The sequence below is a fragment of the Hyperoodon ampullatus genome (assembly GCF_949752795.1).
Source record: "Hyperoodon ampullatus genome assembly, chromosome: 2".
Lineage (NCBI taxonomy): Eukaryota > Metazoa > Chordata > Mammalia > Artiodactyla > Ziphiidae > Hyperoodon > Hyperoodon ampullatus.
The window spans coordinates 127,628,454-127,772,632 of NC_136915.1; positions in this window are offsets into that span (position 1 = coordinate 127,628,454).

Genomic DNA, 144,179 nt, shown 5'->3' on the forward strand with positions numbered 1-144,179 from the left:
TCTGCTATTGATCCCTTCTAGAGAAGTTTTTATTTCATTTATTGTGTTTTTCATCACTGTTTGTTTGCTCTTTAGTTGTTCTAGGTCCTTGTTAAACGTTTCTTGTATTTTCTCCATTCTATTTCCAAGATTGTGGATCATCTTTACTATCATTACCCTGAATTCTTTTTCAGGTAGACTGCGTATGTCCTCTTCATTTGTTATGTCTGGTGGGTTTTTGCCTTGCTCCTTCATCTGCTGTGTGATTCTCTGTCTTCTCATTTTGCTTAACTTACTGTGTTTGGGGTCTCCTTTTCACAGGCTGTAGGTTCGTAGTTTCCATTGTTTTTGGTATGTGTCCCCAGTGGCTAAGGTTGGTTAAGTGGGTTGTGTAGGCTTGCTGGTGGAGGGGACTAGTGCCTGTGTTCTGGTGGATGAGGCTGGATCTTGTCTTTCTGGTGGGCAGGTCCATGACTGGTGGTGTGTTTTTGGGGGTATTTGGCCTTATGATTTTAGGCAGCCTCTCTGCTAATGGATGTAGTTGTGTGTCTTGCTAGTTGTTTGGCATAGGGTGTCCTGCACTGCTGCTTGCTGGTTGTTGAGTGGAGCTGGGTCTTGGCGTTGAGATGGAAGTCTCTGGGAGATTTTCGCCATTTGATATTACATGGAGGTGGGAGGCCTCTTGTAGAGCAGTGTCCGGAACTTGGCTCTCCCACCTCAGTGGCACAGCCCTGACACAGAAGCATACACATACACACTCACAAAAAGAGAAAAAGGGGAAAAAAAATATATATCTTTGCTCCCAAAATCCATCTCCTCAATTTGGGATGATTCTTTGTCTCTTCAGGTATTCCGCAGATGCAGGGTACATCGAGTTGACTTTGGAGATTTAATCCGCTGCTCCTGAGGCTGCTGCAAGAAATTTCCCTTTCTCTTCTTTGTTCACATAGCTCCCGGGGTTTAGCTTTGCATTTGGCCCCGCCTCTTTTTGTAGGTCACTTGAGGGCATCTGTTCTTTGCTCAGACAGGATGGAGTTAAAGGAGCACCTGCTTCTGGGGTTCTGGCTCACTCAGGGTGGTGTGAAGGAGGGGTATGGATGTGGGGTGAGCCTGTGGTGGTAGAGGCCGGTGTGACGTTGCAACAGCCTGAGGTGCGCAGTGTGTTCTCCGGGGGAAGTTTTCCCTGGATCCTGGGACCCTGGCAGTGGCGGGCTACACAGGATCCCAGGAGGGGAGGTGTGGAGAGTGACCTGTACTTCCACACAGGCTTCTTGTTGGCTGCAGCAGCAGCCTTAGCGTCTCATGCCCATCTCTGGGGTCCACACTAGTAGTGGCGTCTGGCACCTGTCTCTGGAGCTCCTTTAAGCGGAGCTCTTAATCCCCTCTCCTTGTGCACCAGGAAACAAAGAAGCAAGAAGTGGTCTCTTCTCTCTTCAGTATCTCCAGACTTTTTCCCGGACTCCCTCCCGGCTAGCCATGGCACACTAGCCCCTTCGGGCTGTGTTCACGCTGCCAACACCAGTCCTCTCCCTGGGATCTAAGCTCCGAAGTCCGAGATTCAGCTCCCAGCCCCCACCCACCCCGGCAGGTGAGCAGATAAGCCTCTTGGGCTGGTGGGTGCTGGTCGGCACCAATCCTCCATGCAGGAATCTCTCCGCTCTGCCCTCCACACCCCTGTGGCTGTGCTCTCCTCCTTGGCTCGGAATCTCCCCCACTCCGCCACCCACAGTCTCCACCCATGAAGGGGCTTCCTAGTGTGTGGACACCTTTTCTTCTTCACGGCTCCCTCCCACTGGTGCAGGTCCTGTCTCTATTCTTTTGTCTTTGTTTTTTCTTTTTTTCTTTTGCCCTACCCAGGTAAGTGAGGAGTTTCTTGCCTTTTGGGAGGTCTGAGGTCTTCTGCCAGCGTTCAGTAGGTGTTCTGTAGGAGTTGTTCCACATGTAGATGTACTTCTGATGTATTTGTTGGAAGGAAGGTGATCTCTGCATCTTACTCTTCTGCCATCTTGAAGCTCCTCCCCCAAGACTTCTTTTATAGCTTGGTATTCAGATACTGTTCCTAAAAGTTATATGTATGCTTGAAGACAATGTGTATTATTCACCTCTTTGAGGAAGGATTCTATATATGTTTATTAAACCAGTAATTGTGTTTTCATATATGTATTGATGTTTTTCTTTCCCTTATTGGTCAGAGTTGTGTTAAAATTACCCACTTTGATTGGTGAATTTTTCAGTTCCTCCTATTTTTGTCAATTTTTGTTTTAAAAGTTTTGAAACTATATTATTAATTGGATAAAGTTGTAGGATAGTTATAGTTTCCTGAGGAATTAATCCTTCTGTCACATGAACCTCTATCTATAATAAGATTTTTGCCTTAACATCTATCTTATTTGATACTAATATAGCTATGTTTATTCTCTTTTGCTTGGTGTATCTTTCTCTTTTTTACTTTTAAATATATATTACATTATATATATTTGAATATATATCTCATCCATCCATCAGCCAGACCCAACAACAGTTAAGTCATGTCAGTATTGTTTCATCTCTAACTCCATCTACATCTGTCATGCCTCCCTCCCCCTAGATTAGTTTGAAGTAAATCTCAGGTATATTATCATTTCATTTGTAAATATTCAATGTGTGTTCTTTAAAAATATGGACAAAGACAGTCTCTTCAGCAAGTGGTGCTGGGAAAGTTGGACAGCTGCATGTAAATCAATGAAGTTAGAATACACCCTCACACCATGCACAAAAATAAGCTCAAAGTGACTTAAATATAAGACATGACACCATAAAACTCCTAGAAAAGATCATAGGCAAAACACTCTCTGACATAAATCATAATAATGTTTTCTTAGGTCAGTTTCCCAAGGCAATAGAAATAAAAATAAAAATAAACAAATGGGACCTAATAAAACTTACAAGCTTTAGCACAGCAAAGAAAACCAAAACCAAAAGACAACCTATGGAGTGGGAGAAAATATTTGCAAATGATGCGACCAACAAGGCCTTAATTTCCAAAATATACAAACAGCACACACAACTCAACAACAAAAAAAACAAACAACCCAATCACAAAATGGGCAGAAGACCTAAGTAAACATTTATCTGAAGAAGACATATGGGTGGCCAGTAGACACATGAAAAGATGCTCAATGTCACTAATTATTAGAGAAATGCAAGTCAAAACTACAATGAGGTACCATCTCACACCAGTCAGAAAGGCCATTATTAACAAATGCTGGAGAGAGTGTGGAGAAAAGGGAACCGTTTTACACTGTTGGTGGGAATGTAAATTGGTGCAGCCAATATGGAAAACAGTATGGAGGTTCCTCAGAAAACTAAAAACAGAATTATCATATGATCCAGCAATCCCACCCCTGGGTATATACCCAGACAAAACTATAATTCAACAAGATACATGCACCTCTATGTTCATAGGAGCATTATTTACAACAGCCAAGACATGGCAACAACCTAAATGTCCATCAACAGTTGAATGGATAACGAAGATGTCATACATGTGTATATATATATACACATATATATATGTATACACACACACACACACACACACACACATAATGGAATATTACTCTGCTATCAAAAATAATGAAATAATGCCATTTGCAACAACATGGATGGACTTAGAGATTGTCATACTAAGTGAAGTGAGTCAGAAAGAGAAAGACAAATACCACATGATATCATTTACATGTGGAATCTAAAGTATGATACAAATCAAGTCTAGAAAACAAAAACAGACTCACAAATATAGAGAACAAACTTGTGGTTGCCAAAGGTGTTAGGGGAGGGAAGGATTGGGAGTTTTTGATTAGCAGAGTAAACTATTATATATAAGATGGATAGACAACAAGGTCCTACTGTATAGCACAGGGAACTATATTCAATATCCTGTGACAAACCATAATGGAAAAGAATATGATGAATAATATATATATATATATATATATATATATATATGTATAACTGAGTCACTTTGCTGTACAGAAGAAATTAACACAACATTGTAAATCAACTATACTTCAATAAAATTAAAAACAAAAAAAACAGAAAAATAACATGACACTTTAAAAGACATAACAATATCATTACTACACTTAAAAAATTAAAATTAATTTCTTAACATCATCAAATATCCATCATTATTCAAATATCCCTTGTTGTCTCATCTTTTTAAATGCTTAGTTTGAACTTAAATCCAAACAAGATCCTTTTATTGCAATAGCTTAATGTCTCTCATGTCTCTTTTAATCTAAGATGTCTGCTCCCAACTTCTCTCTTTCTTTCCATGGATTTTATTTATTGAAAACTGTCTTGTTTGTCCTATACACTTTCCCATATTCTGGATTTTGATTATTGCAACCTTGTGAAAGATTTTAGTTCATTCCTCTGTATGCTTTGTTCTGATATTTATTTTCCTATCATTTTATTTAGAACCTTTGTATATACAGTCTTATGTTCTAGGGTTGGCACTTTTAAACATGATATATCTGAGTTTTATAGCCCAGTCATGATTATTATTATTATATTTTTTAAGGGTGACTTGGAGCTCAACTTTCTTTTTTTTAAATTAATTTATTTATTTTTGGCTGTGTTGGGTCTTCATTTCTGTGTGAGAGCTTTCTCTAGTTGCGGCAAGCGGGGGCCACTCTTCATTGCGGCGCACGGGCCTCTCACTATTGTGGCCTCTCTTGCTGTGGAGCACAGGCTCCAGACACGCAGGCTCAGTAGTTGTGGCTCACGGGTTTCATTGCTCCGCGGCAAGTGGGATCTTCCCAGACCAGGTCTCGAACCCATGTCCCCCTGCATTGACAGGCAGATTCTCAACCACTGCTCCACCAAGGAAGTCTGACAATCATGGTTATATGCCCCAGAGCCACAACAGTACATACGACAAAATCCCTGACCTCAGACAAAACAGGGGAGATAGAGGATTACCAAATATACAAGTAAGCATATAATATATCAGGTGGTGATCAGTGCTATGAAAGAAAATGAGAAAATAAAGTCGTAGGGGGAGAAAGTGGGGTGCTATTTTAAAAAGAAAGATGAAGGAAGGTCTATCTTAGATGACCTTTAAGCAGAGATCTGGATGAGTAGGGAGTGAGCCGTGAGGACATGTGGAGATAAGCATTCCAGGGAGAAGAAACAGCAGGGGCAAACTCCATGAGTCAGGCTGCTCTTTCCTGTTTAATGCAAAGAAGAAAGACTATTATTGCTGGACTGTGGTGAACAGGGTAGTGGAAGATGAGGCCAGGGTTTCGGTTTTATTTCTAATTGTGTGGGAAGCCATTTGTATTTTATGCATGGGAGTGGCATGCCATTCTGGCTTCTATGTGAGGTGGGTAAGAGCAGGAGCAGGAATACATTAGGATGTTATTGCAGATGTCTGAGAGTGGAAATGATGGGGACTTGAATTTATAGTGATGGAGATGTGAGAAGTGGATAAATAAATTTTGGAATTGTTGTTGACAGCACTTGCTGATAGATTGCTGTGGGGTGTGAAGGAAAAGTGAAATCGAGGAGGATTCTGGTTTCAGTTTTTTGCCTGAGTGAATGGTGGTGTCGTTCTCTGAGACAGGAAAGACTAGAAGACTTGAAGTTGTATGTGTGCTTGTGTTGTGTTGGGGTGGGGTGGGGAAACAGTGATTGTGGTGGAGAATCAGCAGCTGTTTTTGACATGCTGATTGTGAAATGGCATTTAAATTTGAAAGTGAAGATGTCTAATGGACAGTTGGTGTTAGGGTCTGAATGTTTGGGCAGGCCATCACCAGAACCTGACCATTCTGGCACCCTGAGCTTGGACTTCCCAGCCTCCAGAACTGTGAGAAATAAATTTCTATTGTTTTTAAACTACCCTGTCTGTGGCAATTTGTTATAGCAGCCCTAACAGACTAAGAGAGTTGGAAGCACAATTCTGTAACTGAGATAGAAGTCAGACAGACTGCAGTGCAGAGCTGAGACACGTTGGGGCCTGAGGTTGAAGGAAAAATCAGGAATACGGATTGGTCTTTATTTAGCAATTGGTGTTGATATTTTATTCACAATGCACCTGGGGGGACATTCATTTTGTTTTTAATAAATATTGCATTAAAATATTATTTATCATTATTACTGAGTTTTTTTGATATCCTTTACAGTGCCTCCCTTGCCTCATCCTAGTCCTGTCTCTTCAGGATTCAATACCACTTTGAAGTATTAAAACTAAATGACAGAGGGAACATGAGTAGAGAAGTCAGGAAGAGAGTACTCAACAAAAGAGACAGTGGAGTCAGCAACCAGTGAGTTGGGAAGAAAACAGGGAGAGGAGGTCACGGGAGGTTCAATGTGCTTCATGTTCAACGAGGCGTGAGCCGTCAGCTGGGATGCTGAGGAGAGAGCCAGTGAGCTGACCACAGGGAACTGACTGACCAGGGGCTTTGTTTGTGTGGAGCTCTTGGGTGACATGCAAAGTTCAGCCAGAGAGTTGGGGTGGGCTGAGGAGATATTAGAAGATGAAGAATACAAGCATCATCAACAATTTCAAGGAGTTTCCTTCTCAAAGGGAGCAGAAAAGTAAGAGTGGTAGCTAGAGGGGGAAATAGGGTGCATAGAGGGCTTTTTCTTTAAAGATGGGTCATGTGAAGGTAAGAGTGATCTGGTTACAAGAAGACCCCTATGGGGCAGGAGTGAGAGGGGGAGGTTTGTCAGAGCAGCGTCCTGGGGCAGATGGAGGTATGTGTGCTGAGCACACATCGGGGAGTTGGCCTGGAAAGGAATAGGATGTTTGCTCCTCTGGGACACGAACAAAGAGAGAATATGAGGCTGCAGACAAGGTGGCTCGCCGGTTCGTTGAGAATATGAGGCTCTTGAGGTGTGATTGCCTCTGTGCTCTCGAACACCTCTGAGGCGAGTCATCAGCTGGGAAGTGAGGGGAAGGGCCTGGGAGATTTGAAGAGAAAAGAAAACATGTGAACTGCTCATCTTGGAGAGTGAGAAAGTGGGTTTCTATGGGCAGGGTAGCAGGCTTGTCTTTTATCCAGCCACTTTACAGATCACATCAAATTCGGTAATTTTTCTGCTCTACTTCTGGGTTTTCCAGATAAATAACATATCATCTGTGCAAATAATAAAAATTTACCATTTTCTCTTCTCTGTTTCATGCCTTGTGACCTTGGAGAGAACTTGTAGAGGAAGGTGATGGTGGACATCTTTGCTTTCCTTCTCATTTTAATAGGTTTACCTTAATCTTATATTGCTAATTATGATGTTATCTCTTATTTGGAAGTACATTTTCTTTATCAAGAGATACTAATATCATTCCAGGGACGATTTATTAAAAAGTTTCACTAGAAATAATTGTTGAATGTCCATTAATTTCTGATCATTACATAAAAGCTCTTTCTTTCCTTGTTTTAAAAATTTAATGTGTTTCAGACTCCAGTGTGTGACTTCTCTTTCTCTCTCATGTTTCCCAGCTTTAATTGTATCATAATTTAGACTTACTTAATATCTTTTTAGAGTCTTCTCTTAAATGTTCCCATAGCACCCCATTCCAGCCCCTATCATAGCATCTACCACATTGTCCTATTAATTTATCTATCTTTCTTTTTTTTTTTTTTTTTTTTTTTTGCATTACGTGGGCTTCTCACTGCTGTGGCCTCTCCCGTTGCGGAGCACAGGCTCTGGACGCGCAGGCCCAGCAGCCATGGCTCACGGGCCCAGCCGCTCCGCGGCACGTGGGATCTTCCCAGACCGGGGCACGAACCCGTGTCCCCTGCATCGGCAGGCGGACCCTCAACCACTGCGCCACCAGGGAAGCCCTATCTATCTTTCTTGATAGACTTAAAACTACCTCAAAGACTTGTTTTATTTACCATCATATCATCAACTCCTAGCGCAATAATGTTTGTTGAATGAATTAATGTTGTAGTCATCTGTGTGCTAGTTTTCTTTATCATCAATCCTCCAATTATACTTGCCCTAACTTGTAGGCAGGGAATGTGCTTTTATCATTATTAACAATAATAACCACCACTGTAACAAATGCATTTTATTTATCATCTCATTTAATCATTATAAAAATTATATAGAAATAAGTACTATTATTATCCCCATTTTTTAGAGAAAATGGAGACCTAAAAAGGCTAAGTTGTCCAATATCAATATGACCCAGAATCAACTATGTATGCTTTTGACTACTATATTCTTTTGCATTCTTTTATTTATACCCACATCTCCCTCTTTATTGTGTTCTCTGCAATTTTTGAGACTGTAACTTAGGCCAAGTGGGAAAATGCTTGCTGCATTGAATTAGATGGTAAGATGGGCACCTGTTTTGTGGGAACTCTAAGTCATTGAGATACAGTTAATGATATGGACATTTGCTGGATCAAAAAGTCTGCAGTACATTTTGTTCTCATTTCTTCTTAAACAAATCTTTCTCTTTCCTATATTGTGTGTTATTTACCTTCCATCTTGGTCTTGATGTTGTCCAGCTCAAACAAGCGTTTTCCTTAAAGAGTCTTAGATAAAGCATTTGCCTATACTTCTTTTCTCCTGTAAATGTACATGTTGATGTCACAATTTGCTGCAATGTGCTTGGTATTACTCTGTGGGATTGTTACTAAACTGGATAATAATTTTGTAATACTTAGCATTTATTGAACATTTACTCTGAGCCAGGAACTGGGCTAAGATCTGTCATGGATTGTCTCATTTCTTTTTAAAAACAATCCTATGAACTAAATACTACAACAGTCAACCTTCCTTAGATGAGTAACCTGAGACATGCAGTGAATAGATCATTTGTCCAATACTATAGAGCCAGTAAGTCACAGAGTCTGAATTAAACTCACAAAATCTGAGTTCTTCAGCACATTCTACTACCTCCCTTGTTATAACCAGTCCCTATTATCATTGGAAAAATTTGTGTTCTAGATGCAGTTATGGAAAATTTGGGATTCACACATTTTTATGTGTTTCTCATATTATTTAATCACTCTAAAATTTTGTACACCCATTCATAATAGCCTGAGGTGGCCAATATTGATAACACCAGGGTTCATGATTTCCGGCAGTGACAACACCTGTTTATTTCTTTCAAACTCTGCTGGCATGCAGCTTTCTTCTTTTAGATACTATTAAGTCAGCACTCTGTACCACACAATTTTCTTAAATTGACCTGGCCCTTCTGATAACCTGACAGTTTGTTTGATGTATATACTTGGAGTCAGAAAAAAATATTTCCCAAATTCATCTGGCAGAGAGTGAAAAGCTGCTTGTCTTCTGTCTTCTCAATGGCATTCACCATCAACAATAAGCCCAACAAGGCAGAAGAAACACAGGTCTGGTAAATGTTTCATGACATCTGAATACAGAGGGAGGAAATTACTTCATAGAGAGGAAAGCATCTGCCTTTAACTGTCAACAGAATCTCAGACTGGACAATATTTCAGTGCTCTCCTGAGATATTTTGGCTTCTGTTCAGTATCTTTTAAGTGGTTTTCCAGTGGTGATTGTCCTCTCCACCATAGATGAATGATTTAATATTTTCCCATCCATGAAAACTTGGTCAACTTTCTTAGCCTTTCCAGGTATTGTACTGAATTTTTTTCTCTCCAGCCCTGAAGAAATTTGTGTGCTCCAATAACCAAGGATCTTATTTCCAAAGACGTTGGCCAACTAGGGTTTGTCATGGAATAAGTGAGCCAGTCAGTAAGTGTGTCAATGCCCTCCTGTTCCCCTCTTCTTGGAATGCTTTCTTCACCACCTGAGCCCCAAGTGATCATATCCTTTTATGGGCACTCTCATATTTATTTCCTCTCAGTGGTTCCCATATGTCCTTTTTTGGACAGACTCTTTCAGAATCACCTTGGTCACTTATGAAAACTGTAGGTTGTCAGGTCAACATCCCAGATCTACAGAATCAGATTCTCTAAGTTTGGCCCAAGAATTTATATTTTTAATAGACTCTCCAGGTGAGTTATTTTGATATAAAGCATCCTGCTCTCTGACGGCTACCACTTAACCACTCTGCCCAGATGCTCTAGAATCCCGTCCCCAGACATCTCTCAAGCACGGGGACCTCCAGTCCACTGACACCACCACTTTCCCCCATATCTCCCTCCTCACGTCCTCACTTCATATCGTGCCCTGTAAGACAACACAGCTTGCAACATCAATTCCTGACACCTTTCATCTCTCCCATGTCTCTTTCTCCCTCCAAGTAGAAAATGGGAATTTTTTTCTTGGAAAAATTCCAGTTCTGATTTTGAATAAGTATCTTCCTACCCTGTATGTGCACCTGAGCAGCTAAATATTTCAGAAGAAAACCACAAAACCAGGCTGATTGGCCAAGCTTTAATTTATTATCATATGTTTCATAAATATATTCAATGCTGCCAGAAAATCCTAGCATCCCTTCCCCATCCAACTATTTCATACGTTTTTTTTCTCTCTCTCTAAGTCTCTAAGCCTCTCTCTCAATTCTCAAAATAGAAGCACTCAAATGAGAATTCTGCATCTTGCCACCAAATAGTCCAGCAACCCACCAGCATCTGTGCCCTCATGCTTTGCTTTCATACCCACTGCACTGGAAGATGCATCCTGCTTCTATCTAAAGCCGACTCCTCCATTTGTACTTTGGATCCCATTTACCCTTCCATTCTCAAGAATTTTATTCTACAATTTACCCCACAGTCCGTCTTCTGCATTATTATATCTTTCCTTTCTTCTTGATCATTTCTATCAGTAGATAAACATGTCTTCATATCTTCTATTTAAAAAAAAAAAGACTTCTTTGAATCCATGTGTTTCTCTACTTACTACCCATTTTTCTGCTCATTTTACAGTAAAAGCTTTTGTGAGATTTGACTGTCAGCTATCTTATCTTTTCATAGCCCTGTCTCATTTCATTCTAATAGAGCTGTTGATCCCAATGACCACTTCATTGAAATTTCATTTAATGAGGTATCTAATAAGTTCCACCTTAGCAGACTCCACTGTTAAATCTCTGTTCTTCCCTTTACTCTATATCTAATTTGACTTGGCTGATATAGTCGATTACAATCATCTTCTTTAAAATACCCTCTTCTTTAGGCTCCACAGTTTTCTGGTTTTCCTTCCGTCACAGTTGTTTCACAGGAGGTTCTCTTTCTCCCTATTAGTCTCCTTCAAAAATCTAGGAGTCATCTTTGATTCCATTATTTTCTTCATGCCCAATGTCTGACCTATCAGCTAGTCTGGTGAGCATTACTTCAACAAATAGCCTGAATCCAATAACTTCTCACCATTCATATTGCTACAATCCTAGGTCAAGTCACTATTCTCTCTCACCTGGCCTGCTGAAATAAACCTGTTTCCTGCACTTCCTTCTAGTCTTCACCCCTTCAAATCAATCTCCACAAAGCAACCATTGTGACCTTGTTAAAGCATAAATCTAATACTATCATTTCCTTATCTCATTAAAATCTTTCTTTGGCTTCCCATGTCACAATTAGTTAAGAATACAAACACCTCATTATGTTCTATAGGGCTCTATGTTTACTCATCATTCAACAAAATGCATCTATGAGCCAGATACTCTTTTAGGTATTGGAAGAACATTACTGAACAAAATTAAGATCCTTCCTTTATGAGGCTCACATTCTAATGGGGAAGGCAGGTGATAAAAAAAATTGATAAATAAACTATATGGGCTATCAGATGGTGATAAATGCTCTGCAAATAAATAAAGCAGGGAGGTGGGAAGAGACTTCAGGCAGATATTGGTGGCACAATTTTAAATATGGTAATAGACAAAGACCTCACTGAGAAGGTGGGATAATAACCTCTGCAGAATTTCCAGAAGAGGAGAGGGGAGAGCCATGGACTGTCTGAGAGGAAGAGAACCCCAGACAGAGGAATATTCAATGCAAGAATCCTGCTGTGGAAGTAAGCCTGTGGTGGGGTCAAGAAATGACCAGAAGGCCAGTGTCCTCTAGTAAGGAGAGTGAGCAAGGGGGCAGTTTTAAGACATAAGTCAGAGTTGTAACCCAGAAGTGAGAGATAGAAAATGTGGGGCATTGTCAGTCATGCTGAGAACACTGGCTTTTAACCTGAGTGAGATGGAAAGGTATTAGAAGATTCGGAGCAGAAATGACTAACATTTTAACAGGATCACTGTGGGGCCTCTATGTAAAGAACAGACTGAAGGATAGATTCTAGGAGATCAATTAGCAGATTGCTGCAATAATCCCCCTGAGAGATGCTGGTGGCTCAGATAAAGGTAGAAGCAGTGGAGCTGGGGAGAAGTGATCAGATGCTGGGTATATTTTGAAGGTGGAGTCATAGGGATTTGGTTACAGATTGAATGAGGGATATAAGAGAAAGCAAGGAGTCAAAGATAACTCCAACATTTGTGGTTTAATTGTAATCAACTGTAATGAGGAAGATGCAGAAAGAGCAGTTGATAAGGGAAGAGCAGCAGTTGAATTTCAGTTGTGTAATTTCAGGGATACATAAATGTCTAACTTTTTTTATTAAACCATAGTCCCAGTGACACCTTGGTTGCAGCCTTTGTGGGGCCCTGCAGCAGGAGACTCAACTAAGGTGTGCCTAGACTCATGACTCACAGGAATTGTGAAATTATAAATGGTGTTGTTTTAAGCCACCAAATTTTGGTAATATTGTTACACAGCAGTAGATAACTAATACGGTGAGAGTGTGCTGTGATTGGTTTGGATGCCAAAGTATTCCATTGTTTTAAAGGGTGATATTTCTAATACATTCAAAATATGATTTTATTTATCAAAATTAGATTTAAAATTTATTCAATAACATACATTATAAGGTGAGGTTACTTGTCTTAAGAGCTAAACCTTAGGATTTTAAGAGCTTTTAAAAATATTTTTCTCTGGAAATTTCTATTTTATCTGTATTTCCAAAGTGCTTTTTGTAAGTACTGGTTCTTTAATCTGGCATATCTCATACTGATTCAGTCGAGGGTAGCTAAAAACAGAAGGATGAAAGTGATATACAGTCCTGGAGAATTAATTTTATCTGACAATTTGGGGAAATGAAGATTTGAATTCTTATGACATTGAAATATTTTGTAAAATGAAGGTGCAGGTAAATTCAGCATACTGCAAATTATATATGTTGGACAATTCAAGGGGAGCAAGTGAGTGGAAAATTTGGTTGTTTTGAAATCTCAGGAAATCTAGTGCTCTTAACCCTCCTAGTAACAAAAGAGCTATGAGGACAAATGTAGCTTGGTTCATGCAGCATGCTGTGTATTGTCAGAGAGGAGGTGGTACAGTATCAGCATTCTCAGAGATACTGGGGGCTGGCACAGTAGGTTTGAATTTTGCTTATTTGTTTGTCTTAATGCACTTTTCACCATACCAACAAATGATTTTTAAGCGTACAATTAGACCAAAAAGCCATTAGCTACCATAAATCAGTATGTTTTGCTTTGATTTCAATTAACCATTTAGTTAACATTTCACTGATTTTGCAAATACCATAAGGTCTTCATCCTCCCAAATTTAACTTTTTTCACAAATTTGTGGCAATATTTATCTTCTAAAAGAGAAATAACTTTCAAAATTATATTTTTTAATGGGAACATTCAATTATGGCTAAAAGCAGGAAGTTAGAGGCGTTAGTTTGAATACAGAGGGAATGACCAAGATCATACTGGGTCAGGTATCATCAGAGGAGCTCCCCATTGTTCATCTGACAGTGCAAATGAGAAGCACCCCTGAACCACTCCTGGAGAATCAATGGTCATGGTGGCAGTTGATACAAAAGTTTTTCATTTTTGTAAAGATGCAAAGAAGACTAAGCCATGTAAGAACCTATTGCACTGATGGCATCAAACCCATAATATTGGGTGAGCCAAAACGTGCCTTCTTTTTTTAAGTAAAAATAAAAAACACATTTTTCATTTTCACCAAGAACTTTATTGAACAATATATTCGCCCTTTTGTTCCACTACCTTCTGCCATTTTTCCAGCAACTTCATAATTCCGTCTTCCCAAAACTTTTATCTTTTTTGAGCAAAAAACTGTTCCAGGTGCCTTTTACAGTATTCCAGGGAATTGAAATTTTTTCCATTAAGAGAAATTTGTAAAGACCAAAATAAATGGAAATCCAAAGGTGTAATGTCTGATGAATATGGCAGGTGAATCAGAACTTCCCAACCAAGCTGTAACAGTGTTTGGCTGGTCATCAAAGAAACATGCAGTCTTGCGTTATCCTGATGGAAGATAACACGTTTTCTGTTGACTAATTCTGGATGCTTTTCCTTGAGTGCTGTTTTCAGTTGGTCTAATTGGGAGCAGTACCTGTTGGAATTAATTGTTTTGTTTTCTGGGGGAGCTCATAATAGAGGACTCCCTTCTGATCCCACCATACACACAACATCACCTTCTTTGAATGTAAACCAGCCTTTGGTGTGGCTGGTGGTGGTTCATTTCACTTGCCTCATGATCTCTGCTGTTCCACATTATTGTACAGTATCCAATTTTCATTGCCTATCACAATTTGTCTTAAAAACGGAACGTTTTCATTAGGTTTAAACAGAGAATCTCATGCGGAAATACGGTCAAGAAGGTTTTTCTCGCTTAACTTATGTGGAACCCAAATATCAAAGCGATTAACATAACCAAGCTGGTGCAAATGATTTTCAACGTTTGATTTGGATATTTTGAGTATGTCAACTATCTCCCATGTGGTATAACATTGATTGTTCTCAGTTAATATCTCAATTTGATCGCTATCAACTTCAATTGATCTACCAGACTGTGGAGCATAGTCCAGCAAGAAATCTCCAGCACAAAACTTGCAAACCACTTTTGACATGTTCAATAAGTCATAGCACCTTCTCCATACACTGAACAAATCGGTTTTTTGCGTTTTGGTTGCGTTTTTACCTTTCTTGAAATAATAAAGCATGATATGCTGAAAATGTTGCTTTTTTTCTTCCATCTTCAATATTAAAATGGCTAAACAAAAATTCACCGATTTTGATAAGTCTTTTTAAAAATGCATGCTGATATGACAGCTGTCACATATAATCTAACAAAATTATTTTGAATGAAGTTAAAGACAACTAAGTGATACTAGACCATCTATGGAAAAATCCGAATGAACCATCTGGACAACACAATATAAAAATTTATGATGTTAATTTAGAATAAAATACCTGTAACTGAATATGACAGATGTTGGTTAGACCATCCAATGAGAAGTAGCATTAAATAAACATTTTTTTAAGTGTTTTGAAGCTTCCAATAAAGTCAGTTGAAGCACTTATGTCTAGGTTCCACTTACCTAAAAGGAGACCATTGGATGAAACCTCGAATCTGTTTTGGGTCTAAAGTAGCTACCTAGCTTAAATGAGGCAATTATTAAGTGACACTTTCTATGATACACTTTAATGTGCTCAGCAGACATACTGAAACAGCTGGCTGGAGATTAGAGTTGACCTTGTTCCTTCCATTATAGATAGCTGAAGGTGTGGGAATGAATAATACGTTTGTTCTATTGGTCAGAGATTACCATATTTATAGTTATGTTGTCCTTGAAGGTGTTAATTTGAAAAGGACTTTTGGCAAAATAACTGGTGAAGACATTCCCAACAAGATGTATGAGGTATTTAGCAGGCACTGTATCAATTACACAAAAAAATGCTTGGCCATGTGCACAGATGGAGTAAATCTGGAAAGGCAAAGCTGAGAAGAGGAATGCCTCACACCAAGACTGTTAGTATACCCAGGAAAAGACCAGCATCCACTGGATCTTTTACCAAGATGCCGCACCTCAGAAACTGCCACTTTCTCAGAGTGTTCAATGGGGGTGGAGGACATAAAATTGTGACTTTTCTAAAAAGTCATAAATTGCTTAAAATTCTCATCTTTTAAAAATGAATTTGTCAGAAAACCAGAAATGTCTCTGAAAGCTGGCTGTACTGCAAATATGTAAGCTGGCTGAGCCAAGAGAAAGTGTTTGTCAGAATTTATTTTTCCCAAATGGACCTCAGGGCTGCAATATTGGTGAGTCATCAGCCTGTTTCACATTAGATGGCTATCTTTAATTAACCCATAAACCACTTTTATGTTATTTATTTTAAAATACTTTAAATAATGTTATGAACACCTATGAAGTCACCACCAGTTAAAAAACTAGAACCTTATTAATGACCTACATCTACCAATGAGCTTTTCTCTGTTCTATTGCCCTGCCTCCTTCCCAACATCCTGAATTTGGGGGTTATTGAGTGCCTGCTTTAAAAAATACGTACACATGCATTGTTTCAGGTAACTATAGTTCATTTTCACTACAATATAATATTTCATTGTGTGAACATACCAGATAAGATAAACCCATTTTTTTGGGATGTAATATCTCCTTTATACACTACTGGATTAAGTTTGTTAGTACATACTCATGTGTTCAATGTGCCAGTGATTTTCTTTTTTAGGCTGTTGATGTCCAATTTTGGTATCAAAGTTATACTGGCCTAATGGAAGCAGTTGGAAGTTTTTAATTAAACTTTTTGTTTTGGGCTTCCCTGGTGGCGCAGTGGTTGAGAGTCCCTCTGCCAATGCAGGGGACACGGGTTCGTGCCCCGGTCCGGGAAGATCCCACAAGCTGCGGAGCGGCTAGGCCCATGAGCCATGGCTGCTGAGCCTGCGCGTCCAGAGCCTGTGCTCCACAACGGGAGAGGCCACAACAGTGAGAGGTCCGCATACCACAAAACAAACAAACAAACAAACAAACTTTTTGTTTTGAGAACATTGTAAATTCACATGTAGTTATTAGAAACAGAGAGCTCTCATATACTCTTTGTGCTTTCCCTAAATTGTAACATTTTGCAAAACTAAAGCACATTATCACACCAAGATATTCATATTGACACAGTAAAATACAGAATAGTTTCATCACCAAAGGGATTCCTTATTTTGTCCTTTTATAGCCACAGCTTTCCTACTACACCCTTCCCCCAACATCAACCTCTGGCTATCACTAATCTCTTTTTCATTTTTATGATTTTATCATTTTAAAAGTGTAATATATGGAATTACATGGTATGTAGCCTTTTGAAATTGGATATTTTTAACTCATAATTCTCTGGAGATTCATCCAAGTTGCTGTGTATGTCAATGGTTCATTTCTTTTTACTGCTAAGTAATATTCCACAGTATGGGTGTATCACACTTTGTTTAACCATCACCAATTGAAAGACATCTGGGTTGTTTCCAGTTTTTCACTATTATGAATAAAGCTGCTATAAACGTGTGTACAGGTTTTTGTGTGAACATAGTTTTCATTTCTCTGGGTTAAATACCCAGGAGTGCAATTGCTGGGTCATGTGGTAGTTGCATATTAAGTTTTTTAAAACTGCTAAAATGTTTTCCAGAGTGGCTGTAACATTTTGCATTCTCATGAGCAGTGAGTAATACAGCTTCTCTACATCCTTGATGGCATTTTGTGTTGTTATTATTCTGAATTTTAGTTGCTGTGATAGGTGTGTAGTGATATTTCATGGTGGTTTTAGTTTGCACTTTGCTAATGGTTACTAATATTGAATATCTTTTTATGTGATTATTTGCCATCTTTATATATTGTAAATATTAATCATTTGTTGGGTATGTGGTCTGGAAATATTTTCTCCCAGTGTGTAGTTGTTTTTTCATCAGTTTAACAGAACCTTTTGCAAAAAATGTTTTGCTAAAGTTTAGTTTTGATGAAGTGTAGTTAATCAATTTTTCCTTTTATGGATCATGCTTTTGGTGTCAAGTTCAAGAGCTCTTTGCCTAGCCCTAGGTCCTGAAGATTTCTCATGAAATTTTTTCTAAAATTTTCACATTTTAAAAATTTAGATTTAAGTCCATGATCCATTTTCAGTTACTTTTGTGGTAGCTGTGAGGTTTAAAGTTCTTTTTTTTTTCCTTACGTATATCCAATTGCTCCAGCACTGTTTGTTGAAAAGGTTATATTTATTTCCATTGAATGGCTTAATTTCTGGCCTCTGTTTTCAGTTTCATTGATATATGTGTCTATCCCTCTGCCAATATACAAAGTCTTCATTAACGTAGCTATATAACAAGTCTGGAAATTGGCTATATGTTTTTTCCCACTTATTTTTCAAAAGGAAAAGAACAAGCTATTCTAGTTCCTTTACTTTTCCATATAAATTTTAGTATAATCTTTTTATAACTACAGAACATCTTGCTCGGATTTTGATGGGTACTTATTTATCTATTTATTTATGCTACATTTGGGAAATATACAGTCATTTTTTCTTTGAGTACTTTTTCAGTCCTGCCCAATTTCTTCTCTCTTTCCTAGATACTACTGATAAAATAGTTAGATCTTTTTTTATATTTCCGCAGATCTCTCATGCTCTGTTCATTTTTTCAGTTTATTTTCCTCTTTCATTCAGATTAGGTAATATCTATCTTTCTGTCTTCAAGTTCACAGATCCTTTTCTCTCTCTTCTCCATTCTGCTGCTGAAATCAACTGTTTGGGTTTTTTATATCAGTTATTGTATTCTTTAGTTTAAAAATATTTATTTGATTCTTCTTTATATTCTATATTTCTTTGCTGAAACTTTCTACTTTTTCATTTGTTTCAAGAATTTTGTAATTGCTTGCTAAAGCATTTTCATGATGGCTGCTTTAAAATCCTGTCAGATAATTCTAACATTTCTCCACTGACATCATGGTGGGGTGATTTTGTTACCGCCTTGAGATGATAAAAGTGTAACTCCATACTTGACCTTCTCTGACACTACCCTGAAGGCAGTTACAACTTCATGAAAGTAGAAGTCTAGGCTCCTCCCTTGACCTTTGATGATGTGGGTGAGGATGGGGCCACAGTTTTTTTCTATGGTTTTGACTGGAATAGAGCAGTTATTGTCTAAAGTTTTTGTCTTCATAGACCGCAACTTTCCTGATCTTTTAGCTATAGAGGGCAAGCCTTTGTTTGGGTTATTTTGTGTGAGTCCATTGGCATTTCCAAGTTTTCAGCCCCAAATATGAAATGTTTGAGGCAAACAAACAAAAAATAAAAAAACAACCCAGGAGAACTCACCACTATGTTATTCCTTGGATACTGAGATCCCTAGCAAGTCTGTCTCAGAATATTCTTATGCTTATTTTGAATATACTGTCCAGGGCTTCTAGTTGTACTTAGCAGAAGGCATACAAAAAAGTACATTAATTCCATCTTCTTTTAAAAAACTGATTTCTATTCTTTAAAAAAAACTGGAAGAGAACACATCTCATTTTATTCTATGAGTATTATTTATTCATTATTATACATTCATTACTTAGAATGAATATTACTCATTGTAGTGTTTTCCTGATACTGAAACTATATAAAGACATCACAAGCAAAGAAAACTAGAGATCAGTATCTCTCATGAATATAGATGCAGAAATCCTCAATAAAATACTATCAAACCAAATCCAGAAATATATAAAAATGGTTATACACCATGACCAAGTCGATTTATCCTGGCAATACAAGGTTGTTTCAACATATGGAAATCTATCACTGTAATAGAAAATATAAACCAAAAAAAAAAAAGGTAAAGCCACATAATCATCTTAATAGACACAGAGAAAGCATTTGACAAAAGCAAACACCTTTTTATGAGAATACCCCTCAAAATATGAGAAATAGAAGGGGACTTTTCTCACCTGATAAAGAACCTCTATGAAAATTCAGAGAACATCTTACTTAATGGTAAAAGACTAAAAGCTTTCCCTCTAACATCAGGAATAAGACAATTATTGTCACTTAAATCCATTATTGCTATTTCTAGTCAACATTTTACTGGAGGTTCTAGCCAGCACATTTTGGCAATAAAATGAAATAAAAGACCTCCAGATTGGAAAGGAGAAAGTAAAACTCTCTTTATTTGTGGAAAACATGATTATGTATGTAAAAAATCCTAATGAATCCCTAAAAGCAATTAGAGCAAATAAACAAGTTCAGCAGGGTTGTGGGTATAAAATCAATATACAAAAGACAATTGTGTTTCTATAAACTAGAAAGGAACAATCCAAAAGTTAAATAAGAAAACAGTTCCACACACAATAGTATCAAACTAATAAAATACATAGGAATAAATTCAAGAAAAGAAGTGAAATATTTGAACACTGAAAAGTGTAAAACATCATTGAAAGAAAATACCTAAATAAATGGAAGGACAGTTATTTATTTATTGTGTTTATGTATTGGAAGATTTAATATTGTCAGGATGGCAATATTCCCCAAATTTTGACTATCAAAATCCTGTTTTTCTTTCTTTGCAGAAATTGACAAGCTGATCTTAAAAGTCATATGAAATGCAAGGGATCCAAAATAACCAAAGCAATCTTGAAAAATAAGAACAAAGCTGGAAGACTCACACTTCCTGATACCATAATTTATTACAAAACTATAGCAATCAAGGCTGTTGCTACTGTTATAAGGAGAAACATGTAGCTCAGTGGAACAGAATTGAGAGTTCAGAAATAAACCCATATATCCATGGTTAATTGGTCTTCAGCAATGTACCAAGACAATTGGGGAAACAATAGTTTTTTCAACAAATGGTACTGGAACTATTGCATCTCCAAATATAAAAGAATGAATTTGGACTTCTTCACACTATATTAAAAAACTAACTCAAAATGAATGAAAAATCTAAATGTAAAAACTAAAACTGTATAAATTTTAGAAGAAAAGACGTGTGTAAATCTTTGATCCCTTGGATTGGGCGATTATTTCTTAGGCATGACACCAAAGGCATAAGCAACCAAAGGAAAAAATAGATAAATTGGACTTCATCAAAATTTAAAACTTTTGTACTACAAAGGACACCACTGATAATGTGAAAAGACAATGCACAGAATGGGAGAAAATATTTGAAACTCAAATCTGATAAGAATTTAGTATCCAGAGTATATAAAGAGCACTTACAACTCAGTGATAAAAAGACAAATAATCAAATTTTAAAAAGGACAAAGGAGTTGAATAGACATTTCTCCAAGGAAGATATATAAATAACCAGTAAGCACATAAAGAGTTTCAACATTATTAGTCTGTAGGGAAACACAAATAAAAACCACAATGAAGTACACCTCACAACCACTTTTATGGTATGTGAATTATAGTTCCTAATAATTGGATGGAAAAAAATATTGGCGTCTATATATTCCACCTGTTAAATATTGGCATATTCTCACATCCTTTGATTTCCATCCTTCTCCTTGGTTTAAATAGATTGTCTAGACTTTTAATTTGGAATTTTCTATGGACACATATTTTTATTTTCTCAAGTCTTAGTCCAATCTCCCATATGTGTATTTCCTTAAGGGTAATGCATACTGGGGAAGGACTCAAGGCCAAGCCTAATTTGTGAGTGTGTGTCATCCCTGGTTAGTTCAAGGAGAAAGCTCCCTATGAGTGAGAACTATTAACACCAGAAGAACTCAAATTATCCCCACCTTCACCCTCACACCCCCATGCAACTCCTAAAGTCAGGGCTTCACCTTTAAAGTCCCAGGGAGATATGCACTGGAAAGAATAATCTCCTTAGCTTGAATCCATGAACTGTGGGGCTTTCAAGTAGAGTAGGTGAAAGAGTGGCTCGCGGCCAATTAGACCCAAACTCTTGTCATTGCCTCTTCATTCCAGAGGGCTTTTTAAAGGAGAAAATGAACTAATTGATCTTGATATTTATGTGATTGTGAATTCTCAAAATCTGTGATACCAAGTCAGAGATGTTTTAACCATTATGCAGATTTAGGGTTTTTGAATGCAGCCCAATTTTCCAAATTTGATAGATCCACTACCACAATATCTTTCATTATTTAACCAAGGAGGCTTGAAGAAATTTGTTTCTTTTCCCTGATGGTAACTGAAAATGTTATTTTTATGTTAAACTACATGGATATATTATGAAATAGAATGCAAAAATTAAGAATTTTGACAATAAAACACCTAACTTGCAGTCCATCACATCAGTATAAACTGAGATCAGACCAATGGAAATCCCTTTCTCTCTGTCTAAAAGAATATTTTTAGTAAAAATGTTTGAGAAACATGATTCTAGTTCAATAATCTACCATCCCTTACTTGACACTATAGATTAGGGTGAGTGATATCATGTTTAAATAAGATTTTAAGCTCCTGTGCACTAACTCCTGCAAACCACATTGTAGTTTTGGAAACACACTGTAGTTTTGCTTAATGTAAACTTGATGTTCTTTCACAATTTTACAGTTCATGTTTAAAAATGATCAAGTTTCCTCATTTACAGTGGCCAGATGACATTCCCAATGCAATCTTTGGCACAAGGGTTTCCTTGAAGAATTCATTTTGGTTTCCAAATGTGGGAAAATTTCATAATGCAGTTGACAGTGTGATTTTTGAATAGGTCCAATCCCTCTAACAGCACTTAGAAATAGTAGTACTAATATTTGGCTTGATCACATAACATTGAGAAGTGTTATTGTAGGAGGCAAATAGCATAGAAATTGAAATGGGGTTTTGACATATTTTTCAAGGAGGGGCTAAAGGGAGGAGGTTTGGTGGCAGGCATCTCTGGAGAACACCACTGACCAAAATGAAAAATGATTCTTCAACTTTCCCATTGGTTACATATTGTATTTCTCCTGCAAATACCAAGTTGAATAAAACATACCTCCTGAATCTAAAACACGTTGAAGGGGGAATAACAATCACCAACTTCTGCCTGTTTAAGTGTTTACTCTAATAAAGGCATTGCCTGCACAGCTGTTCAGTTTTATAATTTCTCATGGTGACTAGTCCTCATTTCCATCTTTGAAATATTTTTTTAAAATCTTGGAGAGAACATTTAGTTTTTAAACTGAGCAGATTAGTGATAATCTTATTAGCAATCTGGATGGTAATTTTCCTTTAGTAGGTGGCTTCTCTGTGAATCTTTGGAAATTTTATTATTCATTGCTCCTAACATTTCTGCTCAAAAATTTCTTACCTAAATAGAAAATCTCTGTCATGCATGCTATTGTAAATTTTGGCTCCTAAAGGAACTGGCAGCCTTAATCGATACCCTGAGAGTGATGAGGTGGAATGTATAGGTCAGTTTTGGACACAGTAATGCTTCATAACAAACCACTCCAAAATACAACAAAAAGTACCTATTTCTAGCTCATGAATATATGAATCAACTTGTCTGGGCTCAGCTGGGCTTGACTCAAGGCCATGGGTTCAATTTAGATCTGCTCCAAGCATCTCATTTTTTTAGGACAGGTGGACTAAACCTTGAGGCATGTTCTTCTGGTGGTGATGACAGAGGGCAAGAGCACAAGCCTAATCATGCTAGTACATCAGGTCATATCCCCCTGCCCAAAGCAGACATGCTGCCAAACCCAAGTCATGGGCAGGGAAGTACATTCTCCCCCTAGTGGGAGGAACTGTGAAAACATATGGCAACAGGCATGGTTACAGAAAAGGCTGAAGTCTACCGCAGGCAGCTTTTCTTAGAATGTGTCAAATTATAATAAAATAAAATTTCTTACCATGAAGTTATAGCATATGTGCACACTTTTCTTTTCCTAAATACCTAGATAAACTTATCTGTTGGAGTGTAGTGGTGATTTTCATCTATTCCCTCATTTAAATATTTTTGGAGCCTCAGAACCCCCTTTTAAAGCAATTTTATGTAGAAATTCAATTTAGGAAATGGATAATGGTGGAGCTGCTCCAGTGGAAGGGCAGAGAGAAGGGGAAGTTAGGGATATGGGTGCCAGGTCAAATATGGGTGCCCAGCTAAATTTGAATTTCAGATAAATAATGAACAATTTTTTAGTATAAGTATGTCCAACAGTGTCCTTTTCTTTTTATTTCCTTTTTATTCTTTTCTTTTTCCTTCCTCCCCCGCTTCCTTCCTTCCTTCCTAACCTCCTTGCTTTCTTTTTGCTAAATCTGGCAACGCTGGTTGAGAGCAACACGCAATTTCTCCCCCTCCGCCTCCTCCTTTACTACCTCTCTACTAAAATCCTCCTTGATGCCCCAGGCCTGCTTGAACAAGGCCATCCTTCTCTCCTGCTCTGTGCTGTAGGGTCAGCAGGTTTCTAGGCCCAAATCTGTGTTCCCAGGGCTCCTCAATGGGAAACACGGTTCAAGAGTGCCTCCATCCCACAGTGCCTCCTAGTCTTTTCCTGGGTTCTTTAGGAAAAAGTCATCGAGGAGTAAAACTAAAACTGGGCTGAAGAATGAGCATAGAAAAACAAACCAGAGACAGATTGGAACTCTCTCAGTAGTCACCGATGCTAGAATGTGGATCAAGTGCTGAAAAAATAAGCTACATAAATTTTCTGGAAAAAGAGTTCCAGTGCTTAAAAAAATTAAAGGAAGGAATGATTGACAATCCCAGGCCGTTATAGTTTCTGACCAGTGTAGTGACTGATTCCTCATTGAGCACCTGAAACATTCAGTTTTACTCAAGGCAGAGTTACGACTGTCTCCCTCACCTCCCTCTGCCAACACCCAGTCCTCCCCACTGGAGCAATTCCACCATAAGGCATCTCATATACTGATCTTCCTCAACCTATGATGTGGTTACAATCTGATTAACCCATCCTAAGTTAAAAAGTATCATGTCAAAAATACATTTAATACACGTAACCTACTGAACATCATGGCTTAGCCTAGCCATTCCTTAAATGTGCTCAGAACACTTACATTAGCCTTCAGTTGGGCAAAATCATCTAACACAGAGCCTATTTTATAGTAAAGTGTTGACTATCTCATATAATTTATTGAATACTGTAGTGAAAGTGAAAAATAGAATGGTTGTATGGGTACAGAATGGTTTTAAGTGTATCAGCTGTTTACCCCTTTGATCACATGTCTGACTGGGAGAGAGGATTACAGGACATAGCTCCCACCCAGGAAAAGATAAAAATTCAAAATTTGAAGTACAATTTCTACTGAATGTGTATCACTTTTGCACCAATGTAAAGTCAAAAAATGGTGAGTCAAACCATCATAAGTCTGGGACCATCTGTGTTGAGGTTCTGAATAAACCATTTGAGAGGATCATGGGTTCTTGGTGGACAAGGTAAGCACTCTTCTTGCTTTTCAGAAGCCTGGCCTCTTGACCCTCTGACCACTATGTTTTTGCAGAACAATGAGCACCTTATGTTTAAACAAAGTCAGCACTGATAAAACTGATGTGATTGATTTTCTTCCTTAGTTAGGGATTTAAATTGTGGAGAGTCAGGGGAAAACTTCAGGCCACAGTGAAATGAAACTTGCTTTAGATCTGTGTCTCTGAAGATCATAAACAGATGGGCACAGAAGAGCCTAAAGACTGTTGTATTAAATATTGCTCGTTTAACAGTATGCCAGGCTTCCTGAAGATTTTAATGAGTAAGAAATGTCTAATGTACTTGCTGACATCAGCAGTGAGCTCAGAAGTTCTGAAAAAAGCTACCTAGGAGCAATTTATCAACAGCCATTACTTTTGTTGGTGTAAATTTCCATATTCAAAAGAAGTCTGGAGGGTAGAAGTCTCTGGAAAACTTGGATGAAGGCCTTGCTGCAGTTAGTTCTGGTGTGTGTGTGGTGGGGGACAAGAAGAGATGGGGGAGCTTTGGATTTCCTCCCTCATTTTCTTTCTTTTCAGGGGCAGGCTGAAGCCACAGGCACCAGCATGCTCTTTGGTCCCCATCTATCCATCCAGAAGATAAATAATGCATTGGTTTTATTCGTTTACTTTAAAAAGTAACTGCAAAGAAAAGAAGCAAAAATCATTTCCATGTCTCAGAAGTGACAGAAAACTCTATATGCTTTGGAGATAAAATCTTGCACAATAAATGGAAACATTTGAACAGAGTAAGGAGACTGTAATGAGAAACCAGAATATTAAACACAATAAGATGCAATCTGCAGTGATTGTAGGTTAAAGTGGTAACTGTCACTTTAAATGTGCATTGAAAGAAACCCAAGATGTTTGTTCTCCTCAGAGTCATGCCCTTTAAGACCAGAAGATTTTATTTTGTTTTATTTCTTTATTTTAGGAGCAGCAGCAATCTGGTGCTGTCATTAAGGCTGGCAGAACTGGGTTCTCCTTCTGTTTTGCAGAGGACCATAAAACATCCAGAGCCATCGGCATGCAATTCATGTAACCCTGTTAGATGGCCCTGATACCATTTTCTAGGAGAAAAGAAGTTATGACCATGCCTGCCAAGGGACTTAACGTGAAGGAGATTCAGGAGCTCCTATTGCATATGCATTTAAGAATCATAGTCACAACATAAAGGTTGTAAACCTTTCATTCTCTTGCAAAGTACACAACATATTTGATGCTTCTAATTATTATAAGAACAGCAAGACAGTAAGATAAATCAGTGCCATCAGCAAGATGAAAAACTCTCATAAATGTATGAAAAAGCCATGTGGAAGGAATGAGAGACCAGTTGGGCTTTTAACTTATTGTTTATAATAGCACAGCTCCTAGTATATTAAGGATGCTGTCCTGAATCTTTTTGTGTTTTGTCTAACATTTATTTTTTTCCAGTTCTACTGAGATATAACTGACATTCATCACTGCATAAATTTAAAGCATAAGCATAATGGTTTGACTTACATGTTTTGTAAAATGATGACCACAGGAAGTTTGGTTAGCATTCACCATCACACATAGATACATCAAAAAGAGAAAGCAAAAAAGAAAATAAATCGTCCTTGTGATGAGAACTATCAGGATCTACTCTCTAAAGTTCATACATATCATACAGTAGTGTTAATTATAGTCATCATATTGCACATTACATTCCTGGTACTAATTTATCTTCTAACTAGAAATTTGTACCTCTTGACCACCTTTCTCCAATCCTTCCACCCCCACCCCTGCCTTTGGTAACCACAAATCTGATCTCTTTTTCTATATTTTTTGTTTATTTGCTTTTTGTTTTTAAGATTCCACATATAAGTGAGCTCATACAGTATTTGTCTTTCTCTAACTTATTTTACTTAGCATCGTGCCTTTGAGGTCCATTGATGTTGTCACAAATAGCAGGATTTCCTAGTTTTCTATGGCTGAATAATATTCCATTGTATATATACACCACAGCTTCTTTATCCATTCATCCACTGATGGACTCTTAGGTTGTATCCATGTCCTGGCTATTGTAAATAATGTTGCCATGAACACAGGGCTGCAGATATCTCTTTTAGTTAATGTTTTTATTTCCTTTGGATATATTCCCAGAAGTGGAATTGCTGGATCATACTGTAGTTCTATTTTGAATGTTTAAAGGATCCTCCATATTGTTTTCACATTGTCTGTACCAATTCCACCAACAGTTCACAAGTGTTCCTTTTTCTCCACATCCTCACCAGCATTTGTTATCTCTTATCTTTTTAATGATGGTGATCCTAACAGGTATGAGATGATATCTCACTGTGGTTTTGATTTACATTTCCCTAACAACTAGTGATGTTGAACATCTTTTCATGTACTTACTGGCTTTTTGTGCATCTTCTTTGGAAAAATGTCTATTCAGTTCTTTTGCTCATTTTAACTGGATTATTTGGGGGTTTGCTGTTGAATTGTAGGAGTTCTTTATATACTTTTGATATTAACCCTTATTAGATATATAGTTTGCAAATATTTTTTTCCCATTGAGTAGATTGACTTCATTCATTGATTGCTTTGTTGTGCAGAAGCTTTTCAGTTTGATGTAGTCCCACATGCTTATTTTTGCTCTTGTGCTTTAGGTATCATATCCAAAAAAAAAAAAAAAAAAGAAATCATTGCCAAGACCCATGTCAATGATTGTGAAGGTTTTAAATGCAGAATAGATATGCTTTCACACTTGATAACTCATTGAAGATGCTAATGATGAGGTCAAAGTGAGGAAAACAACTCATCTATACTGCTCACTTTCTGGGCATACATTATTTAATATAAATTTGCCCATAAGTACTTTTACACCACACCACCTTTTTCTAGAATATGTTTTGCTCCAAGGCCTCCAGCTATTAAATGGACAGGCTTGGACTTCAACCCAGTTTGTCTGAGTATAAATTCCACTACATGGTCACAAAGATAAGAATGGCCTTAATCTCCATTTACATGACCAGTTTGTTAAAGACTCCATAAAACATGGTAAGAAGACTTACCTTGGTACAATTTCTTTTTAAAATCTTCAACGCATGGCAGAATTATGTGTTAATTGTGACCACATGTGTATTTTTTCACATGTATATTTTTCAAGTTACACTTTACTCATTCTCTTTTGACTCTGAAGAAAAGAAATAGTTCTTCCAAAATTAATAATTTATAGAGTTTTACTAAATATGAAATATTCTGAAATCCACTGGGAAAAGCTCCATGCTAGGTATCGGGAGAACCAGGTTCTGAGCCTTGACTTGCAATTATCCAACATGCAGCTTTAACAAACAGTTCCTCTTCTATAATTCCCTCATCTGTAAAATGAGGACAATAAGTGGAATCCAGTGGAACCCCAGGTCAGTGTGTCCAGGTGCAGATGAGGAGGCAAGGTGAGGGGCAGGGGCAGTGTGCATGGTGGGTGGGAGTCCCATGAGTTTTCTGGATGCAACCTGTTTTGGGGAGGCCCTTTGAAAGCTCGTGGGCCTTCCCTACTGACTTAAGTAAGACTGTCTTCTGAGCAAGCTTTGAGGGAACACTGCCAATTGCAGTTATGGAAAATGTAATTAGAAGCAGCATTCTGTTCCTCCTGGCTCCTTGTGGGAAGTTACCCCTCTGTAACATATCTTCCTAATGATTATTCTTCGTAATATTTATTCTCTGAAAGTCCAGTTGATCAAGGTTGCCCTGAATTCTCATGGTAACTTGATTTTTTCTGTACTAATTGTTGGGGAAGGGAAGAGGTGACCAAATCCTACTAGATATGGCCTGGCTTATTACTAAATATGTTTCTCCCCCCACAGAAAAAGGTTCTCAAGTTAAAAGATTGTTTTGTGTGTTTGTGCATATTTTCTTGTATGTGTGTGTGTGAGAGAGAGAGGTTGAGAACAAGAGTGAGAGGAAAAGACTGAGAATGAACGAGACTTGAGAGAGTCCATTCTATGGCCTGGGTTCAAACAAAAGGTCACCAGAAATAACTGGAAGCAATTGGGAGTAAAGCAGAACATCCTGGTTCTCCAAGGATGGTTCTATACTTACAGATTTGTCTCTGAATACAGAAGTAGTGAGATAAGAAGCATGATTTAACATATGACTGAATGAGACTCTCTAAAACAGCATTGTCCAATAGAATGCTCTGTGGTGATGGAAATGTCCACTACAGTAACCCTCAGCCACATATGGTTACTGAGCTCTTGAAATGTGGCTTATGACTGAGGAACTAAATTTAACTCATATTAACTTAAATTTAAATATAAAGGACCACAAAGATCTTGTGACTACTATATTGAACAGCACAAATTCAAAGGGACAAATTTAGGACAAAAATGCCCTCCTATATGATCCCTTCCTATGGTTACTTTGCCAGGTGACCTCTGCACAGTCAGTGTCCATCTGCCCTCAACTTTCTCCAGTGTATTCTGAGAGGAATTCTAGTCTGAAATTCATTCTATTTTAGGAACTTAAGTAAGAGTAGAAGGCTGGGAAGAGAAACTTGAAAAATTACCATTGCATCTTAGACTTTTCATTCCTTTTTCTCTCCCCTACTATTAAAAACCACATTAAAAACCTACCACAGAGTAAATTGTGAGCATTTTGGTCTGAAATTATCTGCTCCAAATTGTTGTGGCCATGGAACATATTTTGTTTTATACTCAGCACCTAAAGAGATTTTCCTAAAACATAAACCTGATCTAGTTAAAACCCTTTGCAGGTACTCCCAAGGCTCTCAGGAAAAAGCTCTTCCCTCTCAGCATTCTATGTTCTACTTACACCCAACTGTCTGCCTTCTCACACAAGGCTAGCTTTCAGGACTTTGACTATTCCATATGTTGCCACCTCAGCCAGCAAGACTTTTCCCTGTTCCTCCAATCATTCTCCTCTTTGATGATCCAACTCCTTTCATCCCTAGTCATGTAAAAGTCACACCTGCTGTCACCTTCCTGGAGCCACTGGGAGGTAGTGGAGCACAGTGGTTCAGAGCACAGATTCTGCAGTCCAGACTGCCATTAAGCATATTACTGGCATTTGCCTTCAGGCTACTACTTTTCCTTTGTGCTCCAGTGGTACCCCAGCTGTGACCTTATAATAACACCTCCAAAACTGCATTATAATAATCTGTTTTCTTGTCTGTATCCTGCACTAATCTAGAGGGTATTAAACTGCAGGTCATAAGATCAACTTAGTGGGTTGTTACTCGTATTGAAAAATGAGTAGAATAGAATAGAAAATAACAGTATTCATTTTATGGCTCGTTAGTTAGTATTATCTTGTGAAATTGTGATTATTTTCATACACATATCTAAATACATATGTGTATGTGTATTGAGTAATGATATAAAATTGTATCTTTTTGTTAATTGGGGTTAATAAAGGTTTTAAAAAACATTGCACTAGACTAAAACTTCTATGACATATGGTCAGAGCCTGATTCATGGTTGTATCTGTAGTACCTAACACGAGGTTTGAACTCCTGACCGCAATACATTCTTATTGAAGTAGTTGAGGGCACCAGAGGCCAGAGCAAGGGGTGGGCTGCCAGCAAGCATCAGAACCAGGAGCTTTGCCTGCTAGTCCAGCTCAGGCAAGCACTGCTATAAGACCAGGTGTGGAGACCGTGTTGGTGGCGTTCATGATGTGGGTCAGTGGATACAGATGGACTGAACAGTGTTCAAAGTGAGCCCTGAGGGTGAAGTCAAGGTAATTCAAGCCAGGTTGGGGATAGAGATTCACATCTGACAGAGACCTTGAAGAAAGTAAAAACCTATGATTTGAGTTTTGAAACTCAGGGTCTGCCTTGTCATTTGTAAGCATACCTAGTCCAAGAGATCACACGGCTCTCCCTCCTCCTTTCTCTCCCATCCTTCTGCTCTTTTCTGTACTCTCAGTGTCACTCTCTTTCTAAGCCAATCCTGAGTTAGGCCCAGTGACTTGCAGGAGTCCTGAGTTATTTCCCAAACTCCATTCTTTGTCAATAACACATAGGACTCATTTTCCAAAGCCCACTGTTGTTCTTTTCCCAGGTCAGTCTCTTCAAGTCCTGTCTTCATGTGCCGGCCCCAAGACAATTCCTTACTGCCTTCTTGTCTTTTATTGGCCAAGAGAGACTTTTCACTAGAACCTTGAAATATGGCAGTGAGGAGGCAAAGAAGGAGAGGGTTCAGCCTGGGAGTATGGCAGTATCATTTCCTAAGGTGATTGAGTGCAGCCACAGAAATGCACTAATGGCCATGGCTGTTGATTCCAAGAGAGGGGCTTTCTGCAGCAAATATACACTCTTGACCTTTTCTTTGTTCTGGAAACATTTATTCAGGAAAGAACTCCAGGAGTTTTTCCTTACGTCCATCCCAGTGCTGGTTGAGTACACTGGCAGGTGGGCTCTTCCTGGGACACTGGCTAAGCTGGCTTTTGCTGTGGGGCCTGCAGACAAACTCCAGTTTCTCTGGTTGTTAATACAGAAAAAAACAAGTGGAAACAAAGATCAGGACTAAGTTTCTAAAATCTTCTCAAGACATCACAAGTGCCCTCTTAGCTCCTACTATGCATAGGATTTGTGCTATGTATGATCCCAAATAACAGGTAATCCTCACATCATGGTCATTGAAACCTAGAGTAAGCTAGTTTGCTGCTCTTTTGGATGTGGGTTTGTGGCTACCTTATGCATCCACAATGAAGGAGATGGGAACTGCTGTTTCCTGAGCACTTGCTCTGTGCCAGGTATTATACTTGGCAAGCAATATAACTTGGCTCTCCTTTTTCTCTTTTTCTTTCTCCATGCTATCTACCTATCCAGTCCCTTTCTCTCTCCTAGACTGGGATGAACAACAGTGTCCACTAGAAAGATGCAAAGCTGTAATATAAAGCACAAATGCTCAATCTCAGAAGAATGAAGTGAAATGTTTCTTTTCTAACTACTGATGGTGATGAATTTCAAACTAAAAGTGTAGAACACACTTTTATTTTTTTTTCCTGGATGAAATCTTACCTGTAATAGTAAAACAATTAAAAAGAAAAAAAAATTAACAGAGATGCTGTTTTGGTTGAAGGGATTTGTGAGTGGAGCCTAAATCCCCAACCCCCAAGGCCTCCAGTCATGTCCCTTGGCTCTTGAGGGCTTTAGGGATATTCAGTGCAGCACAAAAGCAAGCAATAGCATCCACCTCTACCAGGGAGATTCTCTCTGTACAGAATGTTTTTCACTTTTTACATGTATCATTCCTTTGCTATTCATGACATCATGAGATTTATTATTATTATTAGTTGCAGTATTAATAGTATTATTATCATCCCTGTTCTGCAGAAGAGTTTCCTCTTCTGAGGCTTAAAATGTTTAAACATCTTCCTCAGGTGATAGAGCCTGCATTTAACTTTGGATAGCCTGACTCTGAAGCCAACATTCTTAACCTTTACTCATTGATTCATTCATTGAACAAATATTTATTGAGCATCTTCTCTAGGTCAGACATACTCTAAGTAAAGAAAACAAACAAAAATCTCCACCTGGTGGAGCTGACAGTTTAGTTGAGGGGAGTGGGTAAGAAGAATATAGAAAGTAAATAAAATAAGTACATAAGAAATAGTATGTTAGACAGTGATAAGTGTTCTGAAGGACAATAAAATGGAAATCATAAAGAATATTGGGGGGGCACTTAAAATTTTATATAAGGTCAGCAGATTTCTTCACCAAGCAAGTGATAACTATGATATTTTAGCTAAATTTGAAAATCCCAACCCTGAGTAGAATAAAGACAGATACTGTTAAATCAGAAGTTATTAAATTATATTATTTAAATGAGATAAATGGTAAAATGAATAAGAACTTGAAAACAAGTCTTTTAGTGGGTAAACCTTAAAAGCAGTTGGAGTTATCCATTCATGTGACTTATGATACATTTAAAAATGGACTCCCTATCTTGGCATCTTTGTCTAGAGAATGGAAATTCTTTACTACAGATGAAAAATTGCTCATGGACATGTGTCCAGGGTGTTCTGCAGAAGCTTTGGGCATGCAGAATTCCATTTGTTAGCAGCAACCAGTCAGGGTGTGCTCATTTTGACAGTGACTGCTGGCTTTGATTAGGAAGGATTTCCTTGCTCGTTTTAGCTGAACATTGACGCTTTCTGTTCCTTCACAGTTTTCTTGGCAGCTGTTCTATTGCAAATCCAGGCAAGATATGATAAATTTAACACTGATTAAAAACTAAATCCTTGAGCTGTAAGATGGGTTAAGGTACAATTGGTTGGCACAACTGTTTCCTTCCCACTTATGGAAATGGCTTACTAGGAAAGCCTGAAGCAAAACATACAACTGGATCTCAATTATAATTGAGATCTTAATTATACCCATGAACTTAGGCATTTATTTGCTCTCTAAAGAAAGTCTGGCTTCTTTGTGCCACCACCTTATGTTGCTTGTAAGTGACATGTAGGGAAACTTACAATAACAGATCACAAAGTCATCAGCAAAAAGAGAAGCAAGACCTAAATTTGTGCCTGGCTGTCAGGCTGACTATGAGGTTACAGTTTTGTAAGCAAAAGGGGTAGCAGTAATCAATTAAAAAACTTCCTGGAAGTGATGATTGAATTATTAGTCATAGCAGGCCTTCCATGTGGGCAAAATAGAGCCTCCCACGCAGCCAAGTTCAGCAGGCAATTACGGAACAACTCCCATGTGCCAGGCCCTACACAGGGTGCTGAGTTTACAGTGATGAATGGTGAGTGCAGGGTAATTATAGGGTGACTTGAGCATGTGCTTCAAAATGTCAACTTCATTGGATGGACACAGATGTTGCAATATCTGCCATTGGTGCAATTTTTTGAACTAGAACATTTTCTCCTGAAGTCCTTATCAAATGTAAATGTATACTCTGGAAAAGAGCAAGGTATTAACAGGTATTAACCTATGTTAGCAAAGCTTAGCCTTCCGACAGAGTGAGAGAGCATTTGTTTATTCACGAGGGATTCCTTTGTCTGAATATCTATTGAATGCCTACTATGTGCGAGGAATTGTTTGAACAAAACAGACAAAAATTTTTTTTGGTGAGAAGAAAGAGAAACAAGTGACCAAATATTTAGATGTGTCAGATAGTGAAAAATAAGGCAGGGTAGAGGGATAGTGAGGGATAGAGTCAGACATGACCTCTTTTACACAGGGCTATCAGGAAAGAGCTTTTTAATAAGCTGGCATAGGAACAAAGACTGAAAGTCAGTGAGGAAGAGAAACAGGCAGCAATTTGGGCAGAAGGACCAGGGAGAGTCAAGGCCCTGAGAATATGGCAAGGAGTTCAGTGTGGTTGGAGTGGAGAGGTCCAGGGAAGAGTAGTAGCAGAGATTTGACAGGTGGGAGAGAGAAGATCATGAAGGAAATGTACCAGCAGATTTAGATGGGAGAGTGGACCCTGATGCAAATAGCCTATGGGCACTAGATAGAAGAGGGGAGAGACTTAACAGGAGGCTGAATTAAAAAGAAAAGCAGAAATGGAAAAGATAAATCAAAGTGTCCAAAGAAAATTTCTCCTCTCATATTTTTCTATCCAGGTCTGGTCCCTGGCTACACATCATTATCTCCCGTAATGATACACACTATATCTTGTCCATGAGCTGAGTCACAGCTGGGCCCAAATCAGTCTGCTTTTGCTGCTGTCTCCCTCTGCGTCCCTTCTCCTGGACCAGCTCCTTGCAAAACCAACCAAACCAGTCTGAGAGTCAGAGACATGGTTTCTAGTCCAAGGTCTGACATTAGCAACCATTTAACTTTGGGTATTTCCTTAGTTTACAGGTGAGGGACCTCAGGGTCAGAGAGATGAACTTCAGATATAACTTCCTAGAATGCATAAGCACTTGGTCTGGATACAATTTCACTTTTATTCATACATTTAGTTTTGTCCTAATTTTCATCATGCATTGATGTCTCTGAACTCTCCTTTTAACACCCCACAGGTCCTAATGTTTAGTAAACACCCAGTAGAGACTTCAACAGAAACTTAAGGAATCCTAGTTTATAGACAAGGTACCTGGGTTACATGGAAACCTATGTCCCCAGATTTAGTGATATTCCTATTCTAGCTCCCTACAAATCACCTGGGAGCTTGGTTAAATGCAATTTTCCAGAGAATATTCACAGGTTTTAATTTTTTATTTTTTATTAGAGTATAATTGCTTTATAATGTTGTGTTAGTTTCTGCTGTCCAATGAAGTGAATCAGCTTATATATATATATATATATATATATATATATATATATATATATATACATACATATATAGACACATATGTCCCTTCCCCTCTCTCTTGGGCCTCCCTCCCACCCCACCTCAATCCCATTCATCTAGGTCATCACAGAGCATCGAGTTGAACTCCCTGTGCTGTAGAGCAGGTTCCCACTAGCTATCTATCTTACCCATGGTAGTGTACATATGTCAATCCTAATCTCCCAGTTCATCCCACCTTTCCCTTCCCCACCAGTGTCCACATGTCTGTTCTCTACATCTGCGTCTCTATTCCTCCCCTGCAAATAGGTTAATCTGTACCATTTTTCTAGATTCCACATATATGCATTAAGATACGATATTTGTTTTTCTCTTTCTGACTCACTTCACTCTGTATGACAGACTCTAAGTCCATCCATTTTTCTACAAATGACCCAATTTCATTCCTTTTTATGGCTGAGTAATATTCCATTGCATACATGTACCACATCTTCTTTATCCATCCATCTGTCTTTGGACATTTATGTTGCTTCCATGTCCTGGCTATTGTAAATAGTGCTGTGATGAAAATTGGGGTACATGTGTCTTTTTGAATTATGGTTTTCTCAGGGTATACACCCAGTAGTGGGATTTCTGGGTCATATGGTAGTTCTATTTTTAGTTTTTTAAGGAAACTCCATACTGTCCTCCACAGTGGCTGTATCAGTTTACACTCCCACCAACAGTGCAAGAGGGTTCTCTTTTCTCCACACCCTCTCCAGCATTTATTGTTTGTAGTTTTTTGATGATGTCCATTCTGATCAGTGTGGGGTGATATCTCTTTGTAGTTTTGATTTGAATTTCTCTAACAGTTACTGATGTTGAGCACCGTTTCATGTGCCTCTTGGACATCTGTATGTCTTCTTTGGAGAAATATCTATTTAGGTCTTCTGCCCATTTTTTGATTGGGTTGTTTGGTTTTTTTGGTATTGAGCTGCATGGGCTGTTTGTATATTTTGGAGATTAATCTTGCATCAGTTGCTTTGTTTGCAAATATTGTCTCCCATTTTGAGGGTTGTCTTTTCATCTTGTTTATGGTTTCCTTTGCTGTACAGAAGATTTTAAGTTTAATTAGGTCACATTTTTTAATTTTTGTTTTTATTTTCATTACTTTAGGAGGTGGGTCAAAAGAGATCTTGCTGTGATTTATGTCAAAGAATGTTTTTTCCTATGTCTTCCTCTAAGAATTTTATAGTGTCTTTAATCCATTTTGAGTTTATTACATTTAGGTCTTTAATCCATTTTGAGTTTATTTTTGTGTATGGTGTTAGGGAGTGTTCTAATTTCATTCTATTACATGTAGTTAGTTGTCCAGTTTTCCCAGCACCACTTATTGAAGAGACTGTCTTATCTCCGTTGTATATTCTTGCCTCCTTTGTCATAGGTTAGGTGGCCATAGGTGCATGAGTTTATCTCTGGGCTTTCTATCCTGTTCCATTGATCTATATTTCTATTTTTGTGCCAGTACCATACTGTCTTGATTACTGTAGCTTTGTACTATTGTCTGAAGTTGGGGACCCTGATTCTTCCAGCTCCGTTTTTCTTGTCTTGTGTTTCCTGCCTAGAGAAGTTCCTTCAGTATTTGTTGTAAAGCTGGTTTGGTGGTACTGAATCCTCTTAACTTATTATTGTCTGTAAAGCTTTTGATTTCTCTGTTGAATCTGAATGAGATCCTTGCTGGGTAGAGTAACCTTGGTTGTAGGTTTTTCTCTTTCATCACTTTAACTATGTCCTGTCACTCCCTTCTGGCCTGCAGAGTTTCTGCTGAAAAATTAGCTGATAACCTTACGGGGATTCCCTTGTATGTTATTTGTTGCTTTTCCCTTGTTGCTTTTAATATTTTTTCTTTGAATTTAATTTTTGTTAGTTTGATTAATATCTGTCTTGGAGTGGTTCTCCTTGGGTTTACCCTGTATGGGACTCTCTGTTCTTCCTGGACTTAGGTGACTATTTCCTTTCCCATTTTAGGGAAGTTTTTGACTATAATTTCTTCAAATAATTTCTCAGACCTTTCTCTTTCTCTTTCTCTTCTAGGACCCCAATAATTCGAATGCTGTTGTGTTTAATGTTGTCCCAGAGGTCTCTGAGGCTGTCCTCATTTCTTCTCATTCTTTTATTTTTATTCTGCTCCTTGACAGTTATTGCCACCATTCTATTTCCAGCTCACTTATTCGTTCTTCTTCTTCAGTTATTCTGCTATTGATTCCTTCTAGTGTATTTTTCATTTCAGTTATTGTTATATTCATCACTGTTTGTTCTTTAATTCTTTGAGGTCCTTGTTAAATATTTCTTGCATTTTCTCAATCTGTGTCTCCATTCTATTTCTGAGATTTTGGATCATCTTTACTATCATTACTCTGAATTCTTTTCCAGATAGGTTGTCTCTTTCCTCTTCATTTATTTGGTCTTGTAGGTTTTTACCTTGCTGCTTCATTTGTAACATATTTTTTGCTGTCTCATTTTTTTGATGGGTGGAGCTCTGTTCTTGTCCTTCTGGTTGTTTTGCCTGAGGCGTCCAGCACTGGAGTTTGCAGGCATTTGGGTGAAACCAGTTCTTGGTGACAAAATGAGGACCTCCAGGAGAGCTCACACTGATTAATATTCCCTGAGGTCTGAGGTTCTCTGTTGGTCCAGCAGTTTGGACTTGGAACTCCCACCACAGGAGCTCAGGCCCAACCCCCTGTCTGGGAACCAATACCCCACAAGCCACATGGTATAGCTAAAAAAAAAAAAAAAAAAAAAAAAAAAAAAAAAAAAGGCAACAAAGAGGAGCAGAACAATAACAAAGAATAAAAAATAAAATAAAATTAGAAAAATAAAAAATATATTTAAAAAAATAAAAATAACAATGAAACAAGAACAACAAAGCAAAACTGAACCACAACAGCAAACAAACAAACAAACAAAAGGCTGGAAAAGGTCTTGGCAGCAGGGGTGGGGAGGATGGTGCTCAGGCCCAGGAACCTCGTGACTGGAAGAGGCCCAGGGGAGTGGCTTAGGCTTAGGACCCACATAGCCAGAGGGGCCCCAGAGGGCAGAGATTCAGGCCTAGGTCCCCAGAAGTTTTGCCAAGGCCTGAGCATGTGGGGGAGATGCTGGCCTTGCTCCCCTCTGATCCCTGGATCCCCCAAAGCTCTCGCCCCATCCCTGCTGATTCCTTCACCATGAGTGGCCCCTTCCAAGCGTGGAAACCCCTCCCTTCTCCCAGCCTCCCCTCAGGGGTGCTGGTCTCATCCTGCCTCCACTTTTCCTCCCCCCCTTTTACCCCTGACATCCTACCTGGTCACGTGGGGATTCCTTCTGTCCCCTTAGGTGTCTGAGATCCCCCACCAGTGCCTGGTATGTGCCCTAGTTGTGAGGAGACATGAATTCTGCATCCTCCTACTCCACCATCTTGATTCCACCCCCCATGAACAGGTTTTAGATTTAATAAGTTTGGAGTGAGGCACAGTGTGCTATCATTCTAATAAGAATCCCAGGGGATTCTGAATCAGGTGGTGATGTGCCATTCTTTGAGAAACACTGGGATGTATATTAGCAATAATTGTAATGTCAGGAGTGGTGCAGGTGTTGGTAATGATGGAGATTAGTGGAGGTAGAAATATAACAGTAGTTCTGATGGTGATGATAGTAGTGATGGTGAAAGTGATGGCATTGGTGAAGGTGGTGGAGATGATGGAATTGGTTCAAGTTAGTAGAAATATCAATAGTAATGGTAGTGCTGGTGATGGTGATTGTGGCAGCAGAGGTGGTAATGATTAATCTAAGGTGCAGTGCTACTGCTGCTGTTGCTGTTTCCCTGGAGACTCACTAGACCTGATGGTGTGGAGTTCACTATATCCACCGCAGTTCAACTTCTGTTTCTCTAAGTACATGAGCCTCCAATGGCTACACCTCTTCTTGAAATATATCTCTCTAAATCTGATATATAAATTGAACTCCAGGGTTTTTCTTCCAAATGACTATGGACATAATGTCTTACATCCAACTAAATAACTCATGTGTATCATGTGTTAGGCATTATACTGGATTTCTTCATTAAATATTTAACACATGACTATGAAACAGATGCTATCACTACACCTTATTTGAAGATGAGAATATTGAGGGTTAGAGAATTCATTAGCAGCTAGTAAGTCAGACTTAAACTGGAGACCCTTTGGTAGATTCTGGAGTTTGTGAGGCATTAAGCTACTCAGTCAGTTTCTACGTTCCCAGGACATGATGGAAACTTACAAAAATGTTTGAATGAATGAATAAAGCAATATGACAGTTTCAGTGAACCAGGTAAAATCGATTACTTAATTTGAATTAAACTCCTTTCAGTCTACCAAAAAGTGAAGTAACACTAAAATCTTTAAGTTATGGCAAGTATTAGTTTCCAGCATCTAGCCCAGTACCTGGCATATGTTTAACATCCTCATCAAACAATGAATTTATTTATTTATTTATTTATTTATTTACATCTTTATTGGAGTATAATTGCTTTACAATGGTGTGTTAGTTTCTGCTTTATAACAAAATGAACCAGTTATACATATACATATGTTCCCATATCTCTTCCCTCTTGCGTCTCCCACCCTCCCACCCTCCCTATCCTACCCCTCTAGGTGGTCACAAAGCACCGAGCTGATCTCCCTGTGCTATGCAGCTGCTTCCCACTAGCTATCTATTTTACGTTTAGTAGTGTATATATGTCCATGCCACTCTCTCGCTTTTTCACAGCTTACACTTCCATCTCCCCAACAATGAATTTATTAAACAACAATGTTTAATGTTTAACGATGAAGCTTATTAAACAATGAATGAAACATTTTTCTTAAAGAATTTGGTGAATAACTAATGGTTAAAATATTCACATATAATTACTCAAAGAGTATTTGACTTTGTATATATTGCTTTAAATTGTAGTATTCTTTGATAAAGCAGTTTTATAAGCTTCAGTGAAAGAACTTCCTCTGTAAGACATATCAGGATACACATGAGAAAGGACGAAGTTGTCCTTTGAACATGATCTTTCATCAGGACTAGTGGAATGGAGAGCAGAAGCCAGAAGAACCACAATCCTGCAGCTTTCAAAACAAAAACCAAAATCACAGAAAGATAGACAAAATGAAAAGGCAAAAGACTGTCTCAGATGAAGAAACAAGATAAAACCCCAGAAAAAAACAACAAAATGAAGTGGAGATAGGCAATTTTCCAGAAAAAGAATTCAGAATAATGATAGTGAAGATGATCCAGGACCTCAGAAAAAGAATGGAGGCAAGGATTGAGAAGATGCAAGAAACATTTAACAAAGACCTAGAAAAATTAAAGAACAAACAAACAGAGATGAACAATACAATAACTGAAATGAAAAATACGCTGGAAGGAATCAATAGCAGAATAACTGAGGCAGGAGAATGGATAAGTTACCTGGAAGACAGAATGGTGGAAATCACTGCAACAGAACAGAATAAAGAAAAAAGAATGAAAAGAAATGAAGACAGCCTAAGATACCTCTGGGACAAAATTAAACACACCAACATTCACATTATAGGGGTCCCAAAAGGAAAACAGAGAGAGAAAAGACCCGAGAAAATATTTGAAGAGTTATACTCAAAAACTTCCCTAACATGGAAAAGGAAATAGCCACCCAAGTCCAGGAAGCACAGAGTGCCAGGCAGGATAAACCCATGGAGAAACATGCCGAGACACATAGTAATCAAATTGAAGAAAATTAAAGACAAAGAAAAATTGTTAAAAGCAACAAGGGAATAAAGACAAATAACATACAAGGGAACTCGCATAAGGTTGACAGCTGATTTCTCAGCAGAAAATCTGCAAGCCGGAAGGGAGTGGCACGATAAATTTAAAGTGATGAAAGGGAAGAACCTACAACCCAGGATACTCTACCTGGCTAGGATCTCATTCAGATTTGATGGAGAAATCAAAAGTTTTATGAATGAGCAAAAGCTACAAGAATTCAGCACCACCAAGCCCTCTTTACAACAAATGCTATAGAAACCTCTGTAAGTGGGAAACACAAGAGAAGGAAATGACCTACAAAATCAAACCCAAACAATTAAGAAAATGGTAATAGAAACATGCATATTGATAGTTACCTTAAATGTGACTGGATTAATTGCTCCAACCAAAAGACACAGACTGGCTGAATGGACACAAAAACCAGACCCATATATATGCTCTCTACAGGAGACCCACTTCAGACCTAAGGACACGTACAGGCTGAAAATGAGGGGATGAAAAATGCTATTCCATGCAAATGGAAATCAAAAGAAACCTGGAGTAGCAATACTTCTAGATAAAATAAACTTCAAAATAGACTTCAAAATAAAGACTGTTACACAAGAAAAGGAAGGACACTACATAGTGATCAAAGGATGAATCCAAGAAGAAGATATAACAAATAAATATGTATATGTCCCCAAGATAAGAACACCACAATACATAAGGCAAATGCTAACAGCTATAAAAGAGGAAACTGACAATAACACAATAATAGTGGGGGACTTTAACACCTCACTTACACCAATGGCCATATCATCCATACAGAAAATTAATAAGGAAACACAAACTTTAAATTACACAATATTGATATTTATAGGACATTGATATTTATAGGACATTCCATCTGAATTGATATTTATAGGACATTCCATCTGAATACAGCAGATTACACTTTCTTCTCAAGTGCATATGGAACATTCTCCAGGATAGATCACATCTTGGGTCACAGATCAAGCCTTGGTAAATTTAAGAAAATTGAAATCATACCAACCATCTTTTCTGACCACAACACTATGAGATTAGAAATAAATTACAGGAAAAAAGAAATGCAAAAAAAAAACACATGGAAGCTAAACCATATGCAACTAAATAACCAAGAGATTATTGAAGAAATCAAAGAGGAAATTAAAAAATACCCAGAGACAAATGACAATGAAAACATGATGATCCAAAACCTATGGGATGCAACAAAACAGTTCCGAGAGGGAATTTTACAGCAATACAACCCTACCTCAAGAAACAAGAAAAATCACAAATAAACAATCTAACCTTACACCTAAAGGATCTAGGAAAAGAAAAACAAACAAAACACAAAGTTAGTGGAAGGAAAGAAATCATAAAGATCAGAGTAGAAATAAATGAAATAGAAACAAGAAAACAATAGCAAATATCAATAAAACTAAAAGCTGGTTCTTTGAGAAGATAAACAAAATTGATAAACCTTTAGCCAGACTCATCAACAAAAAGAGGGAGAGGACTCAGATAAATAAAATTAGAAATGAAAAAAAAGTTAAAATGGACACCGCAGAAATACAAAGCATCCTAAGAGACTACTACAAGCAACACTATGCCAATAAAATGGACAATCTGGAAGAAATGGACAAAAGGTGTAACCTTGCAAGACTGAACCAGGAAAAAATAGAAAATATGAACAGACCAATCACAAGTAGTGAAATTGAAACTGTGATTAAAGATCATCCAAAAAACAAAAGTCCAGGACCAGATGGCTTCACAGGTGAATTCTATCAAACATTTACAGAAGAGCTGACACTCATCCTTCTCAAAGTCTTCCAAAAAATTGCAGAGGAAGGAGCACTCCCAAACACATTCTACAAGGAGGCCACCAACCCTGATACAAAAACCAAAGATACTACAAAAAAAAGACAATTACAGACCAATATCACTGATGAATGTAGATACAAAAATCCTCAAGAACATACTAGCAAACACAGTCCAACAACATATTAAAAGTATCATACAACATGATTATGTGAGATTTATCCCAGGAATGCAAGGATTCTTCAATACACACAAATCAATCCATGTGATACATCATATTAACAAATCTTTTTGAATTTTACTTTCTTTTATTTTTTTTATATAACAGTTTCTTATTAGTTATCTATTTAATACATATTAGTGTAATTATATGTCAATCTTAATCTCCCAATTGAAGAATAAAAACCATATAATAATCTCAATAGATACAGAAAAAGCTTTTGACAAGATTAAACACCGATTTATGGTAAAACCTCTGCAGGAAGTGGGCATAGAGGGAACCTATCTCAATGTGATAAAGGCCATATATGACAAACCCACAGCAAACATCATTATCAATGGTGAAAAACTGAAAGCATTCCCTCTAAGATCAGAAACAAGACAAGGATGTCCATTCTTGCCCCTGTTATTCAATATAGCTTTGGAAGTCCTAACCACAGCAATCAGAGAAGAAAAAGAAGTAAAAGGAATCCAAAATTGCAAAGAAGTAAAACGGTCACTGTTGGCAGATGACATGATACTATACATAGAGAATCCTAAAGATGCCACCAGAAAACTACTAGACCTAATTAATGAATTTGGTAAAGTTGCAGGATACAAAGTTAATGCACAGAAATCTCCTGCATTCCTGTACACTAACAGCGAAAGATCAGAAAGAGAAATTAAGGAAACAATCCCATTCACCATTACAACAAAAAGAATAAAATACCTAGGAATAAACCTACCTAAGAAGATAAAAGACCTGTATTCAGAAAACTATAAGACACTGACAAAAGAAATCAAAGATGACACAAACAATTGGAGAGATATACCATGTTATTGGACTAGAAGAATCAATATTGTGAAAATGACTATACTACCCAAAGCTATCTACATATTCAATGCAATCCCTATCAAATTACCAATGGAATTTTTTACAGAACTAGAACAAAAAATCTTAAAATTTGTATGTAGACACAAAAGACCCCAAATATCCAAAGCAACATAGATTAAAAAAATCAAAACAAAACAGAGTTGGAGGAATCAGACTCCCTGACTTCAGACAATACTACAAAGCTACAGTCATCAAAGCAGTATGGTACTGGCACAAAAACAGAAATAGAGATCAATGGAACAGGATAGAAAGCCCAGAGATAAACCCATGCACCTATCTTCACCTAATCTATTACAAAGGAGACAAGAATATGCAATGGAGAAAAGACAGTCTCTTCAATAAATGGTGCTGGGAAAACTCGACAGCTACATGTAAAAGAATGAAATTAGAACACTCCCTAACACGATACACAAAAATAAACTCAAAATGGATTAGAGACCTTAATGTAAGACCAGACACTATAAAACTCTTAGAGGAAAACATAGAAAGAACACTCTTTGAAATAAATTACAGCAAGATCTTTTTTGATCCACCTCCCAGAGTAATGGAAATAAAAACAAAAATAAACAAATGGGACCTAATGAAACTTCAAAGCTTTTGCACCACAAAGGAAACCATAAACAAGATGAAAAGACAACCCTCAGAATGGAAGAAAATATTTGCAAATGAATCAATGGACAAAGGATTAATCTCCCAAATACATAAACAGCTCATACAGCTCAATATCAAAAAAGTAAACAACCCAATAAAGACATGGGCAGAAGACCTAAATAGATATTTCTCCAAAGAAGATATACAGAAGGCCAAGAGACACATGGAAAGGTGCTCAATATCACTAATTGTTAGAGAAATGAAAGTCAAAACTGCAATGAGATATCACCTCACACCATTCAGAATGGCCATCATCAAAAAAAAAAATCTAAAAAAAATAAATGCTGGAGAGGGTATGGAGAAAAGGGAACCCTCTTGCACTATTGGTGGGAATGTAAATTGATACAGCCACTATGGTGAATCGTATGGAGGTTCCTTTAAAACCTAAGAATAGAGTTACCATATGACCCAGCAATCCCACTACTGGTCATATATACGGAGAAAACCTTAGTTCAAAACCATACATGCACCCCAATGTTCATTGCAGTGCTATTTACAATAGCCAGGTCATGGAAGCAACCTAAATGTCCATCGACAGATGAAAGAATAATGAAGATGTCGTACATATATGCAATGGAATATTACTTATCCATAAAAAGGAACAAAACTGGGTCATTTGTAGAGACGTGGATGGACCAGAGTGAAATAAGCCAGAAAGAGAAAAACAAATATCATGTATTAACAAGTATATGTGGAATCTAGAAATATGGTACAGATGAACTGGTTTGCAAGGCAGAAATAAAGACACAGATTTAGAGAACAAATGTATGGACAGTAAGGTAGGAAAGGGGGGTGGTGAACTGGGAGACGGGTAGGCATACAACAGTAATATGTATAAAAAGATAACTAATAAGAACCTTCTGTATAGCATAGGAAACTCTACCTCACTTCACTGTACAGTAGAAACAGATACATCATTATAAAAAACTATACCTCAGTAAAATTTTTAAAAAAAGACATACAAAATAAATTACAAATGGATCAAAAAAAGAAAAAAAGGACTAGTGGAACGGGAATGAGACATTACCTACCCTGGTATCTGGCGGTAATGGAGAAGGTGGCACCTTCTCCTTGACACTTTAAATGCCATTATGAAGAGGTCAGTCATAATTTGCAATCAGAATGAAGATTTGCAATGCAACTGATGGAGGAAAGCCTCAGGCTTAAGTTTGCCCTGAGAGGAAAGTGGCTAGAAAATGTCCCTTCTGAGAGCAGGTTGGAGATTGGCGGGGATGAGGTAGGGGTGTGTGTAGAGATAGGAACATTATAGGAACAAGGGCATGGTTGTGGTAGTGTCCTGACGTCCTTTTCCCTCTCACACTTTTTACTATTCCTCTTTAGGCTTCATTTTTGCTCCAAGAGAAGTCTATTTGCTCAAGAATAAACAGCTTCCTTGTTGGGATGAATGGACCAGTGTTGGTTCCACTGATCTTCACCTGGATGAATGATCCATGCCATAGACTGGGGGCTCTACCTCTTGCTGTGTGATACTCTTAGAATTATACCCTCTTAGTTTTACAGTCTTAATGTTGTCCAGAGTCCTCAGCTTTCCCTACTCATTTCCTCATAGCTTCCCCTTGAGTCCAAAGACTTTGCTTTTTAGCTAGAAATTTTAAAAAGCAAGCAAGCAAGAAAGCTTCCCTGTAGAAAGAGGTGCCTCAGAGAAAAGCAATCACAGTCTTTGATTGTAAAAGAGCACTCTTAAAGGAATTATGTTTAAATATTCCAACCCCGTCTCCTTTTGTCTTTCCTACGAGAAGGTTTTTTGATCAATAACAGAAGTATGAGAGGCCTAGCTAGCTGAGAGTCTTGTCTCTACTTCAGCTCCATGGCCCAGAGAGGCAAACAGCTAGTTTACTTTCAGCTCTGCTTTGGTCTGTTATAACATTTCAAGGAAATTTTCCACTAACTCCAAAGTGTTTAGGTCTGCAAGCCAGTTAAGAAAATGTAATCTGGACTTAATGCATAGTTGTCACCTTGCTCTAGAGATATATTTTTGAGGGGTTTCACAGTGCCAGTCACACAGTAAATTTCCCAGGGACCTGGCTGGGATGTACAGTAAAGAGCTGGGCAGGGAACTTCGTACAAATTTGAAAACTCTTTGTGCAGGAAAAGATGTTGTGACATTCATGAATAGCTAGTGATCTCTATTTTGTGTTCTCTGTAGGGAAAGTGATGATAATGAGCTTGACTCTCTCTTAGTGTCTGTGGCTCAAGTATCATTTTCTACCTACGTGTTCATTCATCAAACATTTACTGTGTGTCTTCTCTGTTCCAGCTTTCTATTAGGTTGACAGTGTAAAAGTGTGAATAAGAAAAAGTCCCTGCTTTTTAGGGGTATTACTTATAATCAGGAAAGTCCTGCTATACCATTTAAGTACAATAATAGAGCTATGGTCTGGTGTTAGCTAATCCTGACTGTTGGTTATCTAGGGAATATTGACTTCATCACTCTTCCTCTTTCTCCAGTTTTATACATGTGGACCCCCAAAGATGTCCTCCCTTCTTCAGAGTCTCAAGCAAATTCTCCTCCTGGTTTTATGCTAAGGAGTCCTACTATGCTCTCTGTAGTTTGGGAGCCAGCTGACACCAGGCCTTCAGAAATTCTGGGCCTTGGATTCAAAAGTACATCTGAGTCAGGGGAAGGTTGTGATTAACTCCTCTTACAGGTCATGAAAGTCTTCACACAGAACAATGACTGATCTGGGTCTTGAAGAATCAGTAAGAGCTTTGCAGATGTCAAGTGCTGTGCCTGAGAAGCACAGATCCCATTCTCCACAGAAGCAGTGATACATCACCACATTTTCCTCAGACCCTGGTGTTAAGACCAATTCCTAATGCTTTTGGTTTCTCTGCCACAAACAAAGCTTTCTCTCCTCTGAGCACCTCATTACTGTTTAATTTCATAGCAGGCATTTCTTGAGTGGTATTATGGGAATGAAGATGTGATTAAAGAGAGAATGTGTGTGTATTAAAGAGACAGAATTCTGTATTATATGGTGACAGGTGTAAGTAAATTAATGCGAGTATTCTGCTTTCCAGTGTAGAATGTAGGCAAATAAACTTGATGATTTGTTACCTTTATAACAAAACAAAATAAAACAAAACAAAGGAGAGGAAAAGTTTCACGAAGAGCCTTGCAGTGCTCCTAAACATCAGGCTAACTCAGCCCTTAAAATCTCAGCCAGCTGGGTAGACATAACATAGGAGACCATAGTGGTTGAAGCACCAATTATAAATCAGGTGGTTCTGGCTCACATATTAAAAACATGATTTCAGCCAGTTACTTCCTAATATGCAGTTAAATTCATACAGTTAGTAAACAAGAAGGGCTATGAACATTTAACATCTTGATAATACTGACCTTTGATATTTTAATAGTGAGATGATCTTTCTGGAGGGCAATTTGGCAATATGTATTTGGTGTGTTTTAAAAGTTTGGATTCTTTGACTCAGCACTTCTACTTCCAGGAACATATGTTTAGAAAATAGTCAAAGATTTGAATTAGAAAAGTAAGACAAGATATTTATAAAATAAAAAGCTAAGTATTTTTCATAACAGCAAAAACAACAAACATCTAAAGTGAACAATCAGAGTGGGTTAAACAAACAATGGATATCCATATGGTCAAATATTATATAGTCCTGAAAAACTTTTTAAGTAAAATTATAAAAATAGAAATATAACATTCATGCAGAAGAGTGCATAAACCATAAGTGCATCCACAAAGTTTTACAAAATGAGCACAATCATGTAACCCCACACAGATCAAGAAATAGAACATTATCAGCACCCCAGAAGTCTCTCATGCCCCCTCTTGATCATTACACCTCCAAAGGCAATCACTATCCTGAGTCCTATACATTATAGATTAGGTTTGCATACTTTTAAAATTTATATGTATATAATTATTCAGTATATACTCTATTGTGTGTCTTCTTTTGCTCAAATAAACTATTTATGAGTTTTCTCCATGTTGTAATGTGTCATTGTTGCATTTTATTCTATTATGTAAATATACCACGCTATATTTATGTATTCTATTTTTGATGGACATTTGGGTTGTTTCTGGTTTTTAAATTACTACAAATAATGCTGCTATGAATATTTATTCTCAAATATGTTTGTGGTGCCCATGTGTATTTATTTCTGTTGGTGTGTACCTAGGAGTAAAATTGCTGGGGTATGGCATGTATTTGTTAAGTTTTAGTTGATAGTGCCGAATTATCTAAACTTAGACTTTCTCAAGCAGTGTCTGAGAATTTCAATTATATTATATCCTTGTCAATACATATTGCCAGACTTTTTAATTATAACAATTCTGGTGTGATTATGGTGGTGTTGAAAAGGTGCAGGACCCTGTGGGTCTCCTGGGCAAGGAAACCATTTGAACAGTTGCTAATATGGGAAGGGAGGAGCAGTCAAGAAATAATAGTGCAGCCTTGGGGCAGGTCCTCGTTCTGCCTCAAGAGATACACATAACAATATCTTTGAGCTCTTTACAGAATTAAAACCCCCAACTAATGGAAAATGTTAGCATTCTTCATTCCAGAGAAGCCCATCAAGAGACCGCCTGAGGCCAGATTAAAGGAGGGCAGGCCCTGCACACACCCTAATCCTTATCAGCAACCCCACCCTTGTACCATTGCTATAAAATTCCTCACCAAACCCTCCTGGGTTGGGACACACAGTTTTGAGAGGCACAAGACTGTTGTGTCCCTTTTTCCCTGGCAAAGCAATAAGGCTATTCTTTTCTACTTTGCCCAGAACTCTGTCTCTGAGACTCATTTCAGCACTGGTGCACAGAGGCCGAGTTTTCAGCATCAGTGTCTCATGTGGTTTTATTTTGTATTTCTTAATGACTAAAGAGGTTAAGGTATTTTCTTATATTTATTGAACATTTTATCCTTTTGGGGGGGGTAAATTTGGCATCAAATTTTGCACCTAACATGGGGTTAACTCAAAGAAAGCCCCACAGTGTCCCCTGGCTTGATTGGATGCTCTGAGGTTTTCTCCCCACCAGCCTCATTCAAGAGAGTGGAGGGTTGGAGAATTCCTTTAGAGGCCAGATGCAGAGACAAGGAAGGAGCAGTCAAGAAACAATATAGTGTGGCCTTGGGGCAGGTCCTCGTTCTGCCTCAAGGGATACACATAACAATATCTTTGAGCTCTTTACAGAATTAGAACCCCCAACTAATGGAAGATGTTATCATTCTTCATTCCAGAGAAACTTATCAAGAGACCACCTGAGGCCAGATTAAAGGAGTGCAGGCCCTGTACACACCATAATCCTTATCAGCAACCCCACTGTTGAACCATTGTTATAAAACTCCTCACCAAACCCTCCTGGGTTGGGACACACAGTTTTGAGAGGCACGAGACTGCTGTGTCCCTTTCTGCCTGGCAAATCAATAAAGCTGTTCTTTTCTACTTCACCCAAAACTCTGTCTCTGAGACTCATTTCAGCACTGGTGCAGAGTCCGAGTTTTCAGCATCAGTGTCTCATGTGGTTTTAGTTTGTATTTCTTAATGACTAAAGAGGTTAAGATATTTTCTTATATTTATTGACCATTTTATCCTTTTGGGGGTGTTAAAGTTCCTGTCTTTTGTTTCCCCCATTCTTATTAGGTTGACACTTACTCTTATTGAAATTTAAGAATTCCATGTATATTCTGGAAATGACTATTTTACTCTGTGTGTGTGTGTGTGTGTGTGTGTGTGTTGAAAATGTCTCCTCCGGTTGTGTGGCTTGCCTTTTCACTGTCTTAATTGTATCACTTGATAAACAGAAGTTTTTAATTTTAATAAAGTTCAATTTCTCCATATTTTATGGTGAATATAATTTTCCTGTCTACTATTTGTCCACCCCAAGGTCAAGACAATGTATATAATTTTCTAGAAGTTTTGTTTTATCTTATATTGTTATATATACAATCTTCCTATAAATGATATTTGTACATAGGGTGAGGTAGAGACCAATAACCAGTTTTTAAAAAAAATCTGTATGTCCAATTGACCAAGCACCAATTATTGAAAATATTATTCATTCTCTACTACATCAGTGACACCTTGTCATATGTCAGGTACACTTATATGTGTGGGCTGGTCTCCGGACTCTCATCTCTACCATGGTCCATTGTCTAGCATTGTGGTCCATGTTACACTGTGCTCCCTTCTACATTCTTGGGGTTTAATTTGTTTACTTTTTCTAGTTTCTTGAGAGAGGTATTTAGAAGATTAACTTTTCCTTTTTTCTAATGTATGGGTCTGAGGCTATAAATGTCTTTTTAAGCACAACTTTATCTATATCTATACTTCACAAGTGTTATTCTTTTTTTAAAAAATGTTATACATAAAAATTCACCCTTCTTGTGTGCAATTTGATGAGTTTTGACACATATATAATCACTCTATATATGTATAGATCACTCTAACCACCACCAAAACCAACATACAGAGTATTTGCATCACCTCAAAAGGTTTCTTTATGCCTTTTGTAGTCAGCTCCCATTTCCCACTCCAGGCCCTCTCAACCACTGATCTGCTTCATGTCCCTCTGGCTCTGACTTTCCAGAATGTCATATAAATGGAATCACACAATGTATAGCCTTTTGTATTTGGCTGTTTTTCATTTAGCATTTAGGATTGATTCTTGTTACTCCATGTTTAAATAATTTGTTTCTTTTTATTGTATGGACTTGTTTGTCTACATATGGATAAACACACTCTTCCTAGGCAGCTTTTAGTATCTCATTGTGGATTTAGTTTGCTTGTCTCTCATAACTAATTAATACTGAGTGTCTTAACACATGCTTATTTTCCACATGCATATCTTCATTATTGACGTGTCTGTTCAATATTTTGACCTTATTTTTACTGGGTTCTTTGACTTCCTAAGAAGATTTCTTCATATGTTTTCAATACATATTTTAATTAGAGATATGTATTGCAAATATCTTCCCCCAATTTATGGCTTCTCTTTTTATTAAATAGTATCTTTCAAAGATACTTTTCTTTCATGAATGGTGCTCCTTGTGTCTTACCTAAAAAAACCTTTGCCTAACACAAGGTCACAAAGATTTTATCCTGTGATTTCTGGTAAACGTTTTATAGTTGTAGGTTTTATACTTAAGTCTACAATCCATTTTATTTTTATATATGGTATGAAGAGACTGTAGAGATCTGTATATTTCTGTATTCTGTATTCTATTCCACTGATATCTATGTCTATCCTTAGGCCAATACCTATTGTCTTGATTATTTAGATATATAAAATCTTTAATTCAGCTCATGCAATTTTTTCTTAATTTTTTATTTTTCCAAAGTTGTTTCGGGTATTCTAGGTCTTTTGTTTTTCCATATGCATTTTAGAATTGCTTGTCAATTTCTATCCAAAAAGCCTACTGGGATTTTGACTGGGACTGTACTGAATCTATACATCAATGTAGAAAAAACTGACATCTCAATGTTATTGAGTCTTCTGACCCATTAACAAGATATATCACTCCATTATTTTGGTCTTCTTTAAATTCTCTCATCAATGTTTTGTAGTTTCAGAATGCAAAGCTTTGTGCATATATTTTGTTGTATATATCCCTAAGCATTTCATGCTTTTATGGTATTGTAAATAGTACTTTTTATTTCAATCTCCAGTCATTCATTGCTAGTATATAAAAATAAAATTAATTGATGTGTAGCACTCTTGTATCATGCAACTTTGCCTACTGGTTCCAGTAGATTCTTTGTAGAGTCTTGTAGAATTATCTACAAATCATATCATCTACTAATACTTTATTTCTTTTCCAAACTGTATTCCTTTTATGTCTTGCATCACTGCACATGTTAGGACCTCCAGTAAATACTGAAGTGTTGAGATCAGACAAATTTGTCTTATTCTTGATATTATGTGGAAGGGATGTATTCAGTTTTCACCATTAAGTATAAGGTTAGCTTTAGGTTTTTGCACATGGCTTCTTGACAACATTCCCTTCTAATCTTAATTTTCTCTTAGTTTTTCTAATGAATGGATGTTGAATCTTGTCAAATGCTTTTTCTGCATTGAGATGATTATATATGTTTTTATTTTTTTATTTTTTTTTATTTTATTTTGTAGATATAATGTATTAGTGATTGGTTTTTGAACGTTGAACCAGTCCTGAATTCCTGGGATAAACCAAAGGAGGTTTTTCTCTCCTTTTACATTCCTAGCTTTGACTTGCTAATATTTTGTTAATGAGTTTTACATACATGGTGATAAAGAACATTGATGTGTATTATTTATTTTTTTTGTAATGTCTTTGTATGGTTTTAGTATTAGGGTAATGCTGGTTTCATAAAAATTTAGGAAAGTCTTCCCTCCTCTACAATTTTCTGAGCTCTTCCAAAGGTGAAGTAAGTGATATGTCCTGTCTCCTGGAATGGCTCACCTTCTCTGGAAGTCAGAATACTCTATTGCCTTAAGACCTTAGCTCTCTGAAAGATTTTTTAAAAGTTATATCTTTGTACATTAGCTGGATTTTTAAATTGTTAATATGGGAGCTATGTGTCTTTGTCACTTTCTAAATGTTAAGCAGAGGCAGAATTCTTCCATCCCAGGGTTTGTGTGTTGTACATTCTTTATCATTTAGTTCAAATATGTTATGGTTTTCATTACAACTTCTGCATTAATCTGATTATTGGTCACATTATTAATCTAATAGATTATTAATTTCCAAGTATTTTATTTGAAGATTTTCTATTATCTCACTATTAGTGATTTCCAGTTTAAGTATACTATGGTCATAGGACTTTGCTGTATAGAACAACATGATCTATTTTGGTAAATACTTCCTGTAATGCTTCTTTTGCTAATATGCTACAAAAAACATACTCTTTAGTTGTTGGGTTCAGTCTTTTATGTGTGTGAATTATGCCAATAAAAGATAATTTTGTTCAGATCCTCTGTATACTTATTGATGTTTTGTCTGCTTGCCTTAGCAGTAACAGAAAGGGGTGCATTACAATCTCTATCATTGTGAATTTGTTTCTCCTTTTACTTACATGAGGTTTATTTATGTATTCTGAGGCAATGTTATAGGTACATAAAATATAGAATCATTATATATTACTATTATGTTAACTTTTTATCATTATGAGATGCCCCTGTTATTTCTAGTAATACTCTTAAAGTCTTCTTTGCTTGATATTAATATAGCCATCCTTGTTTTCTTGTGGTTAGTGTTTGTATGGTAAATCTTTCTCCATCCTTTTACTTTTAACTTCTCTCTGTCTTGAATTTAAGATGTATCTCTTATAAGCAATGTAGACTTTTATTATTCAGTCTGATAGTCTTCCACTTAGCATAGGTAGTCTATTTATATTTTATGTAATTACTTACAGAGCTGTGTTTATATCTACCAAATCACTATTTGTTTTCTATTTGACTGATTTGTTTTTCTTTCCCTTTTTATTCTTTTCTTTTAAAGCTTCTTTGTGTTAATAGTTTTTAAAATTATCATTCCATTTTCTTTTAGTGGTTACCCTAAAGATTTAAACATGCATCCTTTGTTAATTTAATCTACTATAAATTAACACTTTTACCATTTCTCAAACAGTGCAAAAACTGTTTGAGATAGTTTAATTTTATTTATTGTCCTCTTTTTTTTTTTTTTTACTATTTTTGTCATCATTTTATTTCTACATATATTTAGAATTCTACAAAATATTACTCTTATTCCCCTTTACAGTCAGTATTAAATTATACTTATCTACATTTTTACCACATCTGTGATCTTTATTTCTTTCTGAATTTCTGTATTTCAATATAGGATCATTTTTTTTTTTACTTCTGCCTGAAAACTTTCCTCTAGTATTTATTTAAATATAAGTTCACTCACAACACAGTTTCTCAGTTTTTGTTTGTCTAAGACTGTCAATATTTCACCTTAAGTTATCCAGAATATTTCTCTGGATACCAAATTTTACAAAGGCAGTGTGTTTCCTTCATTACTTTAAAGATATTCTTCCATTCTCTTCCTGATTCCACAATTTTTTTGAGAATTCAGTTTCAATATTATTATTGTTCTCTGTAGAAATATAGGCCTTTTTATGACTGATTTAAAATGTTCTTATTTTCCTTAGTTTCAGCAGTATTATTATAAAATGCTCTGATCTTGTTTACTCTTATTTATGCTTCTTAGCATTTGTAATGTTACCTAAATCTGTGGTTTGGTGTATTTCATCCATTTTTAAGACTTCTCAGCAATTATCTCTTGGATTTTTCTTCACTCATTCTATTTCTACCCACATTCTAGGAATCCACGTATGTGCATATTTTCTTTTCACACTGTCTCATATTTCTTGTATTTTTTTCTGTATTTTCCATCTTTTTTCTGTGTGCTTCAGGTTTCATATTTTCTACTGTCCTATCTTTCAGAAGACTAATCCCCCCTCCTACTATGTCGAATCACTGATAAACGTATTTATTGTATTCTTATGTATTTATTGTATTCTTATTTTTTTCTATTATAGAATTTTCACTGAATTCTTTTTTTATAGTTTCCAGTTATTTTCTGAAGCTCCATATCTTGTCATCTAATTTGCTGAGCATATTCATCAAAATTATTTTAAAATCTATCCTGATGACTTCATGTGTTTTCTTCATAGTTTTTATTTACTTGGTCCAATCTTCTGATACATGGTAATGTTTTAATGTTGCAACATTGCATATGAACAATTATAGAGATTCTGGCTACTTTATTTTTGAAATAGAAATTAATTTTCTTCTGGCAGGCAGAGTCAGGCCACATTATTTTGACTATTTGGGTAGTCTGAAACTGGTTCATAATCTTTGTGATGGCTGGTCTTTTACTTGTTTGCCTTTTCTCCTAAGATCTGACTCTTCCTTGGTCTCAACTAAAGGCCTAAGTTGTTTACTGGGACCTCCTCTTCCTGGGATTTCTGAACTCCAATTTTTATTTCACCAGCACCATGAGAATGTACTTAGTCCTTGATGTTTATATTAGCCACTTCCTGGTTGGCTTTTTGGAAAACCTCACTCTCATGACTTACAACTTAAGAAATGACATATGATTTGAGAGGGAAAGCAGTGCAGAGTGCTGGAATTATTTCAGTGTAGTTTTCTTTCTTCATCTTTCTTTTATTTTGACACCTGAAGCTCTGGAACATAGTAAATTTTTGCTTCCCATCTTTCTATTTGGCCTATATGCCCTGACGTGCTTACAAATAGCAAATGCCTCAAGATGCAAATCAGGGGAAATATTGATCTTACAACATTTCATTTCCCCCCTCCCTGGAATACTGGCCCCTCAAGGCCTGTCTGTCTTGGTAGCTCTCCAAAACCTTTATGCTGTTGTGTTTCTGATATTTTATCCAGCTTTTATAATTGCTTTCTTCAAAAGATTAATTTGATATAACCTACTCCATTACAGCCTGAAGAAATTCCTAAAAATCCATGATTTAAAATATTTCATCATATAAAACTGTGTTCCCAGTATATTAAATTTAAAAGATATTATATTAAATGAGTCACAATTTTGTTTTTTAAATATAAGAAATGAATGATATATACATGGTACATATATACTAAATACAAAATTAAGATTATACATATATACATGCATATGAAAGGAATATATCATAGTGTTGATTCCAGTTTCATTATACATGCTTTTCGATATTTTCTAGGTTTTCTGCAATACTTTAGCACTAAGAAAAAGACCTTTTATTTTTAAAATAAATACTTTAGCAAAGTATATTTAAGAACCTAACAGAAAGTTAAGCTACTAGACATTTTTATTCTCAGAAGATGGTCTGGGGCCAGGAAAGGTTTTATTTGGACTAGGCTAAAGACAATTGGCTGACTCCTAAGGGAGAGATCAGCTTTCAGTATCTTATGCTACTGACATGGAAGCAGACTGTATATGTAAGCAGTGTGGAAGGAGAATAAAGGTCATATTGGTCTTTTCAGCAACTTTGGTTTGAGCTTAAGTCAGACAAAATGGAACTTCCTTTAATTGTTCTTTATTGAGCTATGCCATTACCTTGGCCTCTCCTGTCTGGGAGCAGACCCGGGCATTGTTTTCCATCCTGTAAATTTACTACCTCTCAGGGATGGGTCAGTGTCCTGGGGGAAATAACCATAGTTTAATCTATGTATTTTTTCCCTTTTATGGGGGAAAGGCGGAACATTACTGTACCACAATATCTGAAACATGGGAACATTTTGGAATTGTCTAACCTCTCAGAAGCATTTAACCCATGAAAATCATTCTCATTCTAAAGTATTTCTCCAGTAGAATAGTTCCCCATGCCTTAGTTAGAGTGGTGCTCTCTGCCTTCATTATTCTAAATTAAGTTGGTACTAACCCCATAGAATTACTCCATCTCTTCCCTATAGCTAACTTTAATTTATCTTTCTTTGGTGGTAAATGCAACACAGCATAGCACAGTGGTTAAACTCCCAGGTGTGGGCCAGATATACTGTGTTCAAACCCCAGCTCATGTATTATTCATCAAAAAATATATTTTTTAGTTTCTAATTTGAGTTGGACTCTGTTTGGGAAAGTGAAGAAATACCATGCACAAGCAGTGTTATCTTAGAAAATTCCCTAACCCTTATGTGGCTCAGTTAGAAAAGTAAGAGGGACTTACATTTGACTAACAGTATGTAGTTTGCAATTTCACATACATTATCTCTTTTGACTCTGTTGTCAAGGCAGGTCTTATTATCTCAATTCTTCTTAAAGAAAAAAAAAAAGATATAGGCCAATTTTAGAAGTTTTAACTATATCTAGTTCTCCCTACAAATTTTACAGAAAATAGAAGTGAATCCATATTCCCTCATAAAGTTAACAATAATGATGGGAATAGATCCAGATCTTAACTGCGTTTGATAAAATGCACACTAATCCTCTCTCTCTCTTCTTTTTAGCATTACAAATAGAGAGATGCTAAAGCAGAAATAATCACATTCCTTTTGATTTTGAATCAAAAGGAATTTTGAATTTGAATAATCAAATTAAATTTTATTTTGAATTTGAATAATCAAATTCCTTTTAACCTGATTTAGATTTAGGGGAAAACTGTCTAGGAGGTCAAACATTTAGCCTTTCCCCTCCATTCTTCCTACCTTAATTTCATCTGAATCAGAAGTTCTGGTCTCTAGTTCAGTATCCTTTTTACCTTATAGCTCAGTTTATAGGAATATTTCATCTGAAGACTTTCACTGACCAAGGTAAGGAACCCCAGGGAAAGTTGAAAGTGAGAAGAATTCCAGCTCCTTTCTGAAACAGCAGTACTTTGTCACCCCACTTTTACCAGTTTAAAATTGAGCTAAGTGTCATGTCCTAAATAGTTCTCTTTACCTTTCATTCATCAGTTACTTGCAGATGCTTATAATTTAAGGGAATATTTACTCATCTGTGTATCTCTGACAGAATCCAGGGAAGATTATGTTGTTTTCACAGAAGTAAATGTTAGAACATTGAACTTGAAGTTTAATTTCATGTTGGCAGATTCCTATGAGGAGAGCTCTCTTATGGTCATGTCACTTTTGAGAGGATCTTATATCTCAAGCTTTGCTTCCACCCTAAATCTATTCATTTCCTGTCTGGACTGTAGTGCAAGACATATGAATAAGAAAGACACACTTACTTAGATGACTATGTTCACCAACGAATGTCAGGGGAAAACACCAACAGAGAAATTAATTTTCAATTTTTGTTGAAGTATTAAGTGCTTCACTTAAAAGGAACTTTTTAAAAATGATTGCTAAATAAACACTGTTTTTTTGGATTACATTAGCTCTAACAGCATTTTATTTCAGATTTTAAATGGTTAAAAATCAAAGGGGAAAATCCTAAGGACTAGAGGAAAGGAAGAAAAAGGAGCTCTTGAATGAAATTTGAGAAAAGATGAGAAATCGAGGACCTGATAGGTTGTTCTGAATGTGAAAACCCACACATGATTTGATGTTCAAGATATCCAGATTGGAATGTTTGTGAATAGTCTTGTGAAGGAAGACAGAGAAGTGCATAAAAGAGCATTCACTTGTACATCTGTAATTCAGGAGAAGTCTATCCCTCTCCTTAGGTGTGCACATGTGTGTGAATTTGCTGGGCAGTGCATATGTGATGCACGTCAGCATTAGCATTTACTGACTTCTCATTGTGTCTCAGGCTCTGTGCTGGCTTCCATATATGCACTTTCCTATTTAGTTCCCATAAGTACCCTATGGTACAGGCACTTTTATTATCTTCATTTTACAGACCAGTTAAGCTGTTAAAAAATTAGGGTAAAGTCATACCATTAGCAAGTGGCAAAACTTGGAGTCTGCATGTATTTATATGTATGTGTATGTGTGAGCATGTATTTCTAATGTTTTAGCCTGTTAAATACATAACATTGTATCATGTTGGGAGAATTTGTCACAGATGTTCTGAAAAGGAGTGAAATATGAGTTCAAGAAAAATGAGGATTTTAGGGCAAGTAAAATGACTAGGAGCAGCCAAAGTTGTCAGAAAGGATTTACATATGAATGTCTAAGCAGAGGGTTAAACATGGGGTTAAAGGACGAAACAAATAGAAGGGAAGGTGCAAATATTGGGCCTTCTAGACACTTTTTCATTAGTTCAAAATCAGGTTAAACAAAAAAAAAACATTAATTATTTCTATTTTAACTTATTTCTACTTACAATGCTGAAAAAAGAACATAAATACATATAATATTATAAAGCAATTAAGATTTAAATCTCATATATACCTTAGAGTTATTTCAGGACCATCTTCAGTGATTTTCTACTTATCTCCAGGACTATCACAAAAGCCTCAAAACAGGGCCAAAAGCCAAGAAGAAAAAGTATATTTATCATATAGAAACTGTGATAAAGTAGAAAAAGACCTATATTTGGTGTCTGAAGACCTGAGTTCAGTGACTAGATATACTTGTGTGACTAGAATATTCCCTCGAATTCCTTACAGGATTGAAACCTCCAATGGCACAACTTTGCCTACTGCTTTCTCAGCTGGAGGCTGTTTTCCTATCTTTTTTTAAAATTTAGAACTTTAGATTGTTTTAGTTGAAGTATAGTAGATTTACAATGTTGTTAGTTTTAAGTGTATGGCAGTGATTCAGTTATACATACATATATATTTTTTCAGATTCTTTTCCCTTATGGGTTATTACAAAATACTGAGTATAGACTCTTGTGCTATATAGTAGGTCCTTTTTGGTTATCTATTTTATATATAGTAGTGTGTATATGTCATTTCCAAACTCCTAATTTATCCCTCCCCCCAACCTTTACTCTTTGGTAACCACAAGTTTGTTTTCTATGTCTGTGGGTCTATTTCTGTTTTGTATATAAGTTCACTTGTCTCATTTTTTTTTAAGATTCCACAGGTAAGCAATATGATATGATATTTTTCTTTCTCTGTCTGACTTACTTCATTAGTATGATAATCTCTAGGTCCATCCATGTTGCTGCATATGGCATTATTTCATTCTTTGCTATGGCTTAGTAGTACTCCATTGTATAAATATAACACATCTTCTTTATTCTTTCATTTGTTGATGGACATTTATGTTGCTCACATGTCTTGGCTACTATAAATAGTGTTGCAATGAACATTGCAGTGCCTGTACCTTTTCAAATTATAGTTTTCTCTGCGTATATGCCCAGGAGTTGGATTGGAAGATCATATGGTAGCTCTATTTTTAGTTTTCTAAGGAACCTCCATACAGTCCTCTATAATGACTGTACAAATTTACTTTCCCACCAACAGTGTAGGAGTGTTCCTTTTCCCCCACACCCTCTCCAGCATTTATTATTTGTAGACTTTTTGATGAAGGGCATTCTGACCAGTGTGAGGTGATACCTCATTGCGGTTTGATTTGCATTTCCCTAATAATTAGTGATGTTGAGCATTTTTCATGTGCCTGTATGTTTTCTTTGGAGAAATGTCTGTTTAGTTCTTCTGCCCATTTTTTGATTGGGTTGTTTGCTTTTTTAAATATTGAGTTATATGAACTGATTGTATATTTTGGAGATTAATCCCTTGTTGGTCGCTTGATTTGCAAATATTTTCTCTCATTCTGTAGGCTGTTTTTCGTTTTGTTTATGGTTTCCTTTGCTGTGCAAAAGCTTTTAAGTTTAATTAGGTCTCAACTGTTTATTTTTGTTTTTATTTCCATTACTCTAGGAGAGAGATCCAAAAAGATATAACAGCCATTTATGTCAATGAGTGTTCTGTCTGTTTTCCTCTAGGGGTTTTAAATTATCCAAACTTATATTTAGGTCTTTAATCCATTTTGAGTTTCTTTTTGTGTATGGTTTTAGAGAAGGTTCTAGTTGCATTCTTTTACATGTAGCTTTACAGTTTTCTCAGCACCAGTAATTGAAGGGACTGTCTTTTCTCCATTGTATATTCTTGCCTCCTTTTTCATAGATAAATTGACCATAAGTGCATGTGTTTATTGCTGGGCTTTCTCTCCTGTTCCATTGATCTATATTTCTGTTTTTGTGCCAGTACCATACTGTGTTGATGACTGTAGCTTTGTAGTGTAGTCTGAAGTCAGGAAGCCTGATTCCTCCAGCTCTGTTTTTCTTTCTCAAGATTGCTTTGACTATTCGGGGTCTTTTGTGTTTCCATACAAATTGTGAAATTTTTTGTTCTAGTTCTGTGAAAAGTGCCATTGGTAATTTGGTAAGTATTGCATTGAATCTGTAGATTGCTTTGGGTAGTAGAGTCATTTTCACAATGTTGATTCTTCCCATCCAAGAACATGATATTTCTCTCCATCTGTTTGTATCATCTTTAATTTATTTTATCAGTGTCTTATAGTTTTCTGCATACAGGTCTTTTGTCTCCACTCATTCTACGAGGCCACCATCACCCTGATACCAAAACCAGACAAAGATGTCACAAAGAAAGAAAACTACAGGCCAATATCCCTGTTGAACATAGATGCAAAAATCCTCAACAAAATACTAGCAAACAGAATCCTACAGTACATTAAAAGGATCATACACCATGATCAAGTGGGGTTTTTTCACCTGTTTCTCCTATTATGAAAAAAATGGAGTAAAGAGCTAACAAGACTGGTAAATATGAGAAAAGGACCATATCACAATAGCTTAGTTTTAGTCCAAAGTTTTAGTCCTATGTATTGTGGTGTGAGCTGTCATTCCAGTGCCTCTACTCTAGATAACTAATCTGAGGTTCAGAGCAGTTAATTAATTTCCTTAGGTCACAGAACTCCTTAGTGGTGCTACCCAGACTATACTGAGATTTTCTGATTTAGACCACAATGCTGACATGTAGACTCATTCATGTGTACTGAACTGCAAAACCAAGTGTTTGTCTTTTTTTAGACACATATAATCAGGTGGATTTGTACACAGTGTGTTACTCTGTTGTTCTTTTTAAATGACTATTGATTCTCAAAATCTATTCCTAGAGGAAGAATCAATCTACACACGAGGTAGCATACACATGCTAATGAACTTGCCTCTTGGTAGGCAAAGTTTCAGTAGAGGAAGTTTCCAAGTTAACTACATGCTTCAGGGACTTGCTAAGGATTAATAAACACATGACTGAGCTGTGGGAGTGTCTGGAGATACAGGCATTTGCTGACTGTTAGACATTTCCCTCTTGGGTTTGTTTCTAAGGGGAGTGAACCATAAGTGTGGTCTTGATTAATTCGTTTGAATTCACTGTGTATTTATATCCAAATTTTATTCAAAGATTGAATTTTAGAAAATATGGATATATTTGAAAAAACAAGAGATTCTATGTTGGGGTTCAATTCCAAATTTATGAATCTTGAAACAAGATCTAAAGATTCTGGTGATTTCTCTTGTCCTTTGTATGTGAGTCCCTGGAGTAAGAGGACTTGCTGAAAGGTTTTTTGTTGGAAGGAATCCAAGAGCTGATTGATTCGGTTTCACTCTTCATGTATCAGAACCATAGGAAGCAAAGAAATGGAGGTATAGCCAGAGCTTTTGTCTTAATAAACATAGACAGAAGCAAAAATACATAATTTTAAAACATGCTGAGTGAAGAGAAAGGTAGTTTTATAGCTAAGCTATAGCTATTTAATGTAACAAAGTGACACCAGATAATTAAAGGTGCTAGTTTACTAGGATTTCCTAGCAGTAACCTATCATTTATATGGAAAAGTTTTGACTCCATAGAGATGGCTGGGCTCAGGAAGGGAAGAAATGAACATAAAAAAAGGTGCTTGTTTCATGGGAATCAGAGAGTCCACAGTGGGTCCAGACCACCTATCAAGTCACTGTGGAGAAATTCTCTTCCTCTGGATAATGCACATTTCTGCATCAATTTCACCTTTCCTGGAAAAAAAGTTTCTGATCCTTTTAGCTTAGATCTTTTTAAAAACTTGTTTCCCATAGAAATTTGTCTTTATCTCTTCAGATTATTTATCATACTGTGTTGAAATTATATATTTCCTTTCTGACTCTCCTCTAGAGACCAAATACTGATTCTTATTTTCTACCGTGTCTTTAGCATTGCACATAACAGATATTCCAAAAATATTTTTGGATGCAATAAATGCATGAATAAGAAATATATACATACACACACACACGTCAAGAACACATAGCACTGAGAGGGGGATCAAATGTATAGTTAAGAACAGTGGACACCATGAGTGTTCAGATGATGTTGGTAATGCTTAAGGTTGGGTGTTCTGAGAAGCCTGGGAGAAGGAATCAGAGCCATTGATGGAACTTGAAAGATTAGCTGTAAAAGATTTGATACTGATTAAGCAAGAGGAGGAAAGCCTCAGGTCAGAGTGGAAACTGGGGATAAATCAATCCCGAGCCTCTGTACTTGGTTGTACCTATTGGTTCCATTCCTTAGAGTGTTAACTTTTACTCTAAGCTTCTTTCTCATCTCTCCTGTTATGTGTTACCCACACAGACAGCATAGGCTCTTTTGAATTTTCCTAGAAGCATTTGCTAGGCCATCACAATCACATTTTTCCACTGTGTGTTCCTGGTTCTAACTGCAACTTTTGTCCCAAAGAGGATTTTATTCATCTCACCAATTAATTGACTTTATATCATTTTGAAGCAATGTTTCAAATGTTTAAATGTTTTTAAATTAAATATTTCAATGTTTAAAATGCTTTCTCCACCTATACTACTTAGATTTGCTTTGCTCAATTATCCTCATTAACAACTGTATTGCTCATGGAAGATGTATTGCTGATAGCATAGAAGAATGCTGTAAATAAAACTTAATTATCAGTGCATTCTTTATGCCTCTACATTGTTACTGAGTAGAGAGAGAAGAAATCTAAAAATAAATGATGAAGATGATGCTTGTTAATAAGTAACTGTTCCAGTAGCTTAAATGTCTCTCCCTCTGGAGGCTGTGAAAGAAGCAGAATGCCTCTGCCTATTCTCTATGCACACACCAGGTGTGTACCTGGCTCACCAGCAGGAGGTGGAAAATAAAAACTTATTTCTACCCCAAAAAGGGATTTGATTTTGAATGAAAGGCATCCTTGTACACATTCCTAAGATAAAGTTGGAGATGTGGGTGCAGGGAAGCTGCAGAGTGGTAATACGGACTCTACCCCCTGCATTAAGAGAAACTCTTACCTCTCTGAGGGAATGAATCAGTATAATAAACAAATCAGGGCAGAATCCTAGGCAATTAGTTGCTAGGGCTATACCATAGAGTGTATTAATTAGTATATGCTTTAATTTCTTTTCCCTTTCTATTGGCTAAGCTTAATATAGTAACATATGATTATGTAAAACAATTAATGACCATATTCTGGCTAATTTTTAAGCATCAGCAAGTGGAGGGGGAAATGAAAAGATGAAGATCTGAACATGTTCCATTTGTGCTCCTGGGTCACAACTAGGGGCCCAGAAGGAGGTGAGAATGAGAAGAGTTTGGGAATGAACTAAAATCAGCTCTCCCTGAACAACATGAAAGACAAGGATTGAGGAGAATCCATGTCTAGGTCCTGGTGTTACTTGGGACTGGGATCCTGAGTAGTAAACTGGACTTGACTTCTCTATGGCTTTTGTCTATAATTATCTCCTGGTTTCAAAGAGGTGTAGTAAACATAATATTCAGCAAACTTTAGGAACTAAGGTATATGAAAATCAGGTGGAGTTGTTACTAATATGGCATCCACTCAAGAGCTAATCATTTAAGGTTTGAAATAAGTTCAGTTGAGGCAAAATCCAGTTTTTGTATGAAAGCCAACAAATCTTGGCAATTAAGTTCAGAAGAAGCAAATACTTTTTTTTCAAACATGATAGCTCATTTATTAATGTATTGATTTAAGTCAAAACATAAATAATTCTAAGTGTGTGTCTCTTGAGGCAAAGGAAACTTTTTATTTTAAAATTTTCATTCATTCCATAACATCTTCTTTGTATTGCTCAATTGAGGCTTACCCTTTATCTACAAGTGTTTTATTTATTTACATTTTTAAGTAAACAGAGCAGAAAAGACTTCCCATGAGGGAGAAAAGCAGGCCCACAGCATTAAGCAGGCATGTCTGAGAGATGAGCTCTATCACACTTGCTTTGAATCCACTGACTTGACCTTGAGCTCCGACTCCAACCCAGGACCCTATCTGCTTTCACTTTGCCCCTTGCAGGTAACCACCAGATTCATGCCAGACAATGTCATTATATGACCTGGTAAGACTTTATAACAGATGGACCATTTCTCATTATGTACTATTGCTGTGATCCAATGAGTATAAAGTAATGAGTTGATGCTGCTCAAAGGTGCACCTGGAACCCCTCCTTCCTGATGAACTCCTGAGCTCAGCAATTTTCTCTGAGGTGGAGCATATCCAGATGGTAGCTTCTAAAGAACCAAGCCCAGAACCTGAATCAGCCCTGTTTTATGCTCCAAATGCTTGATGCCAGGACGTCTCTGTCAGACACTGTGGTGAGACCACTCAGCAGCTGTTGGCCTGGGCCTTCTGAGATTTGACCTGCTGGGTTTTGGGACATGAAAGAGGACAAGGAGAGAATTTGGCTTTGTGTAACTCAAGGGAAAAAATTCTGCTTACCTCAGACTTGGAAGGAGTTTAGAGGCTATTTTAAGGGGTTCAACTGAGCTTAGAGAGTGCAAATTAAATAACTGGGCCCACAGCTGTTATTCCCAAATAAGCTTTCACTCACATAATCACCTCATACCGGTCTCTGAGGACCTCCTAGATTTGGCTTGAAAAGATTGAAATGCTTTAGCTACCACAGGAGTGAGACGCCTAACCCTATTGGCAATACAAGTGAATGGATCCAACTCAGCAAAGACACAGATCTCCATGCCTGGCTCTGTGTTCTGGGAATCTCTCATGTTGTGCTGAGGACAAAGATGTGGTAGATTATGATACGAGGTGACCAGTGCTGTGACTGGGTCAGCAAAGGGACTAGCCTACCTCAAGGAGTTCAGAAGGAGATTGTAATCCAAGCTGGCTTTGAAAAAAAAGCTTCCAGAAAAATGTGACCTGTGAACCGGGCCTGGAAGAAGAGAGACAATTGAAGGAAAGGCAAGTAGGCAGAGGGATGAGGCTGTGCACACGCATAGGGGTGAGAAGGCTTAGGCTTGCACAACAAACCAAGCTCACCAGATGTTAAGAGTATGTTAAGACCACTTCCTCTCTGATCCCATTGCCTCTGAAGGCTGATGGCTTGAGAGGCTGACAGCATGGAAGGTGTGTACTGGGCTGGTTTTAGAACACACTTTCTCTCTAAGGTAAAGTCTCTTTAGTCTTGTGATTCTACTATTTTTTGCAACCTTGAGTATTTCTGCATCTTGGACATAAATACCAAGCCATATGTGTTCCATGCAAGGTAAATCTGGGGGTCCATGGGTCCATGGTAATTTAGAATAAAGCTTTGGGCTATTTGATATGTTTGGTCTGGGTAGACGTATAGAGAAAAGAGCATTTCAGGAGATGTCAGAAGATTAGAATTTAAATCCTGGCTCTGACAATTGCCAGCATTTAATTTTTCCAGTGTGCTTAACATCTGTAAAATGGACTTAATAATATCCAATCTCTCGTTCTCATAGATAATAATGAAATCAAAATGAAATGATCTATCTCAAAGTGTTTGAGATGAGGCAAAGAAAATAAAGTATTTTAAAATTTTATTTATTATTAGTTTTATTTATTATTAATTACACTTTTAAGGAGAACAATGTGGATTTTGATTCAGTATAAAATCTTGTTTTAAAAATTTGTTATATAGCAATCTGAAGATGTTATCATTAGTTTGCTTTATTTCATTGGTCAGTATTAAATGTTGGAAAAATCCCACAGATTCCTAGATTCAAATGAAAGCTGGGCATTGTTGGATTAATGTACTAAATCATGATATTTATTTTCAATAAAGTTCTCTAATTATGTCCATGTTTTTCTTGAAATTCACTTAACAAATTTCCATTTTTCTGGGCATCAATCACCATTCAAGCAAACTAATTGGAAGGTACTACATTATGATATTTCCTACAAATAAAATTAAAACTCACTTGGAAGATTGTTTTTAACAAGTTGGAAAATTTGGATTCCTAGTTTAAGTGAGCAGAAATGAGAAGCCTAGTAAATAACATGCACTGTTTTAGGTAACAACATTTTGAAACAATGGATATATTTCCAAACATCAGTTTTACAAGTGTTCTTACCATCTCACAAGTTTTTTGTCTTGAAATTTAGTTGTTTTCACTCATTTCTCTAAAGTCATCTTTATAATGAAGGGAAAAATTAACTGTATTTGTATTGTTGGGAGTTTTTGTTAGGAAACATGCTGCTAACTTTTCATCACACAACAGTTAAACATTTTAAATACTTGTGTTTGATAGAAAGAAGAATGTGCAACTCATTATTGCTAGTGTAAATTCATATATAAAATAGTAGCAAGGCTTAACTTCATATAATTTGGGATATTATCTATATATACAACTTTCATCATTTTGTCCTGTGCCCTAATGAATCATAAGCGTTGTGCATATCCTACTTTAGAACCACTGTTCTAATAGTTGAGAAAGTGCAACTTTCCCTACCTGTTGGGAAGCCAAGAAATTGTTACTGATAAGATGGCATGCAGTGGAAAGTTTGGGTCCTGTCTTCTTCCTTTGTTGAGTAAAGTATATGTCACAGAAGGTGATGGGTACTCAACCTCCCCTCTCCAACCTGTGTTTATCTCACCGGTCACTGAACCACCCAAACTCTAGTCTCCAATGAGGTCACTTCCTTCTTACCTGTTTACCACTCTTACTTTTATGCTGCCTCCACACATTTCCCAGTGCTCTATGAAGTTTCTCGAGATCTCAATGGTTTTCAAAAGCCATCAGGCTCATGAGACTACTCTTAAAATTCAGTGTTAATTAGGAGCAGAGACATACAATTTTGTGATTCTGAGTCTCTACATCTGTAAAGAGGATTCAACTATATTCCAAAGGTCCCTTCTATCTTTAAGAATCTTTCTCTGTTTTCTACTCTCCCTGAACAAAGATGTATGACTTATAGTTAACTTGAATGCTTGCACTAGCTCCTCTATATTCTCAATATAAATATTTTTTTACTGCATTGTAAGTTAATTCATGTTAAAACTCTTTGCTGGAAATATGTATTGAAGACTATAGGAAACCTATGATCTTTCATTAAATATTCTCAACTACCTTCTCAGATTTGAAACAGAGTTAATCTATGCGTTTCTTGTGCTGCATGACATTTAAATAAATTCAAACCCATTGTTATTGATCTTGCTTATCATTTATATAACATTTAATATTTACAAACTGGCATTGCAATTATATGAATGCACAGAATTATAACAGCTATTAACATGAATTACTCCTTAGGTTTTGGCAGAAAAAGGGTTTAATAACAGTAATAAAATATGATAATAACAATGGCAATAATAACAGATTGCTTTGGCTTTGAGTCATATTCTTTGGGGTGGAAGTGGATGCATTCATTACAGCTACTGTTTATTGTATTGACAGAAAAGAAAGTGTGCTTCTAGGAAACATAAAAAATAAATAACAAATATTTGTTGGGTTTCTGCTACAAGGCATCATACCAGGTACATGTAAATGTTTGCTCAAATAGTAGGTTAGGGTGTTGGAATATTCAGGCCAGTAGGAGGTATCACTTATCCACAGTATGAGTTTCAGTACTGACCTGAGTACTTGGGCCTCTGTATACAGACTTGAACCTCTCCAGATGAAGTTTTAAATCTAACCTTCTGAATGGTCTTCCAAGATTATGATAATTCAGGATTAGGGTAGAGAACCCCTGCTGTTTTGGCTGAAATTATAGAAATTAGAAGATGAGTTAGGTCCTTGAAAGTACATGAATGAATGTGATCAGAATTTACTCCTTCTTTTAGTACTGATATCCCTGTATCCAGGGAAACATTTCAATCCCAGGCAAACTGAGATGGTTAAATCACTTCAGGTCTAGTTGAGTTTTTGAGAATAAGAGGTAAGGGTGAATTTTATTAAACAGCTAGCAGCTTCTAGTAAACCAGCTTAGATTTCACCAGGTCCAGCAGAAATTGTAAGTGTCTTGCAAATACTTTCACTTCCCTTCTTGCCCACCATCATGTTCACCCAGCAAAACCTCAACCCTGGTTGAGCACAACAACCACACACTTGTACCTGAGTACCCGAAGGTTGCTGGAGACGATCACATAAACTTTCTCACTCTTCTTACTGTAAATCTCAAATGGATATCTATATTTCCATTTGATTTTTGTAATTCTTTACTTTCTCACTCTTTCAGAAGCCAGAAGCACACCTTCCTCTCTATCTCCCCCCATCAACAACCATTCTCACCCCACTGTCAACTGATGACTGATTATAATCTACTGAAGAAAAATGGATGGAATTTTATGTCAATAATCTCATCTTCTCCCTGTACAATCTAACAGTTTACCTGGCTCTGTGTGAAACTCTGTCTTCTCTATTGTTATAATGTAAAATGCATCTCTGCTCCTAGGTTCAACCATTACACTTTTGCTCTGATCCCGTGCTCTCTTTCTAACTCAAGAAATTTCCTCTTGCAATTTATTTCTCTATTACTTCATCATTTTCTCCCTTTTGACTGGCTTGTTCACATCAGCATTCAAAGACTAATAAACAACTAACTCTACAAACTTTTATTTGCCCATCTCTCAACTCACCCCTTTGGTATCAGTCCCCCCAAGTCTCTTGAAATGCTCTTACTAAGATTACTAGTGATTTCCCTGTTGCCAAATCCAATAATCAAATTTTCCCCGATTTTATTTGACCTCTCAATAATATTTGACACAGTTGTACCTCCTGTCTTCTTGAAACATTTTTTGTAGATATTGTAAACAGCACATTTTTTTGTATTCCTTCCTACTGTGGTGATGCCCCTTCTCAGTTTCCTTTGCTGGCTTTCCTTTGGGGTGATTTCTAAACATTGCAATGCTCTAAGGTTCAGCGTTGGGCCCTCTTCTTTATGTATACTCTCTCCCTATGTGATCGAACCTTGACCTCTGTCTTTGAATACCTCCCATAGGCAAGTGCTCCCACATATGTATCTGTTGGCCTTGATCTTCAACTAATTCAAAAAAAAAAAGAATTTCCAATTGAATGTTTAATAAGAACCTCAAAACTAACAGTTAAAAAAATAGGTTTTTGATGTTTCCCTGCAAAGTAAATCCTCTCAGTAAATGGCAATGTCATCTATCTAGTAGCTAGAGCTAAAATACCTAGGAATAAACCATAATCCCATTCTTTCTTTTACCGTACCATCATCTAATACATAAACATGTCAGGTCTGTCTCAAAATATAGCCTGACCTCAAGTGCTGACCATCTTTAATATCTCAGCCTAGGTTCAAACCACCATCATCTTTTGCCTGAATGATCATAACAGCCCCAACTCAATTTTCTATTCTCACTCTTGGCCCCGTTATAGTGTATTCTCCATAAAGCTTCCTGAATTATATATAGATAGGTAGTTAGATAGGTAGATAGATAGATATACATAGATTGATTTATATTTATATATCTATATTTTATCTAATTCATATTATTTCCCCTGCTTAAAAATCCTCAATGGTTCCAATAGTAATATGAACAAAATCCAGACTTCTTTCCACAAGAAGAACACATCTATGATTTATCTCTTGCCTTTTTTCTGTTCACTCCACTCAAACCACACTTTCTTTCTTTTGAACTTTGAACACTTTATACTTATGTCTATCTCAGAGCTTTTGTTGTCCTTCCATATAAAATTCTCTATTCCCAAATTGGAGTGTGTTTACCTTTTTCATATTATGTAGATCTCTGCTCAAGTATTGCCACTTGAAAGAGGACATCTTGGACCACCTGTTTTCATTGTGATTTTAATATGCATTTCTTTGATGGGCACTGATATTGAGCATCTCTTCATGTGCTTATTAGTCAATTAGTCATTTGTATATTTTCTTTAGTGAAGGGTCTGTTCAATATTTTCCCAATTTTATTGGCTTAATTATATTATTGAGTTGTAGAGCTTCCTTATATAGTCTTGAAACAAATTTTTGTTTGTTATGTGTATGCAAATATTTTCTCATGGTCTGTGGCTTGTTTTTTTATCATTTTATTAATGTGACTTTCAAAGAGGGGAAGATTCTTATTTTGGTGAGGTCCAATCAATATTTTTTAAAGGATCATGTATTTCGGGTTTTACCAGTTTCACTGAGATATAATTGACAAATAACATATGTTATGAGGACATTAACATAGTATAAATTTCAAGTGTACAACATGTTGATTTGATACACTGATACGTTGAAAAATGATTAGCTAACACGTGCATCACATCAAAAATTAACATTTCTTTCTGTAGTGAGAACAATTAAGATCTCTCTTACAAACTTTCAGGTATATAATACAGTATCATTAACTATAAATACTATGCTGTACATTAGATCCCCAGAACTTATTTATACTATAACTGGAAGTTTGTAGTCTTTGACCAACGTCTCTCCTATTATCTCACCTCCCAACCCCTGGTGGCCATAATTTCTGTTTCTGTAGGTTTGGCTTTGTAGGTTCCACATATAAGTGATATCATACAGTATTTATCTTTCTCTAATGTTGTTCATCTAGCTTAATGCCCTCAAAGTCCATCCATGTGATTACAAATGGAAGAATTTCCTTCTTTCTCATGGCTGAATAATATCCCATGGGATATATATACCACATCTTTTTTATCCATTCATCCATTGAAGGACACTTAGGTTGTTCCCATATCTTTGATATTGTGAATTATAAGGCAATGAACATAAGACTGAAGATATCTCTTTGATATTCCATTTTCATTTCCTATGGATATATACACAGATGTGGGACTATTGGATCATATGATACTATTATTTTTAAAATTTTTGGAACCTCCATACTGTTTTCCATAGTGGCTGCACCAATTTACATTCCCACCAACAGTCCACCAGGGTTCCTTTTTCTCCACATATGTACCAGCATTTGTTATTTCTTGTCTTTATGATAATAGCCATTCTAACAGGTTTGAGGTGACATTACATTGTGGTCTTGATTTGTATTTCCCTGATGATTAGTGATGTTGAATGTCTTTTCATGTGTCTGTTGGTCATCTGTATGTCTTCTTTTGAGAAAAACTACTTAGTTTCTCTGCCCATTTTTTTTTAATGACTAGTTGTTTTTTTTTTTAACATGTTTATTGGAGTATAATTGCTTTACATTGTTGTGTTAGTTGCTGCTGTATAAAAAAGTGAATCAGCTATACGTATACATATATCTCCATATCCCCTACCACCCTCCCTATCCCACCCCTCTAGGTGGTCACAAAGCAGCAAGCTGATCTACCTGTGCTATGCAGCTGCCTCCCACTAGCTATCTAATTTATGTTTGGTAGTATATATAGGTCAATGCTATTCTCTCACTTCGTCCCAGCTTACTCTTCGCCTTCCCCGTGTCCTCAAGTCCATTCTCTATGTCTGTGTCTTTATTCCTGTCCTGCCCCTAGGTTCATCAAAACTGTTTTTGTTTTTTTTTTTGTTTTTTGTTTTTTTAGATTCCATATATATCTGTTAGCATACGGTATTTGATTTTCTCTTTCTGACTTACTTCACCATGTATGACAAACTCTAAGTCCATCCACCTCACTACAAATAATTCAGTTTCATTTCTTTTTATGGCTGAGTAATATTCCATTGTATATATGTGTCACATCTTCTTTATCCATTCATCTGTTGATGGACACTTAGGTTCCTTTCATGTCTTGGGTATTGTAAAGAGTGTTGCAATGAACATTGTGATACATGACTCTTTTTCAATTATGGCTTTCTCAGGGTATATGCCAAGTAGTAGGATTGCTGGGTCATATTGTAGTTGTATTTTTTGTTTTAAAAGGAACCTCCATACTGTTCTCCATAGAGGCTATCAATTTACATTACCAGCAATAGTGCAAGAGGGTTCCCTTTTCTCCACACCCTCTCCAGCATTTACTGTTTGTAGATTTTTTGATGATGGCCATTCTGACCTCTGTGAGGTGATACCTCCTTGTAGTTTTGATTTGCATTTCTCTAATGATTAGTGATGTTGAGCATCCTTTCATGTGTTTGTTGGCCATCTGTATGTCTTCTTTGGAGAAATGTCTATTTAGATATTCTGCCCATTATTGGATTGGGTTGTTTGTTTTTTTGATATTGAGCTGCATGAGCTGCTTGTAAATTTTGAAGATTAATCCTTTGTCAGTTGCTTCATTTGCAAATATTTTCTTCCATTCTGAGAGTTGTCTTTTCATCTTGTTTATGGTTTCCTTTACTGTGCAAAAGTTTTTAAGTTTCATTAGGTCCCATTTGTTTAGTTTTGTTTTTATATCCATTTCTCTAGAAGGTGGGTCAAAAAGGATCTTGCTGTGATTTATTTCATAGAATGTGCTACCTATGTTTTCCTCTAAGAGTTTTATAGTGTCTGGCCTTACATTTAGGTCTCTAATCCACTTTGAGTTTATTGTTGTGTATGGTGATAGGGAGTGTTCTAATTTCATTCTTTTACATGTAGCAGTCCAATTTTCCCACCACTGCCTATTCAAGAGGCTGTCTTTTGTCCATTGTATACTCTTGCCTGCTTTATCAAAGATAAGGTGACCATATGTGTGTGGGTTTTGCTCTGGGCTTTCTACCCTGTTCCATTGATCTATATTTCTGTTTTTGTGCCAGTACCATACTGTTTTGATGACTGTAGCTTTGTAGTATAGTCTGAAGTCAGGGAGCCTGATTCCTCCAGCTCCATTTTTCTTTCTCAAGATTGCTTCGGCTATTCTTAGTCTTTTGAGTTTCCATACAAATTGTGAAATTTTTTGTTCTAGTTCTGTGAAAAATGCCATTGGTAGTTTGATAGGGATTAAATTGAATCTGTAGGTTGCTTTGGGTAGTAGAGTCATTTTCACAATGTTGATTCTTCCAATCCAAGAACATGGTATCTCCATCTATTTGTATCATCTTTAATTTATTTCATCAGTGTCTTATAGTTTTCTGCATACAGGTCTTTTGTCTCCTTAGGTAGGTTTATTCCTAGGTATTTTATTCTTTTTGTTGCAGTGGTAAATGGGAGTGCTTCCTTAATTTCTCTCTCAGATTTTTCATCATAAATGTATAGGAATGCAAGAGATTTCTGTGCATTAATTTTGTATCCCGCTACTTTACAAAATTCGTTGATTAGCTCTAGTAGTTTTCTGGTAGCATTTTTAGGATTCTCTATGTATAGTATCATGTCATCTGCAAGCAGTGACAGTTTTACTTCTTTTCCGATTTGGATTCCTTTTATTTATTTTTCTTCTCTGATTGTGGTAGTTAGAACTTTCAAAACTATGTTGAATAATAGTGGTGACAGTGGGCAACCTTGTCTTGTTCCTGATCTTTGTGGAAACGGTTTTAGTTGTTCACCATTAAGAATGATATTGGCTGTGGGTTTGTCATATATGGCCTTTATTATGTTGAGGTAACTTTCCTCTATGCCTACTTTTGGAGGGTTTTTATCATAAATGGGTGTTGAGTTTTGTCAAAAGCTTTTTCTGCATTTATTGAGATTATCATATGGATTTTATCCTTCCATTTGTTAATATGATGTATCACATTCATTGACTTGAGTATATTGAAGAATTCTTGCATTTCTAGGATAAACGTCACTTGATCATGCTGTATGATCCATTTAATGCGCTGTTGGATTTTGTTTGCTAGTATTTTGTTGAGGATTTTTGTATCTATGTTCATCAGTGATATTGGCCTGTAGATTTCTTTTTTTGTGACATCTTTGTCTGGTTTTGGTATCATGGTGATGGTGGCCTCATAGAATGTGTTTGGGAGTGTTCCTCCCTCTGCTATATTTTGGAAGAGTTTGAGAAAGATAGGTGTTAGCTCTTCTCTGAATGTGTCATAGAATTTGCCTGTGAAGCCATATGGTCTTAGACTTTTGTTTTTTGGAAGATTTTAAATTACAGTTTCAATTTCATTACTTATGTTAGGTCGGTTTATATTTTCTCATTTTACCGGGTTAAGTCTTGCAAAATTGTACCTTTCCAAGAATTTGTCCATTTCTTTGAGGTTGTCCATTTTATTCACATACTGTTGTTTGTAGTAATCTCTTATAATCCTTGTATTTCTACGGTGTCAGATGTAATTTCTCCTTTTTCATTTCTACTTTTATTGACTTGCATCCTCTCCTTTTTTTCCCTAATGAGTCTAATGGTTTATCAATTTTGTTTATCTTCTCAAAAAACCACCTTTTAATTTTATTGATCTTTGCTATTGTTTTCTTTGTTTTTATTTCACTTATTTCTGCTCTGATCTTTATAGTATCTTTCCTTCTACTGACTTTGTGTTTCCTTTGTTCTTCTTTCTCTCTTTGCTTTGAGTGTAAGGTTAGATGTTTTTCTTTGAGATTTTTCTTGTTTCTTGAGATTGTATTGCTATAAACTTCCCTTATAGAACTGCTTTTGCTGCATCCCATAGGTTTTGGGTTGTCGTGTTTTCATTGTCACTTGTTTCTATGTATGTTTTTATTTCCTCTTTGACTTCTTCCGTGATCTCTTGGTTATTTAATAGCATATTGATTAGCCTCCATGTGTTTGTGTTTTTTACAGTTTTTTTCCTGTAATTGATTTCTAATCTCATAGTGTTGCTGTCAGAAAAGATGCTTGATATGATTTCAATTTTCTTAAATTTTCCAAGGCTTGATTTGTGACCCAACATATGGTCTATCCTAGAGAATGTTCCATGTGCACTTGAGAAGAAAATGTATTCTGCCACTTTCGAGTGGAATGTCCAAGAAATATCAATTACATCTATCTGGTCTGTTTTGTCATTTAAAGCTTGTGTTTCCTTATTTATTTTCTGTTTGGGTGACCCATCCATTGGTGTAAGTGGGGTGTTAAAGTCCCCTACTATTATTGTGTTACTGTTGATTTCCCCTTTTATGGTTGTTAGCATTTGCCATATATATTGAAGTGCTCCTATTGGGTGCATAAATATTTATAATTGTTACATCTTCTTCTTGGATTGATCTTTTGATCACTGTGTAGTGTCCTTCCTTATATCTTGTAGAAGTCTTTATTTTAAAGTCTATTTTATCTGATATAAGTATTGCTACTGCAGCTTTCTTTTGATATCCATTTGCATGGAATATCTTTTTCCATCCCTTCACTTTCAATCTGCATGTGTCCCTTTGTCTGAAGTGGGTCTCTTGTAGACAGCATATATATATATATATATATATATATATATATGTCTTGTTTTGTTTCCATTTACCCCATCTGTGTCTTTAGTTTGGAGCATTTAATCCATTTACATTCAAGGTTATTATCAATATGTATGTTCCTATTCCATTTTCTTAATTGTTTTGGGTTTGTTTTTGTGGGCCCTTTCTTCTCTTGTGTTGCCCGGTTAGAGAAGTTCCTTTAGCATTTGTTGTAAAGTTGGTTTGATGGTGCTGAATTCTCTTAGGTTTTGCTTGTCCATAAAACTTTTGATTTCTCCATCAAATTTGAATGAGAGTAATCTTGGGTAGAGTAATCTTGGTTGTAGGTTTTTCCCTTTCATCACTTTAAGTACATCCTGCCACTCCCTTCTGGCCTGCAGAGTTTCAGCTGATAACCTTATGGGGATTCCCTTGTATGTTATTTGTTGTTTTTCCCTTTCTGCTTTTAATATTTTTCTTTGAATTTAATTTTTGTTAGATTGATTAATATGTGCCTTGGTGTGTTTCTCCTATGGTTTATCTTCTTTGGTACTCTCTATGATTCCTGGACTTGGGTGACTATTTCCTTTCCCATGTTAGGGAAGTTTTCCACTGTAATCTCTTCAAATATTTTCTCAGACCCTTTCTTTTTCTCTTCTTCTTCTTTGACCCCTATAATTCAAATGTTGGTACATTTAATATTGTCCCAGAGGTCTCTGAGATTGTCTTCAATTTTCTTCATTCTTTTTTCTTTATTCTGCTCCTCAGCAGTTATCTTCACAATTCTGTCTTCCAGCTCACTTATTCGTTCTTCTGCTTCAGTTATTCTGTTATTGATTCCTTCTAGTGTATCTTTTATTTCAGTTATTGTCTTGTTCATCTCTCTTTTTTGTTCTTCATTTCTTCTGGATCTTTGTTAAAGATGTCTTGTATTTTCTCAATCTGTGCTTCCACTGCATTTCTGAGATTCTGTATCATCTTTATTGTCATTACTCTGAATTCTTTTTCAGGTAGGTTGCCTATTTCCTCTCATTTATTTGGTCTTGTATGTTTTTACCTTCCTCCTTCATCTATGACATAGTTTTTCATCATCCTACTTTTTTTTTTTTTTTTTTTTGATGGCTGGGATTGTGTTCCTGTGTTTACTTCTTGTTTGGCCTGAAGTTTTCAGCACTGAAATTTGTAGGCTGTTGGGTAGAGCCTTGTCTTGGTGCTGAGATGAGGACCTCTGTGTGACCTCACTCCAATGAATATTCCCTAGAGTCTGAGGTTCTCTATTAGTCCCATGGTTTGGACTTAGATCACCTACCACAGGAGCTCAGGCCCAAACCCCGGCTCATGAACCATGATCCTGGTCACTGAGGGTTTCCTCCCATCTCCTTAGGTGTTGAGGTCCCCCACCAGCATCCAGCAGGTGCCCTAGTTGTGGGGAGACGTGACCTCCATGTCTTCCCACCTGCAAGGAAGTTAACAGTATACCATATACATTTTAGAAGTAACTTATCTTTCTGCAATAATAGCGTTTTAAGATGTCAGTCTTAGCAGTGGGATTATACTAGAACTATACATGTATTTAATTCTGTCATTCTTTCCCATGAAATGGTATATCCCTACAATTTATTTAGTTCTTCTTTAATTTCTTCTAGCATAGATTATAGTTTTCTGTGTACATGTCTTAAACATATTTTATTAAATTTAACTGCAAGTTTTTTTGTTTGTTTGTTTTGGGTTTTTTTGCAGTATGCAGGTCTCTCACTGTTGTGGCCTCTCCCATTGCAGAACACAGGCTCCAGATGCACAGGCTCAGTGGCCATGGCTCATGGGCCCAGCCATTCCATGGCATGTGGGATCTTCCTGGACCAGGGCATGAACACATGTCCCCTGCATCGGCAGGCGGACTCTCAACCACTGCGCAACCAGGGAAGCCCTTTGTATTTTTTGATATTTGTAAGTGGCATTAAATTTAATTTTTATTCTGCTTCTTGCTAGTGTATGGAAATACAACTGATTTTTCTATGTGACCTTGTATCTTGGGATCTTGTTAAATTCACTTATTTGTTCTAGTAGCTTTTTCACTGATTCTTCTACAAAAAAGACACAAGACTTCGGTTTCTCATCTGGCATGTATGAAGCTTGGAAGTTGTCACTCAATCCTAACTAGTACTAAAACGTTGAATAAACTAAAAATCAAGTCTTCTTAGATCCATCAGAGAATTGAGATTACAGGGCAAACTGCTGCATCCCAAATTGGAGAGACAGTTAGGCAAATGCAGAGAATCACAACTTATTGGAGCAGAATGCCATAAAGAGGAACCCCCACAGGAACTAGTACTGAGGCAGGAAGACCTAAACTGTAATTGATTACTTTCTGGAGGCTCAGTGTGGACCAGTCTGAGAGTTAAAAATTCTGGGGAGGGGGGATGCAAGTCTTATGGGAACACCACACTTTTGTGAGTTTTATATCCAGGAGCTCTACCAGGTTCTCACAATCCAGATTGGAGAATAATTCCTCATACTTCTGGTTAGAGGAGCAGAACGTAACCTTTTTGAAATACACCAGAGGGTTGTATTCTTTCTTCATAACAAGGCCTTCCTTAAAGAGAATCTATTTTATCAGAACATAACTTATGGGGTTTTCATCACAACCTAACTGACCTGAGGGAAGGGAAAATCCCAACTCCAGCCCCCTCTAATTGTACTGCCCCCCCAAGGGGGAAGGGGGAAAAATAATAAGCACTGATGAAGGTCATAATCCAGGGGCACAGATTCACTGAAGGATGGAAACCTAATCATAGGACCATAGAATGCTTCCCCACTCCCCCCATATCTTACCGCCACATTATTGTTACTTTTATCCTACAGTTCATGTCTGGCCCTTTTCAATAAAAAAAATTACAAGGCTTACTAAGGGCAAGAAAACACAGTTTGAAGAGACACAGCAAACATATGAACCAAATTCAGATATGTCACACCTGTTAGAATTATCAACTCTAAATTTAAAACAACTATGATTAATAGTCTAAGGGCTCCAAAGGAAAAAGTAGAAAACATGCAAGAACAAATGAATAATGTAAACAGAGAGATGGAAATTCTAAGAAAGAATAAAAAGAAGGCTAAAAAAATTTTTTAAATTGTAACTGAAATGAAGGAGACATGGGCTCAGTAGCTTAGACATGGCTACGGTACAATTCTCATTCACCATTGAGAATTTTGCTCAAATTAATATTAGACACCAAACAAAATATCTAGGAAGCTCAGAGAATATCAAGCAGGATTAATGTTCCCCAAATTCCATGAAGGCATATCATATTCAAAGTACAGAAAATCAAAGATAGTAAAAAAAATCTTGAAAGAAGCTGGGACGGGGAGGGGGTTGGTATCTTATGTAAAGAGGAGCAAAGATTAAAAATCACATTTGATTTCACTTGAAACTATGCAAGCAAAAAATTACGAAGTGAAATATTTGAAGAGTTGAGAGAAAAATTATCAACCTCTAATTCTGTATCTCAGAAATTAACTTTCAGAAGTGAATGAGAAATAAAGAATTTAAATGTTAAAAGAGGTTCAGAAGGAAACATATAGTTAGAATCTTGGATCTACATAAAGAAAAAACGCATTAGGGAAGTAATAAGTGAAGGTAATATAAAACGTTTTATTTTTCTTACTCTTAGTTGATCTAACAGATAATAGTTTTAAAATAATAATAGCAGCAATGTATTCAATGATTATAGTTTATGTATAAGTGAAATGAATGACAGCAGTGATACATGAGACAGGAGGAAGGAATTAGGAATACTTTGTTATTAGAAGGTACTTGCACTACCTATGAATTTGAAGAGCCTTTCAGGTCACACTTGCTGCCTGACCCTCTTATGTCTGCTCCTCTACCTATTCTCAGTGAATACATAGATACATACACTAGTAAAATTTCCCTCCTTTGTATCTTTGTATTTTTAGCTTTCCAGACTTAAAAGAGAAACTTTATGCTCTGCATGCATTTAAAGAGGGAAGAAACAGTTTAGTTCTCAACTGAATTATACAGGAATTTCCTGATTTTACAACAAACTCAGATTTATAAGTATATAAGGCATATCTTCATCCAAATTGAGGGTCTTGACTCTTCTCACTGTAGCAAGTAATGAGGCCAAGCCTCATACCATGTGTACTGCCCCTAACCTCGGAGAAACCTATCTTTGCAGTATTTTCCTTTTCTAACTCTGTTCAAACAACTAGAATTCATTTATACAGATTAATGTTCTTCTTGGCCCTTCTTCCAGGGATAGTCACTTGGGAAGACTGTCTTTTTTGTATTCCCTTATTTCCCAAAAGTATTAAAGCAATTTAAGCTGTAGGAACAAAACTAAAATGAGAGCTTTTGAAAACAAGCCACCAATGCCCTAGTTTAACTATATTTATATCCTTCCTCAGTGTCTCATTCTAAATTTTGTCACTCCTGGTTAGAGTAATTCAATAATTGCCCAACATCAAAAATTAATAAATTATTCATGTAAAAACTTAATATCTTATAAATATACCATTTGCCTCTCACTATAGAAAATTCTTAAAATGGAGATCAAGAAAGTACACAGAAGATTGGGATTGGTGTACACTTCTATTCTTACAGCTTTAATTTTCTTATTTTTAATTAATCTAAAAATAGCAAGTACAGTACAAATAACTTTTGCCCCTGCACCATTTGAGAGTAAGTTGTCAGCATCATTCTCATCACTGCTGTCTAATTTAGCATGTATATCTTACAAACTAGAGCTTTCTTTTATATAACCACAATAAACTGTCAACATTAGAAAATTAACAAACCCCATTCAGGTTCTGGCAATTGTCTGAATAATCAAAGGTGATCCAGACTCACATTATACTTTCCCTGCCCCAGCCCTGGTCCTAAAATTTATAGATCCCCGGATCCCTTTAGTGAAGAATGGCAGTTAGAAACCAAGCATTGTTTTCTATGTTTGCTCATTGCTCTTGCTGTGCTGCTGTTCTCGGGTCCTCTCAGGAGACAAGTAAGATGTTCACACATCAAGACACATTTACATCTATATTTATTTCTGTACAGATGGCCCCCAACTTACAGTGGTTCAACTTACATTTTTTTAACTTTACAATGTTGCAAAAGTGATACACATTCAATAGAAACCATATTTTGAATTTTGATCTTCCCTCCAGGAGAGTGATACTCTCTCCTGGCGCTGGGCAGCCACAGTGATCCACATAATCACAAGGGTGAACAAATATACACTTACAACCATTCTGTACCCAGACAACCATTCTGTTCTTCACTTTCAGTACAATATTCAATAAATACATGAGATACTCAACATTTTGTTATAAAATAGGCTATGTTTTAGGTGATTTTTGCCCAACTGTAGGATAATGTAATTGTTCTGAGCATGTTGAAGGTAGACTAGCCTAAGCTATGTCGTTTGGTAGGTTAGGTGTGTTAAATGCATTTTCAACTTACAGTATTTTCAACTTATAATTGATTTATTGGACATAACCCCATTGTGTCAAGAAACATGATGAATTCATATCAATACCTCCATTTTCAATCTAACACTTGAGTTTACTCTTGTTCTCTCTCTTTCCATATTTGAAACTCCCTTCTCTAATGATGAGAAATCTGGCTTCCATTACCCTTAACGTATTTACTTATTTGATCTATCTCCCATGTGTAATCAAACTCTCATAACCACCACCCCTCCTCTCATGTTGATGCTTTCCTCACTCTGCTTAAGTTCTAACAACTTGTTACATGCTTTTTTCTGCCTTCCTTCACCCTGTTTGTCCTTTAACACCCCATCCTAGGATGCTTTTTCTTATGGGTGCCCTGCTCACCCTACTTGTTGCTAAAATTTTGAAGATGGTTCCCCAAGAGATTCCTGTGCTTTGGATCCTTCAAACAAGTTCCCTGGGCTTTCAAATGATCTTCGAAGCTCATTGGTTTGACATGAAAAAAATAGGCAAGCAGTAGCAGCAATTAATTCAACAAGAGTTGTGTCAGGTTTAAAGTGTGCTTCTTTATGGAAGGAAGAACTATGATATAGTAAATCATTCTTTTTTTCTGCTGTTAAATAAAACCAAGGACTTTGAACCCTCTTGTTCTCAGGAACAAATGTTGCTAATAGTTCCTTTTGTGACTTCCTACACAGCTGTCCTGATGCACTGTTAAATCCAAGAGGAAAGAGCCAGGAGAGATGGTTGGGAAAGGTGGCAAGGGCTGACCCCCTGCATAGGCCACAATACACCAAGAAGAGGTGAAGGGGTGTTGGAAATGGAAAGGTTATTTTGTTTCTGGTAACATCAGCAGGAGTTCATGGTTTTTTATTCACAGTGGAATTCTATATATTAAAAAGGTTCTGAGCACAGTTTCACCTCCAATTGTTTCTATCAGTTTGAATTTGCAGTCTCTCCCACTTCTAAGGACATGAAGTCAGTGTTACCTTTTGGAGAAAAGCTTCTGTAGATTACTGAAGCAGATGAAGGGTAGTTTCTTGATACAACCTATGATGTTAGTGAGAGCAGTGTCTTGGTGCTTGTTCAGTGAAACGGCTTCATCACATTTAGCTTTAGGTACTGCCATGATGATGTTTACATTATAAATTTCATTTATCAGCATGTCACCATAATATTTAGAGACAACATCTGGAAAAATTTCTTATAGTACTTCGAGTGAGGTATGGTTGATCTGGAAGATATTTAGATCAGGGAGAGCACATGCTTCTCATGGTAGATTTCTGGAGACATTGCTTGGAGAAATTCTAATAATTCTTCTTTAGACTTACATCTTTCTGTGGCGTGTAATTCATGTGTGTGTGTATGTGTGTGTGTGTATTTAGCTTGCGAGAGAGTTTTACAAACTCCTCACCTTAGGTCTTTCCAGAATTGATAAATTTTGCCTCTTTCTTGAGGGTCTGCCATTAGGGAAGGGGGTTGAAATCAAACAACCTCTTCTAATTGGAAAAGAAAAAAAAAATTTACTGTTATTTTCCCTCAAGAGTAAAATGCTGGAATCAAAATTCATACAAAACTTAAGGCATTTTCCCTCTTTTTCCCAACCTTCCCTCTCAACCTCTCCAGAGAAATTTGATTTTCATGTTATATTTCTATCCTTGTGCAAGTATCAATGAGGCCACAAGGTAAGAACACCAAATGGAATTGTTCAAATTGTCCACATTGCTCCTTTTCATCTTTTTCTTGTGCTCCATTATGCCATTGCCCCAGATGAGAAGGTCGATGTGATAGATAAAATGTAAAACCAAAGTGGTCTACTGATGTGATGTTGCCAGTAAGAGCACAGTGGCCTTGCGTAAGCCTCTAAAGCAACTCTTCATGTCCTTGTATGCTGTGGAATACAACAAGCCATGGATAGGGGATGTGAGATCCCTTCACAAACGAAACTCTCTCTGGGTCCCTGCCACTGTCCTCACTTTGAACTTGGGGGACAAGAAGCTAGGGGAGGATAGAACACATAGTTGCTGGACATCAGACTTCCCTGTTATTAAAGAGAGAAAAGGCAACATAATTTAAAACTCTCCCCCTTGATTTGGTGTCACCATTTTAAGGGCATCTGCATTTGTTGTATTGTAAGAGATGTCCTAGAGGCTGTTGCCAGTGTAGTTCCCCCTGACCTATACTAATGGACCAGACTATTAAACTTTCTTTGTTCTTACTTTTTCTCTCAATTTCCTGGCTCATTCTTCACTGTCAGGAAGTTAGATAACACATCTTGCTATTAGTCTACTCTTCTTTAACAGACACAGTCACTTCTAATTTGTTTTGGGGAAATAATGTAAATGAAACCAGTTTTTAGACATGAATATAAAATGAACTTGGAAAGCATACATGTTTAGCTAATAAACCTTAGCACATGAAATTACATATGCTCATAAGGTTTTAACATCCATCTTCATGTTAAGCTACATTTAAGAAAAGGTTATTTGAGGACTGATCTCCAGATATTATACTGGATTTTTATTGTTAGAATTTTATAAACTTGACTTTAAAACAGAGTTACTCTCAATCAAAACACACACTATTACACTCTTTTGTTCATAGTTCAATTGCAAACATCCTGTAGACTAATAGGATGTTTACAAAATCATTGAAAGGTCTAGAGGAGCAGGCTGTAGGCTGAGCTTCCAGGAAAAACTCAGCCACTGGAACTATTCTGCTTATGTCACAAGTAGGAAAGAAAGCTGCTACTGCTACTGCAGATTGCAAACCACCCTGTTTCCAGCACAACCCAGGCTAGTGAACAGATGCCCCACATGCAGTGGGTTTTGCTCCACATCAAGTTTCATACCACAGATGAATGAAATCAGTTACATCCCGACCTTTAGCTACAAGAGAGGCTGGGAATTGTAGTTTTAATTTTCCAGCATCAACATCACAGGAGGTAAGAGTAGGAAGGATTTGGAACATGTGTTGAGAAGCCAATTCAAAGACTGCCTCCTTACATCTAATAATCTTATCACACAATTTTATTTAAGCAAATAAATATTTATCACAAAAGAACTGTAAAAAGAAAATCCAAACAATGTGCTAATGGTTTATGTCTGATAAAATCTTTATTTTCTGATATTTTTATGTGTGTCTGTGTGAGTGTGTATATACATGTATGTGTATATATATATGTATATCTGTGTATATATATGTAATGTGACAGATAAAAGGTAAAATCAAAGTGGTAGGGAGGACTTTTAAGGTGGCAGAGGAGTAAGACATGGAGATCACCTTCCTCCCCACAAATACATCAAAAATACATTTACATGTGGAACAACTTCTACAGAACACCTGCTGAATGCTGGCAGAAGACCTCAGACTTCCAGAAAGGCAAGAAAATCCCTACATACCAGGGTAGGTCAAAAGAATAAAGGAAAAAAGAGACAAAAAGAATAGGGACAGGACCTGCACATCTGGGAGGGAGCTGTGAAGGAGGAAATGTTTCCACACACTAGGAAGGCCCTTCACTGGCAGAGACAGGGGGTGTGTTGCGGGGAAGCTGCAGAGCCATGGAGGAAAGCACAGCAACAGGGGTGCAGAGAGCAAAGTGGAGAGACTCCCACACAGAGGATCAGTGCCGACCAGCACTCACCAGCCTGAGAGGCTTGTCTGCTCATCTGCCTGGGCAAGTGGGGACTGGGAGCTGAGGCTCCAGCTTTGGAGGTCGGATGCCAGGGAGAGGGCTGGGGTTGGCTGCATGAACACAGCCTGTAGGAGGATACTGTGCCACAGCTAGCTGGGAGGGAGTCCAGGAAAATCTCTGGACCTGCCTAAGAAGCAAGAGAACATTGTTTTGGGGTGCACAAGGAGAGGAGATTCAGAACAAAGACTAAATGAGCTTCAGAGACTGGCACGAGATGTGGCTATCAGCGCTGACACTAGAGACAGGCATGAAACTCTAATGCTGTTGCTTCAGCCACCAAGAATCCTGTGTGCAAGCACAGGTCACTAGCCATATCTCCCCTCCTGGGAGACTGGGAAGCCCCCCACTGCCAGGGTCCCATGATCCAGGGACATCTTCCCTGGGAGAACTCAAGGCACGCCTCAGCCTATTGTAACATCATGGGGGCCTCTGCTGCCGCAGGCTCACCCTGCATTCCATACCCCTCCTACCCCCATGACCTGAGTCATGAGCCAGAGCCTGCCCCTAATCAGCCACTCCTTTAACCTCGTCCTGTATGGACGAAGAACAGACAGCACAGGGCGACCTACATACAGAAGCAGGGCCAAATCCAACACAGAACCTCAGGAGCTGTGAGAACAAAGAAGAGAAAGGGAAATTTCTCTTTGAGGCTCAGAAGCAGTGGATTAAATCTCCACAATCAACTGGATGTACCCTGCATTTGTGGAATACCAGAATAGAAGACAAACCATCCCAAAATTGAGGCAGCAGACTTTGGAAGCAACAGTAGCCTCAGGGTTTTCTGTATGTGGCTGAATAGTTTCTGATTTATATGTTTACCTTAGTTTAGTTTCTGGTGCTTGTTATCATTGGTGGATTTGTTTGGGTGCTCTCTTCTTTTATTTTTAATTACATTTTTTAGTTTTTATTTTAATAATATTTTTTAAATTTTTTATTTCAATAACTTTATTTATTTTATTTTATTTTTTCCTTCTTTCTTCTTTCTTCTCCCTTTTCTTCTGAGCTGTGTGGCTGACAGGGTTTTGGTACTCCGGCTGGGTGTCAGGCATGAGCCTCAGAGGTGGGAGAGCCAACTTCAGGACATTGGACCAGCAGAGACCTCCAGGCCCCATGTTACATCAATCGGCAAGAATTCTCCCAGAGATCTCCACCTCAATGCTAAGACCCAGCTCCACTCGATGACCAGGAATCTCCAGTGCTGGACACCCCATGCTAAACAACTAGCAAGACAGGAACATACCCCATCCATTAGCAGAGAGGCTGCCTAAAATCATAATAAGTTCAGAGACACACCAAAACACAACACCAGACTTGGTGTTGCCCACCAAAAAGACAAGATACAGCCTCATCCACCAGAACACAGGCACAAGTCTCCTCCACCAGGAAGCCTACACAACACACTGAACCAAACTTACCCACTGGGGCAGGCACCAAAAACAATGGAAACTACAAACCTAGAGCCTGCAAAAGAGAGACCCCAAACACAGTAAGTTAAGCAAAATGGGAAGACAGAGAAACACACAGCAGATGAAGAAGCAAGGTAAAAACCCACCAGACCAAATTAATGAAGAGGAAATAGGCAGTCTACCTGAAAAAGAATTCACAGTAATGATAGTAAAGATGATCCAACATCTTGGAAATAGAATGGAGAAAATACAAGAAACGTTTAACAAACACCTAGAAGAACTAAAAAGCAAACAAACTATGATGGACAACACAATAAATAAAATTTAAAATTCTCTAGAAGTAATCAATAGCAGAATAACCAAGGCAGAAGAACGGATAAGTGACCTGGAAGATAAAATAGTGGAAATAACTACAACAGAGCAGAATAAAGAAAAAAGAATGCAAAGAATTGAAGACAGTCTCAGAGACCTCTGGGACAATATTAAACACACTAACATTTGAATTATAGGGGTCCCAGAAGAAGAAGAGAAAAAAAAAAGAGGCTGAGAAAATATTTGAAGATATTATAGTTGAAATCTTCCTTAATATAGGAAAGGAAATAGTCAATCAGTTCCAGGAAGCGCAGAGTCCCATACAGGATAAATCCAAGGAGAAACACACCAAGACAAGTAATAGTCACACTATCAAAAATTAAATACAAAGAAAAAATATTGAAAGCAGCAAGGGAAACACAATAAATAATATACAATGGAATCCCTTTAAGGTTAACAGCTGATCTTTCAGCAGAAACTCTGCAAGCCAGAAGGGAGTGGCAGGACATATTGGAAGTGATAAAAGGGAAAAAGCTACAACCAAGATTACTCTACTGAGCAAGGATGCCATTCAGATTCAATGGAGAAATTAAAAACTTTAGAGACAAGCAAAAGCTAAGAGGATTTAGCACCACCAAACCAACTGTACAACAAATGCCAAAGGAACTTCTCTAGGCAGGAAACACAAGAGAAGGAAAAGACCTATAATAACAAGCCCAAAACAATTAAGAAAATGATAATAGGATTGTATTGATTTAAAAAATCAATACATATTGATAATTACCTTAACTGTAAATGGATAAAATATTCCAACCAAAAGACATAGACAGGCTGAATGGATACAAAAACAAGACCAGTATATATGCTGTGTACAAGAGACCCACTTCAGACCTAGGGACACATACAGACTGAAAGTGAGGGGATGGAAAAAGATATACCCTAAGAAAACCATAATACAAAAAGAGACATGTACCACAATTTTCATTGCAGCACTGTATACAATAGCCAGGACATGGAAGCAAGGTAAGTGTCCATCAACAGATGAAAGGATGAAGAAGATGTGGCACATATATGCAATGGAATATTACTCAGCCAAAAAAACAAATGGAACTGAGTTATTTGTAGTGAAGTGGATGGACCTAGAGTCTGTCATGAAGAATGAAGTAAGTCAGAAAGAGAAAAACAAATACCATATGTTAACACATATAAATGCAATCTAAAGAAAAATAATTGGTTCTGAAGAACCTAGGAGCAAAACAGGAATACAGACACAGATGTAAAGAACAGACTGAGGACACGGGGAAGGGGAATAGTAAGCTGGGAAGAAGTGAGAGAGTGGCACTGAAATATATACACTACCAAATGTAAAAGAGATAGCTAGTGGGAAAGAGCTGCATAGCACAGGGAGACCAGCTTGGTGCTTTGTGACCACCTAGAGGGGTGGGAGAGGGAGGATGGGAGGAAGATGCAAGAGGGAAGGGATATGGGGGTATATGTATACTTATAGCTGATTCACTTTGTTATACAGCAGAAAGTAACACAACAACGTAAAGCAATTAAACTCCAATAAACATGTTAAAATAAATAAATAAATAAGTACATAAATAAATAAATAAATAAATAAATAAAATAAAAGTGGCAGAGTGACATATATATAAAGTGGCAGAGAGTCATGTGGTACCAAACATAACCGCCTAGGGATGGACAGGCATTTTTCAGGCTATATGCTAGGTACTGACTATACAAAGACAAGCAATTTCATCCACATCCTTGAAGGAATTCATATAAGAGGAAGATAGTCATGAACAAATAATTATAAGACAACAAGATAAATATTATGTTGGAAAAATACAACTTCAAAATTTTCATGAAAATATCCTTGAACTGCAGAGAAGGAAAGAATGGGGGTTTTGCTTACAATGACCCTCTGTAAAGAATGAAATTATTTGTTATTTCAAATTTTATCTTTAAAATTCATGTGAATTTGGGGTTTATTTTATATTTGTAATTCAATATATGCATATGTTTTTAATAACTTGCCATCATGAAAATAATGTTATTTACCCTTTGGACTCACAAAAATATTTTTGCGATGAATCTATTATTACCAGAAAATAGGAGTCAATTGAAGGGGGCTGACTGGATCAGGATATTCCTTTTTCTGCATTGATGTCAGAATATTTCTAAAATCTGGGCCCACTAAGATAAATGCCTATTAATGGCAATATTTTAAAGGATTTTTATGAGCATCATCACATTATGAGTTAACCTTTATTGTTATGATTATTAATTAACTCATTTACCTTTCTCAGGCTCTTCTTTGTTGGATTTTTTTTAAACATCTTTATTGGAGTATAATTATTTTACAATGGTGTGTTAGTTTCTGCATTATAACAAAGTGAATCTGTTATACATATACTTATGCTTCCGTTTCTCTTCCCTCTTGCATCACCCTCCTTTCCACCCTCCCTATTCCCCCCCTTCTAGGTGGTCACAAAGCACCAAATTGATCTCCTTGTGCTATGTGGCTGCTTCCCACTAGCTATCTATTTTACGTTTGGTAGTGTATATACGTCCATGCCACTCTCTCACTTTGTCACAGCTTACCCTTCCCACTCCCCATATCCTCAAGTCCATTCTTTAGTAGGTCTGTGTCTTTATTCCCGTCTTACCCCTAGGTTCTTCATGACATTTTTTTGTGTTTTTTTGTTGTATTTTCTTAGATTCCATATATATGTGTTTGCAAACGGTATTTGATTTTCTCTTCCTGACTTACTTCACTCTGTATGACAGACTCTAGGTCCATCCACCTTACTACAAATAACTCAATTTCATTTCTTTTTATGGCTGAGTAATAGTCCATTGTATATATGTCCCACATCTTCTTTATCCATTCATCCGATGATGGACACTTAGGTTGATTCCATCTCCTGGATATTGTAAATAGAGCTGCAATGAACATTTTGGTATATGACCCTTTTTGAATTATGGTTTTCTCAGGGTATAGGCCCAGTAGTGGGATTGCTGGGTCATATGGTAGTTTTATTTGTAGTTTTTTAAGGAACCTCCATACTGTTCTCCATAGTAGCTGTATCAATATACATTCCCACCAGCAGTGCAAGAGTGCTCCCTTTTCTCCACACCCTCTCCAGCATTTATTGTTTCTAGATTTTTTGATGATGCCCATTCTGACCAATGTGAGATGATATCTCATTGTAGTTTTGATTTGCATTTCTCTAATGGTTAATGATGTTGAGCATTCTTCATGTGTTTGTTGGAAAACTGTATATCTTCTTTGGAGAAATGTCTATTTAGGTCTTCTGCCCATTTTTGGATTGGGTTGTTTGTTTTTTTGTTATTGAGCTGCATGAGCTGCTTGTAAATTTTGGAGATTAATCCTTTGTCAGTTACTTCATTTGCAAATATTTTCTTCCATTCTGAGGGTTGTCTATTGGTATTGTTTATGGTTTCCTTTGCTGTGCAAAAGCTTTGAAGTTTCATTAGGCCCCATTTGTTTATTTTTGTTTTTATTTCCACTTCTGTAGGAGGTGGGTCAAAAAGGATCTTGCTGTGATTTATGTCATAGAGTGTTCTGCCTATGTTTTCCTCTAAGAGTTTGATAGTGTCTGGCCTTACATTTATGTCTTTAATCCATTTTGAGCTTATTTTTGTGTATGGTGTTAGGGAGTGTTCTAATCTCATACTTTTACATGTACCTGTCCAGTTTTCCCAGCACCACTTATTGAAGCGGCTGTCTTTTCTCCACTGTATATTCTTGCCTTCTTTATCAAATATAAGGTGACCATACGTGCATGGGTTTATCTCTGGGCTTTCTATCCTGTTCTATTTATCTATACTTCTGTTTTTGTGCCAGTACCATACTGTCTTGATTACTGTAGCTTTGTAGCATAGTCTGAAGTCATGGAGCCTGATTCCTCCAGCTCCATTTTTTATTATCAAGATTGTTTTGGCGATTCGGGATCTTCTGTGTTTCCATACAAACTGTGAAATTTTTTGTTCTAGTTCTGTGAAAAATTTAAGTGGTAGTTTGATTGGGACTGCATTGAATCTGTCAATTGTTTTGGGTAGAAGAGTCATTTTCACAATGTTGATTCTTCCAATCCAAAAACATGGTATATTTCTCCATCTATTTGTGTCATCTTTAATTTCTTTCATCAGTGTCATAATTTTCTGCATGCAGATCTTTTATCTCCTTAGGTAGGTTTATTCCTAGATATTTTATTCATTTTATTGTAATGGTAAATGGGACTGTTTTCTTAATATCACTTTCAGATTTTTTTATCATTATTGTATAGGAATGCAAGAGATTTCTGTGCATTAATTTTGTATCCTGCTACTTTATGAAATTCATTGATTACCTCTAGTAGCTTTCTGGTAGCATCTTTAGGATTCTCTATGTATAGTGTCATGTCATGTGCAAACAGTGACAGCTTTACTTCTTCTTTTCCAATTTGGATTCTTTTTATTTCTTTTTCTTCTCTGATTGCTGTGGCTAAAACTTCCAAAACTATGTTGAATAATAGTGGTGAGAGTGGGCAACCTTGTTTTGTTCTGATCTTAGTGGAAATGGTTTCCATTTTTCACCCTTGAGGATGATGTTGGCTGTGGGTTTGTCATATATGGCCTTTAATATGTTGAGGAAAGTTCCCTTTATGCCTACTTTCTGGAGGATTTTTATCATAAATCGTTGTTGAATTTTGTCAAAAGATTTCTCTGTATCTATTGAGATGATCATATGGTTTTTCTCCTTCAATTTGTTAATATGGTATATCACATTGTTTGATTTGTGTATATTGAAGAATCCCTGCATTCCTGGAATAAACCCCACTTGATCATGGTGTATGATCCTTTGAATGTGCTGTTGGATTCTGTTTGTTAGTATTTTGTTGAGGATTTTTGCATGTGTTTTCATCAGTGATATTGGCCTGTAGTTTTCTTTCTTTGTGAAATCTTTGTCTGGTTTTGGTATCAGGGTGATGGTGGCCTCGTAGAATGAGTTTGGGTGTGTTCCTCCATCTGTGACATTTAGGAAGAGTTTGAGAATGATAGGAGTTAGCTCTTCTCTAAATGTTTGATAGAATTTGCCTGTGAAGCCGTCTGGTCCTGGGCTTTTGTTTGTTGGAAGATTTTTAATCACAGTTTCAATTTCAGTGCTTGTGCTTGGTCTGTTCATATTTTCTTTTTCTTCCTGGCTCAGTCTTGGCAACTTGTGCATTTCTAAGAATTTGTCCATTTCTTCCAGGTTGTCCATTTTATTGGCATAGAGTTTCTGGTAGTAATCTCTCATGATCTTTTGTATTTCTGCAGTGTCAGTTGTTACTTCTCCTTTTTCATTTCTAATTCTATTGATTTGAGTCTTCTCCCTTCTTTTCTTGATGAGTCTGGCTAATGGTTCATCAATTTTGTTTATCTTCTCAAAGAACCAGCTTTTAATTTTATTGATCTTTGCTATCGTTTCCTTCATTTCTTTTTCATTTATTTCTGATCTGATCTTTATGATTTATTTCCTTCTGCTAACTTTGGGTTTTTGTTGTTGTTGTTGTTGTTCTTCCTCTAATTGCTTTAGGTGCAAGGTTAGGTTATTTATTTGAGATATTTCCTGTTTCTTAAGGTAGGATTGTATTGCTATAAACTTCCATCTTAGAACTGCTTTTGCTGCACTCCAGAGGTTTTGGGATGTCATGTCTCCATTGTCATTTGTTTCTAGGTATTTTTTGATTTCCTCTTTTATTTCTTCAGTGATCCCTTCGTTATTAAGTAGTGTATTGCTTAGCCTCCATGTGTTTGTATTTTTTACAAATCTTTTCCTGTAATTGTTATCTAGTCTCATAGCATTGTGGTCAGAAAAGATACTTGATATGATTTCAGTTCACAAAGGCTTGGTTTGTGATCCAAGATATGATCTATCCTGGAGAATGTTCCATGAGCACTTGAGAAAATGTGTATTCTGTTGTTTTTGGATGGAATGTCCTATAAATATCAATTAAGTCCATCTTGTTTAATGTATCATTTAAAGCTTGTATTTCCTTATTTATTTTCATTTTGGATGATCTGTCCATTAGTGAAAGTGGGATGTTAAAATCCCTTACTATGAATGTGTTACTGTCCATTTCCCCTTTTATGGCTGTTAGCATTTGCCTTATGTATTGTGGTGCTCCTATGTTGGGTGCATAAATATTTATAATTGCTATATATTCTTCTTGGATCGATCCCTTGATCACTGTATAGTGTCCTTCTTTGTCTCTTGTAATAGTCTTTATTTTAAAGTCTATCTTGATCGATCCCTTGATCACTGTATAGTGTCCTTCTTTGTCTCTTGTAATAGTCTTTATTTTAAAGTCTATCTTGTCTGATATGAGAATTGCTACTCCAGCTTTCTTTTGATTTCCATTTGCATGGAATATCTTTTTTCCATCCCCTCACCTTCAGTCTGTATGTGTCCCTAGGTCTGAAGTGGGTCTCTTGTAGACAGCATATATATGGGTCTCATTTTTATATCCATTCAGCCAGTGTGTGTCTTTTGGTGGGAGCATTTAATCCATTTACAGTTAAGGTTCTTTTTGATATGTATGTTTCTATTCCCATTTTCTTAACTATTTTGGGTTTGTTATTGTACGTCTTTTCCTTCTCTTGTGTTTTTTGCCTAGAGAAATTCCTTTAGCATTTTTTGTAAAGCTGGTTTGGTGGTGCGGAATTCTCTTAGCTTTTGCTCATCTGTAAAGTCTTTAATTTCCCCATCAAATCTGAACCTGATCCTTGCTGGGTAGAGTAATCTTGGTTGTAGGTTTTTCTCCAACATCACTTTAAATATGTCCTGCCACTCCCTTCTGGTTTGCAGAGTTTCTGCTGAAAGATCAGCTGTTAACCTTATGGGGATTCCCTGTGTGTTATTTGTTGTTTTTCCTTTGCTGCTTTTTATGTTTTCTTTGTAGTTAATTTTTGATAGTTTGATTAATATGTGTCTTGGTGTACTTCTCCTTGGATTTATCCTGTATGGGACTCTCTTTGCTTCCTGGACTTGATTAACTATTTCCTTTCCCATATTAGGGAAGTTTTGAAGTTTTATAGTCTCTTCAAATATTTTCTCAGTCCGTTTCTTTTTCTCTTCTTCTTCTGGGACCCCTATAATTTGAATGTTGGTGCATTTAATGTTGTCCCAGAGGTCTCTGAGACTGTCCTCAGTTCTTTTCATTCTTTTTTCTTTATTCTGCGCTGCAGTAGTTATTTCCACTATTTTATCTTCCAGGTCACTTATCTGTTCTTGTTCCTCAGTTATTCTGCTATTGATCCCTTCTAGAGTATTTTTAATTTCATTTATTGTGCTGTTCATCATTGCTTCTTTCCTCTTTAGTTCTTCTAGGTCCTTGTTAAAAGTTTCCTGCACTTTGTCTATTCTATCTCCAAGATTTTGGACCATCTTTACTATCATTCTGAATTCTTTTTCAGGTAGACTGCCTATTTCCTCTTCATTTGTTACGTCTGGTGGGTTTTTATCTTGCTCCTTCATCTGCTGTGTGTTTTTCTGTCTTTTCATTTTGCTTATCTTACCGTGTTTGGGGTCTCCTTTTCGCAGGCTGCAGGTTCGTAGTTCCCATTGTTTTTGATGTCTGTCCCCAGTGGCTTAAGATTTGTTCAGTGGGTTGTGTAGATTTCATGGTGGAGGTGACTAGTGCCTGTGTTCTGGTGGATGAGGCTCAATCTTGTCTTTCTGGTAGGTAGATCAACATCTGGCGGTGTGTTTTGGCATTTCTGTGGCCTTATTATGATTTTATGCAGCCTTTGTGCTAATGGATGTGATTGTGTTCCTGTCTTGCTAGTTGTTTGGCATAGGGACTCCAAGACTGTAGCTTGTTGGTCGTTGAGTGAAGCTGGGTGTTGGTGTTGAGATGGAGTTCCCTGGGAGGTTTTTGCTGTTTGGCATTATGTGCATCTGGGAGGTCTCTTGTGGACCAGTGTCCTGACGTTGGTCTCCCAACTCAGTGGCACAGCAGTCACTCCTGTTTGGACTACCAGTTGCCTTTCATCCACATGGCTCAGAATAAAAGGGAGAAAAAGTAGAAAGAAAGAAAGAGGATAAAATAAAATAAATGTAAAATAAAATAAAGTTATTAAATAAAAAATAATTATTAAGAAAAAAATTTTAAGTAAAAAAAAAAAAAAGGACGGACAGAACCCTTGGACAAATGGTGAAAGCAAAGCTATACAGACAAAATTTCACACAGAAGCATACACGTACACACTCAGAAAAAGAGGAAAATTGGAAAAAATAATATATCTTTCTCTCAAAGTCCACCTCCTCAATTTGGGTTGATTCATTGTCTATTCAGGTATTCCACTGATGCAGGGTACATCAAGTTGATTGTGGAGATTTAATCCATTGTTCCTGAGGCTGCTGGGAGAAATTTCCCTTTCTCTTCTTTGCTTGCACAGCTCCCGGGGTTCAGCTTTGGATTTGGCCCCACCTCTGAATGTAAGTCACCTGAGGGCATCTGTTCTTCACTCAGACAGGACGGGGTTAAAGGAGCAGCTGATTCAGGGGCTCTGGCTCACTCAGGCTGGGGGGATGGAGGGGTACAGAGTGAGCCTGAGGTGGCAGAGGCCGGCATGACATTGCACCACCCTGAGGCACACCATGCTTTCTCATGGGGAAGTAGTTCCTGGATCTCTGGACCTTGGCAGTGGCGGGCTGCACAGGCTCCCGGGAGGGGAGGTGTGGATAGTGACCTGTGCTCTCACACAGGTTTCTTGGTGGTGGCAGCAGCAACGTTAGCATCTCATGACTGTCTCTGGGGTCTGCACTTTTAGCCGTGGCTCGCGCCCACCTCTGGAGCTCCTTTAAACAGCGCTCTTAATCCCCTTTCCTGGCACACCAGGAAACAAAGAGGGAAGAAAAAGTCTCTTGCCTCTTCGGCAGGCCCAGACTTTTTCCCGGACTCCCTCCCAGCTAGCCATGGTTCACTAACCCCTTCAGTCTGTGTTCACGATGCCACTCCTCTCTCTGCGATCTGACCAAAGCCCGAGCCTCAGCTCCCAGCACCCGCCCACCCCGGCGGGTGAACAGACAAGCTTCTCGGGCTGGTGAGTGCTGGTTGGCACTGATCCTCTGTGCGGGAATCTCTCCGCTTTGCCCTCCGCACCTCTGTTGCTGCTCTCTCCTCTGTGGATCTGAAGATTCCCCCCCTCTGCAACCCGTGGTCTCCACCCGTGAAGGGGCTTCATAGTGTGTGGAAACCTTTCCTCCTTCACAGCTCCCTCCCACTGGTGCAGGTCCCATCCCTATTCTTTTGTCTCTGTTTTTTTCTTTTTTCTTTTGCCCTACCCAGGTACGTGGGGAGTTTCTTTCCCTTTGGGAGGTCTGAGTTCTTCTGCCAGCATTCAGTGGTTGTTCTATAGGAGCAGTTCCACGTGTAGATGTATTTCTGCTGTATCTGTGGGCAGGAAGGTGATCTCCGTGTCTTAATCTTCTGCCATCTTCCTCAACTCCAGGATTTTTATTTTTTTTGAATTTTATTTTATTTTTTATACAGTAGGTTCTCATTAGTTATCCATTTTATACATATTAGTGTATATATGTCAATCCCAGTCTCCCAATTCATCACACCACCAGCACAACCTCCCCCCTGCCACGTTACCCCCTTGGTGTCTATACGTTTGTTCTCTACATCTGACTCTCAATTTCTGCCCTGCAAACCGGTTCATCTGTACTGTTTTTCTAGGTTCCACATATATGCTTTAATATACGATATTTGTTTTTCTCTTTCTGAATTACTTCACTCTGTAGGACAATCTCTAATTCCATCCATGTCTCTACAAATGACGCAATTTCATTCCTTTTTATGGCTGAGTAATATTCCATTGTATATATGTACTACATCTTCTTGATCCATTCATCTGTTGATGGGCATTTAGGTTGCTTCCATGTCCTGGCTATTGTAAATAGTGCTGCAATGAACATTGGGGTGCATGTGTCTTTTTGAATTATGGTTTTCTCTGGGTATATGCCCAGTAGTGGGATTGCTAGATCATATGGTAATTCTATTGTTAGGTTTTTAAGGAACCTCCATACTGCTCTCCATAGTGGCTGTATCAATTTACATTCCCACCAACAGTGCAAGAGGGTTCCCTTTTCTCAACACCCTCTCCACCATTTGTTGTTTGTAGATTTTCTGATGATGTCCGTTCTGACTGGTGTGAGGTGATACCTCTTTGTAGTTTTGATTTGCATTTCTCTAATAATTAGTGATGTTGAGCAGCTTTTCATGTGTTTCTTGGACATCTGTATGTCTTCTTTGGAGAAATGTCTATTTAGGCCTTCTGAACATTTTTGCATTGGGTTGTTTGTTTTTTTTTAATATTGAGCTGTATGTGCTGTTTTTATATTTTGGAGATTAATCCTTTGTTTATTCATTTGCAAATATTTTCTCCCATTCTAAGGGTTATCTTCTCATCTTTTTTGGAGTTTCCTTTGCTGTGCAAAAGCTTTTAAGTTTCATTAGGTCCTATTTGTTTATTTTTGTTTTTATTTCCATTACTTTAGGAGGTGGATCAAAAAAGATCTTGTTGTGATTTATGTCATAGTGTGTTCTTCCTATGTTTTCCTCTAAGAGTTTTATAGTATGTGGTCTTGCATTTAGGTCTTTATTCCATTTTGGTTTTATTTTTGTGTATGGTGTTAGGGAGCATTCTAATTTCATTCTTTTACATGTAGTTGTCCAGTTTTCCCAGCACCACTTATTGAAGAGGCTGTCTTTTCTCCACTGTATATCCTTGCCTCCTTTTTCATAGATTAGTTGACCATAGGTGCATGGGTTTATCTCTGGGCTTTCTATCCTGTTCCATTGATCTATATTTCTGTTTTTGTGCCAGTACCATATTGTCTTGATGACTGTAGATTTGTTGTATGCTTTGAAGTCAGGGAGTCTGATTCCTCCATCTCCATTTTCTTCCCTCAACACTGCTTTGGCTATTCGGGATCTTTTGTGTCTCCATAAAATTTTAAGATAATTTTTTCTAGTTCTGTAAAAAAATTGCCATTGGTAATTTAATAGGGATTGCATTAATCTGTAGATTGCTTTGGGTAGTATAGTCATTTTCACAATATTAATTCTTTCAACCCAAGAAAATGTTATATCTCTCCATCTGTTGGTATTGTGTTTCATTTCTTTCAACAGTCTCTTATAGTTTTCTGCATACTGGTCCTTTGTCTCCTTAGGTAGGTTTATTTCTAGGTATTTTATTTTTTTTGTTGCAATGGTAAATGGGAATGTTTCCTTAATTTCTCTTTCAGATTATTCATCATTAGTGTGTAGGAATGCAAGACATTTCTATGCATCAATTTTGTGTCCTGCAACTTTACCAAATTCATTGATTAGCTCTAGGAGTTTTCTGGTGGGATCTTTAGGATTCTCTATGGATAGTATCATGTCATCTACAAACAGTGATAGTTTTACATTTTCCTTTCCAATTTGTATTCCTTTTATTTCTTTTTCTTCTCTGATTGACGTGGATAGGACGTCCAAAACTATGTTGAATAATAGTGGTGAGAGTGGACAACCTTGTCTTGTTCCTGATCGTAGAGGGAATGCTTTCAGTTTTTCACCATTGAGAATGATATTTGCTGTGGGTTTGTCATACATGGCCTTTATTATATTGAGGTAGGTTCCCTCTATGCCCACTTTCTGGAGAGTTTTTTATCATAAATGAGTGTTGAATTTTGTCAAAATCTTTTTCTGCATCTATTGAGATGATCATATGGTTTTTCTTTTTCAGTTGTTAATATGGTGTATCACATTCATTGATTTGCATATATTGAAGAATCCTTGCATCCCTGGGGTAAATCCCACTTGATCATGGTGTATGATCCTTTTATTTTGTCGTTGGATTCTGTTTGCTAGTATTTTGTTCAGGATTTTTGCATTTATATTCATGAGTGATGTAGGTCGGTAATTTTCTTTTTTTGTAGTATCTCTGTCCGCTTTTGGTATCAGGGTGATGGTGGCCTCATAGAATGAGATTGGGAGTGTTCCTCCCTCTGCAATTTTTTGGAAGAGTTTGAGAAGGATGGGTGTTAGCTCTTCTCTAAATGTTTGATAGAATTCACCTGTGAAGCCATCTGGTCCTGGACTTCAGTTTGTTGGAAGATTTTAAATTACAGTTTCAATTTCATTACTTGTGTTTAGTCTGTTCATATTTTCTATTTCTTCCTGGTTCAGCCTTGGAAGGTTATAGCTTTCTAAGAATTTATCCATTTCTTCCAAGTTGTCCATTTTTTTGGCATAGAGTTGCATGTAGTAGTCTCTTAGGATGCTTTGTATTTCTGCAGTGTCTGTTGTAACTTCTCCTTTTTCATTTCTAATTGTATCGATTTGAGTCCTCTCCCTCTTTTTCTTGATAAGTCTGGCTAATGGTTTATCAATTTTGTTTATCTTCTCAGAGAACCAGCTTTTAGTTTTATTGATCTTTGCTATTTTTTTGTTTCTATTTCATTTAGTTCTGCTGTGATCTTTATGATTTCTTTCCTTCTGCTAACTTTGGGTTTTGTTTGTTGTTCTTTCTCTAGGTCCTTTAGGTGGAAGGTTAGATTGTTTATTTGAGATGTCTGTTGTTTCTTGAGGTAGGAATGAATTGCTATAAACTTCTCTCTTTGAACTGCTTTTGTTGCATCTCATAGGTTTTCGATCGTCATGTTTTCATTGTCATTTGTCTCTAGGCATTTTTTTATTTCCTCTTTGATTTCTTCAGTGATCTCTTGGTTATTTAGTAATGTATTGTTTAGCCTCCATGTGTTTGTGTTTTTTCCTTTTTTTCCCCTGTAATTGATTTCTAATCTCATAGCATTGTGGTCAGAAAAGATACTTGATATAATTTCAATTTTCTTAAATTTACTGTGGCTTGATTTTTGACCCAAGATGTGATCTATCCTGTAGAATGTTCCGTGCACACTTGAGAGGAAATTGTAATTTGTTGTTTTTGGATGGAATGTCCTATAAATATCAATTAAATCTATGTGATCTATTGTGTCATTTAAAGTTTGTGTTTCCTTATTAATTTTCTGTTTGGATGATCTCTCCATTGGTGTAAATGAGGTGTTAAAGTCCCCCAGTATTATTGTGTTACTGTCGATTTCCCTTTTATAGTTGTTAGCAGTTGCCTTATGTATTGAGGTGCTCCTATGTTGGGTGCATATATATTTATAATTGTTATATCTTCTTCTTGGTCTGATCCCTTGATCATTATGTAGTGTCCTTCCTTGTCTCTTATAACATTCTTTATTTTAAAGCCTATTTTATCTGAGTATTGCCACTCCAGCTTTCTTTTGATTTCCATTTGCATGGAATATCTTTTTCCATTCCCTCACTTGCAGTCTGTATGTGTCCCTAGGTCTGACGTGGGTCTCTTGTAGACGGCATATATATGGGTCTTGTTTTTGTATCCTTTCAGCGAGCCTGTGTCTTTTGGTTGGAACATTTAATCCATTCAAGTTTAAGGTAATTATCAATGTGTATGTTCCTCTGACGATTTTCTTAATTGTTTTGGGTTTGTTTTTGTAGGTCCTTCTCTTCTCTTGTGTTTCCCACTTAGAGAAGTTCCTTTAGCATTTGTTGTAGAGCTGGTTTGGTGGTGCTGAATTCTCTTAGCTTTTGCTCGTCTGTAAAGCTTTTCATTTCTCCATCGAATCTGAATGAGATCCTTGTTGGGTAGAGTAGTCTTGGTTGTAGCTTCTTCCCTTCCATCACTTTAAATATGTCATACCACTCCCTTCCGTCGTGTAGAGTTTCTGCCCTGAAATCAGCTGTTAACCTTATGGGAGTTCCCTTCTATATTATTTGTCATTTTTCCCTTGCTGCTTTCAATAATTTTTCTTTGTCTTTAATTTTTGCCAATGTGATTACTATCTGTCTCAGCATGTTTATCCTTTGGTTTATCCTGTATGCTTCTCTCTGAGATTCCTGGACTTGGGTGGCTATTTCCTCTCTTATGTTAGGGAAGTTTTCCACTATAATCTTTTCAGATATTTTCTTGGTTCCTTTATCTCTCTCTTCTCCTTCTGGAACCCCTATAATGCAAATGTTGTTGTGTTTCATATTGTCCCAGAGGTCTCTTAGGCTGTCTTTCATTTGTTTTCATTCTTTTTTCTTTATTGCCTTCCACAGCATTGAATTACAACATTCTGTCTTCCAGGTCACTTATCCATTCTTCTACCTCAGTTATTCTGCTACTAATTCTTTCTAGTGAATTTTTCATTTCAGTAATTGTATTGTTCATCTCAGTTTGTTTGTTCATTATTTCTTCTAGGTTTTTGTTAAACATTTCTTGCATCTTCTCAATCTTTGCTTCCAGTCTTTTTCCGAGGCCCTGGATCATCTTAACTATCATTATTCTGAATTCTTTTTCTGGAAGGTTGCCTATCTCCACTTCATTTAGTTTTTTTCTGGAGTTTTATCTTGTTCCTTCATCTGGTACATAGCCATCTGCCTTTTCATTTCATCTATCTTTCTGTGAATGTGGTTTTAGTTCCACAGGCTGCAGGATTGTTGTTCTTCTTGCTTCTGCTGTTTCTCTCTGGTGGATGTGGTTATCTAAGAGGCTTGTGCAAGTTTCCTGATGGGAGGGACTGGTGGTGAGTAAAGCTGGTTGTTGCCCTGCTGGGCCGAGTTCCGTCTGGAATTTTTTCTCATGTAGAAACATAACAGTGAAAGCTTGAATACATAATCTCTGAGTAGAATCTTCTTCTAGATAAGTCAGCATTCATCCATATAACAGTAGTGTTCTGTAACAGGATGGGCACAGGAGGGGTGCATGGGTGTTGTCAATCCTTTGGGAGGCATATATATATATATATATATATATATATATTATAAAAGTATATATATATATATATATATATATATATATATATATATATAGAGAGAGAGAGAGAGAGAGAGGGACTTTTATAATGGAATTCTGCATATATATATATATATATATATATATATATACACACATATATATATTAGCACTGAAATTACCTAGAACTGCTGGAACATGTGGTGATAATAAAAAGCAGACAATTTCCTACAGAGAATGCTTTCATATATTGCCTGTCCCCAGGACAGATGGCTCCTACTTCCCTGTTCAAGTAGTCACTACTATAGTGTGTGGGCAAATCTTCAAGTCACTTCCTACTATATTGTGTTTTGGTTACAAGATGATTATTCAGTGCACTTTTTTATGTTATAAAATTTATCATTTTGACCACCTCATTGAACATATGTAAACAGCTTGTAAACATTATCTTTATAAACATAGGGAACAAAGAAACCAATAATTGAGCCAGCTCATTACATTGATGTCTTCATTGAAATGTAATATAAGCAACTGGGTTAAACTTTCTTTTCAACCAACTTTTTACAAAGTAGAATTATTATAATATGTACTAGAGTATAGGTGCATCAAAAATGTTTAAGGGATTTTGAAAAGTCTCCAAGTCTTCAAGTCAAATTGACATTGAAGGAAGGTATTCTATGTGATCATAGGGCTACCACCTACCCCACTACTGGGCATCCCTGGGAGTGAAGGTGCTATCCTTGAGAAATGCATTATCAGAGATAGATAACAAATGCTTTGACAGCATGTACAAAACAGACACTCTCTGTGCCTGGGAATAGGGTCTTGGGGAAGAAGGAGGTGTCCCATGGTGCTGACCGAAAGGCAATATTTGAACCCATTAATAATGGGTAGTTGGGATGAAATGGTATGAAGGAGGGACAAAGAGCCCCCAAGACTAGAAGAATGTATAAACACAAGAAAGAAACACTGCATAATCACTTTGACACTGAAGGTATAGCGCCATTCAGGCAGTGTGAGATAAATCACTACAATAAATCTCTACTGTCACTTGCAAAACTTGAGACTGATATTTCAGATATTTCCCTAAATTTATTTTTAGAAAGTTAATTGAAATTGAACAGAAATAGACAAACCAGGTGATGCATTTCCTCTCAGCTTTCTAAAGGATTATTTTTGGTCATTTTGCATGGAGATAAAATAATACTGAGCATAAATAAATACAATGGGAGAACAAAATGGAATTCTGCCTAGAAATTATAAAGATGGAAAGTTCTTCAGAAAGCTTCATAAAGAAGACCTTTGATCCAGGCCTAAAAGTATGATGGATGAATAAAAATGTCTGTTCACTCAGTCTGGGAGTCTGCCTGGATGGATTCAAACTGTGAATCATCACCTTGCACACCAGATACTTTATCTGTGGCCTACCATGGCTTTCAGAGATAAGGAACAGGGAGCCAGAAAAGTCAGTCCCTATGGTGGATTCACATAACCTTCCATCACTTACATTGGGCTTGTCTTTGGCATATGCTACTGTTGGTGGCAGTACATACATGGATCTCTCAGAATTGAGTGCTGTCCATTCCTTTCCCACTAACAAGCAACTAAACACACATTTACAAAAAAAGAAAGAAAACCAAAGTTTCAAACAGCCCTTTGCCCTGGTATATAGACTCCAAACTACGAAGCAAGAGAGGGGTAGTGAAAATATGCTATGGTCACACTTCAGTCTAGCTACCAGCCCCACCCTGAATGTAAGCCTGGAACTTCCCTCCCCAGACCTTGAGGGCATCCTTCACAGATTACATTGTTTATTATGCTCCGTGTTTTCCATTGCTCCTGTTGCTCCAGTCCTTGTAATCCCCTCCATGTCAGGAGCTTTTCCCCAGCATTCATTTGGTCTTAGAAATCTTCAGGTCCCCAGTGTAGGGGTGAGTAAGAGCTCACATTCCCTCCTCTATGCTCAGAGAGTGAAGGGGAGTCTGAGGGCTAGGCTGGGGAGAGCGAGTGTGTCCAGGTGGCCTTTGGCTCTCCTTCACTTCCATCCTTTTTCATTTGTTTCTTTGGTCAGCAACAGAGCATAATGAATCACATGAGGGAATAATAATATTATAACCTATTTTATAGGTCATCATGTGAGGGGTAAAGGGTTTATTACATATAAAAGCAGTTAGGGCAGTGCCTGGCACATACTTTGTGCTCAGGAAGTGTCAGCTATAATCACTCTCAGTTCTCTACTTGGCACTACAAGTACCCAAGATGAGATAGCCTTCAGTGGGTGCTGCAAGTCCACCAGTAACTCTGCCACCTTCTAGGGCACTACTGTCCCTCACATACTGAACTCTAGGAGCTTCCAAAACTGCAGTTTCTGGTGAAGGTGACCTTGAAGTTCTAGGTTGGAAACTCAAGGTATAAAACCCAAGGGTTTTTTCCATTTATTTTGATTAGTAACTTTGCTTATAATAGAGACAACATAGCCTGTGTTTATTTTCTTGTACACATACCAGAATTTCATTTCCAAGTCCATAACTATATGCTAGAATGGTGGATTCTTGTTGTATCAGTTAGGATAAACTAGTTTGTGCTGTGGTAAGAAACAACCTCCAAACGGGTGGATTATTTTTCTCTCATGTTTCAAATGCAGATTTGCAGGGAGCTCTGCTTCTGTCTCCTCATTCCAGGACTCATGTTTTCAGAGCAGCCATTATCTCAAATATTACAGTTGTTATGAAAAAGGGAGAGAGTTTCAGAGGACCTTGCGCTGGCAATTAAATACTCTGTTCTGAAAGCAACACTCATCACTTCCACTCATAGCTTATTTGCCAGATCAGTCACATGAACCTACCAAGGTAGCCAAGAGTTGCATCCACACATGTTCTCTGAGAGCAGAGAGCCAGACATATTTGTTGAACATCACTAATGACTGCTATGCTGGATACAGGCTTAAGTCTAAGTAATGAATACTGAGAAGAATAAGTCCAGTATTGAACATGATTTAAAGAAAAACAAGCAAACCCTTGGACAGAATTTTTAGAGAAAAGGAGAAAAAGGCTGAGACAAAACCATGAGATTAGAAAATATATAGGCATCTTGTATTCCAGGAAAGCCTTAATCTTGGGAGACTACAATTCATTTAATTTATTTCAAGTTTGTATGATTTCAAATGCTTATATTGCAACCTGCAGAGAATAAGTAATAAAATTACCTCATAAATATCCATGAATATTAGTGAGATGAAATTATGCCTGAGACATATAAATAGATAGATAGGCCCTTTTTTCATATATATGTATGTATGTGTATATATATATATATATATATATATATATATATATATATATATATATATATGTATGAAAAGAGGGAAAGAGGAAGATCCCAGAACCAAGAAAATTTCCTACCACCACATAGGGTTTCTCAATATTTGTTGAATGAAAGATTTCTTTGTAAAAAGTATTTTCTTACAGAGAAATTCACATAATTGAATATTATATCTAGAATGGTACATGCCTACTACACAGTAGTTGCTGTGTTGTATGTATATGTTATATTGTATTGAATTGTATATGTTGGATTAATGAATGAATAAAGATACAGAACATGTGAGTAAAGATGAAAGGGGAGAAAGAAGAGATACTGGAAAGGAAACACACAATACATCCAAACAAGAAAAGAAAGTGGACAAATGATCAAGCATGTAAGTATAAAGATTTACAAAAATGTAAGACCTACTAGTATTATACTTCAACTAAGTTAACATTTGTTCTGCAAAAGACAGAGCATCTGACTGTAAATTCTTGGTTGAACTTGGTCAAAATTACATCTCTCAACTTACAGGAGATTGTACAGAAGTTTCTATTCCATACTTAAGTTCCTTTTTTATTCATCAAACGTATTAGTAATTTAGAAATTTAAAAAATAATAACCTCAGGAAAAGTATCCCTGAAGTTCATTTACCAACAGGTTGTAAACACTAGACACAAATAATCATGTATTCTATGCCTAAAATGAGATGGACTGGATGAAGATCTGTGTTATCACACAGCAAGGCCCATAGGAGAACTGAAAGCAGGAGATAAAGAAAAGTAATAGCAATGTGAAGTTTGTAAGCAGTGAGGCAGAAAATCAGGACCATTCGTACCTAAGAACCTGAGTTTCCTCTATAACACAGGAGAAAAGCACAAGAATTTGGCCAGAGATGCACTCCAGGGTTGATGCTGGGAGACGGAGGTGGGGGCTTGAGAAGGTGGTGAGGCTGGGAGTATTGTCAGAGAATTGGAAGTAGCAGCTGAATAGGGAACTATAAAAAGATTGCCAGAGACTATTAGGAGCCCAGATGAGGCTGGTGTCCAAGACTTCATAATAGGTCTACTGTATACATGATTGGTTGTAACACAAATAACATTCTTACACAAAAAGACACAGGAATGTCAAGCCAAGACATCTTAAATATTGACTGTTTTGCTGGGAACTCAGTAATGCAAATGATGAAGATAGAAGTGTTTCCTGCCAATTGGTCAAATTAAAAGAGCAAATTACAGAATGTTTGTTTAGCCTGTTTTGCAAGGATGTTTTGTTAAGGTCCCCTGTGGCTCCATTTGCAAACTACCAGCAATCCTGTACATCTCTGGAATAACTAGGAACCAAGACAACAGGAAGAGCCCTGTGGGCTTACAGCAGATAAACAGAAAGATGTCCCTGGCTCTAGGGCTCCAGCAGGAGAAGGACAGGGAATTGAGTGCAAGAAATTGGAGCCATGTCAGGGTCACACTACTGCAGCTATTGAATTCTCTTTCCTTTCTTGTGTGACATTACATGTATGTAATTATTATCTGAGTCTTGAAGCCCAACATTCACAGATTTGCAAATTCTCCTTTCTCTCCTTCCTGGCTGGTCTGCTCTCTCTGTTCACCTCATTGTTTTTTTCTATTACCTACTTTTCCCCCTTCATCCCTCCCTCTCTCTTTCCTTTATCTTCCTAACCTTAGATGGCAAAAATTTGTACTGGGAGTCCAGCTGCTATACAACGTTGCTGACTCCTATGCAGTGTTGAAGTACACAGAGTAATTATTATTGGCCTTGACAGGTGAGTTATATCCAAAGTCTCACTAATTACAGGTGCTGCTATGTCCCGAGTCCTTTTTATGGCTCTCCTATCTGTCACACAGACATGCATCCACCTTGTAAAACCTTCCAACTTCACTGCTAGTGTGGCTTTTTATCTGTGTAGCCCACCCCTACTCCCACTACCATACTAGCTAGTAAGTGTGCAGTTGACAGGTGGGATGGAATAGTCTTTAGGTGACTTTCACCCCTAAATATTAAGATTAAAGAAAAACAACTGGATTGAGAAAATCCATGGGGATTCCTCTATGTTAATATTTTACTAACTTTTGATGTTCAGATCCGAAATATGTAGTATCTAGAATATAATTTAAAAAATAAATATTTTCAAGTGTGGAGGAAGGTGAAGTCACAAAGGTGAATTTAACAGGAATCTTTTTGCCTATAAATATAAAAAGAAGACACTCTGATTGCACTATGGTACCAAGATAATTCAGGTTAAATTTGAAAAATCAACCCAAACCTCCCAAGCACTGATGCATAAAACAAAGAGTGAGAAGCATACTCATAAAAACACAGACAAATGTGGAAAGGAGACAAGACAGCAGAGTAGGAGAACATAACCTCACCCCTTTCTTATGGACAAACCAGAATCACAACTAACTGCTGTACAATGACCAAAAAAAAAAAAGAAAATACTGGAATCTACCAGAAAAGGTACCCTACAATCAAAGACAAAGAAGATGCCACAATGAACCAGTAGGAGGGGTGAAATCATGATAAAATGAAATCCCATACATGCCAGGTGGGCAACCCACAAACTGGAAAACTATTATACCACAGAAGTTCTCTCACAGGAGTGAAAGTTCTGAGCCCCATGACAGGCTCCCCAGCCTGAGGGCCTGGTAATGGGAGGAGGAGCCCCCAGAGAATCTGGCATTGAAGGCCAGCAGAGTTTGACTGCAGGAATTCCACAGGACTGGGGGAAACAGAAACTCCACTCCTGGAGGACACACACAGGGTGTCATGTGCACCAGGACCCAGGGAAAAAAGCAGTGACCACCTAAGAGACTGGAACAGATTTACCTGCTAGTGTTGGAGGGTCTTCTTCAGAGGTGGGGGATCACTATGGCTTGCTGCAGGGACAGGGACATTGGCAGTGGCAGTTCTGGTGAGTGCTTATTGGCGTGGGCCCTCTTGGAGTACACCATTTTGTTATGAAGACCTGACCACAACCAACAACTTATAGCTCTAGTGCTGGGGCATCTCAGGCCAAACAAACAACAGGGCAGGAACACAGACCTATCCATCAGCAGACAAGCTGCTTAAAGTCTTCTTGAATAAACAGCTGCCTGATAAAGACACTCCCAGACATGGCCCTGCCCACCAGAGGAACAAGACCCATTCTCACACACCAGTGGGCAGGTACAAGTCTCTCCCCCCAGGAAGCCTGCTCAAACCTCTTAGCCTCATCCAAAAGGGGGCAGACAGACTTCCCTGGTGGCACAGTGGTTAAGAATCCACCTGCCAATTCAGGGGACACGAGTTTGAGCCCTTGTCTGGGAAGATCTGACATGTTATGGAGCAACTAAGCTGGTGCACTACAACTAGTGACCTTGAGTGCCACAACTACTGAAGCCTGCATGCCTCAAGCCCATGCTCCACAACAAGAGAAGGCACTACAATGAGAAGCCTGTGCACCACAGCGAGTAGACCCCACTCACTGCAACCAGAGAAAGCCTGTATGCAGCAATGAAGGACCAATGCAGCCAAAAATAAATAAATAGATTAATTAATTTAAAAAGGGGAGCAGACAACAGAAGCAAGAAGAAATAAAACCTACAGCCTGTGGAATGGAAACTGCAATAACAGAAAGTTAGACAAAATGAGATGGAAGAGAAATATGTCCCAGATGAAGGAACAAGATAAAACCCCAGAAAAACAACTAAGTGAAGTGGAGATGGGAATCTATCAAAAAAAGAATTCAGAGTAATGATGGTGAAGATGATCCAAGATCACAGGAAAAGAATGGAGGCAGAGATTGAGAATATATAAAAAATGTTTAACAAAGACATAGAAGAACTAAAGAACAAACAAAGATGAACAATATAATAACTGAAATGAAAAAATACACTACAAAGAATCAATAGCAAAATAACTGAGGCAGAAGAACGGATAAGTGAGCTGGAAGACAGAATGGTGGAAATCACTGTCACAGAACAGAATAAAGAAAAAAGAATGAAAATAAATGAGGACAGTGTAAGAGACCTCTGGGACAACATTAAATGAACCAACATTCACATGAAAGGGGTCCCAGAAGGAGAAGAGAAAGAGAAAAGACCTGATAAAATATTTGAAGAGATAACAGCTGAAAACATACCTAAGAAGGGAAAGGAAATAGTCACGCAAATCCAGGAAGCACAGAGAGTCCCAGGCAGGATAAACCTAAGGAGGAACATGCCAAGACACATAGTAATCAAATTGACAAAAACGAAGGCAAAGAAAAATTATTAAAAGCAACAAGGGAAAAGCAACAAAGAACATACAAAGGAACTTCCATAAAGTTGATATCTCAGCAAAACTCTGCAGGCCAGAAGAGAGTGGCATGATATATTTAAAGTGATGAAAGGGAAGAACCTACAACCAAGAATACTCTACCTAACAAGGCTTTCATTCAGATTTGATGGCAAAATCAAAAGCTTCACAGACAAGCAAAAACTAAGAAAATTCAGCAAATCCAGACCAGCTTTGCAACAAATATTGAAGGAACTACTCTAACTAAAAAGAAAATGCTACTACCAGAAACAAGAAAATTACAAATGGAAAAGCTCACTGGTAAAGACAAACATAAAGTAAAGGTAGGAAATCATCTGCACACAAATAAGATATCAAAACCAGCAACTGTGAGAGGAGAGCACAAATGCAGGATGTTGGAAATGCATTTGAAATTAAAAGTTCAGCAACTTAAAACAATCTTATTTATGTATATACTGCTATATCAAAACCTCATGGTAACCGCAAACCAAAAATCTACAGTAGATACACACACACACACAAAGAATAGGAATCCAGACACAACACTAAAGGTAGTCATCAAATCACAAGAGAAGAGAACAAAAGACAAAAGGAATAAAAAAACACTACAAAAAAAAACCAAGAATAATTAACAAAATGGCAATAAGAACATACATATTGATAACTACCTTAACCGTAAATGAATTAAATGCTCCAAACAAAAGAGATAGACTGGCTGAATGGATACAAAAAACAAGACCTGTATATGTGCTGTCTACAAGAGACCCACTTCAGATCTAAGGACACATACAGGCTGAAAATAAGGGGAGAGCAAAATGTATTTCCATGCAAATGAAAATCAAAAGAAAGCTGGAGTAGCAATACTGAAAAAATAGACTTTAAAATAAAGACTGTTCCATGAGATAAAGAAGGACACTACATAACGATCAAGGGATCAATCCAAGAAGAAGATATAACAATTGTAAATATATATGCACAAAATATAGGAGCACCTCAATACATAAGGCAAAATGCTAACAGCCATAGAAGGGGAAATTGACAATAACACAATAATAGTGGGGGACTTTAACACCCCACATTCATCAATGGACAGATCATCTAGACAGAAAATCAATAAGGGAACACAGGCCTTAAATGACACATTAGACCAGATGGACCTAATTGATATTTATAGAACATCCATCCAAAAGCAGCAGAATACACCTTCTTCTAAACTGTACACGGATCATTCTCCAGGATTGACCACATGCTGGGCCACAAGGAGAGCCTCAGTAAATTTGAGAAAATTGAAATCATATCAATCATCCTTTCTGATCACAGCGCTATGAGATTATAAATAAACCACAAGAAAAAAAACTATAAAAAACACAAACACATGGAGGCTAAACAATATGCTACTAAAAATCGATGGATCACTGAAGAAGTTAAAGAAGTAATTTAAAAAATACATAGAGACAAATGAAAATGAAAGCACAATTATCCAAGACCCATGGGATGCAGCAAAAGCAGTTCTAAGAGGGAAGTTGATAACAATAAAATCTTACCTCAGGAAACAAGAAAAATCTCAAATAAACAACCTAACCCTACACCTAAATCAACTGGAGAAAGAAGAAAATACAAAATTTAAAGTTAGTAGAAGGAAAGAATCATAAAAATCAGAGCAGAAATAAATGAAATAGAGACAAAGAAAAACAATAGCAAAGATTTAAAAAATGAAACCTGGTTCTTTGAAAAGATAAAGTTGATAAACCTTTAGCCAGATTCATCAAGCAAAAAAGGGAGAGGGCTGAAATCAATAAAATTTGAAATGAAAAAGTAGAAGTTACAACTGACACCACAGAAATACAAAGAATCATAAGAAACTAGTGCCAGTTACTATATGCCAATAAAATGGACAACCTAGAAGAAAGGGGCAAATTCTTAAAAAGGCACAATCTCTGAAGACTGAACCAGGAAGAAACAGAAAATATGAACAGAACAACCACAAGCACTGAAATTGAAACTGTGATTTAACAACTCCCAACAAAAAAAAGTCCAAGACCTGATGGCTTCACAGTCGAATACTACTAAACATTTAGAGAAGAGCTTACACCTATTGTTCTGAAACTGTTCCAAAACATTGCAGAGGAAGGAAAACTCCCAAACTCATTCTACGAGGTCCCCATCACCCTGATACCAAAACCAGACAAGATACTACAAAGAAAGAAAATTACAGGCCAATATCACTGATGAATATAGATGCAAAAGTTCTCAACAAAATACTAGCAATCCGAATCCAACAGTACTTTAAAAAGATCTTACACCATGATCAAGTGGGATTTATCCCAGAGATACAAGGATTTTACAACATCTGCAATTCAATTATTGTGATACACCACATCAACAAGTTGAAGAATAAAATGCTGGAGAGGGTGTGGAAAAAGGGAACACTCTTGCACTGTTGGAGGGAATGTAAATTGATACAGCTACTGTGGAGAACGGTATGGAGGTTCCTTAAAAAACTAAAAATAGAACTACCATATGACCCAGTAATCCCACTACTGGGCATATACCTGAGAAAACCAAATTCTAAAGGACACATGTACCCCAATGTTCATTGCAGCACTATTTACAATAGCCAGGATATGGAAGCAACCTTAATGCCCATTGACAGATGAAAGGGTAAAGAAGATGTGGTACATATATACAGTGAAATATTACTCAGTCATAAAAAGGAACGAATTGGGCCATTTGTAAAGAAGTGGATGGACCAAGACTCTGTCATACAGAATGAAGTGAACCAGAAAGAGAAAAACAAATATGATATAGTAACACATATGTGTGGAACCTTGAAAAATGGTACAGATGAACCTATTTGAAGGGCAGGAATAGAGATATAGATGTAGAGAATGAACATGTGGACACATGGGTGGGGGAAAGCAGAGGTTGGGACGAATTGTGACATTAGGTTTGACATTAATACACTACCATGTGTAAAATAGATAGCTAGTGGGAACCTGCTGTAAAGCTCAGGAGGCTCAGCTCGGTCCTCCGTGATGACATAGATGAGTGGGTTGGGGGGGTGGAAGGGAGGTCCAAGAAGGAGGGAATATAGGTATACATATAGCTGATTCACTTCATTGTTCAACAGAAACTAATACAAAATTGTAAAGCAATCATACTCCAATTAAAAAAAAATGCATGATCATCTCAATAGATGCAGAAAAAGCTTTTGACAAAAGTCAACACCAATTTATAATTAAAAACTCTCCAGAAACCGGGCTTAGATGGAGCATACCTCAATGTAATAAAGGCCATATATGACAAAGATACAGCTAACATTATTCTTAAATGTGAAAAGCTGAAAACATTTCCTCTAAGATCAGGAACAAGACAAGGATGTCCACTCTCACCACTCTTATTAAACATAGTGTGGAGGTTCTAGCCACGACAATCAGAGAAGAAAAAGAAATAAAGGGAATCCAAATTGGAAAGTAAGAAGTTAAACCATCATTACTTGCAGAGGACCTGAATCTATATATAGAATATCCTAAAGATGCTACCAGAAAACTACTAGAGCTTATCAATGAATCTGGTAAAGTGGCAGGATACAAAATTAATACACAGAGATATGTGGCATTTCTATACACAAACAACTAAACATCAGAAAGAGAAATTCAAGAAACAATGCCTTTACCATCACATCAAAAAGAATAAAATACCTAGGAATGAACCTATCTAAGGAGGCAAAAGACCTATACTCCCAAATCTGTAAGATGCTGATGAAAGAAATAAAAGAAAACACAAACAGATGGAAAGACAAACCATGTTCCTGGATTGGAAGAATCAATATTGTCAAAACAACAAAACTACCCATGGCAATGAACAGATTCAATGCAATCCCTATCAAATTACCAATGGCATTTTTCACAGAACTAGAACAAAAACTTTTAAATCTGTATGGAGACACAAAGACTTCGAATAGACAAAGCAATCTTGAGAAAGAAAAATGGAGCTGGAGGAATCAGACTCCCTGAGTTTATACTACAAAGCTATAGTCATCAAAATATAATGTTACTGGCACAAAACTAGAAATATAGATCAATGGAACAGGATAGAAAGCCCAGAAATAAACCCACACACCTAAGGTCAATTAATCTACAACAAAGGAGGCAAGACTATACAATGGTGGAAAGAGAGTCTCTTCAACAAATGATGCTGTGAAAACTGGACTGCTACATGTAAAAAAATAAAATTAGATCATTCTTTAACACCATACACAAAAATAAGCTCAAAATGGATTAAAGACCTAAATGTGAGACTGGACACTATAAAACTCCTAGAGGACTATAAAACTCCTAGAGAAAAACATAGACAGAACACTCTCTGACATAAATCACAACTATATCATTTTTGATCTGTCTCCCAGAACAATGGAAACACAAACAAACAAACAAAAACCAAATGGGAACTAATTAAACTAAAAAGTTTTTGCACAGGAAAGGGAACTATAATCAAAATGAAAAGAAAACACACAGATTAGGAGAAAATATTTGCAAATGATGTGACTGACAAGGGATTAGTCTCCAAAATTTACAAACAGCACATGAGGCTTAATATCCTTAAAACAAACAACCCAATCAAAAAATGGGCAGAAAATCTAAAGAGATATTTCTCCATGAAGACATACAGATGTACAAGAGGCACATGAAAAGATGTTCAACATCTCTAATTATTAGACAATTGCAAATCAAAGCTACAATGAAATATCACCTCACACAAGTCCAAACGGTTATACTCAAAAACACAAAAAATAGAGCAGAAGCAAGAAGAACTACAATCCTGCAGCCTGCAGAATGAAAACCACAATCACAGAAAGACAGACAAAATGAAAAGCCAGAGGACTATTTACCAGATGAAGAAACAAGATGAAACCCCAGAAAAACAACTAAATGAAATGGAGATAGGAAATCTTCCAGAAAAAGAATTCAGAATACTGATAGTGAAGATGACCCAGGACATCAGAAAAAGAATGGAGGTAAGGATCAAAAAGATACAAGAAATGTTTAACAAAGACCTAGAAGAATTAAAATACAAACACCTAGAATAATTAAAGCAAACAAACAGACATGAACAATACAATAACTGAAATGAAAAATACACTAGAAAGAATCAATAGCAAAATAACTGAGGCAAAGGAATGGATAAGTGACCTAGAAGACAAATTGGGGGAAATCATTGCCGTGGAATAGAATAAAGAAAAAGAATGAAAAGAAATGAAGACAACATAATACACCCCTGGGAAAACATTAAATGCACAAACATTTGCATTATAAGAGCCCCGGAAGGAGAAGAGAGAGAGAAAGGACCCGAGAAAATATTTGAAGAGATTATAGTCAAAAACTTCCTTAACATGTGAAAGGAAATACCTACCCAAGTCCAGGAAGTGCAGAGAGTCCCAGGCAGGATACACCCAAGGAGAAACACACCAAGATGCATAATAATCAAACTGACAAAAATTAAAGACAAAAAATTATTAAAAGCAACAAGAGAAAAAAGACAAATAACATACAAGGGAACTACCATAAGGTTAATAGCAGAAACTCTGCAGATTTCTCAGCAGAAACTCTGCAAGCCAGAAGGGAGTGGCACAATATATTTAAAGTGATGAAGGGAAAGAACCTAAAACCAAGAATGCTCTACCCAGCAAGGATCTCATTCAGATTTGCTGGAGAAATCAACAGCTCTACAGACATGCAAAAGCTAACGGAATTCAGCACCACCAAACCAGGTCTACAACAAATGTTAAAGGAACTTCTCTAAGTGCGAAACACAAGAGAAGAAAAGGACCTACGAAAACAAACCAAAAACAATTTAGAAATGGTAATAGGAGCATACATATTGATAAATAACTTAAATGTGAAAGAATAAATGCTCCAACCAAAAGACACAGACTGGCTGAATGGATTAAAAAAAAAAAACAAGGCCCATATATATGCTGTCTAAAAGAGACCCACTTCAGACTTAGAGACACATACAGACTGAAAGTGAGGAGATTGAAACAGATATCCCATGCAAATGGAAATCAAAAGAAACTTGGAGTAGCTATACCCATATCAGGTAAAATAGACTTTAAAATAAAGAATGTTACAAGAGACAAGGAAGGACACTACAAAATGATCAAGGATCAATCCAAGAAGAAGTATAACAATTATAAATATATATGCACCCAACATATTGGTACCTAAATTCATATGGCAAGTGCTAACAGCTTTAAAAGTGGAAATTGACATCAACACAATAATAGTGGAGGACTTAAACACCTCACTTACACCAATGGAAAGAATATCCAGACAGAAAATAAATAAGAAAACACAAGCTTTAAAAGACACAATAGACCAGAGAGATTTAATCAATATTTATAGGACATTCCATCTGAAATCAGAAAGTGCTGTACTTCTCAAGTGCACACAGAACATTCTCCAGGGTGGATCATAACTTGGGTCACAAATCAACCCTCAGTAAATGTAAGAAAAATAAAATCATATCAAGCATCTTTTCTGGTCACAACGGTATGAGATGAGAAAGAAATTACAGGGGGGAAAAATGTAAAGACACAAACACATGGAGGCTAAACCTTACACTACTAAATAACCAAGTGATCACTGAGGAAATCAAAAAATAACTAGAGACAAATGACAGTGATCACATGATCTAAAATGTATGGGATGCAGCAAAAGCAGTTCTAAGAGGAAGTTTATAGCAATACAAGCCTACTTCAAGAAACAAGAAAAATCTCAAATAAGCAATCTAACCTTACATGTAAAGGAACTAGAGAAAGAAGAAGGAACAAAACCCAAAGTTAGTAGAAGCAAAGAAATCATAAAGATCAGAGCAGAAATAAATGAAATAGAAATGAAGAAAACAATCACAAAGATCAATAAAACTAAAAGCTGTTTCTTATAGAAAATAAGCAAAATTGATAAACCTTTAGCCAGACTCTTTAAGAAAAAGAGGGAGAGGACTCAAATCAATAAAATTAGAAGTGAAAAAGAACCTACAACAGACACTGCAGAAATACAAAGGATCATAAGAGATTATTACAAGCAACCATACGCCAATAAAATGGGCAACCTGGAAGAAATGGACAAATTCTTAGAAAGGTGTAACCTTCCAAGACTGAACCAGGAAGAAATAGAAAATATGAACAGACACATCACAAGTATTGAAATTGAAACTGTGATGAAAAATCTTCCAACAAATAAAAGTCCAGGACCAGATGGCTTCGCAGGTTAATTCTATCAAACATTTAGAGAAGAGCTAACACCCATCCTTCTCAAACTCTTCCAAAATTTTGCAGAAGAAGGAACATCCCCCAACTCATTCTATGAGGCCACCATTACCCTGATACCAAAACCAGAAAAAGATACTACAAAAAAAGAAATACAGACCAAAACCACTGATGAATATAGATGCAAAAATCCTCAAGAAAATACTAGCAAAGAAAATCCAAAAGCACATTAAAATGATCTTACACCATGATCAAGTGGGATTTATCCACGGATGCAAGGATTCTTCAATATACACAAATCAATCAATGTGATATGCCATATTAACAGATTGAAAAATAAGAACCATATGATCATTTCCATAGATGCAGAAAAAGCTTTTGACAAAATTCAAAACCCATTTATGCTGAAAAATCTCCAGAAAGTAGACAGAGAGGGAATATACCTCAACATAATAAAGGCAATATATGACACAGAGCAAACATCATTCTAAATAGTGAAAAACTGAAAGCATTTCCTCTAAGATCAGGAACAAGATAAGGATGTCCACTCTCACCACTTTTATTCAACATAGTTTTGGAAGTCCTAGCCATGGCAATCAGAGAAGGAAAAGAAACAAAAAGAATACAAATTGGAAAATAAGAAGTTAAATTGTCATTGTCTACAGATGACATGATACTATACATAGAAAATCCTAAAGACACTACCAGAAAACTACTAGAGCTCATCAATGAATTTGGTAAAGTTGCAGGGTACAAAAAAAATACAAAGAAATTTGTTGCATTTCTGTACACTAACAACAAAAGATCAGAAAGAGAAATTAAAAAAACAATCCCATTTAACATCACATCAAAAAGAATAAAATATCTAGGAATAAACCTACCTAAGGAGGCAAAAATCTATACTCCAAAAACTATAAGATGCTGATGAAAGAATTCAAAGTTGACACAAACAAATCGAAATATCTATCATGTTCTTGGATTAGAAGAATAAATATTGTCAAAATGCCTATAGTACCCAAGGCAATGTACAGATTCACTGGAATCCCTATCAAATTACCAATGGCATTTTTCACAGAACTAGAACAAAATATTTTTTAATTTGTATAGAGACACAAAAGACCTCGAATAGTCAAAGCAATCTTGAGGAAAAAAAAAAAAAACGAGCTGGAGGAATCAGGCTTCCTGACTTCAGACTACATTACAGAGCTACAGTCATCAAAACAGTGTGGTCCTGGCGCAAAAACAGAAATATACATAAATGGTATAGGATAGAAAGCCCAGAGACAAACCCATGCACCTATGGTCAATTAATTTATGACAAAGGAGACAAGACTATACAGTGGAGCAAGACAATCTCTTCAATAAATGGTGCTGGGAAAACTGGACTCCTGTATTTAAAAAATAAAATTAGTACATTCTTTAACACCATACACAGAAATAAACTAAAAATGGATTAAATGCCTAAATGTGACATCGAATACTATAAAAACTCTCAGAGGAAAACATAGGCTGACATAAATTTCAGCAATATCTTTTTCGAACTGTCTCCCAGAATAATGGAATTACAAACAAAAATAAACAAATGGAACTTAAACTCAAACGCTTTTGCACAGGAAAGGAAACCATTAAAAAAAAATGAAATGATAACCCACAGAATGGGAGAAAATCTTTGCAAAAATGCGACATACAAGGGATTAATCTCCAAAGTTTACAAACAGCTCATGTGGCTCATTATCAAAAAAACAAACAACCTAATCAAAAAAAGTGAACAGAAGACTGAAAAAGACATTTCTCCAAAGAAGACATACAGATGGCCAAGAGGCACATGAAAAAATGCTCAACATCACTAATTATTAGAGAAATGCAAATCAAAGTACAATGAGATATCACCTCACAGCAGTCAGAATGGCCATCATCCAAAAGTCTACAAACAATAAATGTTGAAGAGGTGTGGAGAAAAAGGAACCCTCCTACACTGTTGGTGGGAATGTAAATTGGTACAGCCACTGTGGAGAACTGTAGGGAGGTTCTTTAAGAAACTAAAAATAGAACTACCATATGACCCAGCAATCCCAATGATGGGCATATATCCAGATAAAAACATGGTTCGAAAGGATACATGCACACTGATGTTCATTGCAATGCTGTATAAAATAGCCAAGATATGGAAGCAACCTAAATGTCAATCGACAGATGAATGGATAAAGAAGATGTGGTACATACATATTACTCAGCCATTAAAAATAATTAAATAATACCATTTGCAGCAACATGGATGGACCTAGAGATTATTATACTAATTGAAGTAAGTCAGACAGAGAAAGACAAATATCATGTAATATCGCTTATAGGCAGAATCTTTAAAAAATGATACAAACGAACTTATTTACAAAACAGAAACAGACTTAGAGAAGAAAATTATGATTACTGGTGGAAAGTTTGGAGAGAGGGACAGATTGGGAGTTTGGGATTGACATGTACATACTGTTATATTTAAAATAGATAACCAACAAGACCCTACTGTATAGCACAGGGAACTCTTCTCAGTACACAGTAATAACCTAAATGGGAAAAGAATTTGAAAAATAATATGTATTTTTACACTTGTTAAGTATAAAATGTATATGTATAACTGAATCTCTCTGCTGTACACCTGAAACTAACACATTGTTAATCAACTATACTTCAATATAAAAGAGCAATTAAAAAAACACAGACAAATGTAAGGACCATGACTGATAAATTAAGTATCATTTTAATATTACGATAATTAAGTTTTTGTTTAGGTTCAAAATATGCATGAATGTGTAGAAACTCTGATACTTCTAATATTTGATGAGTGAAAAACCACAGACAATTCTCCCTATGTGGGAATAAAACAAAGGAAGTCTTAATTTGACATTGTATCTATAACACATTCTGACACTTTAAATTGAAACATAGCCTGAAAAGCTAGCCATATGGCTCCCAAGGTCCCCCCAACACTAAGATTCTTTGATGTGAGAAGAATCTTTACAGAAGGGGGAGGAAGAAGTGTTTGATCTGAGTATCTGGGAGAAGATAGGTCTGTGAGATTTTCCTGAAAGACCTATCATCTCTTTGTGTTGGAGGATTGATTTAAAGATATCAGAAGTCTACAGAGGATTTCCTATTTTCAGTTATATGTCTGGCATGATTATTCAGTAGCAACTGTGAGGATTTAAAAAGCATTACAGACCCTCCTATGATTTATTTATCCTATCTGTACATCCACCCATTTCTTATCAAAGGGAGACTCAACCTCACCAGCATCATTTAAGACATTTTGTCAATTTTATCTCAATAAAACTGGGGGAAAAAGACTTTCCTTTTGCCCAGAATAGTTCACTTATTCATTATGCTTTTATGGCTAATGATAAATGTGGTTTTTCAGCTATATGAATGCTTTCTTTTCTGTTTTAAAGAGGATTCAATTGAAATAAGTACTAAAAGGAAAAACTACTGTCTTTTCTCTACACACTGAATACATCTGATACCAATCATATGGGGAGTTTTCCCCCAAAACTGACAAATTTTCTTACAGCTGCTGGACATCATACAATTCAATTCAGTTCTGACACTGTCTACACTATCTATCTAACCTGAGGGATCTACCTAAGATCCCTCAGGTTAAAGGGCTCAGTCTCACAAGGCTGTCCCCCCACCTTACTTCAGACACCAACTGCAAGTTCCAGGTTATCACCTATGTTCTACCAACCTGCTATAAATTGGACAGTCCCACGACACCCCTCCCTTCTTAGGTTCAGTAATTGCTACAATGGCTTACAGAACTCAGGAAAGCACTTTGCTTACTATTACAAATTTACTATAAGGATATTATAAAGAATACAAATAAATAGTCAGATCAATACATAGATAAGGTGAGGTGAAGAAGCATCCACAGAGCAGAAGCTTCCATCCCCACAGAGTATGGGGTGCACTGCCTTCCTGGCACATAGATGTGTTCACCAACCCAGAAGCTCTCCAAACCCCATACTTTAGGGATTTTTACATAGGCTTCATCATGTAAGCATGATTGACAATTAATCTTCAATCCTCTCTTCTTCCCAGAGGATAGGGGAATGAGTTGGGGCTAAAAGTTCCAAGCTTCTAATCATGGCTTGATCTTTCTGGTGACCAAACCCCATCCTGAAGCTATCCAGGAGCCCATCAAGTGTTGCCTCGTTAGAACAAAAGACACTCTCATCACCTAGGAAATTCCAAGAGATTTAGTTGCTGGGGTTATAGACCTGAGAAGGCTCCCAGGTCCTTGAGAAAGACATTCCTGGGTCATAAACTTGACAAATTGGGGCATATTTCAAAAGAGTTTATATACATTTCAAAGAGAGGAGAAAAATACTTACCATGGCAACTTTTCTAAGAAAAGGTGAGGGGGAATCCCTTTCCTTATTTTCAACAGGGAGAATTAAGCCTCTTAGTTTTAATTTGTATTTATCCTTACAAAATGAAGATATCTTTACCATCTAGACTATATTTTATTCTAGAAGGTAAGCGTATCTGTTGCCTCAATTACTAGCGACAATATCTCTAAATGTTACTTAATATTGGGGGTTTAACTATAAAACAAGATTGGGAAAAGTTCAAATGCATTATCATTTACTTTTATTAAAAACAACAATGATTTGCCTTGATGAACATCAGCCTCTGTGTGTGTGTGTGTGTGTGTGTATGTGTGTGTGTAACTATGTAAACATTCATTAATGAACCTTTAACTCTCTTCCAGGATCAAGCCAGGATTTTCAGAGCAGCTAAAATAGTGTTGCAAAGAAACAGATTAAATTAGAGGAGGTATGTGAAATTCACTCTCATTTTATCTTTCAACATGAGATTAATGACAGTACAAAAATGTTATCCTAATTGAGCCAAAAATTCTTTGGTTAGTTATCTTAATGATAATTCCAGTTCACTTTTCATGTGTAATCAAACCACAGAGTACTCAGAAAATATTAATTGGTTATGAGATTAATCATTCCTGTGGGTTCAATTCACTTGCTACTAACCCCTCTCCTTCCCCAACATACTGAAGAGTAAGAGATTCTGTTTCCTCCCTTTTCACCAAGCATCTGAGATGGAGCCCCAAGAGATCCATCTTAAGCACCACAAGCTGAAAACAATGATGAAATAAAGATCTTGCTGCCCTACAGTAAAGAATTTTTCTCTGTACCATTGTCTATTTCTCAGGTGTAAAACGGATTAGGTTGCACTAATTTTGAGTGTTTCTTGTATATAAACGGCATGTACTCAAGCATTAGAAGAATTCCCAGAATTTCTGAGTTCTAAGGATTTTATCCACATAGATCCATCCACTGATCTCATCAATAACCTGGCCAAAAGATTCTAGTCCTCCCATAGAGATGCCTATCACTGAATGCCATATCTGCTAGGCATTGTTCCTGGGGTTTATAGACATTATCTCATGTTGTCCTCACAGAAATCTTATAAGTAGATTTTCACAGATGAGAAAATTGAGGCTCAGGTGTTAAGCAATTTGCCCTAAGTCACATAGCTTATAAACAGAGGATGGAAATTAAACACAGATCAATCCAACTTCAAAGCACATGCTTGATAAGGCATTTCTCTTCCATAAAAAGCAAAGACCAATTAAAATCAGTTTAAATACTAGTTTAGGTTCTTAAGCCAGGACCACCTTAAGGAAATTTCAAATCATTAAATATTAACATAAGCAAAGGATTAGCTCCTTTAGGGCCAAATGAGAGCTGCAGATAATTAAAGATGATTTATTGTCTGCAAGTTTTCCAGTTTTTAATTTGTGACTTTAGAGGTTTCCTCCTTCAGGCAATATTGGTGGGCAGCTTATCATGTGGGCAGCATCTTCTAATCACAACTACTCTGAGTCACAGTTCACAACCTACTTTGTAAATATTAAAGAATGGAGAGTGAGGGCATTTCACTTTTGTGAACAAATGTCTCTTGGGTGATGGAATGTTGTCATTTTTTTAAAAGTGAGAATAACAACCTGTTAGCTTGTCTAACTTTCCACTAAGTGAGTTTAAAAAGAAATGAAAAAGGAAGGTGTTTTCTTTCTCAGTGTAAATGTGTTTGATTTAAGTTAGAATAGGTCTATGCCCAGTTAAATAATCGGAAACCAGACCTAGGCATTATATCAGCAAATCCCGTCTGGTTCTTCTCATGGGGGAGTAGACTGGCCCACTGCCAGAGCAGCTGTGTGGACAAAAAGAACCCCAGTGCCAGCTTTTTGTTCCTTATCAAAACTTTAGTAGAAAACATTCATTACCCTGTGGTAAGTTCACAACAAAATACAGACAGCACAACAGAGCGGCAGGGCTCTGCATAGAAACTGAATGTAGTCATGTTTTAAGAGACATTCAAAAGGACTGAAATGCAGAAACTAATATCTCCCATGTTAAAGTTCTTTTTTAAGTGGAAAATCTAAGTGACATGACAGAGATTTCAGAAATCAGAAATATTCTTCACAGAAAATATGTTCTTTATAATGTTTATTGATAAGACTGAAACAACTGAGATAAATGTAGAACAAGTTGATCAAAGTAATTAAAATGTTTCTTAATAATACATACTGATTAACTAAATCTAGATGCTATCTTAATTAACTATGAATAGGATTCTTGTGCACTCAGGGAATACACTGAGACCAATGTTTCCCAACACTATTTATTGACACTATGCCATGTAAATATGCTCTTAAAGTGTCCGATCAGAGTTGTCTGTTTTTTTTCAGCCAGGTTTCATCTGGAAAGCCAATATGGATACATATAGTACAAAACCCAAAAAGTTAAAACAGGAGATGTGTCATGATTTTTATCAGCTTCTAAAAAAATTCATAATTCTAATAAGTTTAAAAACCACATTATATAGATTTTTATATGTAAATATAGAAAGTCAATTAAAACAAAGGACCAGTGAAGGCTCCAGGTTTACTGGACTGTTGGAATCATAAATTCAGAAGAGAAAAACTATTATTTGTTCGGGAATATAATTTTTACTCTTTAGTCTCAGACAATGCTGTTAGTACACTGCACCATATGTAGTGATGACTAATTAGAAAAACTGTGAAGAAAAAAATACTGTGACATGTGAAAATAAGTGTATTTGAGAGTAATAATCAGGTCCAAATCAGGGAGGTACATAAAATCCCCGCATCATGATGAAACTTGGACAATTCCATATAAGTATTATTTGATTTGCATCCCCTTTAGCCCCTAAAAACAGTCACCTTAAGATGGCTGCTTCATTTCTAATCAAGGAACAATATTACATCTTATCTGAGCCAATTTGCCTGCTGAGAATTTAGAAGCTCCTGCATGACTCATTCTGTATAAAATCGTTTGATTTTTGCTCACTGTAGATAATTGGTTCTTGGCACCAGAACTTAAACTATTTACAGTCCAAGTCTGTTAAAATGATGCTGAGATTTAGCTTAAACAAACAGAATCAAAGTCAAGGGTGTGTTTTCTTAATGCTTTGGTTGTACCTGCCATAATTATATTTTAAGATGCTGGCAAAGATCTGTGATAGAAATGGAAATGAGAAACTCCAAATTCTAATCTAATGATACATTTGATATGGTCTGCACAGAAAGAAGGGAGAAAACTGAGAGTCAGAGAGGAGTCTTTCTTCTTTGGGGAGGCATCAAAAAGGGTGAGACTTTTCCTGTGAGCTAGTGGTACATGGCATAATATGAAGGCACACAAATGCCAAAATCACACTTTAGACATTAAGATGTCAAAGACTCCCTAAACATGAAAAATGATTTAGGAGGCAACACACTAAACAGCTATGCTATAACAATGTAGCATATTTTATTGACCTCAGTGATCTAATAAAGAACTCTAGCAACTGGGAGAAAAAGATCTTGGACAGTGGATATATGGCACAAGAGGGTGGAAGTGACAATTTTTTCAACTGAGAAGTGAGTGTAAAAATAACTATTATATAATAACTAATACTTATTGAATGCTAATATATGCCAAGGATTGTTCTAAATTATGAAGATTAGATAAATTAATACATATAAAAACTTATGCCCTGACTGGCATGTATAAATGATCAATATATTATTATTATTAAATTATTAGTGCTATTATTAGAAGAAATCTTGGAAGTTCTTAATGCCTTGTGCATTTTGAAGTCAAATGTAATAATTATTGAGGTTTCAGGTTCAATAACAATGAATTATTTGAATTAATCCTTCTAAAAATAATTATGTGTAATTTCATATAGCAAACAATCATCAACATCTTAAAGTGCTTATAAACTTTGGAGAGTTTAAAAGACACAGGAGAATTCCCAGACTAATTAATTTTTGGATGAAATCCTCTAAGTGGGAAATAAGCAGAATATTGAAGCCTCAAAGCTGCACATGCCCTGAGTGCATTTGCTGATGCAAGAAATATGGGATCTGGCTCCTGGAGTATGCAGGCAAGAGCAGAAGCCAAGGCCCAGAGATTACCAAAGATAAAGGGACTAGAATCCCTCAGAGTAAGGGAAAACCAGATATAAATCACACCCTATCCCCAGAGGACAGCAGATAAGGTCATGTTGGGGCTGTGCAAAGTAGAAGACGAGGGAAAAGAAAAGAAATGAACAATTTTGAGTTGTGTGGCTTCAGGTCTCTGTCCTCTTGGAGTTGTATAAAACAATAATAATAATGTATAATTAAAAGACAGCAATAAAAATAAGATAGATTATGAATGTCAGCTATAAATAACATAAGATGAGAGGAAGGTAAAAAAAATTAAAATATTCTAATGGACTCGCATTATCTCAAAGGAGAGTAAATGTCTGGATTAATTTTAGATTTAGATAAATAAGTAAGAATATTGATGCTTCTAGGGTAACCAGTAAAATAATTAAAACAGGATAAAACTTCCAAACTGGTGGAAGTAAAAATCAAAAGATAAAACATGCTTAGTCAATCCAAAAAAGGCAAGAAATGATTAAATAAACACCAAACGTATGGAACAAATAGAAACTCTGAAATAGAATAGCAAACTAAATCCAAATATATTGGTCATTAATTATATGTAAACATAATGTTGAATTAAAACATTATTCTTGTCAGTATTTTAAAACAAAGCACAACATAATAAAATTTGACAATATTCTATCTATTAAAAAAAGACATACTAAAACAGATACATTCAGAAAGGTTAAATGTAAAAACATAGAAATTACACTAATGAAGAATCTGTGAAACTAAACTTGAAGTCAAAGAACATTCTTACTGATAAAGAGGTTCACTTCAGAAAGGTAAAACTTTCCATTTACCATGAAGATATAATTGGTTTAAACTCATAAACAGCAAATAATATACCTTCAAAATAGACAAAGAAAAATTACCAGAACTAAAAACAAGAAGTAAATAAATCTACAACCACAGTAGTAGATTAAAGTACACATCTTCTACTACTTTTTAGTATAGACAGGAAACAGATTACTAATTTATAGAATATTTGAACTACATTATTAACACACTGGCCTAATAGACATATGTTAAACATTGCAGCATGCACAGCATGAGAGCCTAATGCTCTTTTTGGAATCCGGATTTTGATTTTTCTAACAGTCAATAGTAGATTTTCATATAATAAACAAAAATAATTTGCATATAGTCACAGAACACATAGAAAATAATAATATTTGCTCTTTTTTTTCCATCTACCACAAGCCATGCTCAATTTCCCCATGGGTTGAGGAGATCAGTATCTCAAAGCACCATTAACTAATTAAGGTTTTGCCAGTGTACAAGGCTCAGTTGGAAAGCTGCAGCATAGAGGATTCTTGGGGGCTTTGAGTGTGGGAGAGTTCAGGGCTTTATGCCAGGGAGTGGTCATAAGGTTACCAAAAATTCATATCCTCTGTTCCATCCGGAAAACCCTAAAATGAGTTGCTGGGCTGTAATCCCTCTTTGTATCTCTCTTTTTGTGGTAACCAGACTCCAATATGGCCTCAGTGATGCTCCTCTCCTGATGTTTACTCCCCTGTGTAAGTTCCTCCCACAAAAATAAGGCTGACCTGTATAACCAAAGGATATTGCAGTAGCAATGAGGTGTGACCTCTGAGGCTGTTGCACATTTCACTGTGCTCTCTTTGGAATTATTCATCTGGGAAAGCCAGCCAACATGTTGTGAGGACACTCCAGCAACCCCATGGGGATGTCCACATGGTAAATATTTGAGGCCTTCCACCAACAGCCAACACTAACTTTTCATCCATGCATGGGAACCAGCTTGAGAGCAGACACCCAATTCCAGTCCAATTTTCAGATGTCTACAGCCCCAGTTCATATCTTGACCACAAGTTGATGGTAAATCCTGAGCCAGAACAACCCAGCGAAGACACTTCCAAATTCCTGAACCAAAAAACCTGCAAGGAAATATTTTTGTCATTTTAAGCTTCTAAACCTTGATGTAATTTGCTACGCATCAATAGATAATTAATGCCAAGTAAAACATGACCCCTTCCCAGCTACCCAATCAAATTTCATGGTCTAATATTCCATGTGGATTCAAAATCACATCAGAAAGTCTGAAAGTTGTATTGGATTCTCTCAAATTTCCTTTGGGCATGAGCAGAAATGTCCCAGAATGATTGGTGGAGATTGTATCAGGCAGAGCCATGGAGAAGGGGTGATCTCTGCCTTTCCAATGACTTCTCCACATGAGGACTGGCATTTTCTTGCCTCAGCACTGTTTCCTAGATGAAGTGATTGTTATGTAACCACTACAGCATCTGTGTTGTCATAGTAATGGACATGTTTGGTTACCAGGTTTGAAGTAAGAGTGTCCATCTGAGGTGGGTGGAGGAAAGATCTGGAAAAACCTGCAGAGGGTTCTGGGGGATGGAGTTGTGTGGGTGGGTGGAGCAGAAAAATCTAAGGGTAAGTTCAATCTATGACTTAGGACACCAAGTGTCCAGAGCAGAAAGCCTGACCTGTTGTCTGGTCCTTGGAGAGAGAGTGGATCAGAAACCTGACATGAGGGTAGCAGAACAAGGAGCACAGAACAGGGGCAGATGAGACACGAAGAGTGTCAGTTTCTTTCCACGAATGGGGCTAACCCTGAAGATCATCTGTAGTGAGCACCAGCAGAGCCTCTCAGATATCCAATGAGACCTGGACTATTTTTGTTTTTTTGAGGCTTCTAGGAAAGAACAAAGAAAAAGTTAAAGTTAAGAAAAGCTAAAATAGGGTTATGAAGTAACAATGTATTTTAAGTAATTATATTTACCAAACTACTATTTTAACAAAAAATTAATGCAATGTATGTGATACTTGCAAGATGATTATAGGTTTTATTTAAAAATAATGGCTGGGGCTTCCCTGGTGGTGCAGTGGTTGAGAGTCCGCCTGCCGATGCAGGGGACGCGGGTTCATGCCCCGGTCCGGGAAGATCCCACATGCCACGGAGCGGCTGGGCCCATGAGCCATGGCCGCTGAGCCTGCACGTCCGGAGCCTGTGCTCTGCAATGGGAGAGGCCACAACAGTGAGAGGCCCGTGTACTGCAAAAAAATAAATAAATAAAATAAATAAATAAAATAATGGCTGGAGGACTGGCCAAGAGGTCCACTGAGCTCAACTCCTCCCACAGGCACACCTAAATTACAACTATCTACAGAGCAACTACTGATGAGAAAGACCTGAAGACTAGCAGAAAAGATCTTATACAACTTTATAGAGAAGAAACCACAAGACTGGTAGGAGAGGCAGGGACACAGTATAGTCAAGACCTATACCCAAGTGTGGGCAACCCACAAGTCATAGGATACTTACAATTGCAGAGGTTGTCCCCAAGAAGTAAGGGATCTGTATCCCATGTTGGACTCTGCACTGGGAAGATAAGCCTCTGGAACATTTGGCTGTGAAGGCCAACAGGACTTACTTTGGGGAGAGCCAGCATGCTATAGAAAATAGAGACTCCACTCCTAAGGGTACACATAAAATCTCATACCCTCCAAGCCCAGGGCAGAAGCAATAATTTGAAAGGAACCTGAGCCAGAACTGCCTGCTGGTCTTGGAGAGCCTTCCAGAGAGGCAGGAGGCAACTAGAGCTCACACTGGGGACATAGACTCTGTGTCAGCCATTTCAGGGAACTCTTCTACAAGGAGGACACTGGTGTTAGAAAGCACCATTTTGGAGTCTGCTGTCTAATTTATTAGCAATGAGACCTGACCCCACCCATTAGGCTGTGGACAATGGTACTGGGATACCCCTGACCAAGCAGCTAGTTGCTTGTGGACACAGCCCCACCACCCACAGGCTGACTGCCACTAGAGAGCCCAGGACCCAGTCCTGCCCACCAATATGGAGAACTAGCCCCTGGACACCCTGGGTCCTGCAGTCAGAGAACCAGGGACCCAGCTCCACCCACCAGTGGTTAGGCACCAGCCCTGGGACTACCTGGGCCCTAGTGACCCACACACTAGAGAGATGGCACTAGTCCCAGGACCCCTAGGACCTTGCAGCCAGAGACCCTGGAACCCTGCTCCATCCATCAGAGAGCCCAGGACCCAACCTCACCCAGCAGTGGGGAAGGCACCAGGGTCCCCAGGATCCTATAGCCAGAGACCATGGCACTAGCCTCAGGACCATCTGTGGCCATACCTCACTCACCAGTAGGCTGACATCAGCTTTGAGAACCCTGGGCCTTGCAGTCCGAGAACCCAGGACATAGCTCCACCAACCAATGAGCCAATACTATCCCCGGGACTAGACCTTACACACCAGTGAGCAGGCCCCAGCCCTGAGATAACTGAGGCCTCAGCCACACCTGCCAGTGGGTTGTTACCAGCTCCAGGACCACTGCAGCCCCACAAACTTCTGTGTCAGAATCCATCCTACCCACCAGTAGGGCAGCACCAGCTCTGGGACATCTCAGGCCCCTCAGACAACCACCTGGGTTAGAGCCCCCATACACCAGCAGGCCACCACAAGCTTTGGGACACACCAGACACCACAGCCAACCATGTCAGTAAATGGCCCCACACACCAGCAGGCTGACACTAGATCCAGAACCTCCACAATCACCTACCCTGGAACCCTGCTCTGTCCACAAGTAGGCCAGCACAAGACCCAGGCAGCCTTGCGGCTCAGCAGCCAGCTGCTTCATGACCTGGGCCTGCCCACCAGTGCACAGCAGACTCCATACAAGGCAGGGCCTGGCAACCAACTGGACTGGGAGTCAGCCACACCTACAAGACCACCCACAATAGTGAGCCCACTACAACAGAAGGGTCCATGCAGCCCACCTAGGGGAAACCACTAAAGCATATAGCTCTAGTGACCAGAGGGGAGTGCACTGCTGGGATGCATAGATGTCTCCTATAAAAGGCCACTTCCCCAAGACTGGGAAACATAATCAACTTATGAAATACATAGAAAGAAATATAGCAAATTAGGTAAAATTAGGCAACAGAGAAATATTTTCCAAACAAAGGAACAAGATAATACCCAAGAAAAAGAACTAAGTGAAATGGACATAAGCAATCTAACCAATAAATAGTTCAAGGCAATGATAATAAAGATGCTCAAAGAACTTGGGAGAAGAAAGTATAAACAGATTGAGAAGTTAAAAGTTTTTAACAAGAGTTAGAGAATATAAAGAAGAACCAAGGAGAGCTGAAGAATACACTAACTGAAATTAAAAATACACTAGAAGAAATCAACAATAGATTAGATGATACAGAAGAATGGGTCAGTGAACTGAAAGAGTAGTGGAAATCACTGAAGATGAATAGAAAAAAGAAAAAGAATTTTAAAATTGAGTATGTTTAAGACACCTGAGTGACAACACCATGCATACTTTTATTCACACTATAGGAATCCCAGAAGAAGAAGAAGACAGTGAGAATGGGGCAGAGAACATAGTTGAAGACATAATAGCTGAAAACTTCCTTAACCTGGGAAAGGAATAGACATCCATGTCCAGGAGGCACAGAGAGTCCCAAACATGATCAACCCAAAGAGGACCACATTAAAACACTTGTAATTGAAATATCAAAAATTAAGAGAAACTATTAAAAGCAGAAAAGGAAAAACAACAAGTTACATACAAAGGAACATCCTTAAGGCTATCAGCTAACTTTTCAGCAAAACCTCTGCATTCCAGAAGGGACTGACACAATATATTTAAAGTAATGAAAGGAAAAAAGCTACAGCCAAGAGTACTTTACCTGACAAGTCTTTCATTCATATTTGAAGGAGAGATCAAAAGTTTTACAGACAAGCAAAAGTTAAAAAGAGTTCACACCACAAAATGAGCTTTACAAGAAATGTTAAAGGGACTTCTCTAAGTGGAAAAGAAAAGACCACAGTTAGAAATATGAATATTATGAAAGGGAAAATCTCATTGGTAAAGGCAAATATACAGTAAAATTAGTATCAACCATGTATAAAGCTAGTAGGAACATTAAAAGAGAAAAGTAGTAAAATTATCTACATCTACAATAACTAATTAAGGGATACACAAAACAAAAAGATGTAAAATATGAGGTCAAAAACAGTGAATGTAGGGGAAGGAGTGAAAATGCAGGGTTGTTAAAATGTGTTTGAACTTAAGAGATCAGCAACTTAAAATAATCATATATATTATATATTTTTTATATTAATCTCACATATTATAATTTATACACATATATATAATATATATAAGCCTCATGGTAACCACAAATCAAAAATCTATAATAAATACACACACAAAAGAGAAAGGAATCCAAACATAACACTAAAGATAATCATCAAATCACAACGGAAGAGAGCAAAAGAAAAAGAAAGGAACAATATAACTATAAAACAACACCAAAACAATTAATAAAATAGCAATAAGTACATACCTTTTGATAATTATTTTAAATGTAAATGGACTAAATGTTCTAATCAATAGTTACAAAAACAAAACCCACATATATGCTACCTACAAAAGACTCATTTCAGATCTAAAGACACACACAGTCTGGAAAAAGGTATTCCATGCAAATGGAAATCAAAACAAAGCTGGGGTACCCATAGTTATATCAGACAAAATAGACTTTAAAACAAAGACTGTAACAATAGACAAAGAAGGATGTTACATAATGATCAAGGTATCAATACAAGAAGAAGATGTAACAACTGTAAATGTATATGCATCCAACATATGACCACCTAAATACATAAAGCAAATATCAACAGACATAAAGGGAGAAATTGACAGTAGCACAGTAATAGTAAGGGACTTTAACACCTTACTTACATCAAAGGACAGATCATCTGGATAGAAAATTAATAAGGAATTACTGGCGTTAAATGAGACATTAGACAAAATGGACATAATAGGTATATGTATAGAGAACACCCCATCCAAAGTTAGCAAAATATATATTATTTCAACTGCACATGGAACATTCTCCAGGATAGATCACATGTCAGGCCACAAAACAAGTCTCAATAAATTTAAGAAAATTGAAATCATATTAAGCACCTTTTCCAGCTACAACTCTATGAAACTAGAAATGAACTACAAGAAAAAAACTGCAAAAACAAAAAAAACATGTGGAGGCTTAACAGTATGCTACTAAACAACCAATGGGTCACTGAAGAAATTTCAGAGGAAATAAAAACACATACCTGGAGACAAATGAAAACAAAGCACAATGATCCAAAATCTATGGGGTGCAGCAAAAGCAGTTCTAAGGGGAAAGTTTATAGTGATACAAGCCTACCCTAAAAAAAACCTTAGGGTTTACAAATCAGAAACAATTCATTACCTTTCCTGGGTCACCTCACACAACACCTCCCATCCCCTGTCTTTCTAAATGGAATTTATGACAGGTTTAAATTTTTAAAGTTTTACAAGGAAATACACAAATATAAACATTCTTCTTGCATTCTCATCTATTCCAAATAGATGACAGCAAATCCTTGATTCTGAAGGCATAATGGAATTAGCTGTTTCTTGTTTAATTCTAAGTTCTAAGAGAGCCCTAAGAGCTTACTATGTCCATGGTGAGCTATTAACAGGACTTTTGCTAGTTAGCTCACAGAAATGAAAAGGAGTTCTGTTTGAAAAACTTGAGAATTTTTCTGCAGATCTAAATTTTCCAAGAATTGACAACACCGAAGAGAAAAACAATGGTAATTTGTTTTTAAATTTTAAAACAATGTTATTGTCACTTCACATCATTTTGAATAATGCAATGAATCTCTTTGAGTCTCAAATTACTTTGTAGGCATTAAATATCTAGGAACAAGGAAAGGAAGTATATGAGGTGTTCTGAGTTCATAGGGTTGTTCTAAGGAGTAAATGATATGATGTTGACAGCTATGTGTAAAAGAATGAAATTATAACACTCCTTAATACCATGCACAAAAACAAACTCAAAGTAGATTAAAGACCCAAATGTAAGGCTGAATACTAGAAAACTCTTAGAGGAAAACATAGGCAGAACACTCTCTGATGTAAATCACAGGAAGATCTTTTTTGATCTTTTTATTACTCCTAGAGTAATAAAAATTAAAAACAAAAATAAACAAATGGGACCTAATTACACTTGAAAGCTTTTGCACAGCAAAGGAAATAATAAACAAAACAAAAGGACAACACACAGAATTGGAGTAAATATTTGCAAATGAAGTGACCAACAAGGGATTAATCTCCAAAATATATAAACAGGTCATTCAGCTCAATAACAAAAAAGCAAAGTCAATCAAAAAATGGGCAGAAGATCTAAACAGACATTTCTCCAAAGAAGACATACAGATGGCAAGAGGCATATGAAAAGATGCTCAACATCAGTAATTATTAGGGAAATGCAAATCAAAACTACAATGAGGTGTCACCTCACAACTGTCACAATGGCCATTATCAAAAAATCCAGAAACAATAAATTCCGGAAAGGGTGTGTAGAAAAGGGAACCTTGGTGGGAATGTAAATTGGTACAGCCACTATGGCGAACAGTATGGAGATTCCTTAAAAAACTAAAAATAGAGCTATCATATGCTCCAGCAATCCCACTGTTGGACATATATCCAGAGAAAACCATAGTTAGAAGAGATACATGCACCACAATGTTCATTGCAGCACTAACAAGCTTATGGTTACCAGGGGGAAAGGGAGGCAGGAATAAATTTGGAGATTGGGATTAACAGATACACACTACTATATATAAAATAGATAACTAATAAGGACCTACTGTATAGCACAGCTAACTCTACTCAATACTCTGTAATGACCTATATGGGAAAAGAATCTTAAAAAGAGTGGATATATGTATATGTATAACTGATTCACTTTGCTGTACGGCAGAAGGTAACAACATTGTAAATCAACTATACTCCAATAAAAATTATAAATAAATAAAGATGATGTTTGTTGAGCACTTAGCACAGTGCCTGACAGAGAGCTAAACTAAATCAATGTTAGTGACCATTACTGTTTTATCCAAAGCAAGGATGACCAAGCTGAAATCTCTTTGTAACTTGCAACAACTTGTATGTGCCTGCCCTCTGGAGGTACACATATTTAGTCAAATCTCTCTTCCACAAGTTGCCCCTTCAGATGTGTCTCCCTGCACTGTATCATCTCCAGTGAGGGGACCACATTTTCTCCAATAATTCACTGATCAGACACTCTGCTAGGTCCTGAGAGCACAAAGGTGAATGGAAGCAGTCTCTACTCATAGAAGTCCAAAAAAGTGGTCTGACATGAGGCTGTTGATTCAGGACACTGAACACAGGCTACCGCAGAGGGAAGTACATGTTGTCAGGGAAGCCTGTGGAAGGGTACCTGAGCTAGACTGGAAGGACCCGGGAAACATTCCTCTGGGGAGACGATCACCGAGTGGGGTATTGAGAGGGGAGCAGGAGCGAGCTGTGGGGCACACGTCTTAGGCAGACATGGTTACATGTGCAAAAACCTGGAGACAGTAGTCTGTGGTTTATGAGTGAAGATGTGGCAAAGATAATGACAGTAGAGCTAAGAATATGGATAAAGAACCTGCATGCTAGGCTGCATAGGAGCTATGAATGGGGAGTTACTGAAGGGATTGAAGCAGGGGAGCAGAGTGATCTGACCTGACAGGGGGCTTAGAAACACTACTTGGGCTTCATTGTGGAGAATAGGTTGAGGGGGCTGGCTTGGAAGCAGACAGCCTAGTTTAGAGGTAGCATCCACATGAAAATAAGAAGGCCTTTCCTAAAGTGGTGGTAGTGAGGCTGGAGAAAAGCGGCATCTTTTCTCATATATCTTTTTCTAGATGAAGGCTGTGTTGACCATCTATTTACCATGCAAACTGCTTCCTCCTCTCATACTCCCAGTCCTCCTAACCCTGCTCTATTTCCTCCTCAGAACTATGATCACCTCTTACTTATTATGTAATTTATTTATTTTACATTTTGTCGTCCCTTCACTAGAATATACTTTGGATAGGTATGTTGCCAGTTTATTTCACTTGTGTGTCCCAAGCACCCAGAAGAGTCCTAGGCACATTATAGGCACTTAATTTATATGAATTAACATCATTTGATTAAATGAATGTATGAAGACTTAAGACAAAACTTATAAATTTGGGAGGCTTCCCAAAAGTTGAAAGATGTCAGCAATGAAGAAGGGTGATATATCAAGTAAATTGGTACAGCCACTGTGGAATACAGTATAGAGGTTTCTCAAAAAACTAAAAATAGAACTACTGTATGACCTGGAAATTCCATGCCTGGGTATATATCCAAAAAAAAAGCCCCACTAATTCAAAAAGATACATGCACCCCAATGTTCATAGCAGCATTATTTATAATTGCCAAGATATGGCAGCAACCTAAGTGTCCATCAACAGATGAATGGATAAAGAAGATGTGATACACACACACACACACACACACACAAAGGAGTACTACTCACCCATTAAAAAGGAATGAAATGTTGCCATTTGCAACAACATGGAGGGTATTATGCTAAGTGAAATAAGTCAGACAGAGAAAGACAAATGCTACGTATGACATCACTTATATGTGGAATCTAAAAAAATACAACAAACTAGTGAATATAACTAAAAAGAAGCAGACTCACAGATATAGAGAACAAACTAGTGGTTACCAGTGGGGAGAGGGAAGGGGAAGGGACAATATAAGGGTAGAGAATTAAGAGGTACAAACTATTATGTATAAAATAAGCTACAAGGATATAGTGTACAACCCAGGGAATATAGCAAATATTTTATAATAACTATAAATGGAGTTAAACCTTTAAAAACTGTTAATCACTATATTATACATCCCTAACTTATATTATACATCAACTATACTTCAATTAAAAAAGAACCTCAAAAAAAGGATAAACCTTAAACCATTAGTTTTTACCTGATAGGCCCTTTGATATTTGGGACTTGGGAGAATAAGCAGCAACCTCTTGAGAGGGAGAAGAGTAAGTGCTGAGGGAAAATGTTTATTTTGAGTCCTAGTGGTGAAAAAGAATACCACAAGGAAGATGAGGATGTAGGAGAGGTTGTTTACCATGGATGGGAATTCCAACACTCTGGGGTGGTCCCCAAGAAACAGTACTTTTATATCTCCCATGTGATTCTAAGGCACAGCCCAGCATGTGTGTGATGACCTTTAGACCAAACCCTGGCCACCACACCACATCAAGGAAGACCAGGATCTCAGGGCAATTGTGTGATCAGACACAACAAAGCAAAATGTAGCAGTAACAGCCACCACAACTACAACCATGAAAACCAACCTAACAAAGATAGCAATATACAAAACCCACTAGTCTCACATTCACACATTTACCTCTGCATTGTCCCGGTAAAATCTGGGGCTCAGGTACAGACCTGCACAGTTCCCTGGGGTTCTCTTGGAGATAGACCATATGACCAGCCCTACTCTGCTAGGCTAGATTAGAGTTGGGACCCTTTCTATATACTTCTATATTCCCTGTATATCCCCTATCAAAACCCTTGTCACATGTAAAAGAAATCAATTCTTGCTTAGTATATAACTTCTCAACATACTAACCATGACCTCCTTGAGACAAAGACTCTCCTGTTTGTTCACTGCCATATACCCAGGACTCAGAAAATGCCTGGCACATAGAAGAAATTCAATATATGTTGAATTAATGAAAAGATGAATAATGGGTGGGTGGAAGCTTCCATCCATCACTCTTCCTGCTTTCCGAAGTACTATCATCAGGGTCAGAGAGACACTGAGCCTCCTAAGGATGGAGATAGCCACTGTCACCAGTCCTTGGCCTCAGAGAAGTGCTCTGTGAATCTTTCTTGAGTGACGCCAAATCATGTACACAGTAAATGTAAGCCAGCCTTTAGGGTGGAAGGAGTGTGACCCAGTTCTGTGCCCCCAAATACCTAACACAGTGTTTTATGCATAGTGTATAATCAGCAAATAGTCATTGAATAGACAGATGAATGTTTTTCCACATAGAAGTATGTATATGCATCATAACCTAAAGAAAGCCACAGACAAAGAAACCCCAAAGCAGACATCTCTAATAGTGGAAATTCAGACACTGTGCCACCTGAGAGGCAGATAGACTCTAGAGTGCAAATGAGGCTTTCTGAGGGCCTTTGAACTTGTTCATTCCAAAATTTTTTGAGTTTGTTCATTCCACAAATATTTATTGAGGGCTTGCTACATACCAGGGTTTCTGTGGGCACCTAGGATATATCAAATGAACAAGACAAAGATTTATGCCCTTCTAGAGGTTACCTTTTACAGGATACAATAGCAGGAGATAGTTAAATTATATATCTACAAGTTAAGTTATATGTCTAGCAGTTAAATTATATAGTGTGTTTAAAGGGCATAAATTCTCTAGAGAAAATAGAAGTAGAGCCAGTGAAGGGGCTCAGGAATGTGGGGCATGGAACGGTGTGGGGTGTTGCAGTGCTTAATTCAGTGGTCAGTGTGGCTATATGAGACGGCAGACTCTGTCTAGGAGGACCAAGTCAACCTGGGTAGCTGGATTTGCTCAAGGAGAGCTTGTATATGTTTCAAAAATGTAGCTTGAATCTATATACAGAAGCAAAACATACATTCCAAACTGAAGAGAAAGGCAGATGATAAACAACTTCAAAGGGTTTTAGTGAGCTCTTTTACAAATGCTTAAGGAAGTAGAGCAGAGCAGGAAGAAAGGGTAATTTATTTGATTTGATGCATTCTTGCTATAAATTTTAATGTGCATTTTGGGTAACTAGAGGTTGACTTCACTATGAGTGATACTCATTGCCATTGAATGAATGATTTGGAAACAGATCATACTTAATAACATATGTTTTTGTTAAGAGCCAGGGCATGGACTGAGCAGGATGGGCCAAGGTCTGTTTTCCCTGAAGCAGTGTATGGGTTCTTCTCCCTTTCAACCACCAGCAATGAGAGAAGCATTGCAGGCCTGTGGCCAGCTGCTACAGAACTGCAAGATATAGACTGAGGCTAATCATGACCCACAATTTCTCCTTGCCTTCCTCTAGAAACTACTGTCTGGCATCGACCTTAATGGAAAATTATTGAACTGGAGGAGAATGCTCTAGCTTTAGTTAGTGGAAATAGGTTTTAATTCAGTGAAGACAGTGGGAGATTCTGACAAGATAAAGAAGGTGCTGCAGGGTGATTACCTGCCTGTGGGCTCAAAAGTGAGTGTTCCCTTTTGAGGCTATACTGTGAAGTCACCATAGCTGGTTACCAGGCTTTAGTCCCGTTACTTATGTTAGGAGAAAAGCCACATGTAAATGAAGAAAATAATAGTTAGTAGCTATGTTCTAACCAGATGAACACTGGAAGAAGGTTTGTTGGGAGTTTGGAATAAATATATGCAGTAGAAGAAGCTCCAGATCATTTAGACTTTGTCTTGAGTTGTAAATAAAGGGAATTGTATTGCACTGCTAGATCAAGACATTCCCTGGTACTGTGATTCTTTTGTTCTTCCTGCAGATGTGGTCATAGAATAGATAAACCAAGTGTTCAAGGAATCACATTGCATCAACTATCCTAGTGGAGTCTACATCTCCACAGAAGAAAACTCATGGAAGATAGTAGAACTCACTGTCCTGGTATAGTGGCTTTTTGTTAAATGGTTTATGTTTCTTAGAGTTGTAGCCACTTAGAACCTTAATAATGCTCATTTGCCTTTGCTACTTCCAAGGAGGGTGAGCTGGGGGAAATGAGTAAGGATAGATTGAGGAGGGAGTCAAGAGTAACCAAATCTTCCTATTTCACTTCTCTATGATATAATGACTTGAATAAAAATTGAGAGCATAAGGCAAAGTTAATGAAAATAGTTTTTAGATATTTCAGTAAAATACGAATGAAAACTCTATGTAGTAACTATGGGCGTGTCAAAGAAATGGGTATATTAAGATAAAATCTGCAGCTCCATAGACAATTTTTTGTTTTTCTTGAATTTTCCAGATAAATAAGATGCAGCAAGAAATGAGCTTAATTCTGTAAACTTACCCTCTCCTTTTCATTATTTATTATTTATGCATACTAATAGTATTTTAAAATATACAACTTATATATATACATAGATTCTGAAAACAATCAAAAAATATAGGAAAGCAAAATAAGAAAATAAATATTATTCATAATTCTACCACTCAGAGTTGAACACTTCCATTTTGATGTATATATTTCTGGACTCTTTTTTCAATAATCCTACCTTAACACATATATTATTTTATAACCTTGACAACTGTAAAACAAATGATAAATTCTTTCCCTGTATGTCTATATCATATGGTGTGTGATCATTTAAAATAGGTACTTCTGAAAGACACTATACTTAAAAATTGAAGAGAGATAAATGAAAGTAACCATTAAAAAGACAGCTATTGTTTGACTAAAATTTTTCATAATATTTTTAGAAGAAAACATAGGAGAAAATCTTTGTGATACCATCTTAGGCAAAGTTTTCTTAAGCAAGATACAAAAAGCGTAAATCAAACCAAACAACAACAACAAAAAGAACTTCATCAAAATTAAGAACTTCTGCAAAACAGATATCTGACAAGGGGCTTTTATCCAAAATATATTTTAAAAGCCACTCAATTACAGGAAGACAAACAACCTCTCTACGCCACCAAGAAATGGATAAAGTATTTGAACAGACATTTCACACAAGAAGATATATACATAGCCATGAAGCACATGAAACATCATTAGTCATCAGAGAAATGCAAATTAAAACAACCATACCTCACTAGAATAATCAAAGTCAAAAATATTGAGCACACCAAGTATTGACAAGGACGTGGAGCAGCTTGAATTCTCAACACTGCTGCTGAGAATGCAAAATGGTGTTGCACTTTGGGAAAGAATTTGGCAGTATTTTACAAAGTTAAGCATACACTGATCCTACAACAGCAATCTCACTCACTCCTAGGTATTTATCCAAGAGAAATGAAAATATATGTTCTCAAAAAAGACTTGTACATGATTGTTCATTGTATCATTATTCATCATAGCCAGAAAATGAAAATAACCCAAATGTTTATCATGGTAAACAAGTTGTGGAATGAGTATTCCATACAGCAAAGGTATAAGATGTTAAACACACAGCAACATGAACTAACCTAAAAATTTTTGTGCTGAGTGAAAGAAATGAAACACAAAAAGTATCTTATATGATTGTATTTATATGAGATACTAGAAATGCAGGTCACTGAGGGCTTAGGGAAAGGGGTTGTGGAAGGGGATGGTGGTTACATGACTGTGTACAAAATGTATGCTTAAAAAGAATGAATTTTATTGTATATAAGTTATGCCTGAATAAGCTGGAAAAAAGTGAATAGATATATGAAAATTACTATAAAGAAAAGAGCTATTGTTTGGATGCCCTGACATACCAAAGTCACAGAATCAAGAGGTTTCATCAACTTTTCCCCTCAGTATCAATATCACCTGATTGATATGACTTTCAGAAAAGATACTTCTTTGCTTTAATCAGTCATTATTGATTTGTCTTTTGGATTTATTTAGCCAATATTCTATGGAGCACTCAAGCTTAATCCATAAAATCTGAACCTTGTCTATTTTTAATATTCTTGAAGTGAAAATAACAAAAGAAATGGAGGTGGAAATAAAAGAGTGAGGATGTGCAATAAACATTACAAGATCAAAGGAATTCATAACAGTAAGCAAAAGTGCAAACAACTCAGCAACTATCTCATAGTTGAAGACTTTATGAGGCACTATATGCCTCAAAGATGTACCAATTGCCACTTATATAATGTGTACAAATATGTGATTCAATTCAACCAACATCTATGAAGTCTTTACAAAAAACTAGAACTTTGGCTAGTTCAAAAGTGCTGGACATTTAGCTGGGGGTTCAAAGACATATGATCCTTGTCTTCCAAAAACCTAGTGAAGAAACAAGAGCTCTGACAAATATCTACAATTCAAAGATATTATAACAAAGTTATACAAAAAATACAATGGCAACCAGACATAGGAGTAATCAATTCTGCCTAGGAATTTCTATGATGGCTTCACAAATATGATATTTGAGCTGGAGTTTTTCAGAAAAGTGGGAAGGGAATTCCATGCAGAGGGAACAGCAAGAGCAAAAGAACAAGGGTATGAATATATATAGTAGATTCAGCCTACACGGAAAATTCAAATGAGAATGGCAGAGAGGAGATAATGGTAAGATATAAGGATGGCAAGGGTCAAGCAGAGAATGGTCATGCTGAGTGTTTTTTATTTTCTTCTACTTGAACGGAGAGCTAAAATAGGTCTTCAACCATGGTATAGTAGCTACTTTCTGTTCCCTTTACTGAATCAGCACTCCAGCTGCTGTACGTGTTGGCTGCTGAATGCTAACAACTGCCTCTCTTTGGAAAATTGTCTTCAGCTGACAAGTCACTTTGGCTTGGAAGTTACTCCTCCTCCCCTACCAACATCTCAGGCAATCCACAGCCAAAGATGGAGTTAACTGAAGATACAAGAGGCTAACCCCTTTACTTTAAGAGGGAACAACTCTGTGCTATGATTTATGCTTATGAGCCCTTCCCCTGTGGATGGGACCAAGGCTAGACTTCATCTGACAACACACCCTTCTCCCTTTCCTATCTTCTTCACTCCCTTCCTTACAGGTTTTTCCTGAGAGGACCCTTCAGTAAATCACAAGCACCTCACCTCCTGTTTCAGGCTCCACTTCTATAAAGAACCTGACTAGAGGCACCAGGGAATGAGGTGATCAGATTTATGTTTTAGAAGGAGATCTCAGGAGTGTGGAAGTTGGACAAATTTTAGCAGAGGGGAAGGTTCAAGGTTCATTTGGGCAATTTTGAGGGCCAGCATCAGGGCATCAACTGTGTGGGGACAAGGAAAGGGGGAAGTGATTCCATTATCTCCTGGGTCAAGAAATGTTTGAATAAGGGAAAAAAGTGTAGGGTGACCCTCAATTTTTGAGGGCAGTTAGGTGGATGATGATATATCATTTACTTACCTGCACAATGAAAGAAAGGAAAGACATCTGGGAGGCAAGATGTAGACAGAATTGACCTTGTTACACCTTACATCTGAGGTATCTAATGGGGCTTCCAGGAGATAATGTCCAGTTAATAGTGTGAAATAAGTTTCCAGAGCTCAAGAGAGAGGGCTTGGATAGGAAAGCAGATGTGGGAGCCACCAATATTCAATTAGTCATTGAAGCTATAACTACAGTTGAGGAAAAGTGAGCCATGGACCATTTCTGGCAAACTAACACTTGAGAAGCTACTGGAAGAAGAGAAACCATCTGAAGAGTTAATGAAGGACTCCAAGGGGAGAGAGGAGAATCTGAAAAAAAGGGATAATGTCCAAACAAGAGAAAATGTATTTCTGAAAAGAATAGTCAGAGATATTAAGGACCATGAATAGTTGAAGGAGATGAGTACTGTACTTAGAAGAAGCCAACTGATTTGGTAACATGGAGGCTCTAAATTACTGTCACAGAACTATTTCAATCTGTGGTGAGGACAGAGCTAACTGACATTGAGTTGAGGAGTGAATGGGAATTGATATTGAAGAGGCCAGAAGCTTGCAACACAATGATTTACCCTGTAGTTTCGTTCTCCATACTAAACAGAGTTATTTTTATTCCTCACTCATAGCCAGTTTTCTGTTTGGGCTGTGGAAGAGAATTGTGCAACTGTCACAAAGCAGAAGCATCTCTGAGGTGCAAGGTACGAGAGGCTTAAAAATTTTTTTAAACTGTGAAAAAGTAAGATCTTAGTTAGTCAGCCAACCTTCCTGCCCACCCACAACTTTGCAACAGCAGCTCAAAAGTTCCCTGGAAAAGCCCTCGGAGTCCCAACCCACTTCAGGAATGCAGATCCCATGCTGTGATCCTGGTGGAGTCCTGGAGATACTGCACTCCAACACCAGGAACTAAAGTTCACAGGCACCCCAGTACATGAAAAATGCATTTCCCTTTTCCCTTGGAATTGTGACATTCATGGGAAGATAGAGAAGAATAAAGAGAAAGGGTTCAGATAAAGCTGCACTTCCAAAACAGTTTCTTATTTTAAATACTTTTATGTTTCTGTCTTATAAAAATCTTTCTATTCAGTATTTCTTTCTTTGTGTTTGGTTAATTCATGCTGTTTTTCTCATTTCTGCTCCCACCTCTACAACATATGCCTAAGTTTTAATGTAGAGGAAAAAGCTCAAACTCAGGAGAGAGTCTGCATTGGAAATAGGCTTTAAGATAGGATACTCTGCTGAATCTAGGTTATGTGCCTACTCAGATTTGCTCAGCTCCACTGGTTGACTACTTGCTCAATGAAGAGCTCTGACTGCTGCCACCTAGCCTAGCCTCTTAGCATTTTAGGCTTTTTTTTCAGCTTCCCTCGAGGATGAGGGCCAGGAGAGGCAAAGTCTGCATCTCACCTGACCTCACCCAGTGAGGCAGACTATGGCTCCCCCAACAACTTCTAGATACAAAGAAATAACTACACTAGTTTTTCTAGCAGCTATTCTGAAGGGCCAGGCAACACAACCTAAAAGTGCAGGAGGGTCAACATCCCATGGGACAAACTTTGATCAGTAAGAACTAGGACATGGGGAGAAGCCAGCCTCTTCCTCCCACCCTCCATCAGAGTGAAGTGAGGCATGGCGTTTCTGCCCA